The sequence below is a fragment of the Procambarus clarkii genome, chromosome 91 (assembly GCF_040958095.1).
Source record: "Procambarus clarkii isolate CNS0578487 chromosome 91, FALCON_Pclarkii_2.0, whole genome shotgun sequence".
Classification (NCBI taxonomy): Eukaryota; Metazoa; Arthropoda; class Malacostraca; order Decapoda; family Cambaridae; genus Procambarus; species Procambarus clarkii.
The window spans coordinates 12,806,902-12,951,080 of NC_091240.1; the positions used below are offsets into that span (position 1 = coordinate 12,806,902).

Here is a 144,179-nt window from a genome sequence, read left to right on the forward strand (position 1 = left end):
AAATACACCAAATTTGTCACCTTAAAGTTAAACTCATTAAAGTCTTTGAGTCTAAGTTGGATAGAGAAAGGGCGGGGGCTGCAGTTGACAGAATCCCCACCTGGCCTGTGAAGGCCAGCCTAGCTGATGGAACCTCTTGACAACTGATCTAACTCTCGCTGTCGTGCTCAATCCTCTTGTGTTGAATGTACAGTTCCATGGGTATTTATGGGGGATCCGGCTAACTCTGCCTACCCAGTAAGATAGCCTCAGGCTCTCTACCTAAAACCCTAGACAGCGGCTTGTTTGATGGAAACACACAACCCTGGAAACACAAACCGAAACTGTCTCTATTTTCCGCTTGTTACAACTTGTAATAAAGTGGTTACATCTTGCCTTAACGTGTTTATGACGAATTAGAACGTTGTTCCAACTTGCTATATTGGTTGTTATAACTGGTTAGGCGGCGTTAAAACTTGTTCGAACGTTGTACCAACGTCGTAGTTTCGGTGTGTTTGGCGGGAACCAAGTCTGCAATTATCGACTTAGCAGAAGGCAAGGTCATTTCACCACATCTGACCTGTTGCAATTAACACTCTAGAGGTGTGACTTTTTAATTATTAAGACCAGACAATCTGACGCTTTCAAATATCCTGTCTGGCTGACTCATATTTTATGTGAAATATTAAACTAAACACCTTTATGGTGTTACAGCACGACGGAGGCAAAAGAGGTGACTGTCACCCTGAGACAAGGGCACACAGCAACCAACGAACCCGCACAAGGCGTGCTGGAACCCGGAAGATGCGTCCAGTGGTTCACTGAGCCCCAACAGGGTTTTCCAGGCCCCGTCGGCTGATTGCTACGAGAAGCCCAGGCAAGGTATTGCTAACTGGTTAAGACCCAAAGCTAACAAGAGGAAGAGCAAACACTGAAACCCCTGCGATGTGTGCAATCACGGGGCCTAGCAGAGGGCCACCAAATAATTATACGGGGAATGATAGCTACACAAGGCAGACCCCCAATCAGGCAAGGAAAACCAAACCAAAAGAAAAATCCCACAAAAGTACAACGTCCCCAGAGGAAACAGGAACTGGCCGCCGCATAGGTAGGCAGGCTGCACAACACCTTGATGCCCTAACCAGCGTGATACCACTCCCTACCCAAAGCCAAACAAGGGCCACGAAACCCCAGCTGGTCCCAAGGGTGGGGAAAATGCCGAGGAGCAAGAACCCCTATCAGAAAAGATTTCCCAGAGAAGATAACTCTGACACGCAGGGGCAGTACTCACAGAGGCATATCTAGAGAAGGAAGCCCCTAAGCGCATGCAGCCCCGGCACTGATGAGGAACACCTGGCCACCACACACAACACTGCAGAGGTCGCCACGAAGGCAAACACTGCTATGGAAACCGAATCCAGAGATGCGTCCACGCCGGACCACATTAGCTAACGAACTGAAGGGCTGAAAAGTTAGCGTGGGAAGGTCCGGGGCTCACCCTTCCCCTCTTGGGGAGGGAAGGGCTGCGCAGACGAGTGGCGCGGCAGTGGAGCGTGACGTTTGCTTGTTTCTTGGGATTGAAGGAAGTTCTACTTCTCTGTTTGGTTTTCAGTTGTTAGTTTCTTACCATGTGGGGGTTTGTTTTGTTATGCTTACCTTTCTGGGTGCCTAAGCCCGGTTGATGGCAGATAAGGAAAAATCCTAACCACAGGGGGGAGGGGGGTTTCCAGGGCCATTGCTCCCTGCAGCCTCTCTGAAGGGGTCTGGCTTGTGGCCCCTGATAGGTCGAACTTCACAGCTAATGCCCTGGTCAAATATATCACACATTAGCCCGATAGCTCTAGGAAGACGTAGGGGCTCCCCAGAGAAAATAAATTAAATAAAAAGGTCAGGCATATTGAAAAATAAAAAAATAAACCAGTGTTTAATGTAATGAAACGCCATTTTCTGGGTGAGACCCGGAGGCTCCCCGAAGCTATCCAGCCTAGTATGGATATATTACACTTCGGCATCAATGTGAATGGACTCCTAGCCTACCAGGGAACAGGAGCCAGAACCTGGGCCCCCTCAGAGAGGCACGAGGAGCAATGGCCTATAGAAATACACCTGTGATTATGGAGCATTCTATGTCTGCCATTGACCAGGTCAGGCATCCAGAACAGTAAGCATCCCCAAAACAAACCCCCTATTCTGGTTGAAACTACTACTAAAAATCAAACGAGCGAACAGAACTTCCCAAATGAATACGAGCAAACGAGCATGACATCACCACGTGCCGCTCCACCGTCTGGGCAGCTCCCCCCTCCCCGGGAGGGGGGAGCTGCCCAGACACCTCGTGCAAGCTACCCACACCCCAGTTTTGAGGCTGGATGTCACAACACATGAAAAACCGCCGACCGAAGGGAGGGAGGTATAACCAAATTGGGGGCAGCCCCGGGCCTTCCGGGACGGCAATCAACCTAGCGCATTGCAGCGACCTAAACCTAGCGCGTTGCAGCAACCTACACCTAGCAATGCCTGAGCAGCCTGCACCCGAAGAGAATCATCAGTGGACTGGGTGAACTGAGTCACAAGCAAACAACAAAACTCGCAGGACTCGGGGTCGAAGGTGTCACCGACCCAACAGGCAAAATGATAGAGGCAAAAACAGTGAGAGCCCCCCCCCTCCCCTGAGACAAGGGGACAGAGCATCCTTCAAACTTGCACAAAGCAAGATGGGATCCAGGGGTCGCATTCATTGGACCCATGTACCCCCGCGGGGAATCCCAGGGCCCTTAGACTGATATCGCTAAGGAAACCCAGGCAGGGTGCGGCTAACCAGCGCCCAAGACTACCAAGAGATCCACTAAAAGCTGCACCCCGGGACGTGTCCACTCATGGGAACCTAGTGGAGTGACCACCAAAGACAATGGCAACAACCTAACACAAGGGGCAGACCCCCTCCACCAGGCAAGGAAACAAAAACAAAACAAAAATGCCATAAGAGGACAACGATCCCAGGTGGGACAGACCCGGCTGCTATGAGAGGTGATAACTAGCTGTGCAGTACCCGGCCTGTGCCCCTACTAGTGCAAACTACCACTTCCCAAAGGCAAACAAGGGTGCAGAAAACCCAGCACACTAAGGATGGTCGATCACCGAGCAGCAAAAGACTAAGTAGAGGTAGATCCCAAGGTGACTTGAGGAAGGTAGACCCAAGTCACAAGAGCAGTACTTACAGGGGGCACCTAGGGAAGACGACTCTAGGTACATGCAGCCCGAGCACTTGTGAGATTACTTCTAGCTCGCGCACCTCCAGAGAAGAACTCGCACCACACCACAAGGCACAGAGCAGAGGACAGAAGTCAGGAGCCAGAGTAACATGACCATTGCCATTCACATCAGCCAAAGAACTGAGGAGTCTGGGGCTCCCCCCTATCCCCTCCCGGGGAGGGGGAAGCTGCACAGACAGCAGCGCAGCACGTGGTGACGTCATGCTCGTTTGCTCATTTTTATTTGAGGAGTTCTGTCCACTCGTTTGACTTTCAGTAGTAGTTTCAACCAGAATAGGGGTTTGGTCTGGGATGCTTATCTTTCTGGGTGCCCAATCCAGTCGATGGCAGACATAGAATGCTTCCAACCATATAGGGTTTTCTATGGGCCATTGCTCCTCGTGCCTCTCTGAGGGGGCCAGGTTCTGGCTCGTGGTTCCCGATAGGCCTAGAACTCCATTCACATTGACTGATGCCAAAGTCTAATATAATATCCATGTCAGCCTGGATAGCTCCAGAGCTGAAGGGGATCCCCAGAAAAATGTAGTATACAGTATTATAATTAAATTATCACAAGCCCTGAACAAATGCAGAAAATGAATAAAACTTTAAATTCGTTAACTGAGTATGATACAATATATAATGCGCCATCAAACTCTGCTGCTGTCTGGACCTTTACCCTTGGAGCAGGTTCCAAGCATAGATAAGTTCTCTTCATAGTGAAGGGAAGAGAAGAATTTACAAGTCGACTCTTTCATGATTCTGGATTTTCAACTACATATGTTCTAATAAAGAAAGTCCATCTCTATCTAAGGGATTATTTATAAACCAGTTGAGCTTTCACAATCAGTTTGGACACAGTTATGCTCCAGAAACAAGCTCAAACCTGGTGTAAAACAACACTGCTTTCTCTATACATATTAAACTTTTTACAAATTGATCTCATGACCCTTGAACTTCCAGTCCAGCATGCTACTCACTCTGGCAACTGTACCCAATTTTATCTTCACATATAGACTCTATCGCATCAACTGGAGATAGATACAGGAGGTAGAAAATAATTAAGTCTTATGTATTACTGTACAGTACACTGAAACAAAAAAAATTATGACTCGGACACTCGTCACTACTCTCTACAGAAATAAAACTCTTCGCACTTATTGACTTATATACAGTTTAACATATTATACCAAGTAATGCAATGATACAAAAATAATAGTGTGTGTTAAGAACAGTATTTGTATAATGATGACAATGGATTCTGATTTTCCCCAGTTCACTATGTAATACAGGCAAGATTTGAAGAAAGTGCCTCTTGTGTGCTAAGAATTAAAGTAATAAGAAATTTTTACTGCAATATTCACAATGGATCATTAATTTCTGGAGATTTTAATTAATAAAAATATCTATACATCTTCACTTACATATCATCATCATCCTTTCACGACAAAATAAACTACTGTACATGAATTCGTGTTTTCACAAAGGTTTATCAATTGATTCTTTATAACGAATCCCAAATTTTATGCAAGAATGATAAAAATTAGATTGAAAATTCTTACATGCTGTATTATACATTATACGCATAATAGAATCGCGATCAACATACAAATATAAATTTTTCTATTTGAGCATTGATAATATAGCACTCTTGCAAGGCCCGCCAAATAGGCCTACTAACATTAAAATTCAGCAAAACTTACACTATTATACCACTGTCTAGTGTAAAGCTCACACTCACTCATGATTAACATCTTTTTTCTTATGCTTTCACCACTAGTACTGCTCTGCTCACAAATTCATTATGTCAAAGATGCACATGAAACTCGGCCAGTGACTGTACCATCTGAGCTTCACTCACTCGAGTTTGACCATGACTTCTTTCATCATGCTAAAATTAGTAAAGTATTTACATCTTTCAACCCTGTATTGTCACCTATATTTGGCAAAGATTTTTCTAATTCTGATAATGAAGCACAGTAACGTAAACAAACATTGAAGTGTGCGTCATGCCTTCTCACCTGCTACTGTTACTATTCTATTATACTGTACAAGTACAGTATATACTCTATATACTCTACTATTCTATTATACTGATTTTTGATAGTGAAGAATTCACAAAAATGATCTTGGATTACAAATGTTTCTGGTCAAGAATTTGGTTGTAAAAAATGTTATCTACAGTAAAGTCTGCTCTCATCTTGGTATGTCTTGTTCTCTGTTCTTGACTAGGTAACAGACTTGGTAAAGTCTGTTCTCAGCACTATTCAACCAACTTTTTTTTAATCAAAGACACTACTGTAACATATATAAAAACACAAGCGCTATTTGTGGTAGTACTCAAACAAAATACACCAGCTGCTGCAAATAAGCTTTGAAATATTTAAGTACAGCATACTATATTGGCATACAATTTAATGGTAATATTGACTTAACTAAATTCCTCACTTTTGTACTCTTACCAAAAAGACTATGTGTTTACAAAATTCTTGTGAGAGCTTTAAGAGAAATCGTATTAGGTTTCTTTACAACCTTCAAAGTTAATTTGACAATTTTTGTATCTTGGTATGCTGGGTTGGCCAAACTGTATGTGAAGTTTGCAAATTACAAGGTAACAATGTTATAATTTTCTTTTTTAAAAGGATGTTGTTTGATAATTAACCCCTTTAACTGCGCAACGCACCTGCAGGCCCACGTCTGGGGTGCGCTACGCGCCTCCAGGTATTTGTATTTTTCAAGTTCCATTTAAAACTCCCGCGGCTACATGGGGTTCACATCAGCTTCTTTAGGGCTCTTGTAAACAGACGCCATCTTTAAAAAAAATCGTGGTCCACATTCCCGGGTTTGAGAGCCTCAGTAGTGAGAGAGCAACCAAGGCTGGCGCACGCAGCATGAGCTCACAGCATTGCTGTTCAGCTTGTGACCACAGCATCCCCTAATAATGTCAAAATATATATAACTTGTATTATTTAGCCATGATAGTATTACAGAAGAGCCTGAGTGTAATGATGACTGGGTACAATGTTCAAATATTAGTGATTCAATGCTGTTCACTGTTACGGACCCGAATCCAGCGTCCGAGCACGGAGCAGTGACGACCGCGCCATCTGTGGGTCAGCTCCCGAAACCCCCTCCAAATGGACGACGACACCTGGTGAGGACGAGGTGTACTGGCCACGAGGGCCAGTTTCCAGTCCTGTTCAGCTCACAACACAGCCGCTGCTGACCTCTGGTGCGGTGGTGCCCAGACAACCACGCCATCTATGGAGTGGATACATCGGGCGTTTGTGTCTGAGCCTGTAAGTGAGGTGCTTTAGTGTGTCCCTGTTATTGATGACGTGTCTGCTTACAGAGTCGACCTGGGACTGCTGTAAGGGAAGTTGAGTCAGTCTACCCAAGGCAGCCGTCTCGACACCAAGTGTTTTGCTGCAGCAGCTGTGAGTCGCCTCCCGGATGAACACTGTGGTGTTACCCTGCCTGTGAAGCGGCAGTTTGAGGATTGTCATACCCGGGACTGACTGGTGGAGACGCTTAACCACTGGGGTATTGTGGAAAGGAGAGTGATCTGTGGTATCACACGAGGCTCCTGACTAGGGCGCTACCCTAGTATCGCTCGTGGAGTGGCCTAACCAGCGTCGCTGATTCGGAACCTGCCAGCCGTCTGCTGGACTTGTGGTTGACAGCCTCCACGGCGGTGCCCCCAGTGGAACTGTGTTTTGGCTGGCCTGTGGCCGGGGTAGACTCAGCTTCTCGAAGGATTCGTCGTGAGGCCACGAGAGCACCGAGAGCTTGGCACCGAGAAGATCCAGAGTCTTCAGAAGAAGACAACAGTGTATTATAGTGTTTATACACCCCCCCCCCCCGTGTAATCGTTCTTATATATATATTTATTGGTGAAGGTGTTAATTATAATATTAAGTTTTTGCCTTTCTTTCCCTTCCCCTTTTAATTTACTTGCGTTATGGATCACATCCCTTGAAAGCCACTACTGGCTTGGGGCCGGATACCCTTCCTCTAACAACATCAGAGTAAGGACCCAGTTGCGACCCGAGAGGGCCGTAACATTCACGATGTACACAACACTAGCCACAGCACCACAGCATTATTTCGTCCATCTAGGAGTCTTCAAACGACTTCTTAGGTTCCTTTACAAAATAAACTTGTGGTCAATTATGTATTTACAGGATTTAGTGACCAGTATTGTGATAACAGCAGGATTGTGGTGATAATAAGCACTGTGCGTAGTATTGTAGGAGTAATTGTAGTGAGGGAGCGTGGGAGAGAATCGAGGTAGCCTCACTGTGAGTGTGTGGCAGCCACTCTTGTTTAGCTAATCATACTAGCTTAGTGGTTTGCTATGGTGAACACATTTGTACATGGGTATATACAATGTGTGTATATAGTGTAGTAACAGCAACAGGAGTATGTTGAGGAGCTATTTTGGTGAGGGGAGGTGACATAATCGTAGCGTCGTCTGCTGGCTGCTGTGTGATTTTTGCAGTGTATAGTGGCCACTGTAAAGTTTGGACACAATACCGGCTTACTTGCATAGTTCTGGTGAATGAAACATGTAGATAGGTATACATAACATGTGTAAATAGTGTAATACAAACAATAACAGTATGGTGGGAGGAACAATGTTGGCGAGTAAGATGTTGGAGGAGTGAGGGAGAGACTGGATGTTAGAGGAGTGAGGGTGTGGCAGCTGACACTCGCAGAGTTCTGGGTGTGTTCATGGTGAATGTATATAGTGTGTGATAGTGTATAGTGTGTAAATAGACTGTATATATATACATAAATTAGCATAATACAATGGAAATATGTGCTGGATATATGTACACATGTGTCATACATGTAACACAGTGTCTTCGGACAGTACGGATGTTCTACGGCCATAATATAGCGTACGTGTTCATTATACATAGGATTGACATGCAAAAGCATATAAAATGTATTTGGAACTGTGCGCAGAAAATGAACAAAAATATATTGACGGCAACTCATACATCCTGCCCCGAGCGCCCTAACGGCCCCGGGGGCGTATGCCACGGGCAACCAGGGAATGACGACGTAACGCACGAACTTACGGACACCATAGCAGCTAAAGTACTTACTTTAAAATTAGAAAAATTTTCCTGCGCACTAGGGGGGGTGTCATATTTGGAGGCCACGCAGTTAAGGGGTTAAATGTAGTCACTTCAATTGCAGCAATATTGCTTTGAAGGTACAATAATAAACATAGCTGGTTAACACAATTCAGTTCACATTAACTGAACTATTAACTGAACATTAACTTAACTAATGTGAACTATTGAAGAAAGAAAATCAGTTAATGACAATTTGTCACTGACTACAGTTCTTGCAGTGTGAGTTGAAGAGCCAAAAGTGTGACTTCCTGGCATAATGACAGGTGGAGGAACAGGCTGAGGTATCATTTGTAGTGTAGAAGCAATAGTGTGTGGTGCAGTTTGTGATGTACTAGCAATAGGTTGAGGTGGAGCTTGTGATATTGTGTGAACAGGTTTTGGGACAGCTTCTTGTCCAGGAGCAACAGGAAAAGGCAGACATAAATTTCTTATGTGAGACTGAGAATAGGTGGCAGATCCTAAAGAGGGAGGTGGAACAGAGGTGTATTGTTGTGATATTGGCACTGCATCATGATGACTTGGCTTTCCTGGTGGCACAGGTATCTGTAATGGTTTACTAACTACACAATCTCTACCTTGAGGCACATTCTTTGAAAGGGAAAATATCTTTGCTTGTTCCGTCTTAACTGCCATGTGAATTCTCATTAACTGATCCTGAGGAACTTTAGTGTGACCAAGATACATCAAAGCATTTTCAATAAAGGTTGTAGTCTCAGCTGAACTTTTTCCAAGACAAGCATTAGCTATGCTATCAACATTTAAATCATGGAGCAAAGATCGATCTTTTTCTTTTTCAAGTAAAAGGCTAAGTTTTTCTTCAGCTTCCCGTGTGATGATTTTATGGATGATGTTTAGTGTGCCATCTTTCAGTGCCTTTCTTAATTTATCTACTATCATGTTTAACAGAATTTTGTTATCAATTTCATCAAAAATTTTAATTGCATCTAATCCACTTGACTTAAACATTAATGCTTGCTCATGCAATAATTTTACAGGACTCTGTAATGCCCCTAACCGCTCTCCTACATGACTCAATAACTCTAAAACGTCAATTACCTCGGCTGTAAAGCATCCTGTAAGAGTTGTGGAAGAGACTTCCACTTCAGGTAATTGCCTGGTTGTATTAAGTTTCAACTGTTCTTCTTTCTCGGGAAAACTCACTCCCGATGTTTTTAGTGAATCTTGTAATCTACAGCTTGTCTTTTTTGATAGCCGAGCCATCAATGTAATTTTTTCACATGACTCGGCCATAATATTCCTGTCGAAGGGCTGTTTAGCATCATTTGATATATAAGGTATTAGTTCAGTCACAAAGGAATTTGCTGTATTTCCTGCAATATGTTCAACTGATTTCACTGGTTCAATAACTTGTAAAAGTTCATTAATATTTCCTTCCATATTTTTCATACCCAACTTTTCCGCAACACAACTACTTCCTTTCTCTCCAGCGAGAAAACCATTATCCCAAAAGGTCTCACTTGATGAACATTTGAGACTCTTTCCCTTCCTGATGAAGTCTCTGTGTTTGGGATCAATCTTCTCTTCTTCTTGTACTCCCTTGTCTTGAAAATATTTTATCCTATTACTTATTTTTCTCTCTCTACTTATCTTCACTTCCTTGACATTTTTCTTTCTGTCTATACTTGGTGATCTAGAACATTTAGCTTTCTTTCCAAGAATGTTACTAAAGTTATAATTGCTAGTATCTGATGATCTGTCTGAAGACACTGAACAACTAGAAGAGGGAGAAGGTGAATGAGAGAAACTTTTATTGACGGGCAACATTGATACACACTGGTCTCTCTTGACTGTCCAACATTCATTAAATATAGTTTCCATACGAGACTGCCAAAATATTTCCCATTCTTTTGTCGTGTCATATGTGCTTGGATCACCTCCAAGTGAAAGAATTCTCTCCCTCTTCTTGTCAACAAATTTTTGATATTCTTTAGTGTAATCAGGATGAGCAAATGGTTTTTTTCTATACTTATCACACTCACGGTTATGAACTTCACGCAAAGAATGCAGGGCACATACAATGACAGAATGTTCTGAACCACGCTTTTTTCTTCTTCCTCTCTTCAAACCACGCTCTTCTCTTCCTCTTTTCAAACCACGCTCTTCTCTTCCTCTGTTCAAACCACGCTCTTCTCTTCTTCCTTTACTTGAATGGGCATGAGAGCGAGAGATAGATCGTGATCGTGATCTGGAAATAAATAAATTACAAATAGAATAAGCAATAAATTACACTAAACAGGATGTTTAGGACTTACAGGATGTAAGTCCAAATCCCCCCAAAAATAAAGTACAACAAATTTCAGCACAGAACACAGTCAATTATTACTGTACTTACTATTCCTATTACAAAACTGAAAGGTGGTGACACATGGTAAAGTTGATAGGAGTATAATAAAAGAGTTTAATTCATTAGAGTTTAAGTAAAATTTATACAAAGAAATTCAACCATAAAATACAGCAATGATGATATGCATCAATGACATTAGAATGAGGAATGGCATCCATAACATACTCCTTGGATCATGTTATTGATGGAATAAACTAGACAGCATAATGCACCAAAACAACCGAGACCCTCATAATTACTGGTACTGTATTTATATACCTGTATTACAGTGCAGGGTATAAAGACTAGACACTGCATATAAAGACTCAACTATTTTAACTTTTTGATAGAGACAAGGAAAAGTAAGAAGATAATGGGACAAGACAATGAGGAAATGTTCATTGCAAAAGTTGCCAAGTATCTACCAAGTACAGTCTAAAGGCAAAGGAGGGATGGAGAGAGGGAGATGAGAAGGGGAAAAAGGATCTATGGAAAGCAAAAAAAAAAACGGCATTGAATGTAATGAAACATCAGCAGGCGATGAGTCACAATAACGTGGCTGAAGTATGTTGACCAAACCACACACTAGAAGTTGAAGGGACGACGACGTTTCGGTCCGTCCTGGACCATTCTCAAGTCGATTGAGAATGAAATCGATTGAGAATTAAACATCATTTTCTGGGTGAGTTCCGGAGGCTTCCTGGAGCTATCCAGGCTGATATGGATACCCTAACTATTTTGCATCAGTCAATGTGGGTGGAGTTCTAGGCCTACCGGGGGACCATGAGCCAGAACATGGCCCCCCTCACAGAGGCAAAAAAAGCAATGGCCCACAGAAATGCACATGTGATTTCGAGCATTCTATATCTGCCATCAACAGGGACAGGCACCCAGAAAGGTGATCCCCACAAAACAAACCCCAATTCTGGTAAAAACAACAAAAATCTCCAACAAGTGGACAGAACTCCCCAAAAGAAAAATGAACAAACAACCATGACATCACACGAGCCATTCTGCATGTCTGCGCAGCTCCCCCCGTCTCTGGGAGGGGGAAGGGAGAGCCCCAGACCCTCGCGCTGGCGATCCACACCTTAGTTCCGAGGCTGAATATCAAAAACGCGAAAAACCGTAGACCGGAGGGAGAGAGGGTTGCTGGGGAACCTCCGGGATTCACCCAGAAAATGGCGTTTCATTACATTCAACGCTGTAATATGTATTCCTGTTACTATGTTACAAAATAGTAACAGGAATTGATAAAATCGATAGGGAAGATTTCCTGAGACCTGGAACTTTAAGAACAAGAGGTCATAGATATAAACTAGCTAAACACAGATGCCGAAGAAATATAAGAAAATTCACTTTCGCAAGCATAGTGGTAGACGGTTGGAACAAGTTAGGTGAGAAGGTGGTGGAGGCCAAGACCGTCAGTAGTTTCAAAGCGTTATATGACAAAGAATGCTGGGAAGACGGGACACCACGAGCGTAGCTCTCACCCTGTAACTACACTTAGGTAATCACTTAGGTAATCACACATTTAGAATTGGTACCAAAAAATCAAAGAGTTTTCTCGGTTGGCGCAGTTAAGTGGTTAACGGTGTTAAATTCCAGGTACTCAGATATGGCAAAAATGAGGATCTGAAACATAATACAGGGTACAAAACACAATCGAATCTGCCCATAGAAGGAAAACATCATGTCAAGGATTTGGGAATAATGATGTCCGACATCCTAACGTTTAGGGAGCATAACCAAGCAAGTATTGCGTCAGCCAGAAAAATGATAGGATGAATTATGAGAACCTTCAATTCCAGAGCTCTCATCACAATGGTTGTACTCTTCAAATCACTTGTGTTGTCCCATCTTGAGTACTGCTCAGTATTCACTTCCCCCTTCAGAGCAGGAGAAATTGCTGAAATAGAGGGAATACAGAGAACATATACAGCACGCTTAGACGAGATAAAGCACCTAAATTATTGGGATCGTTTCAAAGCTCTCCAAATGTACTCACTAGAAAGGAGACGAGAGAGATACCAAATAATATACACATGGAAAATACTGGAGGGACAGGTCCCAAATCTATACAGTAAAATAACAACGTACTGGAGTGAACGATATAGAAGAAAATGCAGAACAGACCCAGTGAAGAGCAAAAGTGCCATAGGCACAATCAGAGAACACTGTATAAACATCAGAGGTCCGTGGTTGTTCAGCATTCTACCAGCAAGCATCAGAAATATTGCTGGAACAACCATGGACATCTTCAAGGGAAAACTAAATTATTTTTTTCAAGGAGTGCCGGACTAACCGAGCTGTGATGTGTATGTGGGTCTGCGGGTCGCTCCAAGCAACAGCCTGGTGGACCAAACTCTCACAAGTCAAGTCTGGCCTCGGGCCGGGCTTGGGGAGTAGAAGAACTCCCAAAACCCCATCAAGCAGGTATCAAGCAAGTCCCGGTTGATGGCAGATATAGAATGTTTGAAATCACATGTGCATTTCTATGGGCCATTGCTCCTCGTGCCTCTGTGAGAGGGCCAGGTTCTGGCTCGTGGTCCTCGGTAGGCCTAGAATTCCACCCACATTGACTGATGCAAAATAGTTAAGGTATCCATATCAGCCTGGATAGCTCCGGGGAGCTGTAGGGGCTCCCCCCAGAAAAGGAGGGGAAGGATATAGAAGAGGAGAGTAGAAATGGATAGGGCTGAATAATAAGATTGAAAGAATAAAGAAAAGCAGGGTGAGATAGGAAATGGAGAAAGGAAAGAGAAGGGGAAAGAAGATAATGTACAAGAGAGTGAGAAGGGTCGGGAAAGTCATCAAACTTTACTCCATACTGAATAAAGATGTCCTCAACTCACAGGATTATGCCAGAAAAAAGTTAAGGGCAAGATATAAACCAAAGTATATTCATACCTTTTCGAATGTGGAGAAAGTGAAGGTGAGTGCATCTCTCTCTTCCATGGACTGTGGTGCCTATCTTTTCTCAAATGCTCACTGCTGACCTGATCACTTGAGCTATGTGCATAGTGTTGGACTGGACTGCAACTTCTTCTTCTTGGACTTTTTCTCCATGTTTCATCTCTACTACAACTTCTTCTTGGACTTTTCCTCCATGTTTCATCTCTACTACAACTTCTTCTTGGAATTTTCCTCCATGTTTCATCACTACTACAACTTCTTCTTGGACTTTTCCTCCATGTTTCATCTCTACTACAACTTCTGCTTGGACTTTGCCGCCATATCTTTTCTCTACTGCAACTTCTTCTTGGACTCTGCCTCCATATTTTATCTCTACTACAACTTCTTCTTGGACTCTGCCTCCCTATCTTATCTCTACTAGAACTTCTTCTTGGACTCTGCCTCCATATTTTATCTCTACTGCAACTTCTTCTTGGACTCTGCTTCCCTATCTTATCTCTACTACAACTTCTTCTTGGACTCTGCCTCCCTATCTTATCATTACTACAACTTCTTCTTGGACTCTGCCTCCATATTTTATCTCTACTACAACTTCTTCTTGGACTCTGCCTCCCTATCTTATCTCTACTACAACTTCTTCTTGGACTCTGCCTCCCTATCTTATCTCTACTACAACTTCTTCTTGGACTCTGCCTCCCTATTTCACCTCTACTTGAACTTCTTGATGGACTTTGCCTCCATGTCCCATCTCTATCTAAAGGGTATTGTTTAACAGGAGTGTGACATCTCTCCCGCCTTATCCTTTCCGGACTAGAAAGAGATTTGTCATAATTACTACTTCCAGCACTGTACGACCTATCTCCACTGCAGTGATTGATTCTGCTACCATAACTCCATGAGCTAGTCACCCTCTTTGGATTATTTTCTCTCTCGGGACTATATTGTCTCTCTGGATTATAGCCAATGCTAGGACTATAACTTTTGCTAACTCCTTCACTACTTTTGGGTTGACTAAAATATATTGTAGGCCTCAGATCAGGAGTGCTATTCTGGGAACAGCTGAAGTTACTTTCAGTATAATTTACCGTGTAATTTCCTGCCAATTTATACTTTTTAAATGACCCAGTTTCCTCACCATGAAATTCAGAATCTTTCTCTTCATTATCTAGAGATGGCAATTGCAGTGAAGATGGAGAGAAAGGATCAAAGAGAGGATTCTGACTGACACTGTTTTCTCTCTCAAGATTGTCTTCTCTTTTCTCACGCACACAATTTTTAATTTTTGAGCTCAAGGCACCTGGACAAATACAGTCTTTTATTTTATTTACATTGACTGCTAATGTATCTTCCCCAGCAGCTGAGGGCTCACATTCAGACATGGTGACTATGACATTACTATCATTTTCGGTGTTTTTCCATTTTCTTTTAACTACAGTCTCATTACAAATTGGAGAGACAGACACATCAAAGATTTCCAATACAGTAGATAAATCTGGCTGGCGCATATGAAGCTTCTTGTCAAATTCAGCTTCATCCTCCATTTCAACAATACTGAAATTGGAACAGCAAACATACAAAGAATTATCAGCAAGCTTCACACAAGCTTTAGCTATCCTCCTTGCAACAAATGCAGTTGGATGAAAACCATCAAACAGAGGAACATAATTTGCTGATTTGTAAGCACTAAACACCAAACTATTAAAGTCCCAGACAGGTAACTGTTTCTCTTCAGCAAGTGTAAAAGCAAACTTATTTACTATTAACATGAAATCCTCAATCCTGTTCAATTTTTCCTTTATTTCCATGGATTGTGAAGGAATTGTTACAATGTGTCCAGTTTCTTCAGCGTGTCTCTTGACCAAGTAGTTCTGTAAGGTCAGAAAATCAAATGGATAAATGGTTGTGATTATAACATCACAGTTAGTCGTTACTTTACGGAGAAGTTCGTCAACGCTCTTCAGTGAGTTAACAAAGTCATTCCAGAGTTTATCACTAGAGTCCAAGTTCTCAAAACATAATGAGGGTAATTCCAATTTCATCTTATGGGAGTCACACCCATCTTCTGCAACAAAGTTTATAATATCATACATGCCTAAACTAAGAACTATAAGTGCATCCTTCTTGCCTGAAATTTCCTTCACAATGGGGTTGTCTTCAGTCAAAGCTCGGAAGGACAACTTGCACTGTGTAAATATAGTGATCATCTCTCCATCACATTTATGCCAACCTTTTTCCACTTTTTGTAATCTGGAATCACCAATAAGCACAACTTCCTGGTACCTGTTCATATGATACTGCTTAATGGTATATTTTAGCATGGGAACCATATAATTTTGTGTTGCATCTCTTGACGGGTTTAAACCATCATCAATATTATAATGTGGATTAGGAGGTAAAGAATTTGCAAAAAAAATTTGCCCATCTTCTCTCACATTTGGCAAAAGATTAAAAATAATTGTTTTCCTATCTCCTCTCACACTTAATACTGAGACATGGGAGTTGAATTTGCTCACCTCAGAATTAACAGAAAAGTCTATATTCATCATTTTTGACGTCCACAATTTCCTTTTCTTCTTGCTATAACCTGGGTTGTGTCCAGTAGCCATTTTATGAGCTTGTGCCTGGCATTTATTAAATTTAGAAATGTGAACGGGAAGAATAGTGGTAAAAAAGATCATCGAATTTTTACAGAATAATTTCTTTAAATCTGTACGAAGGTTAACCCAAAAAGAGAAATGGTTTTTATTTTTCATAGAATGTTGTGTATCAGAGATTTGCTTCATTGGTTCATGATCAAGCATTTTCTCACAGGATACATTGTTATTTAACTCAATCATATCATAGATGCCAACACTACAAATGAGCAAGATTCCTCGAGGGCAATTGCTTTTATCAACATTATGCTTAACAGCTTCCTTCAGATTATCAAAGGTCAAATCTGGCACACACTTGATCTCTAGAGGGCCAAATGTGCTCTTCATCCCAACATCTTCCAATGGCTTGATGCGAGAATCTCCAATTATAACCACCTTACTAAACCTGTACATATGTGGCTCACCAATTACAGGTACCTGTAAATAAAATATACAATTACTACAGTCATGTTGATTAATAAAATACATAAAATACATTATATATTTAATAGTCCTGCTCATTTGTAAAAAATCGTTATCAACAAGTAATGCCATGTATGGGCAATAGCTCTTTTTCTAACATTTTGTAATGTACAAAAGTCAATACAGTAAACAACAAGATTTAGGAGAACATACAGAGATGTTTGGGCACACTGAACAAATGGCTTAGACTGGTGAAAAAGAGTGCATTCAAATGAATTTGAGGGTAGGAGATGATGATGATTGGGTAGATGACGGTAAGTGAGTAGATTAAAAACCAGTGTTGAACGTAATGAAACGCCATTTTCTGGGTGAGACCCAGAGGCTCCCCGGAGCTAACGGGGCTGATATGAATGTATTAGACCCTTGGCATTAGTGAATGCGCATGGAGTTCTAGGCCTACTGGGGACCACGAGCCAGAAGGTGGCCCCCTCAGAGAGGCAAGAGGAGCAATGACCTACAGAAACCCCCGTGTGGTTGGAAGCATTCCATGTCTGCTCTCGACTGGGTCAGGCACCCAAAACAAACTCCTATTCTGGTTAAAATATTGCTACTTGAAGCTGAACTAGTGGTACTGGTACCACTCCCCAAATGAAAACGAGCAAACGAGCATAACGTCACCGTGTAACGTATCGGAAATAAAAATAACCAGCGTTGAATGTAATGAAACGCCATTTTCTGGGTGAGTTCCGGAGGCTCCCTGGAGCTTACCAGGCTGATATGCTAATGTTAGACTTTGACATCATTCATGTGTATGGAGTTCTTATGGGCCTACTGGGGACCACGAGCCAGAACCTGGCCCCCTCAGAGAGGCAAGGGGAGCAATGGCCTATAGAAACCCCCGTGTGGTTGGAAGTATTCAATGTCTGCCATCGACCGGGTTAGGCACCCAGAAAGGTAGGCGTCCCAAAACAAACCCCTATTCTGGTGAAAATTGCAACCAAAAACCGAACGAGTGGATAGAACTCCCCAAACACAAATGAGCAAACTAATATGACGTCACCCATCATCGCGCCGCTGTCTGTGCAGCTCCCCCCTTCCCGGGAGGGGGAAGGGGTAGCTCCAGACCTATCACGCCGGCGATCCACACCCCAGTTTTGAGGCTGGATGTCAAAACACGCGAAAAACTGCCGACCGGAGGGAGGGAAGGAATCCGGGGAGCCTCCGGGACTCACCCATAAAATGGCGTTTCATTACATTCAACACTGGTTTTCTGGGGGGAGCCCCTACGGGTCCTCAAAGCTAACTACCCACAGAGGAAAAGAATAGGGACTGACCTGGGAGGTGGTCGCCGCACACTACTCAACCCGAAGTCGAGACAACAGGCCGCATCCGCCGACCCAAAGCGACACAGGCCCAACTGGGCCCAGGCACGCACACAAGGTAACGAACAGCCAAGGACCCTGTCCGACCGCCAAATTCCCCGTGCCTGAACGTCCTCCCAGGACACAGTACCAAAGACGGCGGCAAGAGCCGCAAACTTGCGGACGTCATGGGCATGGAGATAGACCGCAGGCTGGAGAGCCTTAAGAACCCCGCGGACGACCTGGGAGACCAGCACCCTCGAACAGGGAGGAAGGGAACCGGAGCAACCCAAAGCGCGTCCACGAACCCAGAAGCCGTGGCGTGCCAACAACGGCAGAGAGCCGCAACCGGACAAAAACAAAATGCACCCCCGGCCTAACCAACCAAGCATCAACAACCCAAAGATCCCTTCGGGAAGCAGCAGTCTCCTTCTTCGCCAGAAATGAAGGAGACGGCTGCAAACGAACAAATCTATCACCACGACCAAAAGAGCAGAAACCCCTTTGGTGGAGGCGAGCATGAAGTTCCCCAACCCCACCTCCAGAGGCCAATGCCAACAGGAAAAGAGCTTTGGAAAAACAATCCTGAACCGAAGGGGCTACAACAAACCTAGGAGAAAACAGATATGAGAGCACTCTGTCCAAGTACCAGGACGGCTCAGATGGTGCATGAGCAGGCCGGACGTAAAACAGTGCCTGAGAAAGCTTGTGAAACAGTGCAGAAGTAACATCAATACTGAAAGCAAGCTGCAGCGGCTCCGCCAACGCCACACAATACGAGACGACAGTATTCGGCATAAGATGACGGTCCTGAAACAGTCACTAGAGAAAGAACAAAACAACCTTTTGGTCCCCGATAAGCCAATATAACTCCACAACTGATGGCACCTAGTAGTATAAAACTAGATCAGTGATAATAGCTTCAGGTTACTGATCACTGATATCAGTGATAGTAGCTTCAACCAAATAAAAAAGTTGAAGCCACAAATGGAAAACTTTGCTGCAACAAAATCTTCATTCAATTGCATTTTTAAATGATACTAGCATTAGGAAATACACACACATTCCCTAATATAATAATTTTTAAGTATAGAACAATATGGAATGTGTATATACAGTGGCTCCTCGACTTACGATTGCCCCGACTTAAGATAATTTTGAGTTACAATATAAATTTGATCGGAAAATGCGATTCGACTTACGATAGTGTCGTCAACTAACGATATTTGTTGATACACGTTGGGGTTGACTGAGCGCATGGTTCCCGGTCGCACGGGCCGACCTGCCTCAGTTTACTAGAGTCGCCCGCTTAGTGACAATCACGCATATAAGAAATTCTATTTTTTTTTTGGTGATTTTTTTTTGCTTTTTGAACATAAAACTGACTATTATATATCATGCCATGGGTCCCAAGAAAATAAGTGGTAAGGTTGAACATATGAAAACATATGTGAGGATGATCATAGAGGCAGTACAGAATATCCCTTCCTCAAAAATAAAGAAAATGTGTGCAGCATGGGAAGAACTGAAAACTTTTGATGAAACAACTCACCCAAATCAAGCTGCAGTAGGCGTTGCCTTAACCTTTTCAATGACACTGTGATGTATCATTACAGACAAATGTTAAAACGAAGGGAAAAACAAGTGTCGCTAGATCAATTTTTAGTGAGATAAACTAGCAGTGAACCACAACCAGGTCTAGTGGTATGCAGGCAAAATGCAGGAGAGTGTACCCCTGAGAAATCATCACTGCCTGATGTTATAATGGAAGCGGACTCCCCTTCTAATCAGTAACACCTTCCCCCCTCCCCCCTTCTCACCATCTTCCATACGGCAACAGGAGTCATCAGTAAAGATAAGTAATAACTTATACATACTTTTTGTAGTGAAGATTTGGGTGAATTAGGTATAAAATTTACTTTGAAGTTAATTTTTTTGCGGGGTCAGGAACGGATTAATTCATTTCCCTTTATTTCTTATAGGAAAAATCGTTTCGACTTACAATATTTTGACTTACGATGCGTCTCTGGGAACGGATTACCATCGTAAATCGAGGCCCCACTGTATTACAATTGGATTTATTTGTCTGTGGTCAATGGTCACATCAAGAGCATCAGTTTGAACATATATATAAACTGAGAAAACATGAAAAGATTACTCACCTTCTTACATACTTCATCATTATCAGGTACATGTTCCTTTGTTGTTGTTGTTGTTGAATATTCTTTCCTTATAGACTCTAAGTATTTGTCTATCATCTCTTCCATGTCACAGGGATCATTCTGCAAAGTTGATGAATTCTTCCTAGCATCTTTAATTTCTTTCTTGGACTTAAAATCTATATTTTCCTGCTCTCTAGAAAGTTTAATTTTCAGTGTTGTCTTCTTGTCCTCCTCCATATCATCCTTGTGCAATTTCCTTTCTTCTTGATTAGATTTCTTTGACTTACCCAATCTAGAATCCTTAGCTTTGTTCAGAGATATTCTATCATTTTGCTCAACACCCTCAGATGTCTTATTGGTTTTTACTGCTTTTATAAAAATAATATCTTCCTTTTTAGAACCTTCAATGTCCATCTTTAACTTGCCATCCTTGTTTTCAGGATGTTTAAAATCTTCTTGTTTAGATTTCTTTGACTTACCCAATCTAGAATCCTTAGCTTTGTTCAGAGATATCCTATCATTTTGCTCAACACCCTCAGATGTCTTATTGGTTTTTACTGCTTTTATAAAAATAATATCTTCCTTTTTAGAACCTTCACTGTCCATTTTTAACTTGCCATCCTTGTCTTCAGAGTCACGAGTCTTGAGTTCCTGTATGAAGTTTCCTATCTTAGAAATTCCAGTTTTACATTTAGACATGGAGTCATCTTGTACAGAGTCAATATCAGCTTTAAGTTCCGCATTCTCCTTCTTGTGATCAAGACTTTCTTGCTGGGATTCTTCACTTGCCTCCATGGACACTTCGATCACCTCTTCACTCTCTCCCTTGGATTCTTCATTTGCCTCCATGGACACTTCGATCACCTCTTCACTCTCTCCCTTGGATTCTTCATTTGCCTCCATGGACACTTCGATCACCTCTTCACTCTCTCCCTTGGATTCTTCATTTGCCTCCATGGGCACTTCGATCACCTCTTCACTCTCTCCCTTGGATTCTTCATTTGCCTCCATGGACACTTCGATCACCTCTACACTCTCTCCCTTGGATTCTTCATTTGCCTCCATGGACACTTCGATCACCTCTTCACTCTCTCCCTTGGATTCTTCATTTGCCTCCATGGGCACTTCGATCACCTCCTCACTCTCTCCCTTGGATTCTTCATTTGCTTTCATGGACACTTCGATTACCTCTTCACTCTCTCCCTTAGATTTTTCATTTGCCTCCATGGGCACTTCAATCACCTCTTCACTCTCTCCCTTGGATTCTTCATTTGCCTCCATGGGCACTTCGATCACCTCTTCACTCTCTCCCTTGGATTCTTCATTTGCCTCCATGGACACTTCGATCACCTCTTCACTCTCTCCCTTGGATTCTTCATTTGCTTCCATGGACACTTCGATCACCTCTTCACTCTCTCCCTTGGATTCTTCATTTGCCTCCATGGGCACTTCGATCACCTCTTCACTCTCTCCCTTGGATTCTTCATTTGCCTCCATGGACACTTCGATCACCTCTTCACTCTCTTTTTTGGATTCTTCATTTGCTTCCATGGACACTTTAATCACCCCCTTGGACACTTTGATCACCTCTTCATTCTCTCCCTTGGATTCTTCACTTGCCTGCTGGAGAACTTTCCTAGCCCGCTGGGGAACTTTCCTCACTTTCTGGGGAACTTTCCTTGCCTTCTGGGGAACTTTCCTAGCTTTCTGAGGAACTTTACTCGCCTTCTGGGGAACTTCACTCGCCTGCTGGGACACTTCACTCACCTGATGGGACACTTTCTGCATCTGCTGGGGCACTTCGGACATCTGCTGGGACATTTTACTTGCCTGTTGGGCTACTCTACTCACCTGCTGAGACACTTCACTCACCTGCTGAGCTACTCCATTCACCTGCTGAGACACTTCATTCACCTGCTTACACTTGCCAACCTCTCTTTTTGAATCAACAGCATCCTCTTCGGCTTTACCTTTCTGTATAAAATATTCCAATGACTGCTTACATTTTTTTATTTTTTTTGAATATTTTATTCTCTGGCTAACCAACCTAGCAGAATATTGCTCATCGACTAATGTTTCTGAATGACCTTTCCTTTGATTATGGCGTGTATTGTATCTATGACAATAATTTTCTGATCCTCTTGAACCATCTTTCGTATATCTTCTGGAGGACTCGCTACTCTTTCGCTCATTACGTAATTCTGGAGAATCTTTAGAGCTATGAACTTGACTTTTTTTATCCCCAATCTCTCTGCTGCTGCTGCTGCTTTTATCTGTTTTTGGAGTACTTGTGTGTGTAATTTGTGTGTCCCTGGTGTGTTCTTCAGCACCTACCACTTTGAAGACTTCCATATTGAGTAAATCCAGCTCTATTTCCTCCTCTGAAAGATAACAAAGAATTCAATATATTGTACTGTACTGTATATGTATGTACCATATGTAAATGCTATGTGTATGTATACAAATGTTGTATGCATATCTTTACACTTGAATTATGTGATAATAATATGTATGGAACATAATTTTTTCATTACATAAATATTTCTATCTAGATCCATTTATTCCTATAACAACTATTTCACCTACAGTATTATGTTAACATCATATCTATTTTCACTTTCCATTCAGACCACCCATTGCAATTTTTCTATAACTCCTTGGAATCCTTTTAATATCATTCTCTAAGCTTTCTCAAACTTTTGTTAATCTCATTTCTGTCATTGCACTGTGCATATGCAGTAACACATGATACTTCTACTATTTCACACTTGAATTTCACTTACTGTTCTTTATTTATTAACAGACTTACTTCTTCCTTCCTTCTTTTATTTTCTTCTTCTGTTTTTATAACATTTTGACCTATAACCACTGTGCTGCGCCAATCGAGAAATCTCGTTCTGAGAGTTGTACTATTTTTTTTTTAATTAGGCTATATTTCAATGTTTTTTTTAATGTTTTCATCACTCTTTGTGTTTTGAAATGAAAATGGTTGAGTTTGGAAACATTTTGACATTAACTTTACCTGAATATTTATAAAAACAACAAAAATATGTCCTTAAGAATTGCACTATGAAGTTTTTGCCAAAAACAGGTGTGCAGTGCAGGGGTTAAGTGACAAGAAATTTGTGGGAAGATGAGTTCCAAGCCCACTCCCCCCAACCCTTATAAAGTATTGAAAGTAAGGGTAAATGCACCACACAGTAGACGTCAGTGAGGTCACCACATCCCTACACCTTCAAGCAGTAGGCATTTGAGTTATCCATATGTATATAATATACCAATATCTAATCCCTATTATTTGCTTACCAAAATAGTCTAAGGTGGGTGCTGCTTTTGTAGGCTTCTCTTCATGATACTTATGGAATCTCTGTTCAATACTTTCTGACCTCTTGGGACAGCCTTTGCTTTCTGACCCCTTTGCATTGTCTTTACTACCTGCACCAGCACCAATGTGCTCTTGTTCATAGCTGTTTCTGCCATTTTGTGAATCAATATATATAGTAGTCTCCATGTTCATCTTCAAATATCTGCCAATTTCATTATTTAATTTTTATAATATTTGTATAAGTAGTACTAGGTATTATTTCTTTGCTTCTGATGACTTATTTCTTTGAGTTCAAAGTACTTTAATTTTATAAGATAATGCTACCAGACAAATTCTGCCATCATACTTGGATGTATTAGCCAATTTTTAAATCAATATTTTTATGGCATGCAAGTTTCTTCTAGTACTGTTTTTTTAACATCTTATAAACAGAGCTTTTGAGAGCTTAAATGCAACACTTGAAAAAAAATTACAGTTTTAAAACTTGTTTTCAAAATTTCGGGGCAGTATCTTCAGAGAATGCAGTTGTTTAAAGTGCTGTACTTTTATCATTTACCTGAAAAGATTATATGTTTAGTATTAATTACAAGGAACCCAAAATTCTCAATTAATATGCAGCAATCTAAATCTGTTTTAGCAGAAGAAATAGAGCAAATTGAAGAGGAGGGTGATGTTGGAGGCATGTATAGTATTTACATTATAGGCCACAAGAGGATAACATTAAACATAACTTAATAGTTACAATGCAGTCTACAACAAGATAACATTAAAGGAATGTATTTACAAAACAGAATACAAGAGACATGTACGTGTATACAAGGAACATGCACACAAGATGCAGTCCCTGTGGTATAGTGGTTAAGACACTCCCCTGGCGTTTCGCGAGCGCTTTGTCCTGGGTTTGTATCCTGCTCTGGGAGGATTTACTGGGCACAAATCCTTAACTGTAGCCTCTGTTTAACTAAACAGTAAAATGGGTACTTGGTTGTTAAACGATTTTTTGTGGGGTCATATTCCAGGGAACATAGGATTAACCCTTAAACTGCGCAAAACCTCATATGATGTGTGACACTGAACTGAGTTTTTAACATTTTCTGAAATTCCTTCAAATGTTTTGTGAATAATCTACTAGCAAATGTTCCAACTTTGATACCAGTGTAACTTGAAAAACAAGAAAATAAAAAATAATTATAAAATTGAATATTGAAAACTTCAGATTTTGAAATCAGCTGCAAAAATATAAAAATATCACCAACTGTTCATTTGGTGTTATTATTCTCTCAAAATAGCATATAATCTTCATTTTCATATATATAGAATATAGGTTTTCAGTATAGTTTACTGTAAAAAAAATTTTTTAATATGGCCAAATCCAGAAGAGCCGTGACGAGGATTTGAACCTGCGTCCGGGAGCATCCCAGACGCTGCCTTAATCGACTGAGCTACAACATGGTAAAAGAATTGAAACCGAGTTTTGTTCATTTAATGCATCACGTTATTGTGATTTCTGTGTGTAGTGTGTTAATATGGCATTTGAAATATGCGCAAATTTAGACAACAAAAATTCATAACTCCAAACGTTTAGAGTTTATGAAAAATCAATTCTATAGGGATTGTAGAACAGACAGCTGTGCACATTATATGTAAAAATGGTGAGAATCGGTCAGAAACTAGATTTTTGGATACTGAAGTAAGTTGAAATTTTAGTTATAGATTTAATTGAAGTTGAAGTTATTGACAATGAATAAGGCAGTTCAAATTCATGAATTTACTTGTATGCTGTAATAAACATTGTTTGGCATTCGCACTCAAGTATGTGAAAGTTGTACGTCAATGTGTGTGTATAAATGAAGTCAAGAAAAAATTACCCCCCAAAAAAACAAAGTATAGATATAATTATAATGATTTAGGGAATATATTTAGGGTATACTTTACATAAGCAAAAAAGCCCTAATCTGGTCCCTAATCATCAAAACAACTTAAAGAAACAATGAAAATAGAGTTTGAAATCTGGGAAAAAATCAGCTACAAAAAATTCAAAGTCCCAAGTTTTGAGAGCTGTAACTGATTTATTTGTTGACCAATTTAATTCTGGCTTTACATAGTTAGGGATGAGTATGTATATGTATATGTATATGTATATATGTATATATGTATATATATATATATATATGTCGTACCTAGTAGCCAGAACTCACTTCTCAGCCTACTATTCAAGGCCCGATTTGCCTAATAAGCCAAGTTTTCCTGAATTAATATATTTACTATAATTTTTTTCTTTTGAAATGATAAAGCAACCCTTTTCTCTATGTATGAGGTCAATTTTTTTTATTGGAGTTAAAATTAACGTAGATATATGACCGAACCTAACCAACCCTACCTAACCTAACCTAACCTATATTTATAGGTAAGGTTAGGTTAGGTAGCCAAAAAAAGCTAGGTTAGGTTAGGTTAGGTAGGTTAGGTAGACGAAAAAACATTAATTCATGAAAACTTGGCTTATTAGGCAAATCGGGCCTTGAATAGTAGGCTGAGAAGTGAGTTCTGGCTACTAGGTACGACATATATATATATATATATATATATATATATATATATATATATATATATTATAATAACTACAGAAAAAGTATTTTAGTGGACGCTTTTCTTACTTATTCCGCAAGCTATCCTTATAGATCCTTAAAATAGGCCGTAAGATAGTCTCTCCTTCTTCTTTATAGTACGGCAGTTTGCGTGAATGTTTTATCCTCCCGATGACTGCTAGAGGGGGTCTCTTCTTCTTGATCGTAGGTGCAGTTTGCATGAAGGAGTTGTCCTCCCGATGACTGCACTAGAGGCAGCCTTCTTGTTGTTGATGGTATAGGTGCAGTTTGCATGAAGGGTTTACCCTCCCGATGACTGCACTAGAGGCAGCCTTCTTGTTGTTGATGGTATAGGTGCAGTTTGCATGAAGGGTTTACCCTCCCGATGACTGCACCAGTATCAATGTTGGGACAGTCAACATGGCGAGATGAGCACTGAGGTTGTTGTTGTGTTGATTTAGGGGCGACGACGATCGTGGGAGGCCACTGAGGTTTGTTTTGATTCGAACCATCGTTTTATTTTTTCCATGGCCAGCAATACTTGATCCCTCTCTCCCTTGTTTTCATGAATTTATTTATTTATTTATTTATTTATAAGAAGGTATATTGGGTTATGAGAGTACATAGCATTGATGTTTTTAGATTCTTGTAAAGCCACTAGCACGCATAGCGTTTCGGGCAAGTCCTTAATCTAACAGATAATTTTAAGTAGATAATTTCCAGGAAAATTGACAAATAATGTTTACAGCTATATTGTAAGAAATTTTGACACAATAAACAAAGATTAGATTAATGCACAATAATGACAATACACTATAATGACTATTATCTGTTAGATTAAGGACTTGCCTGAAACGAAATGCGTGCTAATGGCTTTACAAGAATGTAAAATCATTATTGCTATGTAAGAACATAAGAACAAAGGTAACTGCAGAAGGCCCATACGAGGCAGCTCCTATCTATAAGCACCCAATCCCACTCATATACTTGTCCAAACCGCGCTTGAAACAATCGAGGGACCCTACCTCCACCACGTTACGCGGCAATTGGTTCCACAAATCAACAACCCTGTTACTGAACCAGTATTTACCCAAGTCTTTCCTAAATCTAAACTTATCCAATTTATACCCATTGTTTCGAGTTCTGTCTTGTGTTGATACTTTTAATACCCTATTAATATCCCCTTTGTTATATCCATTCACCCACTTGTAAACCTCTATCATGTCACCCCTAACTCTTCGCCTTTCCAGTGAATACAACTTAAGCTTTGTTAATCTTTCTTCATATGAAAGATTTATAATTTGGGGAATTAACTTAGTCATCCTACGCTGGACACGTTCAAGTGAATTTATATCCATTCTATAATATAGCGACCAAAACTGAACTGCATAATCTAAATGGGGCCTAACTAGAGCAAGATATAGCTTGAGAACCACACCAGGTGTCTTGTTGCTAACGCTGCGATTAATAAATCCAAGTGTCCGATTTGCCTTATTACGAATATTTATGCATTGATCCTTTTGTTTTAAATTCTTACTAATCATAACTCCCAGATCCCTTTCGCAATCCGACTTCGCAATCTCAACACCATCTAGCTCGTATCTTGTAACTCTATCATCATTACCTAACCTCAGAACTTTACATTTATCAGCATTAAACTGCATCTGCCAATCCTTTGACCATTTCAAAACCCTATCTAGATCAACTTGAAGTGATAGTGAGTCCTCCTCCGAATTAATTTCCCTACCGATTTTCGTATCATCGGCAAATTTGCAAATGTTGCTACTCAAACCTGAATCTAAATCATTTATATATATTATAAACAACAGAGGTCCCAGGACAGAGCCTTGAGGCACTCCACTTACAACATTTTCCCACTCTGACTTAATTCCATTTATACTAACTCTCTGCTTCCTTTGGTATAGCCATGCCCTAATCCAGCTTAATATAGCACCCCCAATACCATGAGACTCTATCTTTTTAATCAATCTTTCATGTGGCACTGTATCAAAAAAACAAAAAAGGAGAGGGCCAAGTATGCTGCCCTGAGGAACACCAATGTTGATGGGTAGGGTGGGAGAAATTGAATTATTCGCAGAAACATACTGGAGCCTGTCAGTAAGGTAGGATTTGAGGTATTGCAGGGAGTGTCCTCTGACTCCATAATGATGTAATTTAAGAAGAAGGTTTTGGTGGTTGACAGTGTCAAAAGCCTTACGCAGGTCCACAAATAACCCAACAGGGAACTCATTTTTATCAAGAGCTGTATGAAGAGCTGTAAGCATACTAATAAGTGCATCGTTAGTGCTTTTTTTGGGTCTCAAGCCATATTGGCAAGGGCTAAGTATATTGTGTTTGGCTAGATAAGAGTAAAGCTGCTTATAGATTAGTTTTTCAAAATTTTTTGACAAGTTTGGCAGGATTGATATAGGTCTGTAGTTGTTAACATCTGTGAGATCACCACATTTGTGGACAGGCGTTACTCTCGCTTTTTTTTAGAATATCTGGAAAGGTTTGGAGTTCAAGTGACTTGTTGAAGAGCAAAGCAATAGCAGGGGCTAAAGATCTGGAGGCTTTTTTGTAAATTAAAGTTGGTATCTCCTCAAGGGCACTAGACTTGGTTTTAAGGGAAAGGATTATCTCATTGACGTCAGTGGAATTAATAGGCTTTAGGTACAGAGACTGTGGATAGTTACCTGTAAGATAGTCCTTAACGTCAGTACTGGAAGATGGAATATCATTTGCAAGGGATGACCCAATGGAAGAGAAGAACCTATTGAACTCAATAGCAGAATCAGAGGCTGAAAGTTGACCATCGTTATAGGACAGGAGTGTTGGTTTGTTATTTAAAGTCTTCTTTGATCCCAATATTTGTGAAATTGTGCTCCAAGTTTTTTTAATATTGCTCTTTATTTGGGTAAATTTATCTTCGTAGTATTTAGTTTTGGCTCGTCTAATTATCTTAGATAGCAATAATGAGTAATTCTTTGAGAATTCTTTGGAGACAATTCCTAACCTATACTTCTTCTCAAGGTCATGTTTTTTATTAATGGATTTAAGTATTCCCTTTGTAAGCCAGGGATTGTTAAGCCTTTTGGTTGTGACTTGTTTTGTAAGCATAGGACAGTGGGTGTTATAAAGGCTAAGAGTTTTTTGAAGAAAAGATTGCACTGCTAGGTTGATGTCCCCTATGTTACCTAACTCGGACTCCCAGTTGACATTATCAGCAGCAGTTATAAAATTGTCTATAGCAGTTTCATTGTGCAGCCTAAAACTTAACTCCCTTGACTCTAGAGGTGGTTTGCTAATGTTAGTTAAGAGAAATGTGGGGTAATGGTCTGTAGTGCTATCGGTGATTATACCTGAAGTAAGCGGAGAGGTTATGTTTGTCCAGATGTGATCTAGAGTCGTGGCAGTGCTATCAGTGATTCTAGTAGGTCTAGTGATTAAGGGTATGAGGAAGCAGGAATTCATACAGTTGAGGAAGCTAACAGCAGTAGGGTGTTCAGGCTCGCAGAGGTCAATATTAAAGTCCCCTGCGATAATTAGATGGTTTTTGTTCAGTCTGTTATCGAGTATTAGATTTCTAAGGTTTGAGTTGAATTCGGACACATCAGTGTTAGGAATTCTATAGACTGCACCCACAGACAGGACAGACTCAGCACCCTTGACTCTGAAGCTGGCGAAGATATACTCCCCACAGCAGTCTCTAGTTCTAATTACTTTTAAGCATGTTAGTTCTTGGTGGTAGTAAAGAGCAGTGCCATCACCTCTCTGAAGTTGACGACAGTTGTGAATTGCCGAGTAGTTAGGCATGTTAAAGAGTTGAGTAGTATCCTCTTTCAACCATGTTTCAGTAAGTATAATAAAAGAGAATTTGTTGTCAATAGTTTCAATCAAGGCACTAACATCATCGAAGTGTTTACCTAGGGATCTAACGTTCAAGTTGATTACAGAGATATTGTGATTATGAGTTAATACATTGTTTACATCATGTGCTGCAAAATATCTGCAATTTAGATCATTAAAGTGATGATTGTCATAGATAGTGGATAAGAGGTTTAGTTCTGGGTCTATACTTGTCTGCATAAAAAGGCTGGTTGCAGGAAAACAAGGCAAGAATGGCAAATTACAAAATAGAATTATGCTATAAAAGGGGGAAAAATATATACAATACAATACAATACAATACAATTTTATTTAGGTAAGGTACATACATACAATAAATATTTACAAGGATTGTTTAACTTATAGGTATAGCTAGTACATACAATGCCTAAAGCCACTATTACGCAAAGCGTTTCGGGCATGATAAACTTAAATGACAAGCTTAATACTAATTGAGCATAATGAGTAGAATGAAAACAAGAAATGAAAACATAGATGAAAAAGCAGCACAAATACAATTATGTCGACAAACAGCGCTCTTTAAAGAAAAAAACAGACATTGATTGACAATAGAAGGGTAAGGTAGGTTACAGGGAATTTATTAGGTATAGCTTCGCTTTTAACTTAAACTTATATAAACAAGACTATACAAAACAAACACAAAATGAACAACAAAAGAAAAAATGAGGTAGCTTACAAGGGGCTTACAGGTACTCTCAGGTACACTATAAGTAATAATTTGCATTATTGAGACACAGGTAAAGCCAGGGGTACAATGGAGTAAGGGAGTATGGCGAGGCTAGGCAACCTAGGTAGTAAATGAAATCAAAGAAAAAACATAAACAAAACAAAGCTATAAACAAGACTATACAATACAAAAACAAATTGAGCAAAAAATTGAAAAAATGAGGTAGATTGCTTACAAGTACTCTCAGGTACACTGTAAGTAACAATTTGCAATTTGAGACACAGGCAAAGCCAGGGGTACAATGGAGTAAGGGAGTATGGCGAGGCTAGGCAAACTAGGTAATAAATGAAATCAAAGAAAAAGTTGAATAATAAACATAGGCAAATTTAAGCTAATGATTATTAACTATAAATAGTTCAGTTATGACTGTATAATTAATAAGACCTAAAGAAATATTAATGCACTCAATTAATTAAGTCCAGTAAATGACTAGTATAGAGTAAGTTAAAAATTAAGTAAAAAAGTGAAACAAGGAGACTTAGGATACCTAGCCCCACTTAATGCAACAAGTTACAAAGACAAATTGGAACAATTAGTCCGCTCTGTCTTTATTTATTCACGCGCTAGTTGGATTTAATTGGTAATTTTTTTTTGGTTCTGTCCACGATACTGAATATCGCATATTACGTGACGTCAGTAGTGTGAGCAACCAATCAGGTGCTGGTATGGTATATATTGTGACGTCAGTAGTGCGAGCAACCAATCAGGTGCCGGTATGGTAATATGACGTCATTATGTGCGTAACCAATCAGGTGCCGGTATGGTAATGTGAGCAACCAATCAGGTGCCGATAATGAACCCTGCCTGTGGCGTGAGTAAACTAACCAACCAATCAGATGCTTCGCTGGTAATGAACTCAACCGGTGACGTCAGATGAGTTGCCACTCGGGCTCCGTATATAAAAACTTGCAATAAAGTGGAGGAAGATACAAGCATGGTATCTTTCACAGTGGACTCAAATGCTGGACAGGAGGAGCCTGATAGTGACGAAACTCCTTGGACAACTGTATCGTCCCGGAGGAAGACACAAGAAGTAAAAAATATCATAAATCGTAACCATGAGGAGAAAAGAGCCAACCTACAGTGTCCCCCGGGCACGGGAACTACAACAAAATATGCATGGTTGGCTGAGGCTGCCAAACAACACCCTGGTGGTGGGTATTGGTTGGCGAATAGACATGCAAACCATGTTCATATGAACAGTACTGATGAGATGGTGCAATGTTTCTAATAGGTCTGGAATTACAATTACGACTAATAGGTCTGGAATTACAGTGGAATACTGATTAGCCAGTGATCTCAGAGCATCCATAACCTGAGATTAAACATCAGAGGTTTTCGGGAGGCTGTGAGTTGTAGAGATGCTAATTTGCAGGCTGGCTTGGGCTGAGTGTGAGAGATAGAGAGGACACACACACACACACACACACACACACACACACACACACACACACACACACACACACACACACACACACACACACACACACACACACACACACACACACACACACACACACACACACACACACACACACACACACACACACACACACACACAGGAACAGAGGCAGACAGAAAGATATGCTGCCCGAAACGCATTGCGTAATAGTGGCTTTAGGCATTGTATGTACTAGCTCTATCTATATATCGATCCATTAATGTAACATTACTTGTATGTATGTACCTTACCTGAATAAACATTTATTTATTTTTTTTATATAAAATCCGTCTTTTATTTAACAGATAAATTGATTTAATTTAATGGTCAACAGGAAGACACGTTTAACACACATATATACTCTCTCTGAACCATCCAGGTAAACTAAACTCTCTCTGAACCATCCAGGTAAACTCTGAACTCTCTCTGAACCATCCAGGTAAACTCTGAACTCTCTGAACCATCCAGGTAAACTCTGAACTCTCTCTGAACCATCCAGGTAAACTAAACTCTATCTGAACCATCCAGGTAAACTAAACTCTCTCTGAACCATCCAGGTAAACTAAACTCTCTCTGAACCATCCAGGTAAACTCTGAACTCTCTGAACCATCCAGGTAAACTCTGAACTCTCTCTGAACCATCCAGGTAAACTAAACTCTATCTGAACCATCCAGGTAAACTAAACTCTCTCTGAACCATCCAGGTAAACTAAACTCTCTCTGAACCATCCAGGTAAACTCTGAACTCTCTCTGAACCATCCAGGTAAACTCTGAACTCTCTGAACCATCCAGGTAAACTATGAACTCTCTGAACCATCCAGGTAAACTATGAAGACCTGTAGCAGCTTACTCACACTTCTCTACCTGATATTAATACTACGGTACGGTTAGTGTTATATATAATTTTTCAGTGGTTAGTTTTATTACACTGTATGCAGAAGGTGTTTGTGCACGCTAAGGAGCTACACATGTGACAAAATGATACATTTGGCAGGAATCTTAGCTCGGACTGAGTGACCTTGAAAACAAGCGAGCTTATGTGGAGCAGAGAGGCCTAACTCCTCGCGCCCCGCCTCTTAGCAGTGCTTCTGCATGCATAAACAGTGTGTGAATCTTTCCTACTGATCGTGCGATATGATTGGAGTCCCTTTGCTGTGTGGTTGATGTGTAACTCTGTGGTTCGTGCTGTGTGAAGCTGTGAACCTGCCCAGGCGACACTCGAGGCATGGCGACTGCTGCCTTAGAGGCAGGTGCTGCCTCAGTGGCCTCACACCAGAGTGCTAGTACATCAAGTGGTCTACACGAGGAAGATACAAGCATGGTATCTTTCACAGTGGACTCAAATGCTGGACAGGAGGAGCCTGATAGTGACGAAACTACTTGGACAACTGTATCGTCCCGGAGGAAGACACAAGAAGTCAAAAATATCATAAATCGTAACCATGAGAAGAAAAGAACCAACCTGCAGTGTCCCCCGGGCACGGGAACTACAACAAAATATGCATGGTTGGCTGAGGCTGCCAAAAAACACCCTGGTGGTGGGTATTGGTTGGCGAATAGACATGCAAACCATGTTCATATGAACAGTACTGATGAGATGGTGCAATGTTTCTGTACTCAAGAGCTTGCTGGTATAACAATGAGGAAACCACCACCGCCTGCTCATACCCACAGGACACCTGTCATCATTTTTGGTCTGGACCTCTACCAGGATCACACACTGGTAGAGCAGCATGAATATATGTTCAATGCGAAAAGAACAAAGGGCAGAGAGACTATTCTCGCCAACTGGACCAGCGAAGAGACTCCGCCGGAAAGATTTACTGTTCCAAGTGCTTATCGGCAACTAACAATGAAGATTGAGTGGAATGGAGTACTGTTGCACAATGACAGCACCTTTCAAAGCTGGAGAAATTGCTGACCTGGAGAGCGTGCAGAGATCCTTTACTGCTAGAATCCACTCAGTAAAACATCTAAACTACTGGGACCGACTAAAGAGCCTAAATCGGTATTCTCTTGAGCGCAGGCGGGAGAGATACATAATAATTTACACGTGGAAAATATTAGAGGGGCCCAAACCTGCACACAGAAATAACATCACATGAGACCAGAAGACATGGCAGGATGTGCAGAATACCCCCGTTGAAAAACAGAGGTGCAACAGGTACTCTGAGAGAGAACTCTATCAACATCAGAGGTCCGAGACTGTTCAACACGCTTCCACTACACATAAGAAGCATAACTGGCCGACCCCTCACAGTGTTCAAGAGAGAACTGGATAAGCACCTCCAAAGGATACCTGATCAACCAGGCTGTGACTCATACGTCAGGCTGCGAGCAGCCGCGTCTAACAGCCTGGTTGATCAGTCCGGCAACCAGGAGGCCTGGTCGACGACCGGGCCGCGGGGACGCTAAGCCCCGGAAGCACCTCAAGGTAACCTCAAGGTAGGTAACATGTATATATAACATTAATAATTTTGTAACTAGCGTCAAAAGATTGTTATTTGCTTAGCTAAACGAACTAGAGGGTTCAGTTCCTGAACCGATTATGTGCCTCTGTAATCCTTTACACCACCGCTCACGGGATGGGTATGGGGTGCATAATAAAGAAAGAAAATGAATGAAGGCAGAGCGTCGGCCAAGAAACCTTGTTTAAAATATGAATATCTTTCCTGTCTAATAAGATATCATCTCTGTAATGGAATCACAAAAATTATTTTATCTCTGCCTTTCTGATAACATATACAAATATAAGTTTTTTTGTGAATCTCTATTAATTAACTAATATATCAGAGAGCATGTAGGGTTCGGTGTTCTATGAACGAAAAGGACACGAGTAGTTTAAGTAACGAACGCATACGAGCGAATAACGTTAGTATCTATATAACAAAATTATTGTCCTGTGGAGTTTATTTAACTTCCAGACATTTTTTTAAATAAATATTAAATGATTTGTGGCTATTTATGAAAGATATTATTACAAATACCCATTCTATTTGTTAATATAATTAATTAAATTTGCGACAATTTGAGCAAAGAAATGCGACGACTGGATCACTGTGTACAGGAAGCTGATATGGCAGCAAACACTCTCCAGGCGACCATATATCTTGGATAAGTCGCTCCACAATATTTCCTTCTCCTCCACACGGGAGACATCTCCCGTCACGCAGGGTGCAGTCGCACCTCCACAGATCTCCAGTATCATCTATTGATACTGGAAATGGCTCAAAAGGGCCACCACTTATGGGCTATTCATGCCCGTGCCACCTTTTGGGTGGCTTAATCTTCTCTCTCTCTCTCTCTCTCCACAATATTGTCTCCCGACGACTCCTGACGTCATTTTCTATGACGTCACCTGCATATTTACTTCTAATTTCGATATGAAATTACATTATTTCAGAGCAAAAATAGGTTTGATCATGTTCTAAATGCAGCATCAACATTACAATAAGTAAATATACCATATTTCTTCATTACTTGCGTAATGCTAGGAGGATTTGGGTAGATTTGGGTAGTTCTACGGACCCCTTACGAACCTTCGTAGCACACCTACTTACGAAGAAATACATGGAGCTTCTTGAATCTAGGTCCAGGCAGGCAGTATATTATTACTATTATGGTAATTATTATAATTATTTATTTATTATAATTATTATTATTACTATTATTAAATAAATAAAGTCCCCCAAACTCCATGCGCGTGCTTTCTTCCATACACAGAAAATGGTATCCGCTCGCGTGGTGCAGGTTTGATTCCTCCGCCACATCCTCCGCCAGAGCAAGGTGGGGAGTCGGCGAGTGAAGTTGTGTGAAGAGGCTTGTCTGGCCCACTACCCCCGTCTGGCCGTGCGTGAACGACCATATATACATTGAAATAATTTGTGTTTCTTGAAGCCTAGAATTGTCAAGTGTGGAGAGTAATCTGTGTAATACACGTTGTTGAACCCAATGAAATTGGTCTTGCAGGAATCCAGTTGGACCTCTTCATCATCACAGCCTAAGAGGTAAAATATTTATTGTCTGCTTTTATACATGGCTTCAACTTGTGGGTAATGGGGAGTCTGTCAGTCTTATAGAGGTTCCTCCTAGCTCAACTTCTCACCTTCCCCCAGCATGCAACCTATACCAGCTGCCTTATTCCCGGGTACCTATTTATTGTTAGGTGAACAGAGGTATGTGGTGCAGAGCTAGATACCCAAACATGTCCTGGCCTGGTGAACTGCTAGCGTGAGACTGATCCAGAGGTCATCCGCCGGTGTTTGTGGGTGTGGGGGTCAGGTCACCCGCCGGTGTGGGGGTGACGGCTGGCCGCAACATGAAGGTGGTGACGGTGTGGGGGGGGGGGCCATAATGGCACAAACGTTTCTCTCCTCTGATAAACGAACGTTCGGTGACTTACCACCAACACAATTAGGACCAATTCCAGCATGTTGTATATAATATGCTCGTGTGTGAGCTCACACAATACTAATGAATGCTATATGCAATATGGTATAACTACAACTTAGCAATTATAAATAAATTATATGGGGCTCATGGCAGTCATGTGTCTCGCGAACTAAAACTCCGCTAAAATATTAAGGTAATATCAGTAAACACAGACGAACCAAAGCTGCCGCTTTAGGATAAAGCCAAAACTTCCTTTCCATCTTTTACTGGGAAAACATAAGTCGTATACAGTTAAGAAATGTTTGATTCAGGGCGTGTATGTGGTGTGAGGGTTGGACGTAGTTCCTGGCGGCGACTGTGGCAGGAGAACCATTGCTTCAGGATGCCCATTTTAACTACGCCTACCCCACGCCCCTCCCATATACCCCAAACACTTCATGACCCCGTGATGAAAACATTATTAGGATACGTCCTGCACCTTCCGTCACGGAATTATACGTCGGCGAGAGTGAGGGGGAGGGGGGGGGCGGGTAGTGATGGTGAGTGCGACGGGAGAAAACTATCTTTATCACAGTGGGACCTGCGCTATTACGCATTATCTTTTTTTTTTTTTTTGAGATATATACAAGAGTTGTTACATTCTTGTAGAGCCACTAGTACGCGTAGCGTTTCGGGCAGGTCCCTGGAATACGATCCCCGCCGCGAAGAATCGTTTTTTCATCCAAGTACACATTTTACTGTTGCGTTAAACAGAGGCTACAGTTAAGGAATTGCGCCCAGTAAATCCTCCCCGGCCAGGATACGAACCCATGACATAACGCTCGCGGAACGCCAGGCGAGTGTCTTACCACTACACCACGGAGACTCAAAAATCTAATAGCGGCGAGTTGAATGTTGTTCTAATGTTTACTCATTTTGTCTTGCAAGGACCTAATCTTTTACAAAGCCCTCATTGTCTTGTAATAAGATAAATATAATGTTATTTACATAAAGTAAGGAAGCAATGTATAGAGTGGTGCTTGCATGTTGTCAAGATGACGTGGCCTTGGTGCTTACCCCAGCACCCTGGCCCAGAGGTGCAGGCACCTGTGTGGCCTTGGTGCTCACCCCAGCACCCAGGCCCAGAGGTGCAGGCACCTGTGTGGCCTTGGTGCTCACCCCACCCCCGGCCCGGAGGTGCAGGCACCTGTGTCACCGCCTCTTTAACACACTTGTCTACGAACGCCTAAGCCCACACGCACAAGGACTCCTCCTAACTATCTGGGTACCCATGGAGCTCTTTTAGCTTAGATTTTACAATTAGAAGCTATATTCGCAAGTGATTTGTGCAAATCATCATAGCATGCCTGGAGTGAACATGTTAAAACATGACTCAGCGTCTGCGTATATGGATCCCGCCCCATAATGGCCGTAAGCAAGACTGAAAGTGTTAGGCAGAGCATGTGCTGCTCCACCTCTGGGTGCCTCTGAGGAGCCTGAAGACACCCAAACACCCAGAACTGCAACTACATTTGTGTAGACCTGAGACAACTACATTTGTGTAGGCCTGAGACAACATTTGTGTAGACCTGAGACAACTACATTTGTGTAGACCTGAGACAACATTTGTGTAGACCTGAGACAACATTTGTGTAGACCTGAGACAACATTTGTGTAGACCTGAGACAACATTTGTGTAGACCTGAGACAACATTTGTGTAGACCTGAGACAACATTTGTGTAGACCTGAGACAACATTTGTGTAGACCTGAGACAACATTTGTGTAGACCTGAGACAACATTTGTGTAGACCTGAGACAACATTTGTGTAGACCTGAGACAACATTTGTGTAGACCTGAGACAACATTTGTGTAGACCTGAGACAACATTTGTGTAGACCTGAGACAACATTTGTGTAGACCTGAGACAACATTTGTGTAGACCTGAGACAACATTTGTGTAGACCTGAGACAACATTTGTGTAGACCTGAGACAACATTTGTGTAGACCTGAGACAACATTTGTGTAGACCTGAGACAACATTTGTGTAGACCTGAGACAACATTTGTGTAGACCTGAGACAACATTTGTGTAGACCTGAGACAACATTTGTGTAGACCTGAGACAACATTTGTGTAGACCTGAGACAACTACATTTGTGTAGACCTGAGACAACATTTGTGTAGACCTGAGACAACATTTGTGTAGACCTGAGACAACATTTGTGTAGACCTGAGACAACAACATTTGTGTAGACCTGAGACAACTACATTTGTGTAGACCTGAGACAACATTTGTGTAGACCTGAGACAAAGTGAAATTCATACAATAAACCACAATAACGTAGACAATATCATTTCATAATTGATTCTCAGGCAGGACGAGACGTTTAGGCACGTTTCCGTATACATGATACGTGTGTTGAGTGTTGAGTTAGCAGTATTTAGTTACCCGGGCGTTAGGGAAGTGTTGAGGATTGCCTGGCTCAGTCCCTGGCCAAGGAGCACCCCGATAAGCTTAACAGGCTTCCTATCCTTAACTTGCTGCCTTCTTATGGTAACTACTTGCTTACTTCCTGTCCTCTTCACTGTAAACCTTACATAAAGTGGTATTCAATAACGTAGTGATTTATGTGTTGTAGAGGTGAAGGCCGCCATCATGGGAAAGAGTATGGGAGAGGTAGCTGTGTCGGAAGAGATGCTCTCCCGCACCCAGCAATGTAAGCATCAACCACAACAACTTTCTTGTACATATCAATACTTAATAATTATGACAATGTCACCACAAAGCAAGTCAGATAACGACTAAGTTTCAGTGTAAACATTTTTGTTGTACCATAAATTGTTTCACATACAAATCCATACATATAATTATATTTAATTATTGAATTATGTTTAACGATATACAAGTTATGTTGCGACCACAGCTAGGCGACCACAGCCAGGCGACCACAGCTAGGCGACCACAGCCAGGCGACCACAGCCAGGTGACCACAGCTAGGTGACCACAGCCAGGTGACCACAGCCAGGCGACCACAGCCAGGCGACCACAGCCAGGCGACCACAGCCAGGCGACCACAGCCAGGTGACCACAGCTAGGTGACCACAGCCAGGTGACCACAGCCAGGTGACCACAGCCAGGCGACCACAGCCAGGTGACCACAGCCAGGCGACCACAGCCAGGCGACCACAGCCAGGCGACCACAGCCAGGTGACCACAGCCAGGTGACCACAGCTAGGTGACCACAGCCAGGTGACCACAGCCAGGTGACCACAGCCAGGCGACCACAGCCAGGCGACCACAGCCAGGTGACCACAGCCAGGCGACCACAGCCAGGCGACCACAGCCAGGGCTCCAGACATGACAATATGGCGGGAAGCATCACCTAGTAATGATCCACCACCTTACATTTCTATTACTTAATTTGGATAAACTGGAAACCCTTTAAACAACAACAACATATATAAGACTTTACCTAACTCCTTCTAGCAATCCTAGGCCTAATACACGCTATCTTAGGCCTATTATAGTACATATATTCTATACTAGGCCACCACCCACTACCCACCACCTACCACCCACCACCTACCACACTCCACTATCAGGTGTTTGCGTTTTTTATAAAGTGGATACTGAAGTTACTGGGGAACCGAAACCCCAATCACTCCCTGATAAAATATGACTACCACGGCAGCCACACTGCTGCTGTCATCAGTCGATCGGTAATGGATATTGAAGTGCATATAATAAGTTGGGAGATCACCGTGTAATTGGCGTACACTCGGAGAGGGTTTCCATGTCACCTTTATTTGGGGTTGCAACTCAAAACTGGCCTATTAGTCATGAGTACACACCCTCTCGAGCCGCTGTGACTCCCTCACACTCTCCTTGTTTTGGGATGATCTTCTAAATCCCCTTTATGATGTTACTAACCTCTGTCAACCAATTTGCAACCGTGTCTCTCTCTCTCCCTCTCTCACTATCTAGGGAGCCTCACCAGGACATGAACAAAAATCAGCTGTCAACAGACAAACATTTATTACATAAAAAGACATTAAAATAAATATATATATAATATTACAGTTCAGCATCCTAGGCTGCTACCAACCGATAACACTCTAATCTCATATCAGGTCTTCATCAAATAAATTGTACTAAGCTGCTACTCACTTTTGGCCCTACTGCCTCCTCACTGCTTGGGGTTAAATACCTGACACATAAAACTATCTCCAACAAGAAAAGAAATAAATTTCTCACCTTACATTGCGTCTTTCATGGCAATATGCAATCAAGCTCTCCCTCATACATTATCAATGTGTCCATATGATTCTCTGTTCTACTTCCTGAGACCACCACTATGAACATCTGTCTGGGTCCTCAAAACCAGGTAGGTACTCCTGCAGTCCTTCCAATATCTGCTGCACCTGAAGTCCCACTCAAATGTCTGTGAGGTTCTTCTATGAGGCTTCATAAAAGAAACATGTAGCTCCCCTACACTCGAAGTTCCATTCTACCAATGGAGTTATACTCTACCAAAGTTCAGTTCCACACATGAAGTTCAGATCCACACATGAAGTTCACCTCCATACTTGAAGTTCAGCTAATCAACCACTTCGGGGGCTCCGCCTCTCAGTCGCTCACTGACCTCAGGCGAGTCATTTCCTTCCACCCAGGGCTTTCTACTTCCAAAATTCCTTGCATATACTGCATCCCCCTCATTAAACAACTATTCCTCTCCCTGAGCCAACTGATTTTCTGGCTCTCCTCCTCTACAGGAATTTGGAAGTAAGCATCTTTCAGGTCAATCTTAGAAAAAATTTCCCCCTTGCAGACCACTGACAACAACTCATCTATCTTAGGTAAAGGGTACTTCTCACAGTGTATGCGGTTGTTCAGTTCCTTGAAGTCTGCACAGATTCTCAAGGGTTTCCGATCTGCCTTCAACACTGGTACAATTGGGGCTGCAGACTCACTATGTGTAATTGGCTCTAAGATGCCTTCTGCCACATGCTTTTCCAGGGCTGATTCTACCAATTGCTTGTAATGAAACGGCACTGTTCTTGCCTTGAAAAATGTAGGTGAAGCCCCACTTTTCAGGTGAATTTTTGCCACCATGCTATTAATTTGCTTATCTGCCTCCAATGAATATTTGTCTAACATATGTTCGGCACTTTTAATTGTTTTAACTATCGACAATTCATCTAGGCCCGCCAAGAAAATTCCCACCTTTTCCATGAGATCCTTACCACATAGGCTAGGATTATGTGAATCCACTACATAAAAATTCTGGACAATTTCTTTTCCATTATAGCCTACTTTTGCCGACACCTTGCCATAGACCTTAATCAGCATATTATCATATGCACTTAGTGATTTTTTACCTGGTTTTACATTCAGTTGCAAGGTATCTGCCCAATCTCTAGACAATGTTGACACTGCAGCACCAGTGTCCAGTTCCAAGGGAACTAACTTCCCATTAATTACAAAATTCACCACTTGTGGCTTCACTGAACATACCTTTTCTTTCACCGAATATAGTCGGTTTTCCTCACCTGCAGCTTCTTCAGACGGGTTACCTTCCTCTACTGTCTCGAGCACAGTACCACTATCTTCCTCTACTGCTTTGACAACAGTACCACTACCTTCCTCTACTGCCTTGACCACAGTACCACTACCTCTTCTTCCTGCATTCCCTGGTCGTCTCCTCTCCCAGGCCTTGATGTTCCTGTTCAGATATTCCCTACACACTCTCTGCAAGTGTCCCTCCATGTTACAAAAGTTGCATATATAGGCACGAAACTTGCACTTGCTACTTATGTGATTGTATCCACAGTGTTTACATCTGGTCTGGCCCTGTACGACCATAATTTATTGAGTAGATTTCTTACTTCCAAAAGCCCTTTCCAGGTTCAGAGTCTTCTCTAGCACTGTCAATGAAGTCATCGATTGTAGATCCACGTTTTCTGTCACCAGGTTATGGAAAAATATCTCATTTTCTACTGCCATAAACAACTGGTCCCTCACCCGGCCGTCAAACTGTGCTCCGAAGTTGCAATGGTTAGTCAACGCCTTCAATTCTGCATATAAATCCTGTACGGATTCCTGCTGCTTTTTCGTCCTGTTCTGAAAATCCATCAAACTCCTGTTTGATACCTTCATATCACATCAAGATATATATTATATTTCACTACATAATGCACTACATTAAGCAGGGTAATCCTGTTTACATTTGTCTTCGTGTGGGGCAGCTGTGGCGCACACAAGTTACCCAGAACACTATATACTTCTGTACCCAGTGAAACTAAGAGTACCGCTTTCTTGTCGGCGTCCTCCTTAATCTCACGGTACTGAAAAATTGCTTCCAGCAGGCTGAGCCACAGGTCCAACGAGATCTTGGTGGCATTAAACGACTCCGTTGAGATGAGTGCTGGGGTAGCCATGGCCACACGGTGGGTTGCACAACTCACTGTTGTATATCATTTGTCCACACGAGGTACCTTGCTCACTTCCTCACACCTCGTCTTGTACCCAGGCTCTCAGCCTCAGGTGTTTAATAATCCTCTTCGCCATTGTTACGTTTAGGCCGGAAGAGAAACAATCTTCGTCCACATGGTTGATTGTCAACAACCAACAACAACAACAACATCAGGTACATAACTTACTATTTACAAGAATATAAACAAAAGAGCATCTGCTCAAAACATGCTTTACTTAACATCTGTAGTACTTAATCCTAACACTTACCATAGCATTTTAGGATTCGACGACGCTTGCCCTCTGACGCTCCAACATGGCGCTATTCTTGGTCGTCCAACAAAATCCTTTAGGACTGTCTCTCAAAGTTTCTTTCAGTCCTGACTTGAGCACAGGAAGTTGCCTGGCAGGCTTCACACAGAGACACCCGCTTACTTTCCTCCACTGGAAGGAATATCTCACATTAGAGTCCACACAGGAACGACCACCCTCTAGGCTTCAGGTCGCCTCTAATATCTTCACGATCACTGGAAAATGGGGTACGACGTCCCTGCAACTTCCTCACACTTGATAACAAGTAGCCTTCACTCAACAACTAAACAAGGAACAATATTCTTCATTCTTCCCAGGAGGTCAACGACATACGTCCATTCCTGATGACTGTAGCAACTCAAGTGACGCATTATACATACACCTGCATCACATCTCGTCACAAAATGTCAACATCTCATCTCCATCTAACTTTTATAAGATGCTCGTCCTCTGCTTGTCTCTATTTAATTATTCACTGACGTTTACCTAATAAACTCTTCCCCTGACTCCTAATCTCTGATCAGGTGTGCAGAATAGCTCTCACCTGGTAGACTCACTTCACTAGGCTACGTTCAGACCGCCGCCTACCACCTTCCACCCACAAAACTCTCCCACCTGACGTATATATTGCTACTATGTCTTGACCTAAATTTATGTGTGTCTTTAACCAAATAAAGTGCATATTATAGGGGCTTCTACCATGTCATACTATTGGCGCCATGTCACGTCGTATAAAATGTTGACCGTTGGTTTATATTTTTGGCGGAATAAAATTTTATTCTTTTAAAACAGATGATGAGTTGTTGGTGACCTTAAACCTAGACAGTGATCAGCGACCCAATGTGGTTGCTTCACGCCCAGGCAGTGGTCCAGGACGCAATGATAGTGCTTCACGCCCAGGCAGTGATCCAGGACGCAATGATAGTGCTTCACGCCCAGGCAGTGGTCCAGGACGCAATGATGGTGCTTCACGCCCAGGCAGTGGTCCAGGACGCAATGATGGTGCTTCACGCCCAGGCAGTGGTCCAGGACGCAATGATGGTGCTTCACGCCCAGGCTGTGATGCAGGACGCAATGATAGTGCTTCACGCCCAGGCAATAATCCAGGACGCAATGATGCTGCTTCACGCCCAGGCTGTGATGCAGGACGCAATGATAGTGCTTCACGCCCAGGCAGTGACCCAGGACGCAATGATGGTGCTTCACGCCCAGGCAATAATCCAGGACGCAATGATGCTGCTTCACGCCCAGGCTGTGATGCAGGACGCAATGATAGTGCTTCACGCCCAGGCTGTGGTCCAGGACGCAATGATAGTGCTTCACGCCCAGGCTGTGATCCAGGACGCAATGATAGTGCTTCACGCCCAGGCTGTGACCCAGGACGCAATGATGGTGCTTCACGCCCAGGCTGTGACCCAGGACGCAATAATAGTGCTTCACGCCCAGGCTGTGGTCCAGGACGCAATGATAGTGCTTCACGCCCAGGCTGTGGTCCAGGACGCAATGATAGTGCTTCACGCCCAGGCTGTGGTCCAGGACGCAATGATAGTGCTTCACGCCCGGGCAGTGGTCCAGGACGCAATGATAGTGCTTCACGCCCGGGCAGTGGTCCAGGACGCAATGATAGTGCTTCACGCCCGGGCAGTGATCCAGGACGCAATGATAGTGCTTCACGCCCAGGCTGTGGTCCAGGACGCAATGATAGTGCTTCACGCCCAGGCTGTGACCCAGGACGCAATGATGGTGCTTCACGCCCAGGCTGTGACCCAGGACGCAATGATGGTGCTTCACGCAGTACTTCTTCCAGACAGTGTGAAAGGTCAGAATGCTTTATAGAGTCTGCTCAGATGACTGTAGAGTGAGGTAGGGTTGTCTGCCCCCACAGTTCCATAACTCAGCCTTCATCACTCAAGACCATATATTGAACTTTCATGATTTGTAAATATTATTTTTTGTGACAAGTTCAGCCACATGGCTGATGTCCCCCGAGTGTAACACTTCTCATTATCTCATGAATGTAAATACTTCACTTTGTTAATGCCTCCTGAAGTCACTACTCTTATACTGATGGGTTACTTGCTGAAGTCACTACTCCTATACTGATGGGTTACTTCCTAAAATCAGTACTCCTATACTGATGGGTTCCTTCCTAAAATCACTACTCTTACACTAATCATAATACTATTTCCTTGGGAATACATCTGAACAGCTTTTAAAACTCGTAGAGTAAGGAAAACATTGATGAGTATTAAGCTGTGGAGGAAAGTGTAGGGGAGGTGAGAACAGCAGTGGGTAAGGGGTTCCCCCCATTCCTGCACACAGTTAATTTCACACATTCATAGACCTGTAGAGCTCTGGGGCCAGATTCACGAAAGCACTTGCGCAAACACTTACGAACCTGAACATCTTTTTTCAATCTTTGGCGGCTTTGTTTCCAATTATTAAACAGTTAATGAGCTCCGAAGCACCAGGAGGCTGTTTATAACAATAATAACAGTTGAATGGGAAGTTTCCATGCTTGTAAACTGTTTAATAAATGTAACCAAAGCCGTCAAAGATTGAGGAAAGATGTACACGTTCGTAAGTGCTTGCGTAAGTGTTTTCGTGAATCTGGCCCCCGGTAGGTGTGCTGGCAGAGTCGTCCTGGTGGCGGCGTCAGTTTTGTCTTGCAAGAACTTCATTTGTTTGTGTTGTTACAGGAGAAGCGAAGAGGGCGGGACCGTAGAGGAGTCATGGCTGCTTCACCAGGCTGCTCTTCTGCGCCAGGACCGCATCTTACTGGGCTATGGGTGAGGAGAGATTTGTTCTTGTTACTCACACCGTTACTCATGCTGTACTCGGAGCGACAATAAGGTTGTACACTGAGTAATACTCAACTTTTATTCAGAGCGATATGCTTTACTCAGAGAGATATGCTTTACTCAGAGATATACTCATGCTTTACTCAGAGAGATACTCATGCTTTACTCAGAGATATGATTTACTCAGATACTCATGCTTTACTCAGAAAGATACTCATGCTTTCCTCAGATATTCTCATGCTTTACTCAGAGATACTCATGCTATACTTAAGGATAATAATGCTTTATTTATAGAAATACTCATGCTTTACTCAGAGATACTCATGCTATACTTAAGGATAATAATGCTTTATTTATAGAAATACTCATGCTTTACTCAGATACTCATGCTTTACTCAGAGATACTCATGCTTTACTCAGAGATACTCATGCTATACTTAAGGATACTCATGCTTTATTCATAGAGATACTCATGCTTTACTCAAAGAGATACTCAAGCTTTACTCAAAGAGATACTCAAGCTTTACTCAGAGAGATACTTATGCTTTACTCAGAGAGATACTTATGCTCTACTCAGAGAGATACTCATGCTTTACTCAGAGAGATACTCAAGCTTTACTCAGAGAGATACTTATGCTCTAATCAGAGAGATACTCAAGCTTTACTCAGAGAGATACTTATGCTCTACTCAGAGAGATACTTATGCTTTACTCAGAGAGATACTTATGCTTTACTCAGATAGATACTTATGCTTTACTCAGAGAGATACTCAAGCTTCACAAGGAGGTGTTGAGGCAGCAGTCATTCATGAACAAGTCTATGAACCACAGATGTTGCTCATGAACCTTGTAGTGCTTGTCATCATCAACATAAATAAAGTAACACCAAATTATCACAATAAGCAAGTTAGGCTGTGAGGTCAAGTTGGTTTAATAGGCGGGAGAATGTATTGGTAAAGAATGAGAAGGTGAGTGAATGTTGACGCCCCTTACACTGTCAGTATTAGCACTGTCTCAGCTCCCGCCACAAACTGACATCAAACTGGGAAATTAGCATTCCTGGGGCGTCATTTTTGCATGACAATATAGTCTCTGTATTTACAGTTATTTCTCTCTCTTGTATGTCTGACGAGGGACTCCCACGGTAACTCTTCAGCCGAGTGATGATTAGTGCCGGGGTCCAGGAGCTAGAGTTCAACCCTCACAATCACAGAGCCGTGAGGACACAATGTGTACAAACACACGGACACCATGCATGTACAAACACACTATATATATATATATATATATATATATATATATATATATATATATATATATATATATATATATATATGTATATATATATATATATATATATATATATATATATATATATATATATATATATATATATGTCGTACCAAGTAGCCAGAACGCACTTCTCAGCCTACTATGCAAGGCCCAATTTGCCTAATAAGCCAAGTTTTCATGAATTAATTGTTTTTCGACTACCTAACCTACCTAACCTAACCTAACCAAACTTTTTCGGCTACCTAACCTAAGCTAAGCTATAAAGATAGGTTAGGTTAGGTTAGGTAGGGTTGGTTAGGTTTGGTCATATATCTACGTTAATTATAACTCCAATAAAAAAAAATTGACCTCATACATAATGAAATGAGTAGCTTTATCATTTCATAAGAAAAAAATTAGAAAAAATATATTAATTCAGGAAAACTTGGCTTATTAGGCAAATCGGGCCTTGCATAGTAGGCTGAGAAGTGCGTTCTGGCTACTAGGTACGATATATATATATATATATATATATATATATATATATATATATATATATATATATATATATATATATATATATATATATATATATATATATATATATATATATATAAGCAACAATGATCACAAAAACACTGATCCAAGTATGCAGAATAACCACATGTGAAAAATAGAAAATGCTCTTAGCATTTTCTATTTTTTACATGTGGTTATTCTGCATATATATATATATATATATATATATATATATATATATATATATATATATATATATATATATATATATATATATATATATATATATATATTTATATATATATATATATATATATATATATATATATATATATATATATATATATATATATATATATATATATATATATATATATATATATATATATTATTAAATATGACCGAAAAAGTAAGATTAATAATTCTAACACGAATTTTCTCAATATTTCTTATGTTTCTTTTTACTGTCGATGGTAATTGAAAAATCAATTCTCCAAAATTCATTTTTATTTCTAGTCTGACGCGACGCTTGAATGCGTTTCGTAATAACTTATTACATTTTCAAAGACTTTACTTTACACACATACAACTGCAACCTGAAAACACTTAAAAGAGTTTCACTTAGTGTAACGCTAAACAGCTTGTCTTATATACTCGCATTTGGGTGAGGTGATATGTTGCAACAGTTTTGGATGAGGTGAACAAACTTTTGACCAACACAAGACAGAACACGGTGCAATGGGTATAAATTGGATAAGTGAGGGGGAAGAATGGAAGTAACTGCAAAGGCCTATTGGCCTATACTTCCTCTTGATGCTTCTATCAAGAAGCTGCCCTTTCTAGATGTAACAGTCATGGAAAGGAGCGGAGGTTTCCATACTGCAGTCTACACTAAGGAAACAAACATAGGAATGTGCCTCAATGCCAACAGTGACTGCTCAGACAGGTACAAGAGAAGTGTTGTCAACGCTTATGTCGACCGTGCTCTCAGCCACAGCTCAGGATGGAAGCAAGTCGATGAAGAACTCTGTAGGATAAGGCACGTCGTAGTCAACAACAGCTTCTCCAATGGTTTCGTTGAAGACATCATAAAAAGGAAGGTGAAACGCCATGTAACCTCTGAAGAGTCAACTAACACAACACTTGTACCCCCTATTAGACTATTTTACAGGAACTTCTTTCCCACAGCTCATAAAACGGAGGAAAGGATCCTGAAAGATATTGTTAATAGGAACGTTATCCCTACAGACAAAAATCAGAAGATACAACTGACGATTTACTATAAAACCAAAAAAACGGCCAACCTACTCATGAGAAACTCTCCAGACACAAAGCAGAATGCCTTTAAAGAGACCAACGTCGTCTATGCCTTCAAATGCCCACTTGGGGACTGTAAGCCTCAAAGAACTCAGTATATAGGCAAGACAACATCTCTTTCCAGGCGATTAACAATGCATAAGCAACAGGGCTCCATTAAGGACCATATAATCTCTTCCCACAACCAAACCATCACCAGAGAAGTATTAACAAACAACACAGAAATCATCGATAGATACAGCAATAGCAGGCGGCTTGACATCTGCGAGGCACTACACATCAAGAAGTCAACACCAACAATCAACAGCCAATTAATGCACAACTATATTCTACCCACTTCAAGACTCCGCTCCAATATAGAAGCATCAAGAGGAAGTATAGGCCAATAGGCCCTTTGCAGTTACTTCCATTCTTCCCCCTCACTTATCCAATTTATACCCATTGCACCGTGTTCTGTCTTGTGTTGGTCAAAAGTTTGTTCACCTCATCCAAAACTGTTGCAACATATCACCTCACCCAAATGCGAGTATATAAGACAAGCTGTTTAGCGTTAAAATAAGTGAAACTCTTTTAAGTGTTTTCAGGTTACAGTTGTGTGTGTAAACTAAAGTCTTTGAAAATGTAATACATTATTACGAAACGCGTTCAAGCGTCGCGTCAGGCTAGAAATAAAAATGAATTTTGGAGAATTGATTTTTCAATTACCATCGACAGTAAAAAGAAACATAAGAAATATTGAGAAAATTCGTGTTAGAATTATTAATCTTACTTTTTCGGTCATATTTAACAACATATGTTTACAAGAAAGACGGCTACCAAAATATACTAATATATATATATATATATATATATATATATATATATATATATATATATATATATATATATATATATATATATATACATACAAGTGTTGTCAACGCTTACGTCGACCGTGCTCTCAGCCACAGCTCAGGATGGAAGCAAGTTGATGAAGAACTTTGTCGGGTAAGGCAGGTCCTAGTCAACAACGGCTTATATAGTGTGGTACAAGTTACCACATTATATATATATATATATACTCATATGCATGTATGTGAAGCCTATGACTTAGTATACTCGTGAACACAATATCATCTTAACCAGAAGTTCTTCTAATAACTTGAACTTCTAAACAAATATTTGAGAAAATGTAATTGAAGGAAGATTATCTCTTACCAAGATTGTCTTCCAGGATGCGGACGGTGCCTTCAGCAGCTGTACTGGACGAGGAGATGACAGCTGCCCGACACGCCCAGGCACACCACACCTCTACCTACCTACGTACTCAGCAGCAGCAGCAGCAGCAGCAGCAGCAGGAAGAGGAGGAGGAGGATGAGTCTCTACCTGATATACTCAACTATGATGACTTTGACCCGGTGCTTGTGAGGGATCCTGCAACTGGCCTGTGGTTCTGACGCTGATAAGGAATGACAAAAAATAGTGTCAATACTTGTGGTATACTTGTGGTGCTTGTGTCAATACTTGTGTCAATACTTGTGGTGTCAATACTTGTGGTATAATACATGAAGGTGGTCATAAGAGAGAACACTAGAGAACAATGTAAGGGCAAAGTTGGGGCACTGACGGCGCCTCTCTAACACAGTGTTAATGGGAGTTGATGCTATATTTATCAGTATATGTTTCATATACAGCTGTCTCAAGTGATCTTATTATAATGGCCACTGTAGTGCTGACTGTATTAGTTACTGTAGTACTGTATTAGTTACTGTAGTACTGTATTAGTTACTGTAGTGCTGACTGTATTAGTTACTGTAGTGCTGACTGTATTAGTTACTGTAGTGCTGACTGTATAAGTTACTGTAGTGCTGATTGTATTAATTACTGTAGTACTGACTGTATTACTTACTGTAGTGCTGACTGTATTAGTTACTGTAGTGCTGACTGTATTAGTTACTGTAGTGCTGACTGTATAAGTTACTGTAGTGCTGATTGTATTACTTACTGTAGTACTGACTGTATTACTTACTGTAGTGCTGACTGTATTAGTTACTGTAGTGCTGACTGTATTAGTTACTGTAGTGCTGACTGTATTAGTTACTGTAGTGCTGACTGTATTAGTTACTGTAGTGCTGACTGTATTAGTTACTGTAGTGCTGACTGTATTAGTTACTATAGTACTGACTGTATTAGTTACTGTAGTGCTGACTGTATTAGTTACTGTAGTGCTGACTGTATTAGTTACTGTAGTGCTGACTGTATTAGTTACTGTAGTGTTGACTGTATTAGTTACTGTAGTGCTGACTGTATTAGTTACTGTAGTGCTGACTGTATTAGTTACTGTAGTGCTGACTGTATTAGTTACTGTAGTGCTGACTGTATTAGTTACTGTAGTGCTGACTGTATTAGTTACTGTATTGCTGACTGTATTAGTTACTGTAGTGCTGACTGTATTAGTTACTGTAGTGTTGACTGTATTAGTTACTGTAGTGTTGACTGTATTAGTTACTGTAGTGCTGACTGTATTAGTTACTGTAGTGCTGACTGTATTAGTTACTGTAGTGTTGACTGTATTAGTTACTGTAGTGTTGACTGTATTAGTTACTGTAGTGTTGACTGTATTAGTTACTGTAGTGCTGAATGTATTAGTTACTGTAGTGCTGACTGTATTAGTTACTGTAGTGCTGACTGTATTAGTTACTGTAGTGCTGACTGTATTAGTTACTGTAGTGCTGACTGTATTAGTTACTGTAGTGCTGACTGTATTAGTTACTGTAGTGTTGACTGTATTAGTTACTGTAGCGTTAACTGTATTAGTTACTCATACTGAAATAGTCAATGTATTAGTTACCTCACTAGTTACAGACATACTGACTGGACTAGTCACCACTAATAATTTTAAGGGAATGATATTAGCATATGCAGTATATTTTTAAACTTTGTAATAATACATTAGTGTATAGTGTATAATTTAAGCGTAGATGAGACGGGAATCCGCCCGGTGGAGTGCTCAGTCAAGTGCATGACTACAAGGGTCATGCCTGAGCAGTCATGAGCATTCTCCCCCACCCTCCTCGTGCTCACTTAAGGGCAGCACACAGCGCTCAGCTTAACTTACATCTCATGCTCACATAGCTTCATCTCACGCTCACATAGCTTCATCTCACGCTCACATAGCTTCATCTCACGCTCACATAGCTTCATCTCACGCTCACAAAGCTTCATCTCACGCTCACATAGCTTCATCTCACGCTCACATAGCTTCATCTCACGCTCACAAAGCTTCATCTCACGCTCACATAGCTTCATCTCACGCTCACAAAGCTTCATCTCACGCTCACATAGCTTCATCTCACGCTCACATAGCTTCATCTCACGCTCACAAAGCTTCATCTCACGCTCACATAGCTTCATCTCACGCTCACATAGCTTCATCTCACGCTCACAAAGCTTCATCTCACGCTCACATAGCTTCATCTCACGCTCACAAAGCTTCATCTCACGCTCACAAAGCTTCATCTCACGCTCACATAGCTTCATCTCACGCTCACAAAGCTTCATCTCACGCTCACATAGCTTCATCTCACGCTCACAAAGCTTCATCTCACGCTCACAAAGCTTCATCTCACGCTCACATAGCTTCATCTCACGCTCACATAGCTTCATCTCACGCTCACATAGCTTCATCTCACGCTCACATAGCTTCATCTCACGCTCACATAGCTTCATCTCACGCTCACAAAGCTTCATCTCACGCTCACATAGCTTCATCTCACGCTCACATAGCTTCATCTCACGCTCACAAAGCTTCATCTCACGCTCACATAGCTTCATCTCACGCTCACATAGCTTCATCTCACGCTCACATAGCTTCATCTCACGCTCACATAGCTTCAAGCTCAAGTTATGAGCATAGAACTTATCTTACGTCAGCTGATTTTGGAGTACTTGCTTAGTGTTCTGGTCTGTTACTAATTACTAGCACTCACTAGGTACACTCACTAGGAGCACTCACTAGGTACACTCACTAGGTACACTCACTAGGTACACTCACTAGGTACACTCACTAGGTACACTCACTAGGAGCACTCACTACGTACACTCACTAGGTACACTCACTAGGTACACTCACTAGGTACACTCACTAGGTACACTCACTAGGTACACTCACTAGGTACACTCACTAGGTACACTCACTAGGAACACTCACTAGGTACACTCACTAGGTACACTCACTAGGTACACTCACTAGGAGCACTCACTAGGTACACTCACTAGGTACACTCACTAGGTACACTCACTAGGTACACTCACTAGGAGCACTCACTAGGTACACTCAATAGGTACACTCACTAGGAGCACTCACTAGGAGCACTCACTAGGTACACTCACTAGGTACACTCACTAGGTACACTCACTAGGTACACTCACTAGGTACACTCACTAGGTACACTCACTAGGTACACTCACTAGGAGCACTCACTAGGTACACTCACTAGGTACACTCACTAGGTACACTCACTAGGTACACTCACTAGGTACACTCACTAGGTACACTCACTAGGTACACTCACTAGGTACACTCACTAGGTACACTCACTAGGAGCACTCACTAGGTACACTCACTAGGTACACTCACTAGGTACACTCACTAGGAGCACTCACTAGGTACACTCACTAGGAGCACTCACTAGGTACACTCACTAGGTACACTCACTAGGTACACTCACTAGGTACACTCACTAGGTACACTCACTAGGCATCAGTAGACATAATGAAAGTCTAGGATACGTAAATGTTGTCAAAACTTACTTAATTAACACATGTGTTAATGTGTTAATTACCACATGTGTTTCTGTGGCTGCTAGCGCCCCACCTGGCGGCCACGACTGCTGGGTGTATTATGGGTCGGTCTTACGAGGTGCGGCCGTTGTGATTTTCCCGGTAACCATATTGACAAGTTATCTTGTGGTTGTGGGGGTCCACACCAGGCAGTGGGCATTCTGCTGGCAAGGTTCCACACCAGGCAGTGGGCACTCTGCTGGCAAGGTTCCACACCAGGCAGTGGGCACTTTGCTGGCAAGGGTCCACACCAGGCAGTGGGCACTCTGCTGGCAAGGTTCTACACCAGGCAGTGGGCACTCTGCTGGCAAGGTTCTGCATGTTATCATGGGGAAACCTTTTATGCCTCAACACTCAGACTTGTTGACAAAGGCTGAAGTCTTCCTGGCATGCACTGTAGCGCTTTACACATTAGGTTAAGGCATGCAACCTTTGGTTGACGGTCCAACTTAGGTTTAGGAACTGTTAGGACAGACTATGTTAGTCATCACTCGCTGCAATAATTATTGGATGTCTGCTGTAAACATCGGTTGTGATATGTTACTGTATTTCCCCCATGTTGTGTTTAGGGGTGTTGTGTGTGTGTGTTGCCTGCGTGAGAGCGTCTGAGGGAGCACCACCACAAGGCAAGAGAAGGGAAATGTTCCACAACACTGTGATGGTACAACTTTATAATGTTGGTAACTAGTCATATAAATGTATCTAACTAAGGAAATTATTTAGCCAACTTTGGCATATAATTTTTACCTCATAAACAATGCATACAAAACTTCTTTCAATTGGTCCTTTACTTAATGATTTTTTTTTACAAATATGCGAGTCTCTGTAAGTCAATGAATTTTGAGAATTTTGTATAATTGTTGCAAATGACTTAATTGAAGTATACAAAAGAAGGAAAATGTATACTAAAGGTTATATTACTAGAGGTGGTAAATATATCAAGACAACACAGGAGGCGAGACAATGGGTACACATGGTACATAGGTTTATGTTCAGGAAAGTCCTGGGTAAATACTGGCTTGCGAAGACGGGTGTTGCTCATGGAAAAACTACTGTGTACTATTATCTCCTCCCCTCGCATACCACACCACCCCCCACACTCACCAAGCACCCCCCACACTCACCAAGCACCCCCCACACTCACCAAGCACCCCCCCCCACTCACCAAACACCCCCCACACTCACCAAGCACCCCCCACACTCACCAAGCACCCCCCACACTCACCAAGCACCCCCCACACTCACCAAGCACCCCCCACACTCACCAAGCACCCCCCACGCTCACCAAGCACCCCCCACACTCACCAAGCACCCCCCACACTCACCAAGCACCCCCCACACTCACCAAGCACCCCCCACACTCACCAAGCACCCCCCACACTCACCAAGCACCCCCCACACTCACCAAGCACCCCCCACACTCACCAAGCACCCCCCACACTCACCAAGCACCCCCCACACTCACCAAGCACCCCCCACACTCACCAAGCACCCCCCACACTCACCAAGCACCCCCACACTCACCAAGCAACCCCCACACTCACCAAGCACCCCCCACACTCACCAAGCACCCCCCACACTCACCAAGCACCCCCCACACTCACCAAGCACCCCCCACACTCACCAAGCACCCCCCACACTCACCAAGCACCCCCCACACTCACCAAGCACCCCCCACACTCACCAAGCACCCCCCACACTCACCAAGCACCCCCCACACTCACCAAGCACCCCCCACACTCACCAAGCACCCCCCACACTCACCAAGCACCCCCCACACTCACCAAGCACCCCCCACACTCACCAAGCACCCCCCACACTCACCAAGCACCCCCTACACTCCCCAAGCACCCCCCACACTCACCAAGCACCCCCAAACACTCCAAAAGCACCCCCCCACACTCACCAAGCACCCCCACACTCCCCAAGCACCCCCCACACTCACCAAGCACCCCCCACACTCACCAAGCACCCCCCACACTCACCAAGCACCCCCCACACTCACCAAGCACCCCCCACACTCACCAAGCACCCCCCACACTCACCAAGCACCCCCCACACTCACCAAGCACCCCCCACACTCACCAAGCACCCCCCACACTCACCAAGCACCCCCCACACTCACCAAGCACCCCCACACTCACCAAGCAACCCCCACACTCACCAAGCACCCCCCACACTCACCAAGCACCCCCCACACTCACCAAGCACCCCCCACACTCACCAAGCACCCCCCACACTCACCAAGCACCCCCCACACTCACCAAGCACCCCCCACACTCACCAAGCACCCCCCCACACTCACCAAGCACCCCCCACACTCACCAAGCACCCCCCACACTCACCAAGCACCCCCCACACTCACCAAGCACCCCCCACACTCACCAAGCACCCCCCACACTCACCAAGCACCCCCCACACTCACCAAGCACCCCCCACACTCACCAAGCACCCCCCACACTCACCAAGCACCCCCTACACTCCCCAAGCACCCCCCACACTCACCAAGCACCCCCAAACACTCCAAAAGCACCCCCCCCACACTCACCAAGCACCCCCCACACTCCCCAAGCACCCCCCACACTCACCAAGCACCCCCCACACTCACCAAGCACCCCCCACACTCACCAAGCACCCCCCACACTCACCAAGCACCCCCCACACTCACCAAGCACCCCCCACACTCACCAAGCACCCCCCACACTCACCAAGCACCCCCCACACTCACCAAGCACCCCCCACACTCAACAAGCACCCCCCACACTCACCAAGCACCCCCCACACTCACCAAGCACCCCCCACACTCACCAAGCACCCCCCACACTCACCAAGCACCCCCCACACTCACCAAGCACCCCCCACACTCACCAAGCACCCCCCACACTCTCCAAGCACCCCCCACACTCACCAAGCACCCCCCACACTCACCAAGCACCCCCCACACTCACCAAGCACCCCCCACACTCACCAAGCACTTCCCCACCTCCCGACATTACAGTATAAATGTATCAGATCTGTCAGAATGCAGACAAGCAACAGACTATACAGGCTTTTGTAGTATACTGTAATGATCACTATCATTCATTATCCCAGAGGGACACAAGTAGGTGAAGATGATGATTATTGGTGTCATTATATGGACGAAAGTGTGTGTTGACGGGAGACGGACAGGTAGCCAACGTGTTTAGCTGACGGTCACCCCTGGCCTCTGTCTCTCACACCCTGCTACACCAGCACGGTGTAGCAGGGTGTGTGGACGGCCTGGTGTACGGCCAGTGTGGTGTAGCTGGCCTGGTGTACGGCCAGTGTGGTGTAGCTGGCCTGGTGTACGGCCAGTGTGGTGTAGCTGGCCTGGTGTACGGCCAGTGTGGTGTAGCTGGCCTGGTGTTCGGCCAGTGTGGTGTAGCTGGCCTGGTGTACGGCCAGTGTGGTGTAGCCGGCCTGGTGTACGGCCAGTGTGGTGTAGCCGGCCTGGTGTACGGCCAGTGTGGTGTAGCCGGCCTGGTGTACGGCCAGTGTGGTGTAGCCGGCCTGGTGTACGGCCAGTGTGGTGTAGCCGGCCTTGTGTACGGCCAGTGTGGTGTAGCCGGCCTTGTGTACGGCCAGTGTGGTGTAGCTGGCCTGGTGTACGGCCAGTGTGGTGTAGCTGGCCTGGTGTTCGGCCAGTGTGGTGTAGCTGGCCTGGTGTACGGCCAGTGTGGTGTAGCCGGCCTGGTGTACGGCCAGTGTGGTGTAGCCGGCCTGGTGTACGGCCAGTGTGGTGTAGCCGGCCTTGTGTACGGCCAGTGTGGTGTAGCCGGCCTGGTGTACGGCCAGTGTGGTGTAGCCGGCCTTGTGTACGGCCAGTGTGGTGTAGCCGGCCTTGTGTACGGCCAGTGTGGTGTAGCCGGCCTGGTGTACGGCCAGTGTGGTGTAGCCGGCCTGGTGTACGGCCAGTGTGGTGTAGCTGGCCTGGTGTACGGCCAGTGTGGTGTAGCTGGCCTTGTGTACGGCCAGTGTGGTGTAGCTGGCCTTGTGTACGGCCAGTGTGGTGTAGCTGGCCTGGTGTACGGCCAGTGTGGTGTAGCCGGCCTTGTGTACGGCCAGTGTGGTGTAGCCGGCCTGGTGTACGGCCAGTGTGGTGTAGCTGGCCTGGTGTACGGCCAGTGTGGTGTAGCCGGCCTTGTGTACGGCCAGTGTGGTGTAGCTGGCCTGGTGTACGGCCAGTGTGGTGTAGCTGGCCTGGTGTACGGCCAGTGTGGTGTAGCCGGCCTGGTGTACGGCCAGTGTGGTGTAGCCGGCCTTGTGTACGGCCAGTGTGGTGTAGCTGGCCTGGTGTACGGCCAGTGTGGTGTAGCTGGCCTGGTGTACGGCCAGTGTGGTGTAGCCGGCCTGGTGTACGGCCAGTGTGGTGTAGCCGGCCTGGTGTACGGCCAGTGTGGTGTAGCTAGCCTTTTTTATATTTCTTCTGTCCTCCATGGACAGGGTTAGAGAAGTGTTAAACATATAGTTCAAGGGTTTATTGAACAATCAACCACAGAAGGTGATTCGCTGCTTTTAAAATGCTAAGCTAACCTACATACGCAAATACATAGATACACAGATTTACGTATGCCTTACATAAAGTGTTTGATGTGTCTTTTACATAGTGTCATTAATGTGCATTTACAAAGGTGAAATGTAAATCTGATGCCCAACATGAGGCACCACATGCCCAACATGTGGCACCACATGCCCAACATGAGGCACCACATGCCCAACATGTGGTACCACGTGCCCAACATGAGGCACCACATGCCCAACATGTGGCACCACGTGCCCAACATGAGGCACCACATGCCCAACATGAGGCACCACATGCCCAACATGAGGCACCACATGCCCAACATGAGGCACCACATGCCCAACATGAGGCACCACATGCCCAACATGAGGCCCCACATGCCCAACATGAGGCATCTCGTAGCTGCCATAACGAAAGGTTTTTATCAGGAGAAAGCGCTACGCCATTACGACTATATAGTACTTGGAAGGAGTGAGGATAAGGATTAGGGATGGGACGGGTGTGAGGAATGTGCCCAACCACTTGGATGGTCGGGGATCGAACGGTGACCTGCAGTAAGCAAGACCGTCGCTCTACCGTCCAGTCCAACCTCAGCGACCATAAGTGCGCTAGCAATGATGGTCAGGAACAAATTCGACCAATGTCTTGACCTAAGACCAACGCTACTAGGGTGTGGCCCTGTAAGACTGCATTAAATGAAACCTGGAGATCAGTTTCCGCAGACTTTTCCGTGCATAAACAGTTTTTTTTCATGCACTTTAAACATTTCAAGAAAGACTGTAATGAATTATTCCTTAAGAAATCATTCATTCCGCATTTTTTAATTTTTTGGTGTATCTGCTTATTTTTGTGATGGAATATTTTTAGTGTTAATACCGTACAGAAACAAAAGACTATCTTGAATTTCATCCGTGCTGGACAGTGTATATACTTCAGAAAATACAACTACGTATGATTGCGCAATTTGTTTAAGCTGTAAATACTCTGCCAGATTTACTTGAAAAACAAACAAAACATTTGTTTGTAAATAGTAAAGAAACTGGTCGTAAGACTCCATTTTTGTGGTGGTAAATGTGGTCACGTAACCAACCTGGGAAGAATGTGCGCGCGTACTGGAACACTCGGCGCCCTCAGTCGGCGCCAGACACCCATTCCGACTGCTCCTGTAAGCATCAAAGCTATATATATATATATACCGCTCAATTACTCCATCTTCAAATTAATTTGCTCATTGAAGAATTAGCAGAGACGGTAAAGGAATACCAGGTTGAGCGCAGCTGGAGAAGACAAGCAATGGATCCCACTGGAGACGGGTGAGTGAGAGAGACAGTGTCGCCACCGCCCGGCCAAACATCTCACTTCTGGGAAAATAATACCAAGGCCATTTTATGTTCTAAAAGGCACATGTAATTAGTTTTCTTAGGCTCTAAATATGTAAAATCTACATATACATACATACATATATATATATATATATATATATATATATATATATATATATATATATATATATATATATATATATATATATATATATATATATATATGTCGTACCTAGTAGCCAGAACTCACTTTTTGGCCTACTATTCAAGGCCCGATTTGCCTAATAAGCCAAGTTTTCCTGAATTAATATATTTTTTCTAATTTTTTTCTTATGAAATGATAAAGCTACCCATTTCATTATGTATGAGGTCAATTTTTTTTATTGGAGTTAAAATTAACGTAGATATATGACCGAACCTAACCAACCCTACCTAACCTAACCTAACCTATCTTCATAGGTTAGGTTTGGTTAGGTAGCCGAAAAAGTTAGGTTAGGTTAGGTTAGGTAGGTTAGGTAGTCGAAAAACAATTAATTCATGAAAACTTGGCTCATTAGGCAAATCGGTCCTTGCATAGTAGGCTCGGAAGTGCGTTCTGGCTACTAGGTACGACATATATATATATATATATATATATATATATATATATATATATATATATATATATATATATATATATATATACATACATATATATATATATACATACATATATATATATATATATATATATATATATATATATATATATATATATATATATATATATATATATATATATGTCGTACCTAGTAGCCAGAACGCACTTCTCAGCCTACTATGCAAGGCCAAATTTGCCTAATAAGCCAAGTTTTCATGAATTAATTGTTTTTCGACTACCTAACCTACCTAACCTAACCTAACCTAACTTTTTCGGCTACCTAACCGAACCTAACCTATAAAGATATGTTAGGTTAGGTTAGGTAGGGTTGGTTAGGTCCGGTCATATATCTACGTTAATTTTAACTCCAATAAAAAAAATTGACCTCATATATAATGAAATGAGTAGCTTTATCATTTCATAAGAAAAAAAATAGAGAAAATATAATAATTCAGGAAAATTTGGCTTATTAAGCAAATCTGGCCTTGCATAGTAGGCAGAGAAGTGCGTTCTGGCTACTAGGTACGACATATATATATATATATATATATATATATATATATATATATATATATATATATATATATATATATATATATATATATATATATATATATGACAGTGCCAGACCACGGAGGAAAATTGAAACAGGAATTTCCTTAAGTACTTTCGTATATTAATACATCATCAGAAGGAGTGGTTTTACAGGTCGAGTACTGGACATAATAGGCAGGAGAGAATGGTGGAGTGAGGTGAAGTACAATACGTGGACACTGCTGACGGCCTATTGGCCCATCCGATGCAGCTCCCATTCATACCCACACACAGGCCCACACATGCATAATCATAGCATAAAATAGTAAGTATTTACAATGAATTAGTGAGACAAATGTGTTCCAATGATCCTTCTTAAATCGCCCTTTAATTGATCTATTAAAAATGGATCTAAGTTATATAGACCATTGCTAATGTTCAAATTACTTTCTTTTGTGATCTGTATCAAAGCAGATTCAATTATGTTTCTGTTATAAGTGTTTTACAATTCGTAATTGAAGACGCCATCTCCCAATCAATTTGGTGAGCATCTTCTGACAGATGAACGAACAAAGCATTAGACAATTGGCCATGTCTTACAGAGTATTTATGTTGCGAAATTCTATATTTCAAATCTTTAGATGTTTGCCCAACATTAGAACTTATTACAGTCTTTGCAAGGTATTTTATAAATGACACAATTATCACTACGAGGACTGTTCCTAACTAATAGCTTACCAACAGTATTTTCGTAGCTAAACATTACATGCATATCAAAAAGTTTCAAGGCCTTGACAATATTCTCAAACCCAGAGAAATATGGTTAACATAACACATTCTTTGGGAGAATTCTTTCACTGCATATATTATTATAATATGGACGACGTGCTTTGTTACGACAAACTTCCAAAAAACTCAGTGGGTAACAAAGCTTGAGACCAATCGAATCAATATTCTTAAACTCTTTGTCTAAGAATTCTGGACTTACAACTCGAAGAGCTCTTAGATACATTGAAGAAAAAATTATTTTTTTCACATTGTATCTATGTCCTGAAAAATAATGAACATAAGATAAATTATTCGTAGGTTTTCTGTAGACACTAAACTTTAGTGAAAAATCTTCCCTATGAATAAGTACATCTAGGAATGGCAAACATTTATCAATTTCAGTCTCCATAGTAAATGTTATAGAGGTGACTTGGTCATTAAGTTTGGCTACAAATTCGTCTGTGTTTACATCTGAAGGCCATATACACAAAATATCATCAACTGTTGATGATATGATGATGTCATCATGATATGATGATGTTGATGATAAGAACCTATCTTAAAATATCATCAACAGTTGATGATATTTTGTGTATATGGCCTTCAGATGTAAACACAGACGAATTTGTAGCCAAACTTATTAATGACCAAGTCACCTCTATAACATTTACTATGGAGACTGAAATTGATAAATGTTTGCCATTCCTAGATGTACTTATTCATAGGGAAGATTTTTCACAAAAGTTTAGTGTCTACAGAAAACCTACGAATAATTTATCTTATGTTCATTATTTTTCAGGACATAGATACAATGTGAAAAAGTCAATTTTTTCTTCAATGTATCTAAGAGCTCTTCGAGTTGTAAGTCCAGAATTCTTAGACGAAGAGTTTAAGAATATTGATTCGATTGGTCTCAAGCTTTGTTACCCACTGAGTTTTTTGGAAGTTTGTCGTAACAAAGCACGTCGTCCATATTATAATAATATATGCAGTGAAAGAATTCTCCCAAAGAATGTGTTATGTTTACCATATTTCTCTGGGTTTGAGAATATTGTCAAGGCCTTGAAACTTTTTAATATACATGTAATGTTTAGCTATGAAAATACTGTTGGTAAGCTATTAGTTAGGAACAGCCCTCGTAGTGATAATTGTGTCATTTATAAAATACCTTGTAAAGACTGTAATAAGTTCTATGTTGGGCAAACATCTAAAGATTTTAAATGTAGAATTTCGCAACATAAATACTCTGTAAGACATGGCCAATTGTCTAATGCTTTGTTCGTTCATCTGTCAGAAGATGCTCACCAAATTGATTGGGAGATGGCTTCTTCAATAACGAACTGTAAAACACCTATAACAGGAACATAATTGAATCAGCTTTGATACAGATCACAAAAGAAAGTAATTTGAACATTTGCAGTGGTTTATATAACTTAGATCCATTTTTAATAGATCAATTAAAGGGCGATTTAAGAAGGATCATTGGAACACATTTGTCTCACTAATTCATTGTAAATATTTACTATTTTATGCTATGATTATGCATGTGTGCGCCTGTGTGTGGTTATGAATGGGAGCTGCATCGGATGGGCCAATAGGCCGTCAGCAGTGTCCACGTATTGTACTTCACCTCACTCCACCATTCTCTCCTGCCTATTATGTCCAGTACTCGACCTGTAAAACCACTCCTTCTGAAGATGTATTAATATACGAAAGTACTTAAGGAAATTCCTGTTTCAATTTTCCTCCGTGGTCTGACACTGTCACATTTTTAATCACGTGTTTATTTTCGTGATGTATATATATATATATATATATATATATATATATATATATATATATATATATATATATATATATATATATATATATACATATATATATATGTACATATATATATATATGTATATATATATATATATATATATATATATATATATATATATATATATATATATATATATATATATATATGCAACAATGATCACAAAAACACTGATCCAAGGAAGCAGAATAACCACATATGAAAAATAGAAACTGCTTAACGCGTTTTCGGCTAATTCGCCTTCATCAGAGCAAAGTAGAATCTATGATTCTACTTTGCTCTGATGAAGGCGAATTAGCCGAAAACGCGTTAAGCAGTTTCTATTTTTCATATGTGGTTATTCTGCATATATATATATATATATATATATATATATATATATATATATATATATATATATATATATATATATAACTGAAAACTCACACCCCAGAAGTGACTCGAACCCATACTCCCAGGAGCAACGCAACTGGTATGTACAAGACGCCTTAATCCACTTGACCATCACGACCGGACATAATGAGGTGATAGCCGAGGCTATTTGAACCACCCCACCGCCGGCACTCGGATAGTAATCTTGGGCATAGCATTTTACCAAATCACCTCATTCTTTGGGGCACACGTGAGGAACACAAATGCGAACAAGCCTGAATGGTCCCCAGGACAATATGCAACTGAAAACTCACACCCCAGAAGTGACTCGAACCCATACTCCCAGGAGCAACGCAACTGGTATGTACAAGACGCCTTAATCCACTTGACCATCACGACCGGACATAATGAGGTGATAGCCGAGGCTATTTGAACCACCCCACCGCCGGCACTCGGATAGTAATCTTGGGCATAGCATTTTACCAAATCACCTCATTCTTTGGGGCACACGTGAGGAACACAAATGCGAACAAGCCTGAATGGTCCCCAGGACAATATGCAACTGAAAACTCACACCCCAGAAGTGACTCGAACCCATACTCCCAGGAGCAACGCAACTGGTATGTACAAGACGCCTTAATCCACTTGACCATCACGACCGGACATAATGAGGTGATAGCCGAGGCTATTTGAACCACCCCACCGCCGGCACTCGGATAGTAATCTTGGGCATAGCATTTTACCAAATCACCTCATTCTTTGGGGCACACGTGAGGAACACAAATGCGAACAAGCCTGAATGGTCCCCAGGACAATATGCAACTGAAAACTCACACCCCAGAAGTGACTCGAACCCATACTCCCAGGAGCAACGCAACTGGTATGTACAAGACGCCTTAATCCACTTGACCAAGATTACTATCCGAGTGCCGGCGGTGGGGTGGTTCAAATAGCCTCGGCTATCACCTCATTATGTCCGGTCGTGATGGTCAAGTGGATTAAGGCGTCTTGTACATACCAGTTGCGTTGCTCCTGGGAGTATGGGTTCGAGTCACTTCTGGGGTGTGAGTTTTCAGTTGCATATTGTCCTGGGGACCATTCAGGCTTGTTCGCATTTGTGTTCCTCACGTGTGCCCCAAAGAATGAGGTGATTTGGTAAAATGCTATGCCCAAGATTACTATCCGAGTGCCGGCGGTGGGGTGGTTCAAATAGCCTCGGCTATCACCTCATTATGTCCGGTCGTGATGGTCAAGTGGATTAAGGCGTCTTGTACATACCAGTTGCGTTGCTCCTGGGAGTATGGGTTCGAGTCACTTCTGGGGTGTGAGTTTTCAGTTGCATATTGTCCTGGGGACCATTCAGGCTTGTTCGCATATATATATATATATATATATATATATATATATATATATATATATATATATATATATATATATATATATATATATATATTGGTAGCAGTCTTTCCTGTAGACATATATTATTAAATATGACCGAAAAAGTAAGATTAATAATTCTAACACGAATTTTCTCGATCTTTCTTACGTTTCTTTTCACTGTTGATGGTAATTCAAAGATCAATTCTCCAAAATTCATTTTTATTTCTAGTCTGACTCGACACTTGAGCGCGTTTCGTAAAACTTATTACATTTTCAAAGACTTTAGTTTACAAACACACAACTGAAACTGAATAGAGCTTAAACATCTTCGATTTTATATCTACATTTGGGTGAGGTGGATGAGGTGAAAACAAACTTTCAACAATGGGTATTGAATGGGTATTAAATTCAAACACAAGACAGAACACGAAACAATGGGTATTGAATAGAGGTAATTGTAGAAAGCCTATTGGTCCATATTTCTTGATGCTTCTATATTGGAGCGGAGCCTTGAAGTGGGAAGAATATAGTTGTGCATTAATTGGCTGTTGAATGCTGGTGTTGACTTCTTGATGTGTAGTGCCTCGCAGACGCCAAGCCGCCTGCTGTCGCTGTATCTATCGATGATTTCTGTGTTGTTTGCTAAGATTTCTCTGGCGATGGTTTGGTTGTGGGAAGAGATTATATGTTCCTTAATGGAGCCCTGTTGCTTATGCATCGTTAAACGCCTGGAAAGAGATGTTGTTGTCTTGCCTATATTCTGTTTTTTTTTGAGGCTTACAGTCCCCAAGAGGGCATTTGAAGGCATAGACGACGTTGGTCTCTTTTAAAGCGTTCTGCTTTGTGTCTGGAGAGTTTCTCATGAGTAGGCTGGCCGTTTTTCTGGTTTTATAGTGAATCGTCAGTTGTATCCTCTGATTTTTGTCTGTAGGGATAACGTTTCTACTGACAATATCTTTCAGGACTCTTTCCTCCGTTTTATGGGCTGTGGAAAAGAAGTTCCTGTAAAATAGTCTAATAGGGGGTATAGGTGTTGTCTTAGTTGTCTCTTCAGAGGTTACATGGCGTTTCACTTTCCTTCTTATGATGTCTTCCACGAAACCATTGGAGAAGCCGTTGTTGACTAGGACCTGCCTTACCCTACAGAGTTCTTCGTCGACTCCCTTCCATCCTGAGCTGTGGCTGAGAGCACGGTCGACATAAGCGTTAACAACACTCCTCTTGTACCTGTCCGGGCAGTCACTGTTGGCATTCAGGCACATTCCTATGTTTGTTTCCTTAAGAGTTAAACTTCAATAATCTGAGCGCTTCTGTGATTGGAGACATTGTGAAGGCCTACAGTAGAGAGAGTGGGTGCGGGATCCTCTGTGTATGCGCGGCACTATGGCCAAATTTGGACATAATTTGAAATGAAATCGACTCAAAAAAGTGACGTTCTGTTCCGTTTTTTGTTTGAGTCGTCCGGCGTACACGCAGAGGTTATGAGAGGACACTTTAAATTAACGTTTTTCATAACGTTTTGAAACTTTATGAGAATTTCCTGCCCACCTAACCTATCAGAGGACCCTTAACTTACTGTTGTTGAAAAAAAAAATCCCAAATTTATTTTCATTTTTTTTTCATTTTCAAATTACGTCCAAATTCGGCCATATGGACAAACGGCCAAAAGCGACGTTCTTTTTAAGAGGACAGGGGCCAGATTCACGAAGCAGTTACGCAAGTACTTACGAACGGGTACATCTTTCCTCAATCTTTGGCGGCTTTGGTTACATTTATTAAACAGTTTACAAGCATGAAAACTTCCCAATCATTTGTTGTTATTGTTATAAACAGCCTCCTAGGGCTTTGGAGCTCATTAACTGCTTAATAATTGTAAACTAAGCTGCCAAAGATTGAGAAAAGATGTACAGGTTCCTAAATGTTTCCGTAACTGCTTCGTGAATCTCTCCCCAGGTTGCTCTGCCACACACCTCACTACACTAAGGAACATGACTATAATATAACTGACATGATGACATTAGCCCAACCCAAACTTTGGGAGTGAGACATCTGCACCAATATGTATTCTGATAAATGTAGAGAATTACATAATATCTATGACAGTTCAGAAGCGCTATATATATTAGTGTTTTATAATTGATAAGATTTGTAATAATTATAAAATTATGTAAAGAAGGAATATAGGTGTAGGTGGATTACTTATTGTTAGTAGTGTGGGATGGTCTCTCACTTGCTGGTCTTATATTTTGTATTGTATTGTATTTTCTGTCTACTGTATTGTCTTTTCTGTCTACTGTATTGTCTTTTTTGTCTACTGTATTGTCTTTTGTGTCTACTGTATTGTCTTTTTTGTCTACTGTATTGTCTTTTGTGTCTACTGTATTGTCTTTTCTGTCTACTGTATTGTGTTTTGTGTCTACTGTATTGTCTTTTCTGTCTACTGTATTGTGTTTTGTGTCTACTGTATTGTCTTTTGTGTCTACTGTATTGTCTTTTGTGTCTACTGTATTGTCTTTTGTGTCTACTGTATTGTCTTTTGTGTCTACTGTATTGTCTTTTGTGTCTACTGTATTGTCTTTTCTGTCTACTGTATTGTCTTTTTTGTCTACTGTATTGTCTTTTGTGTCTACTGTATTGTCTTTTGTGTCTACTGTATTGTCTTTTTTGTCTACTGTATTGTCTTTTCTGTCTACTGTATTGTCTTTTGTGTCTACTGTATTGTCTTTTCTGTCTACTGTATTGTCTTTTGTGTCTACTGTATTGTCTTTTGTGTCTACTGTATTGTGTTTTGTGTCTACTGTATTGTCTTTTCTGTCTACTGTATTGTCTTTTGTGTCTACTGTATTGTCTTTTGTGTCTACTGTATTGTGTTTTGTGTCTACTGTATTGTCTTTTGTGTCTACTGTATTGTGTTTTGTGTCTACTGTATTGTCTTTTGTGTCTACTGTATTGTGTTTTGTGTCTACTGTATTGTCTTTTCTGTCTATTGTATTGTCTTTTCTGTCTATTGTATTGTCTTTTCTGTCTACTGTATTGTCTTTTCTGTCTATTGTATTGTCTTTTCTGTCTATTGTATTGTCTTTTCTGTCTATTGTATTGTCTTTTGTGTCTACTGTATTGTCTTTTCTGTCTATTGTATTGTCTTTTGTGTCTACTGTATTGTGTTTTGTGTCTACTGTATTGTCTTTTGTGTCTACTGTATTGTCTTTTCTGTCTATTGTATTGTCTTTTGTGTCTACTGTATTGTGTTTTGTGTCTACTGTATTGTGTTTTGTGTCTACTGTATTGTCTTTTGTGTCTACTGTATTGACTTTTCTGTCTACTGCATTCCCCAAAATGTGATTAATCCAGCCCATCGTGGTGTTAAGGGAGTACTTACAGTAAGGATGAGGACCATAGTATATGTACTGACCTACAACTCAACTAGAAAGTACAAATCGGTACTGTCGAATTTGGACAAACTGGAAAAGATTTTCAATTTACGTTACAAAGACTAACTATAATAACCTGAACTTAATAATCCTAATACACGATATGTGAGGCCTAATACTGACTCCTCTCTCTCTCTCTCTCTCTCTCTCTCTCTCTCTCTCTCTCTCTCTCTCTCTCTCTCTCTCTCTCTCTCTCTCTCTCTCTCTCTCTCATTCCCTCTCTCATTCCCTCTCTCTCTCTCTCTCTCTCTCTCTCTCTCTCTCTCTCTCTCTCTCTCTCTCTCTCTCTCTCTCTCTCTCTCTCTCTCTCTCTCTCATTCCCTCTCTCATTCCCTCTCTCTCCTCTCTCTCTCTCTCTCTCTCTCTCTCTCTCTCTCTCTCTCTCTCTCTCTCTCTCTCTCTCTCTCTCTCTCTCTCTCTCTCTCTCTCTCTCTCTCTCTCTCTCTCTCTCTCTCTCTCTCTTCTTTCTCTCCCTTCCTTTGACCAAGCCTCGTAATGGTGGTCTGGTCAACCAGGCGACTGTTAAGCTGACAGTCTCACATATGAGTCACAGCCTGGTTGATCAGGTATTCTTTGGAGGCGTTATTAAGTTGTGTACCAGTGTGAAAATGGTGAGTTGTGTCCCCTTCATCTTCACACAATAGTCCAGTGCCCTACCTACTGCACCTCGGCTTTACAGCGGGGCTAGTATAATAGCTCGTTATACGCATGTATAGCCAATATTGATCTTGGACTGTATTGATTAAAATATCAATATTTCTTCAGATTTCATAAATTTTTAAAATTACGATTAGTCCAATAAGCTTTAATTCATTGTCTAGCATCACCGAACTTTGTGAAATGGCGGCGGTGAGTAAGATGGCGGACTCTGTGAGTGATAACCCGGGGAGGAGGAGGGGGGAGTAGTAGTGATCAGAGATAACTGTGGCCACCACCACCACCACCACCGTCCTCCCACACACCGCTCCAGCGGCACACATTCTCACCATGGGAGAGTATCTTTAATGTCTCTACCTACACTCACTTCTCTCTACCATTGTTGTACCCAACACACTACTGCCATGAACATAATATTAAGTCTTGCTGTTTTTACACTATTGCTAGACAATGCGTATCTAAATCTCTCAAGTATGACACCAGGTACACCCACTGGTAGTATGACACCAGGTACACCCACCAGTAGTATGACACCAGGTACACCCACCAGTAGTATGACACCAGGTACACCCACCAGAAGTATGACACCAGGTATACCCACCAGTAGTATGACACCAGGTACACCCACCAGTAGTATGACACCAGGTACACCCACCAGTAGTATGACACCAGGTACACCCACCAGTAGTATGACACCAGGTACACCCACCAGTAGTATGACACCAGGTACACTCACCAGTAGTATGACACCAGGTACACTCACCAGTAGTATGACACCAGGTACACCCACCAGTAGTATGACACCAGGTACACTCACCAGTAGTATGACACCAGGTACACCCACCAGTAGTATGACACCAGGTACACCCACCAGTAGTATGACACCAGGTACACCCACCAGTAGTATGACACCAGGTACACCCACCAGTAGTATGACACCAAGTACACCCACCAGTAGTATGACACCAGGTACACCCACCAGTAGTATGACACCAGGTACACCCACCAGTAGTATGACACCAGGTACACCCACCAGTAGTATGACACCAGGTACACCCACCAGTAGTATGACACCAGGTATACCCACCAGTAGTATGACACCAGGTACACCCACCAGTAGTATGACACCAGGTACACCCACCAGTAGTATGACACCAGGTACACCCACCAGTAGTATGACACCAGGTACACCCACCAGTAGTATGACACCAGGTACACTCACCAGTAGTATGACACCAGGTACACTCACCAGTAGTATGACACCAGGTACACCCACCAGTAGTATGACACCAGGTACACTCACCAGTAGTATGACACCAGGTACACCCACCAGTAGTATGACACCAGGTACACCCACCAGTAGTATGACACCAGGTACACCCACCAGTAGTATGACACCAGGTACACCCACCAGTAGTATGACACCAAGTACACCCACCAGTAGTATGACACCAGGTACACCCACCAGTAGTATGACACCAGGTACACCCACCAGTAGTATGACACCAGGTACACCCACCAGTAGTATGACACCAGGTACACCCACCAGTAGTATGACACCAGGTACACCCACCAGTAGTATGACACCAGGTACACCCACCAGTAGTATGACACCAGGTACGCCCACCAGTAGTATGACACCAGGTACACCCACCAGTAGTATGACACCAGGTACACCCACCAGTAGTATGACACCAGGTACACCCACCAGTAGTATGACACCAGGTACACCCACCAGTAGTATGACACCAAGTACACCCACCAGTAGTATGACACCAGGTACACCCACCAGTAGTATGACACCAGTTACACCCACCAGTAGTATGACACCAGGTACACCCACCAGTAGTATGACACCAAGTACACCCACCAGTAGTATGACACCAGGTACACCCACCAGTAGTATGACACCAAGTACACCCACCAGTAGTATGACACCAGGTACACCCACCAGTAGTATGACACCAGGTACACCCACCAGTAGTATGACACCAGGTACACCCACCAGTAGTATGACACCAGGTACACCCACCAGTAGTATGACACCAGGTACACCCACCAGTAGTATGACACCAGGTACACCCACCAGTAGTATGACACCAGGTACACCCACCAGTAGTATGACAGGAGGTACACCCACCAGTAGTATGACACCAGGTACACCCACCAGTAGTATGACACCAGGTACACCCACCAGTAGTATGACACCAGGTACACCCACCAGTAGTATGACACCAGGTACACCCACCAGTAGTATGACACCAGGTACACCCACCAGTAGTATGACAGGAGGTACACCCACCAGTAGTATGACACCAGGTACACCCACCAGTAGTATGACAGGAGGTACACCCACCAGTAGTATGACACCAGGTACACCCACCAGTAGTATGACACCAGGTACACCCACCAGTAGTATGACACCAGGTACACCCACCAGTAGTATGACACCAGGTCATACTACTGGTGCCTGGTCAGGTCAGACCAATATAAACTCTCGGAACCATTTTCTCCTATCCTGGCAGCTATGGTGATGTATAAAATATGTTGTTGAAGCTATATCTCGTGTATTCTCCAAGAGTGGTCGGGGACCTGTACTAACACTTCTCTCACCCGCAGGCGGCCCCAGGACGACTACCGCTCACCCAGCCCGGAGATTCAAAGCTTCTTCTCACCTGAACTTGATGGCGAACGTTTATACCAAGGCAACAATCATGTCCTAGGCTTGCCCTACAGGGAGAACAATCGTGTCCTAGGCTTGCCCTACAGGGAGAACAATCGTGTCCTAGGCTTGCCCTACACGGAGGAAAATTTTGTTTTAATCATTCCCTACATGGAGAACAGTTATGGCCAAGACATCCCCAGCACCAACAACGGTCAAGGCCAAGACATCCCCTGTACCGACAACAGTCAAGGCCAAGACATCCCCAGCACCGACAACGGTCAAGGCCAAGTCATCCCCAGCACCGACAACGGTCAAGGCCAAGACATCCCCTGTACCGACAACGGTCAAGGCCAAGACATCCCCAGCACCGACAACGGTCACGGCCAAGACATCCCCAGCACCGACAACGGTCACGGCCAAGACATCCCCAGCACCGACAACGGTCAAGGCCAAGACATCCCCAGCACCGACAACGGTCAAGACCAAGACATCCCCAGCACCGACAACGGTCAAGACCAAGACATCCCCAGCACCGACAACGGTCAAGACCAAGACATCCCCAGCACCGACAACGGTCAAGGCCAAGACATCCCCAGCACCGACAACGGTCAAGGCCAAGACATCCCCAGCACCGACAACGGTCAAGGCCAAGACATCCCCAGCACCGACAACGGTCAAGGCCAAGGTATCCGCAACATTACCCAAGACAATGTGTCGCTTACGGAGAGCTGTGATGGCCAGAGCCAGGCCCAGGCCCATGGTGAAGTCCCCCTCGGTGATGGTCCCAAGGGCAGCTCATCAGGCAGACAAGGAACCCGTAAAAGACCTTCCTCGGACGAGGGGAGTGACGGAAATACTTTCTACCATAGTCTTGAGGAGAGGAGCCAGGATAGTGGGGACGTGATGGTGCTCCTCAAGCGATCTCGGACGGCCAGCACTGAGGAGCACGTCTCCCCCTCTGGCCTCCGGGACCCCGGGGGCTCCTACATGCCTGGTGGTGACGGTGACCTAGAGGAACAAGAGACGTGTTAGAGGTGAAGAGCTGGCACTTAGTGCCCTGCACCAAGGTGGGAGAGCAACCTTTTCTTTCGTAACCTTGGCTCCGACGGTAATTATTATGACTGTATAACACTTCCTCACCCTACCTTTCTCTCCCTACCTTCCTCACCCTACCTTCCTCACCCTACCTTCCTCACCCTACCCTGGCCACCTGGTCTTCTCTGCACTCTCCTCACAAAGTCCGTTATTCTTATATTTTCTGCTTATGATTTATCCTCTTCAAAACATTCTCCCAGTTTGGTGTTCATAGCTCACTATGGCAAGGTGATCAGCCAGGCAACCCCTGAAGCCTGTGCAGCACAAGTTAGCTGCTCACAGAAGGGTTAGGAATGGAGGAGATAACCTCTTTTCCCGTAAAACAGAAAAATCAAACTCCTTTATCACATGCATTGTAGTATCCGATAAAACCGAAAACTGCAGGCGACTTCTGTCGGATATTGGCGTCAGCCGGAACATGCATTCACACCCAAGCTTCGCCAATTCCAGTCGTTCATGATTTGTTCTACCTTCTGGTAGAAGTGTTGTAAGCGCAGCACCTCTAAGCGTAATGTATAGAAGACAATGAAGGGAGTATTGAGGCTACGGGATGCTCGCTCCACCTACACAACCTGAAGAAAGAAAAAATCATGAACAATTGGATTTTGCGAATCTTGGGTGAGGGGCACCCTACTGACGCTCTGCATCACTGTGTTCTACTTTATGCTAACACAAAGTTTATCGAAAATAAACTTTTCGTAACCAGTACAGGTTCGACTCTGTGACAGAAGTGGTCAGCTGGACCAGGTCTTGTGATGGACCTGGATTTAAAGTCTTCTTCCGTTTTGGCAGGACATTTTTGAGATACCATATTTAACCAGTTATGAAAGGTTGCTTGGTGGTAACTGGCTAGTTTTTTTTAAATTTAACTCCAAAAATATATTTAAAATATTTTTATAAAATATTCCTAGGGGTGGTAAGAGAAGAAAATATCAAAGTGTTCAGTGAGGATCCACAAGGTCTTCTCTGAGTAATCTTTATTTTCTTCTCCGAGGCTATGGAGAAGCCTCGGAGAAGAAACATATGCACCAGAGGTGGTACCCCGATATATTTGAAAAGAAAAAATATATAAAATATGTTAGATATAAACAACTTGCCTGGAGCCATACTATTAGAACTCAAGAAATAATTAAAGTGACTGAAAATTTTCAGGAATATATAATATAAAAGTGAATTATCAAGACCAGGAAACATTTTGTGGTCAAAACTGGCACCATCTATAAGACAAGGCTGGATGCATCTCTTGTAAGGGCTGGTGGTGAGGCTCGCATCACTACACACATTAACACTCTTTGCTGCTCTTCAGAATTCACTTTTGCATGATATTTTTCTGAAAAATGTCAGTTATAATTATGCGCTACTAGGCTCCACCATTACGGCTCTAGATGAGTTTTTCAAATATAATGTTTATAAATCAATTTTTGAAACTAAATTTTTGGACAAATTTGCCAGTTACCACCAAGCCTAACCTTTCATAACTGGTTAAATATGGTATCTCAAAAGTATCCTGCAAGAACCACTAAGGAAGAAGAAGACTTTAAATCCAGGTTCATCACAAGTACTGATCTAGCTGACCACTACTATCACGGAGTCGAACCTGAGCTGGTGCACGCAAGGCATAGTGATGCGGTTTTATCTGATACTACAATGCATGTGATAAACCCTTCTTAGATTGTACCTTGACGCGGTAGAAGGGCTCGTGTGCCTTGATGACTACGAGGTCTCAACCACCGGTGACAAGTTCAAGTTCAAGTATGTTTATTGAGATAAGCAATAAATACATCTCAAAGGGATAGAGTAGCTTAGGCTATTTCTACCCCCCGAACGACGCGTCACTGGCAGGGACTCCCATGGTGGGAAGGCTTCGCAGGAAAGGCCAGACTAAACAATCTAAACTATTATCATAATTGTACAACAATCTTAACTTATTATAATTGTAAAACTGAAAACCAATTAAGATTGGACTATGAAAAATTTCAACTTCTACTATATTTGATTAGACTTCTGTAAACGTTCTAATATATATATATATATATATATATATATATATATATATATATATATATATATATATATATATATATATATATATATATATATAAAGTAAGTGTATTTGTACAATAGACTATTTATATAAACGTGTATACAAAGTACAAAAACAAAATAATGTACCTGACAGAAGTTTCTTAATGGTACTAAGGTATTGCATGAAAAGTACCAAATAGACGAGAGATAAGGTAATGTTACTCTCTACCACACTTCCCAGATTAGGTTACTATACGTGTATGTAATAATGTATATTTTTGTACCACTGTTTTCTTACAAAGAAAGTTACATAGGTGTGTTGCTACAGTAATGAGTGCCTATCTCCATTGTATCAATATAACTAATAAATTCATACAAAAAATTGCTTTTGAATAACCACAGTAAGATTAGTATGATAATGACCGCAAGTTAGAGGAATTCTTCCAGTCGTGTTATTGATGAAAGGAACAAACGCCCTTACACAGTGCTGGAGTTGATACTTGACCTGTGGTGGAGTAGTCTACCCCCAGACGTGCCTGTACCCCAGCTCCACCAGACGTGCCCGTGCCCCAGCTCCACCAGATGTGCCCGTGCCCAACACCAACCAACAGATGCTGAAAGACAAGTGCGCCTCTTTTTACTCACAAATTTCTTAATATCGGAGAGAGGAAGTTGTAACTGTGACTGTAGTCGACCGCTGACCCCTTCCCATCCCCCCCTCCCCTTCTCCCTTGTTCCCCTGCCCACCTGCCATAAACACCCCTATTGATTGATTTATTTACATACAAGAAGGTACATTGGGGTTAAGAGAGAACATGATGTTGATTTTACATTTCTTGTAAAGCCGCACGCATAGCGTTGCGGTACTTTTGGTATGGGGCCTCGTAGCCTGGTGGATAGCGCGCAGTACTCGTAATTCTGTGGCGCGGGTTCGATTCCCGCACGAGGCAGAAACAAATGGGCAAAGTTTCTTTCACCCTGAATGCCCCTGTTACCTAGCAGTAAATAGGTACCTGGGAGTTAGTCAGCTGTCACGGGCTGCTTCCTGGGGGTGGAGGCCTGGTCGAGGACCGGGCCGCGGGGACACTAAAGCCCCGAAATCATCTCAAGATAACCTCAAGATAACGGTACAAATGTTTACAGGTACTTTACAGCTTTACTTTACAAGGTACAGGTACAGATAATTTTAAGTAAAGAAATTACAGTAAAATTTACCAAAAAAATTTACAGGTACATTGTAAGAAATTTTGACACAAAGATTAGAATAATACACAGTAATAACAATACACTATCCTGGGCAGGGCGAGACAGCTAGGCGCGTCTCCTTGCACCCGTTGCTTCTGTTCACCTAGCAGTAATTAGGAACTTGGTTGTTAGTCGACCGTTGTGGGTCGCTTTCTGAGGAATGGTCAAATACTGTTAATATTCGAGAAAACTTCGAATTTCCCACAAAACATGGAAACCCAGACAAAAGTACTAAAGTACACAAGCAACTATGATGAACACGGATTACTAGGTACATTAGGATTAAATTTCAGGGTTATACATTTTTTTTTTGAGATATATACAAGAGTTGTTACATTCTTGTAGAGCCACTAGTACGCGTAGCGTTTCGGGCAGGTCCTTAATCCTATGGTCCCTAGAATAAGATCTCCGCCGCGAAGAATCGTTTATTCATCCAAGTACACATTTTACTCTTGAGTTAAACAGAGGCTACAGTTAAGGAATTGTGCCCAGTAAATCCTCCCCGGCCAGGATACGAACCCATGACATAGCGCTCGCGGAACGCCAGGCGAGTGTCTTACCACTACACCACGGAGACTATTTGATTTGATTCACTGATTTGTTCACTGAAGCACAATTTGAGGATCATTTCAAGGAATAATGCAGTAGATATGCAGTAAATATAACAACCATGATATCAGATGATATCTAAGATTACAATGGTAAAGTAATATGGCTTAGATACAAGTACTGGGGGGATTGGGTAGCACTAGATACAGTGGGAGTTAACGCACTAGGTAGGGAACCTTGGAGTCAAGTGTCCATCAGTTGCTGACACCGTCTCACGACTAGCATCCCCATCCCCCTCAGGGAGCCGGTCGGCCGAGCGGACAGCACGCTAGACTTGTGATCCTGTGGTCCTGGGTTCGATCCCAGGCGCCGGCGAGAAACAATGGACAGAGTTTCTTTCACCCTATGCCCCTGTTACCTAGCAGTAAAATAGGTACCTGGGTGTTAGTCAGCTGTCACGGGCTGCTTCCTGGGGGTGGAGGCCTGGTCGAAGACCGGGCCGCGGGGACACTAAAAGCCCCGAAAACATCTCAAGATAACCTCAAGATAACCCCCTTTTGCCAACTTCCTGCTCATTCCAGCCCTCTCCCCCCCCCCCCTCCCCCCTCCCGCTCCTAGTCCCGTTCCCGACCTGTGTCTCCATCTATGGTCATGACAAGTGAGAGCGATAAACCAGGAGGACCATAACCATACCCGTCTCGAATTACTTAGGCCTGTTTTACCAGAGGCTGGTATAGGTCTGGTGGGAACACCAGGCCTATTCACTGGTCAGCTGGTGTACAGCTCATTCTAGCCTACAGGGGTGAAACATACTCTTCCAGGCAGGTCAAGCCTGACTGGAAGGCTTGTTGGAGAACCAACGGTTCTCTCTACCACAGAGAGCAGGGCAGGGTACAGGCCGCTGAGTGACCGTAGACTTGTGTGGACGGAGTTAGTTCCCTACAGGTAGTGCCGAGGCACTCATTGCCTGGAAATCAGGGCCAGAGCCGAACTTTAAAATGACTGGTTGTGTACCTTGCGGGCAAGTAAGTAAGTAATTATCAAAAGAAGGCACCAAGCCGGGAAGGCTTTGTAGCACCATCAAATGTGCGGGATAATCAGAGGGCGCTAAATATCACCAACGATGCCAATACGAGAACAGAAACACATAAGGCGAACCATATCAAAACTATCCGATTCACCAAGGATTCTATTGACGGACAATTGACCGCGAGAGACGGTCGGAAAACAAGACACACGCTCGTCCTGGAAGTCAGGACATTTAACAAGAATATGCATGACTGTAAGAGGAACAATGCAATTTGGACAATAAGGAGCAGGGCGGCGCTCCATTAAGTGACCGTGAGTTGAATGTGTATGGCCAATACATAACCTAGCCAGAGCCGTTTCCCACCGCCGGTTACGGTGGCAGGAGGAAGGCCACAGGGACATGCGACCCTTAAGAGTACCCAATTTGTTACTAATAACAGAAAACCAACAACTCTGCCAACGGGCAAGGATGGAGGAATGATTAACTGGGTAAAAGTCAGAATACAGAATACCTTTACAGGAGATGGGACAAGTGCGGATAGCTTCCTTAGTGGCAGCATCCGCACACTCATTTAAAGATACCTCCTGACTCTAACTGCTGACTCTACTCCATAATACTAGACGCCACTAGCAGACTGTAATTCTTGACAGTCCTTGTGGCGTGTGGAGCGTCCACAGGGGGACACTTGAGCTCTCCTGAAGCACATTACTAACAGAGAAACCTAATAAACTCGTCCATTGAGCTTGAGTAAACCGGATATATACTTATCTGAGGCCCTTGATGATAACATACCACAGAAAGATATCAGGGTGCATAACATATACATGTTTGCAGTCGCTAGCTTGTAGCATGCCACAGGCATGATCAATTACGCTCAAGATAGCACCAGAGATAACGCTATCTAGCGAGAGTGGTACAAAGCTCTTCACACAGGCTCCTGTTGTCGGGATCTGAGCTCAACACTGGTCCTGTTGTCGGGATCTGAGCTCAACACTGGTCCTGTTGTTGGGATCTGAGCTCAACACAGGTCCTGTTGTTGGGATCTGAGCTCAACACAGCTCCTGTTGTTGGGATCTGAGCTCAACACAGCTCCTGTTGTTGGGATCTGAGCTCAACACAGGTCCTGTTGTCGGGATCTGAGCTCAACACTGGTCCTGTTGTTGGGATCTGAGCTCAACACTGGTCCTGTTGTTGGGATCTGAGCTCAACACTGGCTCCTGTTGTTGGGATCTGAGCTCAACACAGCTCCTGTTGTTGGGATCTGAGCTCAACACAGCTCCTGTTGTCGGGATCTGAGCTCAACACTGGTCCTGTTGTTGGGATCTGAGCTCAACACTGGCTCCTGTTGTTGGGATCTGAGCTCAACACTGGCTCCTGTTGTTGGGATCTGAGCTCAACACTGGTCCTGTTGTTGGGATCTGAGCTCAACACTGGCTCCTGTTGTTGGGATCTGAGCTCAACACAGGTCCTGTTGTTGGGATCTGAGCTCAACACTGGTCCTGTTGTTGGGATCTGAGCTCAACACTGGCTCCTGTTGTTGGGATCTGAGCTCAACACTGGTCCTGTTGTTGGGATCTGAGCTCAACACTGGCTCCTGTTGTTGGGATCTGAGCTCAACACAGCTCCTGTTGTCGGGATCTGAGCTCAACACAGCTCCTGTTGTTGGGATCTGAGCTCAACACAGCTCCTGTTGTTGGGATCTGAGCTCAACACAGGTCCTGTTGTTGGGATCTGAGCTCAACACTGGCTCCTGTTGTCGGGATCTGAGCTCAACACTGGTCCTGTTGTTGGGATCTGAGCTCAACACAGGTCCTGTTGTTGGGATCTGAGCTCAACACAGGTCCTGTTGTTGGGATCTGAGCTCAACACTGGTCCTGTTGTTGGGATCTGAGCTCAACACAGGTCCTGTTGTTGGGATCTGAGCTCAACACTGGCTCCTGTTGTTGGGATCGTTTTTAGATATTTCTGTTTATGGATGCTTGCGTCTTTGGTCTTACTGTTAAAGGAATGTGCATTTATTTGGAGCGAGGCCAAGCTCCCGGTCCCCGCCTCTTGACTGTGTGGTGTATGAGGAACAAATTATTAGTGTTGTACTAAAGGTCAAACACTGCGGGTGTGTTACAAGACGACACAAGTGTGGGAGTGTTGCTGCAACACTTCTCCCAGTGTAAACACAGCCCACACACTACTCTCTCTCTCTCCCTCTCTCTCTCTCTCTCTCTCTCTCTCTCTCTCTCTCTCTCTCTCTCTCTCTCTCTCTTTCTCTATGTATATATATATATATATATATATATATATATATATATATATATATATATATATATATATATATATATATATATATATATATATATATATATATATATATATATCCTGTCCTTGACAATGGGAATTTACAGCCCCGTGATCATGTATCCTAGCATTATAACGCCTCGTGAGTGCGTATCCTGTTGTGTAGTGCTTAAGGGCGTGTATCCTCTCAGTGTAGTGCTCAAGGGTGGGCATCCTTGCAATGTAGTGCTCAAGGGCGTGTATCCTCTCAGTGTAGTCTCAATGTAGTGCTCAAGGGCGTGTATCCTCTCATTGTAGTCTCAATGTAGTGCTCAAGGGCGTGTATCCTCTCAGTGTAGTCTCAATGTAGTGCTCAAGGGCGTGTATCCTCTCAGTGTAGTCTCAATGAAGTGCTCAAGGGCGTGTATCCTCTCAGTGTAGTCTCAATGTAGTGCTCAAGGGCGTGTATCGTAGCGGCGTATCGCTCAAGAGGGTGTATCGCACCAGCGTATCGCTCAAGGGGAGGGGGGTGTATGGTAACGCTCAAGGGCGCTTATTGTAGGCAAGTTGGTAAGCCTAATATTAACCATAAGATAATTAACAATAACATTATAATTATAATGTAGAGGAAGAATAACAAGGGCGGGAAATGCCTGCATGACGAGGCCCTGTTGGCGCGCTTTTGCCTGCGCTGGTGCCACACATCCGTTGCCAGGCAACACAACACCCTGCTCTACACTACCTCACACTGTGTACGGCTAATGTAACACTTATACACTCTACACTGCTTATATGAGAGTTGCAGTTGGTAATAGATTAGTTGCATATACCATAGTAAGAGTATGGACTTGATGATGGATGTGGCAACAAGAGGCACTGACAGTGATGCAACCATGGTGGCTTCCGACACACACCACCATAGTCGCCACCAACCATGGTGGCTTCCGACACACACCACCATAGTCGCCACCAACCATGGTGGCTTCCGACACACACCACCATAGTCGCCACCAACCATGGTGGCTTCCGACACACACCACCATAGTCGCCACCAACCATGGTGGCTTCCGACACACACCACCATAGTCGCCACCAACCATGGTGGCTTCCGACACACACCACCATAGTCGCCACCAACCATGGTGGCTTCCGACACACACCACCATAGTCGCCACCAACCATGGTGGCTTCCGACACACACCACCATAGTCGCCACCAACCATGGTGGCTTCCGACACACACCACCAACCATGGTGGCTTCCGACACACACCACCAACCATGGTGGCTTCCGATACACACCACCATAGTCGCCACCAACCATGGTGGCTTCCGACACACACCACCAACCATGGTGGCTTCCGACACACACCACCATAGTCGCCACCAACCATGGTGGCTTCCGACACACACCACCATAGTCGCCACCAACCATGGTGGCTTCCGACACACACCACCAACCATGTTGGCTTCCGACACACACCACCATAGTCGCCACCAACCATGGTGGCTTCCAACACACACCACCAACCATGGTGGCTTCCGACACACACCACCATAGTCGCCACCAACCATGGTGGCTTCCGACACACACCACCAACCATGGTGGCTTCCGACACACACCACCATAGTCGCCACCAACCATGGTGGCTTCCGACACACACCACCAACCATGGTGGCTTCCGACACACACCACCAACCATGGTGGCTTCCGACACACACCACCAACCATGGTGGCTTCCGACACACACCACCATAGTCGCCACCAACCATGGTGGCTTCCGACACACACCACCAACCATGGTGGCTTCCGACACACACCACCAACCATAGTGGCTTCCGACACACACCACCATAGTCGCCACCAACCATGGTGGCTTCCGACACACACCACCAACCATGGTGGCTTCCGACACACACCACCAACCATGGTGGCTTCCGACACACACCACCAACCATGGTGGCTTCCGACACACACCACCAACCATGGTGGCTTCCGACACACACCACCATAGTCGCCACCAACCGTGGTAGCTTCCGACACACACCACCAACCATGGTGGCTTCCGACACACACCACCATAGTCACCACCAACCAGTATTGGGCAGCGCCACTCATCCTGTGAGTGGACACACCGCCATAGTGACAGTATTGGGCAGCGCCACTCATCCTGTGAGTGGACACACCGCCATAGTGACAGTATTGGGCAGCGTCACTCATCCTGTGAGTGGACACACCGCCATAGTGACAGTATTGAGCAGCGCCACTCATCCTGTGAGTGGACACACCGCCATAGTGACAGTATTGGGCAGCTCCACTCATCCTGTGAGTGGACACACCGCCATAGTGACAGTATTGGGCAGCGTCACTCATCCTGTGAGTGGACACACCGCCATAGTGACAGTATTGGGCAGCGCCACTCATCCTGTGAGTGGACACACCGCCATAGTGACAGTATTGGGCAGCGCCACTCATCCTGTGAGTGGACACACCGCCATAGTGACAGTATTGGGCAGCGCCACTCATCCTGTGAGTGGACACACCGCCATAGTGACAGTATTGGGCAGCGCCACTCATCCTGTAAGTGGACACATCGCCATAGTGACTGTATTGGGCAGCGCCACTCATCCTGTGAGTGGACACACCGCCATAGTGACAGTATTGGGCAGCGCCACTCATCCTGTGAGTGGACACACCGCCATAGTGACAGTATTGGGCAGCGTCACTCATCCTGTGAGTGGACACACCGCCATAGTGACAGTATTGGGCAGCGTCACTCATCCTGTGAGTGGACACACCGCCATAGTGACAGTATTGAGCAGCGCCACTCATCCTGTGAGTGGACACACCGCCATAGTGACAGTATTGGGCAGCGCCACTCATCCTGTGAGTGGACACACCGCCATGTTGGCATCTCAAGGCATGACACTGTTGATATGCTTGCAAAGACAGCCTGCAGAAAACCAGTGGTAGACATTGATATGGGTGTTTCATTAGCAGTGACAAAGAGAATAATTGCCTGGGATATAGACGTATCTGGCAGCTTTCTCAAAATCCAAATGTCGAGTACACAATGTGTCAACTTTGTGAAAGAGAAAACATGCACTCTCTTGAACATTATATTGTAGAATGTCCCATATTGACTGACTTTCGCCCTCCTGAGCTAAGGTATGCTGAACTCTGTAATTACTATATGAGTACTGGAACACTTGATGATATATTGGACTTGTACCCAAGATTAACCATGTAATGTATCAATTATACAATGTATGTATGTGTTGTAACTATATAACCTGAGCTTGTAAAAGCACCTTAATCACTTTCAGTGGTTAAGTGGTTAATTGCACACTAGTTTCTCTATCAGCCACCCCGCCCAGAGAGGTGGGTCTTGTGTGCCCTTGTCCCCCCACCCCTGAACGAACAAGCACTCGCCACAGCTGTGCCAGACTCCCTCACTGCTTCCGTTGTGGGGTTCCCAAGTACAGCCCAACACAGCTCTCGTTCACTACGCTATCATTGCTGCTGTTATATTCTGGTCAATGTAAATGTGGATACAATATTTTAGTTATTGCTTAATACATTTCTTCCAGTGGTGTTTTTCCCCACCGGAATTAATTTATACTAGTGTTCTCCGCCTCCATTTGGTCACCATTTGGTCCTGGAGACATCTCCCGTCACGCAGGGTGCAGTCGCACCTCCACAGATCTCCAGTATCATCTCTTGATACTGGTGATGGCTCAAAATGGCCACCACTTACGGGCTATTCATGCCCGTGCCATCTCTTGGGTTGCTTAATCTTTATCAATCAATCAGTTCTCCGCCTCCTGCATGGGAGCTGCCTTGCAGTCTGTTGATGATGGGGCACTGCGATAATTTGCAATATTGTCGTTTGCTGTTGTATCTGTTGTTGAAGTGCGTCATACGTAGAGTTTGGCTCTTCTGTTTCCACTCTTAAGTCACTCCACTTACTGTCTCTTTCACTGAAGGTCCTCACATCCCTGTGGCTGGTCTGTGTGTGTCCTCACATCCCTGTGGCTGGTCTGTGTGTGTCCTCACATCCCTGTGGCTGGTCTGTGTGTCCTCACATCCCTGTGGCTGGTCTGTGTGTCCTCACATCCCTGTGGCTGGTCTGTGTGTCCTCACATCCCTGTGGCTGGTCTGTGTGTCCTCACATCCCTGTGGCTGGTCTGTGTGTGTCCTCACATCCCTGTGGCTGGTCTGTGTGTCCTCACATCCCTGTGGCTGGTTTGTGTGTGTCCTCACATCCCTGTGGCTGGTCTGTGTGTGTCCTCACATCCCTGTGGCTGGTCTGTGTGTCCTCACATCCCTGTGGCTGGTTTGTGTGTGTCCTCACATCCCTGTGGCTGGTCTGTGTGTCCTCACATCCCTGTGGCTGGTCTGTGTGTCCTCACATCCCTGTGGCTGGTCTGTGTGTCCTCACATCCCTGTGGCTGGTCTGTGTGTGTCCTCACATCCCTGTGGCTGGTCTGTGTGTCCTCACATCCCTGTGGCTGGTCTGTGTGTGTCCTCACATCCCTGTGGCTGGTCTGTGTGTGTCCTCACATCCCTGTGGCTGGTCTGTGTGTGTCCTCACATCCCTGTGGCTGGTCTGTGTGTGTCCTCACATCCCTGTGGCTGGTCTGTGTGTGTCCTCACATCCCTGTGGCTGGTCTGTGTGTGTCCTCACATCCCTGTGGCTGGTCTGTGTGTCCTCACATCCCTGTGGCTGGTCTGTGTGTCCTCACATCCCTGTGGCTGGTCTGTGTGTGTCCTCACATCCCTGTGGCTGGTCTGTGTGTGTCCTCACATCCCTGTGGCTGGTCTGTGTGTGTCCTCACATCCCTGTGGCTGGTCTGTGTGTGTCCTCACATCCCTGTGGCTGATCTGTGTGTGTCCTCACATCCCTGTGGCTGGTCTGTGTGTGTCCTCACATCCTTGTGGCTGGTCTGTGTGTGTCCTCACATCCCTGTGGCTGGTCTGTGTGTCCTCACATCCCTGTGGCTGGTCTGTGTGTGTCCTCACATCCCTGTGGCTGGTCTGTGTGTCCTCACATCCCTGTGGCTGGTCTGTGTGTGTCCTCACATCCCTGTGGCTGGTCTGTGTGTCCTCACATCCCTGTGGCTGGTTTGTGTGTGCCCTCACATCCCTGTGGCTGGTCTGTGTGTGTCCTCACATCCCTGTGGCTGGTCTGTGTGTCCTCACATCCCTGTGGCTGGTCTGTGTGTGTCCTCACATCCCTGTGGCTGGCCTGTGTGTCCTCACATCCCTGTGGCTGGTCTGTGTCCTCACATCCCTGTGGCTGGTCTGTGTGTGTCCTCACATCCCTGTGGCTGGTCTGTGTGTGTCCTCACATCCCTGTGGCTGGTCTGTGTGTCCTCACATCCCTGTGGCTGGTCTGTGTGTCCTCGCATCCCTGTGGCTGGTCTGTGTGTCCTCACATCCCTGTGGCTGGTCTGTGTGTCCTCACATCCCTGTGGCTGGTCTGTGTGTGTCCTCACATCCCTGTGAGGACACACAGACGGTATGGCGGTATGTCTACTCAGAAGATGAGTGGCGCTGCCCAATGGCGCCCCTCGGGGCAAAATTAAAAAAAAAATTAAAACTCCACTAGCTAATTTCGTGTTAATTGAAGCATGATGCAACACGTGGGGCGGACATCCTATCCTCTCTACTTGTTATACTGGCCACAGGGTTCCTTGGTTAAAAACCTCACATTACTTAATCGCTTGAGGTTTAAAGCTCTGTATATGTATATAAGTACTTTAATAAAAGACCCAACAAGTGGAAGGAGGTCGTAGGGAGCAAAATACGTGGCGGGAGTGTGAGGTCTTGATATTCGTATGGACAATGTCGGGAACGTTTTGCTTCCTAGAATCTCAGGCGCACCAACACTTCACTGAATTATGATTTAAGCTTCCTTCACTAATATCTGATCATCTAAATTGTTAGCACAGTTGTTTGATTGATATTAACGTAAATGTGCTTGTTTTTAATGGGAGGAAGTGGTTAATAAGTGTAAATATTGTGAGATAAGATGAAAGTGTTGCGAGGTAGGGCAGGTGGAGGTCTCACGTGATCCCCGCCGTGTTTACACCCGCCCGCTGCCGCACCTCTCCTCATATACCAACTCTCACACTTTATTATTACTCTCCTCTACAGTACTCATGCTTCTCAAGGCTATACGAGGCATAAATGATTAAAACGCCGCTTTAACCGCAAGAAACGGCCCAGATAAGCTCAGCAGACGCCTACGATAATTGAAAATAAAAGTGCATTGAGGAAATGTGTTGTCGGGTGTTGGGTGTTGAGGAGCGCGGCGGAGGGCCAGTCAGGCCCCGCACTCTGGCACCCGAGGTGGCACTCTCTCACTCCTCTACTGCACCACTAACTACTCTACTGCCCTCCTCGCACCACTAACTACTCCACAACACCACCACCAAGCTACCTTAACTAGCCCCCACCGCCACAAGTAAGTGTATGTGTGCACATCTAAACATTAATACATGTTTTGTGTTGCATTTTGTACGTGACTTTGTCTCCCGAGTACTGATGTCACGGAGATATTGTTTACAGCGGTGATGTCAGGGGCGGTATAACACTATGTAGTACATCTGGGTATTGTATACCGCTGTACAGTACATCTGGGTATTGTATACCACTGTACAGTACACCTGGGTATTGTATACCACTACAGTACACCTGGGTGTTGTATACCACTACAGTACACCTAGGTATTGTATACCACTACAGTACACCTAGGTATTGTATACCACTGTACAGTACACCTGGGTATTGTATACCACTACAGTACACCTGGGTCTTGTATACCACTGTACAGTACATCTGGGTATTGCATACCACTGTACAGTACATCTGCAAAGGGTTGATGGTCCACCCTTACACCAGGCTGAACTACTGGTAAAGGGGGGGGGGGGTTATGTGCACACACTGGGGGGTGCTGGAGCAGGTGGTGGGGGGGGGGGGGGGAGGTGGTGTGCACTCATTACTGTACTGGAGCTAAAGAAAGCGGCTGGATTTGTACACTCAAAAGTAGAGATCTTTGGGGGGAAAAAAGTTTCATCTGTGACTCACAATTTCAGGGATTTATTAGTGATTTAATTTTAAGAAAGATAAAATATCCAACAAATACTAATTTAAAAAAAAACATCAGTGACCAAATATTTCTATAATATGCCAAATTCTGTAATCTAAAAAAGTATTGATGTAACAGGACAAATTAATGCCTTTCAAGTATATTGTAGACTAATTTTCCATAATTGTCCACAGATATTAGGAAGATGGACATGTCCACAAATATGAGGAACATGGACATTGATCAAGATTTTCCGTAAGTAGGAGTATTGTAGATTTTATAAGACGCCAGTTTGGCTTTGCATTTTCTCTTATTTTAAATGTGTTGAGGAATCTCATTCATAGTTGACAATAAACTTTATATACTCTATTTGTGTGGCCTAGAGATGTATATTGTATATGTTAACCACATGTATTTACATGTTACTGTAAGTATAGATCTCTAACGCTATACAGTACTAGTATGTAACTTGGATATACTGTAATATGTATCTCGACAAATGTTATCAGTTAGTATGTCAGTATGTTCAGTTGTCACAAACCAACTTTTGGTGATAATAGTAATAAATCATATACATGTTCACAAATGCAATTCATTGATGTGAAATATGAAACATACTATTTACTGTAAATTGGCCAGAATTGTCGTAGTTTGCTAATTACTTTGGACAAAAATCCAAATCACCTGGGAAAATCATTAGGAGACACGAGGAGGATTTGAACCTCATTTTAAACCTCATGTTAATGCAATTTCTTTGTGCATCTGTATTACTGGCCTTTGTTGTTTGGATACTGAATAACACATGGCAGGCTTATTTTTATTTAAACACGATTACATTGAACAATGAATTAATAACAAAGTATAGAATTCATAATCAGAAATAAATCATACTAACCTGATAAATGTCAATGAGAAAATCAACTGGAGATCCGAGGTGACTCGACCGAGAAAACCCCAGCTGCTGACCCTATCCACTGGACCACCCTGATTTGGTTACTGGTACAAGTCAGTGTGGCCCAGTGGTAAGCATCAGTGGCTGGGGTTCTTTCGGTCCCTGGTTTGAGTTGCCTCGGAGCTCCAGTTGACTTTCTCAAAGTATACAATAATATAAAATATTATAACAAACAATTACAGTATTGATAAAACTGATGTTCTGGCTGTATAGTGTCCCCTCTTAAAAAATAATTCCCCCCTCCCCATTTGGTGGCTAATATATATTGTCTCACGATTGAACCCATTCTGACTCTGAACTTGTTTACCCATGTTTCTTCCTTCATGTGGAAGTGGACAAAGTGGCAGTAAGTCGCTTAGATTCTTAAACTTACTTTTTCTTCTTTACTACTAACTTTAATAATTGTTGCCAAGAACATGTCTAATAGCACCAACAGCAGTCAACATGGCATTACGAGGAAGTAACCTTCTATTAATTATTTATAAGCTTAGTCATTGAACTGTAAAAATGACTGTTGATGTGAAAGGATTTAGAGTTGGCACAAGTCCTTTGCCTGGAATAGGGAAAAGAAAAGAGAAATAATTGCAATACAGTACATGAAATTGTATAGTAATTTCAACATTAGATTAATGGTAAAAGTTTAAGCCTCTCATTATCAAGATTGCTGTTAACTTCATGATAAATTGAAATTTGTTAAGTCTTTCTATTTTATTCATTTCTATGAATCTCTTCCCCTAACAATGTTAAATTTATATTTATTGCATTGTAGTACAGTATATAGAAATGTGAAATAAATTATTACAAAAAATGACAAATTTAATAATTTTTGTTCATGTCTTAAGAAATTCAGCTTATTCTAATCTCCACATGATTCAGATCGAGGCCATCCCCATATGATCCAAATTAGTTAGATTAAACAGTACACAGTTTTACTTGAACCATCACTGATGTTCAAGAACCCAGCATTTTGATGAAAAGGAACAGTAGAACAACAGAAGTACACTTACACCACATCATGGGTGTAAGCCATACCCATACACATGGGGTATGGCTTTTTGGATATCAATGTGCATGGAAAATAAGCTTACAGGTTCCAGAACATGAGAGGAAATGTCAACACTGTGTAGAAATGCCCGACAGACCACTGGAACATTATCTAACTCAGTACACCATTACAAACCTAATAAGATTTTAACTTAGATTCAACAGAGCAGAAGTTGTTAAACACATGGGGGCATAATCTTACTGAAGCAAACATTCGAGTCATAAGTACTCATACTCCACCTAAGTAAAACAGAAATAAGTAACACTTAGTGGGCCAGCCAGAGGCTTGGGGCCCATGCAGAAATAAAAAAGCAGCAGCAGCAGCAGTAGTTCACACAGGAACTACTGCTGCTACTGCTATGTCCTTTCTGAAACCAACACCATAAACATTCATCCACTGTATAAGAAGTACTGGTGATACGAACAACAGTGGGCTAGCCAGAGGCTTAGGGCTCGTGTAAATATCCCTGAAAAAAAAATATTAATTTAATTATATAATACTGTATACTTGACTAGGTCTAGGGGTTGGCTTGCTCGAGGACCAGGCTGCAGGGACATTGAGCCCTGAAATCATCACAAGGTGAACATCTGGTGGGTTATGGTGCAAGGTAGATTTTCGTTTGACATTGTTCTAGGCTTGCATAAGAACATAAGAAAAATGGAAACTGAAGAAACTGCAGAAAGCCATTTGGCCAATATAAGGCAGCTCCTATTTATTCAGATTAAGTATTTTTTCAAAAGAATGTGTACAAAGAACCTAAGAGTAATTAATGTATAATTGTGGGGAAAGGAGTTACCCAAACTAATAAAGGTAATATTATGCAAAGCATTTCTGCTAAACTACCCAAACCCAATTACTGTATATGCACCCAAACTTCCCCATATACTTGTTTAACCTACAAATGAAACAGTGACCCAAATTTATTATGTTACTCAGTAATTTGGTCCATAAATCGACAACCGTGATTCCAGGTCTTCTTGAAATTAACCTTCCACTTTGTCCTTTGTTTAGAATTCTAATTTGAGTTAATATACTGTACTGTATATAAAACCTTATTCATATTGCCTTTGTTATACTCTTTTATCCATTTGTATACTTTTGCTCTTAACACTCCATACTCTTAATCTTTCTAGAGAATGTAAATTTCATTTTTTAAATATCTTCATAAGGAAAGTTTCAAATTCTGGAATTAACTTTGCCATCCTGTTCAGTAAGCATTCAGGTGAATGTGTCTATTTTATAGTAGAGAGACCAAAACTGAACTATAATCCATGGCCACAGTAGTATTGCACACATTATTGCTAGTTGTTCTAGCAATAAATACCAATATTCAATTTGATTTATTCCATACCTTTATACATAGAACATCCACACTAATCATAAAGCTTAAGATAAGATAACTTAAGATAACTTAAGAAAGCCCTAGATCTTTCTTGCATTCAGATTTTGCAATTTCAACATTGTCCAACTGATAGCTGGCAACGTGATTGTAAATAACATTTATTGTTATGCTATTATTGTTATTTAACAATATTTACAATATTTAACAATACTCCGTAACAATATTTATTGTTACGGAGCCGGTCGGCCGAGTGGACAGCACGCTGGACTTGTGATCCTGTGGTCCTGGGTTCGATCCCAGGCGCCGGCGAGAAACAATGGGCAGAGTTTCTTTCACCCTATGCCCCTGTTACCTAGCAGTAAAATAGGTACCTGGGTGTTAGTCAGCTGTCACGGGCTGCTTCCTGGGGGTGGAGGACCGGGCCGCGGGAACACTAAAGCCCCGAAATCATCTCAAGATAACTCAAGATGTCAAGAAGATGCTTACCGTATTATTATGATCATTGGTATTGTCATGATTATTACCATGATTATCAGGGTTATCAAGATCATTATCAGGATTATTATAATCAGTTATTATGATGCTTATTATAATGATTGTCATGATCATTGTTATTATGATTATCATGATTATTGTAATTATCATAATTGGCATGATTATCATAATTGGCATGATTATCATAATTGACATGATTATCATAATTGGCATGATTATCATAATTGGCATGATTATCATAATTGGCATGATTATCATAATTGGCATGATTATCATAATTGACATGATTATCATAATTTCATTATTGTCATGATTTATCATAACTGTTATAATGATTCTCATAATTTTTGTAAGATTATCATGCTTATATTGGCATTATTCCCGGGGTGTTTTCGTAACTTGTACAGTATAGGTAAAAAAAACTAAGTTTTCGATAAACATGAATTATCTATAATTGAAGAGTCTTATAAGAGATTGTGTAAGTGTGTAATCTCCGAGGAATAACATGGAATGTGTTGTTACTAAAGACCAACACTATAGCACTTTGTTAACCATATAATGTTAAGAAAGTGGTAACATGGGCTTGTTTACAAATGATTTAAGGTAAATTCCTTTGGTTATTGGTTGGTTTAAGGACTGGAGTTCACTAATCATTCTGACATGTTAAAATCTACAGTACATTAGTTTAAATAAAAATGTTTCCCTTTTTGTAAATTATTTTCATTGTTCCAGGATGTTCAACTTTAACGTACTTGGAAATGATGACATATTCGACAAGGAGGTGCTGACTCGTGAAAATGATTTTAGTTTACCAGCTGAAAGACAAAATTTAGTTAAAACTGAAAAGGAGTTGAAGGCGAAAGACGTAGTACTGGCCGAGAGACAGTTGGCAGTAGGCTTCGAAAATGGAAGCGGTCAATTGGAGCAGAAACCTTCCATTAAAGTTGCCATTCTCAAAACACTTGGACAGCCACCTTTACCTGAAAATGTAACTTTTCAAGATAATTGTCTGCCCAATTTTGAACCAAATAAACTTGAAGAATTGATTGCTAGTAATCATTTTGAAAATATCGATATTTACCCATTGGCATCAGAGAAAGAAAGAAATCCTCCATACTTGGTAAGTAGACAGTTGATTATTATGTATAGTTTTAATGTAAAGAAGTAGAGTGCAATAGTTGCTGTGAAGTGTTGTAGGGTATAACATTGCATGTTGAAAGTTTACTGAATGTATAAATCATAATTGGAACACTACTAGTGTATAAGATGATTATTGTGTTATCAGTGTTGTTAGTACAAGTGATTATAGCTGAGGTCAGCAATGGCATCTGAATAATAGGCAATACTGTATTAACATAAGAATATAGGAAACTGTGCTAGGCCTTTTGGCCCGTGTGAGGCAGTTTCTATTTCTTCTTTCCACCTTTTGATCCATACTCTGTCAACCTATCAGTCCATCTATCCATCCATTATTTGACTATCTAAATCCATCTATTCGATCTATATCCATCTATTCTTTCTATATCCATCTATTCTATCCATATTCATCTATTCTATCCATATCCATCTGTTCTGTCTATATCCATCTATTTATCTATTATATTTATTATATCTATATCCATCTATCTGTATTCATCTATTTTATTATGCATACATCCCTGTCTTTCCATCCATCTGTCTTTTATTCCATCTATCCATACATCGATCTACAGTGTATTTGCCCATTTATTCATCCATCTGTCCATTCATCTATCCCTCCAACTACTCATCTGGGGGTTGGAGGGGGGTATCTGGCGGTGCTTTGAATATTCTCTTCTCTCACTCTCTTCTCTCATTGCCCCCTTGACCCCCCTCATCCGCATCCCTCTTTCCCCACATCCTCCCTCCCCCTTTTCTCCCTCCCAACTTCCCCACCTCCCAACACCTTTGTCACCCCCTTTGTCCTTGTCCTCCCGTCTCCCTTTCAAACCCCTGCTCTCCCCCTCCATCCCTACTTCTCTATTTCTCTCTCCTATAATACCGTACAGTATTACTAATATGAGTGTGTCACTGTCTGTATAACAATGAATGACATGTACACACAATGACAGTTTTCTATGGGAGAGCAGAGTTTCAGAATTCAATTTATGCATTTTATGGCATTATGGCCTTAGTTTAAATGACAGGACATTTGTTAATTTTCCTGAGCTCTATGAATAATGGTGCATAATTCTATAAGAAAAAATGATTGAATTTGTTTTTCAAAATTTTTGTAGGTGTACTGACATATAATGTCAAATTTCATAGAGGTCTGAATGTGATTCTACACGGTGTTCTCAAAAGCCGTATTACCTTCTCTCAAAAACTGTATTACCAAGAAGCACTAAAACATTTGTATGGGTCTAAAATAATATTATTACGATTACTAAAAACTAGGGGTATGACAAATACTTCATATTTGACTCAATAAAAATTGCATTGGGGGAAATGAATATCAATAAATGCTAATATCTCACCTTTTAGAAAATTTATTATTAAGAAACACTGAAGTAACCAGCCCGTCCTCCAAAAATGGGGTGGTAAATGTAAGAAGACAAATAAGTGCAATTATGTACTATTCATAGCAGTTAGGAATTGTACTTATTTTCACTTAGTATTAAATCGTACTGTCAGATATATTGTGAATATTTGAGTTTACCTGAAAAACTGAATAGAAAACCACAACCTCACCTAACCGTCTTAGTTTTTGAAGATAATAATTGTATTGCTTCTCAATTACAATTAGTACTTAACCTATAGCTATATTGATATTACAGTTTTATAAAACTAATAAAACAAAACTAAAATATATCAATAAATTGTAAAGTAACTCAGGATATTTTAAAATTTTGTATAAAGTCTATATTGTTTAATTAACCTGAAAAAGAAATTCCTGATATTTAAAACTTGTGTATTGCAAATCGAAATTGAAAACGTCATCCTAAAATTCTGAGTGACTTAACAGAAAACGAGAAGAATTAAAGCGGGGGAGGGAGTTGGGTCAATGTAACAGCCCCATAAGTGCAATTATGCACTGCTTATTACAGTAAGAAAGTGTACTTATTACACTTAGTATTAAATCGTACTGTCAATTCGGAGGATGGGTTGAGGATGGGTTGGAAGTAACTATACTAATCCTTCAGAAAATATTTTATTATAATTGAAAACTCTATGGGAATTACTCTAAATATTTCACACATGACTATATGAAAATTGTATGGGGGTGACTATAAATGCTAATATTTCTTAATGCATTTAACTTAGGCTCACCCCAACCAGCCTGTGTGTGCCCCCATACCACTCCCCCTGCACATGTGTGTGAGGCTAGCCCCAAGCCTCTGCTCTCCAACTTCAAGCACACACACATTCTCTTATAAATATATACACCATTCAGTATATATAATTTGTATTTATATTTATTTTGACATGAAAGGCCATAAGAATAGTGTTGGGTAATGAATAATTTTTTTTACTTTCCAGATAAAGGGAAAAGATATTACTACAAAAAATGATATTCCAGTTTCATTTATGATTGAAGGCTGCAAGCCGCAGGATAAGGTCAGAATTAGTATGAGGTTTTGTGATGAATTGAACAAGGACATGCCTGTCAAGTGTTGTAAAATGCATTCTGACGGAAATGGCAAAAGGCCTTCAGACTTACCTTCATATTTCAACTTTTATTTGACCACCAAATGTTCCTATCTGAATGGCACAGAAGACGCTTTAAATCATCCAACCGCTGAAATAGACCTTAAAGATCAAGTACCGGCAATTATTGATGGAAAATTCAAGTTCTCCATTGTCTTCCTTTGCCTAAATTCATGCCATCGCCAACTTAGCAAGCAAATGGAACTTGTAGTGATTGTCTATAATTCTGATTGGTAAGTGTGATATATTTTAATGGTCAAATATTATTGTTATTTAATATTAAGGATTCTTTCTAGTTTCTTGTATTACTTAGTACACCTTAGTACATTTAATTAAAAGTAAACTTGAGAAGAAGACATTGCCCATGTTTCCAGTCATCCACACCAGCACCTTACTGCTTCATATGACTATGCTAAAGTTGCTTGTGGTTTGTCAAGTACAGTATAGGCCAAATGTATTTTGATTCACTTGAACCATCCTCTTCCCTGTTAATGGAACAGATCACTGTTAAGTGCTGCATATTGGTAACAATTAAAGCACCGTAATATTGACATTTTCTTTGCATCGGTCTTCTGAAAGGTTGGGTGGGTTGTTAGGGGTCATAAGTTTGTTTATGCAAAGCCATTGATATTTATATAGTGTGTTGAATGCAGAGAACAGGCTGTGTGATCTACTAGCACTCCCTTCCCCCCCTCCTCCCCATCCTTGTCCCTTAGCATAGTCTATTTTCCTCTTGCTTCCCTGCCTGCCTTTTTCCCAGTTTTCCTCTCGGTCATATTTGTTCAAGGCCACTCTTTAGGCTATCATCCATTCATTCATTCATTCACTATCATCTTGAAAACATACATAAGGCTAGCACTACTACTTCATGCAGCCTACCAATATGAATTCTATTGTATTAAATTGCCTTTTATTATTCTTTAAAATTTGAATAAATTCAGTTCTTTAAAAGTCCACAATTTATTTATAACTCTTTATACCTTGGTACTGGTATATTGGTACTGAACACCTTCCAATTGGTCAGTATCCTTTCTCAAATACTGCCCAAAATTATGGAATATTCCAGACTAGACAGTACTAATGAATTATACAGCAAAGATGACATTCCTGACTTTAAGTTCTGAAGACCTTCCAGTGAAACCTAATATTGTATTAGCCAAGTTTAGCCGTAATAGAGTGCTTGCTTTGCTCAAGATCACTAGCCACTAGAACTCCCACGTCTATGTTTTTTCTTTCATTAGCTCAATAGTGTTCTTGTAATAGGTTTTGATTAACTTTTTCCAATATGTTTTTTCAGTTCATTTATCAACATAAAAACATGTGTGGTTCATGAGACTAGTTATTGGGCAGAGTTTAAGTTGGCTTGCAGTCTCTCTCTATTGATGATATAACTGCTCCCTAGTTTTGTCATCAGCAAGTTTTGATATTGTATAGTACAGTATATCAACTTTGTCGGTTTTGTGAAGTGAGACAAAACTGGTACCAAGATGATTACTTGATTACTCGTTACATCTAGCCATTGTGATGTATTGTTATTTAGCTCTCCACATTTGTTCCCTGACGCTAATACAGGTTTTGAGCAATCTATTCAAGAACTACTTTTGAAAGTAGAAGAGTATTGATGATAAACATTATCAAAGGTTTTCTCAAAATCAAGGTGTAGGATTGCTTTCTTACATTGTCCATATACTTTATTTAAAAAAAAAAAAAAAAAAAAGAATTGCTAAACATTAAAGATTTCTCCTTAAACGATGCTGGGAATCTGGAGTTAGAAGGTGTTTCTGAATGTTGTACTAATGGTCTTAAACAGGAGTTTCCACAAGTTTATCAACTTCTGAAGATAAACTAAATGCTTGCTAGTTACTTGAAGCATAAGTTTATGGTCTTGAGAAATGAACCCCATGTCAAATTAAAAGTTTATGGTAATATATATTATTCCAAATTTTTTGTATAGCATTGTACTTATTGAGAGAGAATATCTGATTTTATTTTTTCAACCTAAGAATATTTTCTTTTACAGGAAGGACTTATACAAGAAAGAATGCATTGACATTAGAGTCTGTAAGAATGTTAAACGAGACCACAGAGAAAAGAGTCAGCCATCTAACCTTAAAAGAAAGTGTGTTTCATCAGATGATGAACCTCAGGTAAATATACACACCATTTTCAGTTTTGTAAATAGTATCAGTAGGACCTCTTATTTGAAAATCTAATAAGATGTTCCTCTAAATACAGTGTAATGCTATTTGATAAAATAAATTTGGCATAATAATTCTATTTGGCTTTAGTATTTACTCCAGCCACCTAGTAAAAGAAACCTATTTAATGCTTTACAGACAGTCATCATTTTCTCAACACAATATGTTAACACTTGTTTCTTAACAGACTCCACAGAAAGTGAAGATGACAAAGGCAAAATTGCTACAAGATATTCCTCCCATTGATAATTCAGGATCCAGTCAACAACAGGAGCCTTCATTTGTGGTGAGTTGAGCATCTGCTTTAACCCTTTAAATTTCAAATTAATTAAATTCTAATACTGATATTAGTTCTTGAAATTTGAATGAAGAGGTATTCCTTAATTTAGTTTTCTTGTAGGATTCCAGGAAAATGTCAATCAAATGTAGGTGAATTAAAAAAATACACATCTCAAATTTAATAGTGTGAATGCACTTGAACGAACTATATGAGGTGAAGCCGATTTGTTACATTAGGGGTTATGTTTATGCCATCAGTCTCCCCTCCTTGTTAAAGAAACTTCTGCGACTGCCAACAACTACTGTAATGCATATACGGGTTCGTTACTTTACCAGTAGGGTAGTGTAGTGAGGTATCTTAATAATAATATCGTCATGAGGTGGGTACGTCTGCCTCACACTGTCATAAGACGGGCACATCTGCCTCGCACTCAAAGCGATAATTTCAGGGCTCAACGTCCCCACGGCCCGGTCCTCGACCAGGCTTCCTGGTTGCTGGACTGGTCAACCAGGCTGTTGGATGGGGCTGCTCGCAGCCTGACGTATGAATCATAGCCTGGTTGATTGGGAATGAGAAAATAATTTTCTACATTGCATAAATCAATGAGAAAATTATTTTTTCGTTGATATATTATTCCATTGTGATTTTTTTGTGGTCTGCCAGAAGCCAAAACTGTCAGTAGTTTCAAAGTGTCGTATGACTGAGTACTGGGAAAGATGAGACACCATGAGCTCAGCTCTCATCCTGGAACTACACTTAGGTAATTATTAGGAAATATTGGCCAGTTGTCTTTGGAAATCTGGCAACTCCTTATGCCAGTTTAGCCTCTTCAGTGAAGTCAGACTTAAATGAAGCTTATTGTGTTCATCACCAACTAATTTGTTGTTAACTGTAATCCTCCATTCGCTATTTTGCAGTCTGCCACACATCAAAGATGAATGCCTTATCTTATTCTATTGCTTTGTTTTACTGCCATGTCTTCCTGTCTAGGCTAGTTTCCATCTACTATCTAACTTGCAGGGGGTGATGTTTCCACATTTTTCTTTCCACATTTTTATCCCAATACAAATAAGTTACAGGTACTGTACTTGTCTTAAAATGGCACATCATGACAAATGGTGCCAAATGCCAAAACATGGCATTGTAGCACCCAGTCTCATCTCAAGAGATGAGACAAGATTTAAATTCTATGTTGCATAAATTAATACTTTCTTCAGACTTTATTAACACGAGCTGCACTTGTTAATGCAATATGTTAGTCCCTCTTTTTATCTCTTCTAATATGTATGCTTTATTTCAGTTCCAAATGAAATCGAAGACTGATAGGACTACGATCCTGACTCTAATAGAAAGACTGGGTGGAGAATACCAAATTCAACCCAGGTATGAAATTACAGCAGTTGAAATCCTTGATGAGTCTGATAATCATGTAAATATTACTTTACCCACTAGTAGTCATGTGCAGTCAGACCCATTTGTAGATTTAATTGAAAAATGTAGTTATGAGATGGAGACACTTGAGGGATATACAATCACCAACTTTGACACGTGAAGTAAAAGTTGGTTCCTGAGCCGTGCTAGGTGGTCGTAAGCTGTTCCATATATCCATATATTCCAGGCATCATGATTAAAGTTAGATTTTGCTTTGATAGATAAAAATTTCCCATCTGAATGCCTTGATGCCTGCCTTTGCTTATCTAGTAATTGATTCAGTAGTTCAACTAGTAATTTTTGAGTACCATACAGCAAGAGACTTTAGCTACATAAATTCTTGACTTGAAGTTTGAAAAAGTAAAATTTAAGAATATTATTACTTTGTAACAACTTGCCCATACCACTTGGATTTTTTTGAATTGTCAGTTGGAGTTGAAAAGTTATAATTTCATTAATTTATATATTGTTATTATTGAAGTGCTATGTTGAAGGTGATATTCCATTTAATATTTTATATTCAGCATTATACAAATTTATACTTTAGCCTTGGTATATTCTGCTGAATGTACATTGTCAATTTTAAGGTAATATTCTCATACAAAGTGGAAGGATGTGTAGAAAATTTTGGATAAAATTAACACATGAGAATACTGTAGCAGGGAAACTGTGTGGAAACATTTTATATTTAGCCACCTTTGATATGTATATTACCAAAGAAAAAGCTAACCGTTCAAATGATTAACTTCATATTGTTTCACATATTGAGTTTTTGCATGAACTTAACATTTTGTGGAGTATAGTTTCTTCCAGAGTAATATCACACTAAACTTATTTTTTGCCTAAACATGGCATTGATATTTTTAAATGTGTTTAGGCAAGTTTGTAGTAAGCCTTGTAAAATAAATAGATTTTAAATCTATATTACTGAAATTAATCATTACCAATTTTTGTTATTCAAGAAATGAAAAGGCACTAAAGTGATATAGGAAAATATAAAGTGTATGCTGTATAATGCTACACATGTACATGATTCATTTAGTGAAGCTTCAGTGCATTAAGTTTGACACTAATATAGTTACAGATATTGCATAATGTTGATCGGGCAGAGAACATTTTTCTTTTCTTGACTTTAGTGAGTACAGTATTTCTTAGTGTTATTACCTCTACAAGTGGAACAACAGCTTTGATTTGTATTGAAAGTAACATGTCTGGCAGTACCATACCTTCCGCTTCATCCATCATGTCCGTGGCTAGAGGGACATGATATAGGGATCCCATCCCTCTTTGCTATTTCCCGGTATTGGGCAGCCAGAGCGCATCCGATCCCTCGATCGTCATTGCCCCTCAATCACCAGCAACATCGTGTCTGGCCGGGAAAGCCAAGGCATCTTAAATATAAGTGTTCCTCTAGTGAAGAGTGTAAATGTCTTGCTGCTGCAATCATTATACATTGATATTTTGTTTGAACAAAAGGATTGATTCTGGCTCCATGTGCATTAGATTCAACACCACAATTACTTTAACATATAATTTAATTAAAACATGGACATGTACATTTTATAATAAAAAGCCAATTTTGCAAATCTCTCTGCACTTCATGTGCTGAGTATTATCCACCCTCGAATCCTTGTTGATTGCTCATTATGGTGGACTGAATTCAGAACAGAGATGCCACTGTTTACAGTACATTTCAAAATTTGTAATAAACCTGTACACTAGTAAAATTGAAATGAAGAAATTTATATAGATTTACATTATTAATGTTTCCTTCTTTAATTACTCATAATTTAAACAACAAATATTTAAACAATTTTGTAAATATTAATAGTTAACTTTTTGCATTAAATATTTGATATGATTACATATTTGAACTTCCACTACATTAATACCTATTAAATTCCTATTCAGAATTTAGTGGTTAGAGGTGAGGCAGGTTTTCCACAATTGGTTCTGCCTTGAACCAATGGAAGTGGTGGATGTAATGTGTATGGGGCCTTTAAGAATACAGTAAATACAAGTCTTAACCAAAAACATTAATGATATTCATGAGAAAAGTACAATGTGATTTCTCTGGTGATTGGTACATGTGTTTGCAGCATTTGAGTTTTCTTGTACTTTTAGTATTAAGCATTCTTGTGTATTTTGCACCCCTATAATCTTTTAGCATTTTAATGCCTTTTTTAGTTTGTAATGTGATTGGCTATGTTATTAAGCATGCTCTATATGAGAGCACTGTAATTTTTATTAATGTTCAGTATATTCTACATTTATAAATGTTAGTACTGCAATGTGTTTAAATATTAATGATTTTACATTACAATGTGAAAATTGGTTAACGTCTGGTGACTGTTTCCTAGCACAACGGGAGTGTTACATAACATTGTATCAGCCTGCTAAACAGGATAACTTTCTTGGGTTAGTGTTACGTAACATTGTAACAGCCTGTAAAACGACACGACATCCTTGGGCATATTATTGTAACTATCTAGAGTTTATTTTAAAAATTCCCTTGTGTTGAATTTCATATGTGACTGCCTTACAGGTACAATGGTCTTAGTGCAGCCATTGTGACTAGTAGTGTTATAGTTGTCATGTTTGCTAAGTTGATTTTTTAATGTTGCCTTTAATGTATCTAATAAATAAAGGTTAATATACTGCATTTTTTTTATTTTTTATTATTGTTGATAATTGTAAAGTAACTACAAAATTTGAAATTATGGCAAGTATTGAATTTGTTTTTCGTTATATAATAAAACTGGTTTAAATTATCGTGTAGTACACATATCCAGTAATGATGCTATATGGATGTCACCATCTTTTCATTTTAAATTAGTTTAGCTGGGTGATATTGCAAATTTTTTTTCAGATATGTTCCCTGCTCTAAGCAAATTTAAACTGGTGACTACCAAATGGTACACTCGGCCCTGTTTATATGATGGAAGGAGAGAAATACCTGGAAGATAGGTTTATATATAGTAAACTGACTTGCCCATTGGCCTTAATGTCTTAGTCTTCAAAATGGGAAAATTTCCTTATCCCTCCTGCATATTGGTAGTACTATGTAGACTTCTGGTTATGTGATAGAAGGAAAACCTGCCTTTACTACCCAGGACACTTAAAGTACTGTATTACAATACAGTACTTATGAGAGTACAAGGAAATGAGGTCTTGCTCTTTATTCCGTGCCTGCTCTGTAGCCAAGATGCATCTTTGAGTGTGTTGCATCGTATGATTGTGCTGGAGAAGGTCCGCGGTGTATCTAGAGCGTTTGTCAACCACTATTGGAGTTATGTTGATGCTGTGATTGATCGATTGATGAAGATTAAGGTCTAAGTACAGGACAATACAAAATTTACTGCTTCTGAGAGAGTTGCGGATTTCATGTTCAAGGCAGAGTATTTGATCACGTGTGGAGCATTGCGGTCGAAATACAGTTTGGAGTGACGGTAAAATATTATACTCAAGGTACCACTGGAGGCGAGTGTGTACTAGTCTTTCCATGACTTTACCGAGGATGATAGTAAGGAGATAGGTCTGTATGACGCAGGTTGGGATGGGTCTTTTCCTAGTTTAAGGAAAGGAAGAATAATACTGGTCTGCCATTGTGAGGGAATATTTCCCTGAGTCCAGCATAGGTTGTAATAGTTTAGAAGAGTGCTATGTGCAGTTGATGGAAGATATTTGATAAATTCATATGGAATTCCATCCTCTCCAGGTGCCTTGCCAAGAGGTAGGCGAGTTAAGGCTAATTGTATTTCGCTTAAGGTGTACATGTTGTCGACGCCGAGCATGGGCAGCGGTATGGCACGGTCGATTTCTTGTCTAAGGGAGAGTTCTTGGGCGTGAAGGAAGGGTGTTGAGAGGGTAACTTTAAGACATTCAGCAAGAACATTTGCACGGATTTCAAGAAATCTTAGCAAACAACACAGAAATCATCGATAGATACAGCGAAAGCAGGCGGCTTGACGTCTGCGAGGCACTACACATCAAGAAGTCAACACCAGCAATCAACAGCCAATTAATGCACAACTATATTCTACCCACTTCAAGACTCTGCTCCAATATAGAAGCATCAAGAAATATGGACCAAGAGGCTTTCTACAATTACTTCCATTCAATACCCATTGTTTCGTGTTCTGTCTTGTGTTTGAATTTAATACCCATTCAATACCCATTGTTGAAAGTTTGTTTTCACCTCATCCACCTCACCCAAATGTAGATATAAACTCGAAGATGTGTAAGCTCTATTCAGTTTCAGTTGTGTGTTTGTAAACTAAAGTCTTTGAAAATGTAATAAGTTTTACGAAACGCGCTCAAGTTTCGCGTCAGACTAGAAATAAAAATGAATTTTGGAGAATTGATCTTTGAATTACCATCAACAGTGAAAAGAAACGTAAGAAAGATCGAGAAAATTCGTGTTAGAATTATTAATCTTACTTTTTCGGTCATATTTAATAATATATGTCTACAGGAAAGACTGCTACCAAAATATGCTAATATATATATATATATATATATATATATATATATATATATATATATATATATATATATATATATATATATATATATATATATATATATATGTCTGTTATAATATGCGCTGTTCTCGCTTGAGTTACCAGACATGTTATGTCAATATATATGTTGTAAATATGTCAATTTACAACCTTCTAGTGTTGTAAACACATCCTTACCAGCATTGTTTTCAGAGTGCTGGTTATTGTAGACTGTTCTTCAACAAGATCAAGATAACACTGGCTAGCTGTTATTAATTAATTTATCCCATATAACGCGTCCCCGTGTAATTATAACGTTCAGCAGCTCAGAGTTGGCAACATGGCGACGCGAGGCTTGGAGAGTGGCGGAGGGTCTGGGGCCGTCTCCCAACACTGTCTCCACACCTGTACAACCTCACTCTTTATTACTGTAGTGCACTGTACAAGTCTATGGTTGTTCAAACGCGGATTTCACTATCGTTATCCCATGGTTGTGAGTGCTGTTGTGTGTGTCTTATGGTTGGGTTGGTGGTATTGTGTTGGGAGCGTGGTCCTGGACAGAATGGAGAATGGACAATCGACTTGAGAATGATCCAGGACTGACCGAAACGTCGTCGTCCCTTCACGTTGTAGTGTGTGGTTTGGTCAACATACTTCAGCCACGTTATTGTGACTCCTGGTCTGCACTACTGCTATTACAACCCCAACTACAATAACAACCACTACAATAGCTAACATAACTACTTTTTACAACCACCACTACTAAAACCGCTACAATAACAAACACCACTACTATTACAACCACTACATCAACAACAACCACCACAACAACAACAACCACCACACTAACATCCAACATAACATCAACCACAACAATAACAACCTTCCCCTCCCCCCCCCAACTGTCAAACTCTCCGACAACTTTAACAAAGTAAAGTTCTTACGCTGGCAGAAAAGAGATTAAGTTTACTGTTTAATATTTGAAGAGGAAACTATGAGCCAGAGTGAGTGCTCTTTTGTTTTATATTTATATTTACCCACTTTGTGCCTCCATGATGAGGCCCTCACCTAGATGTTCCTACCTAGATGTTCTCACCTAGATGTTCCCACCTAGATGTTCTCACCTAGATGTTCCTACCTAGATGTTCCTACCTAGATGTTCTCACCTAGATGTTCCTACCTAGATGTTCTCACCTAGATGTTCCTACCTAGATGTTCCTACCTAGATGTTCCTACCTAGATGTTCCTACCTAGATGTTCTCACCTAGATGTTCCTACCTAGATGTTCCTACCTAGATGTTCTCACCTAGATGTTCCTACCTAGATGTTCCCACCTAGATGTTCCTACCTAGATGTTCTCACCTAGATGTTCCTACCTAGATGTTCCTACCTAGATGTTCCTACCTAGATGTTCCTACCTAGATGTTCCTACCTAGATGTTCTCACCTAGATGTTCCTACCTAGATGTTCCTACCTAGATGTTCTCACCTAGATGTTCCTACCTAGATGTTCCCACCTAGATGTTCCTACCTAGATGTTCCTACCTAGATGTTCTCACCTAGATGTTCCTACCTAGATGTTCCTACCTAGATGTTCCTACCTAGATGTTCCTACCTAGATGTTCTCACCTAGATGTTCCTACCTAGATGTTCCTACCTAGATGTTCCTACCTAGATGTTCCTACCTAGATGTTCCTACCTAGATGTTCTCACCTCGATGTTCTCACCTCGATGTTCTCACCTAGATGTTCCTACCTAGATGTTCCTACCTAGATGTTCCTACCTAGATGTTCCTACCTAGATGTTCTCACCTAGATGTTCCTACCTAGATGTTCCTACCTAGATGTTCCTACCTAGATGTTCCTACCTAGATGTTCTCACCTAGATGTTCCTACCTAGATGTTCCTACCTAGATGTTCCTACCTAGATGTTCCTACCTAGATGTTCTCACCTAGATGTTCCTACCTAGATGTTCCTACCTAGATGTTCCTACCTAGATGTTCTCACCTAGATGTTCCTACCTAGATGTTCCTACCTAGATGTTCCTACCTAGATGTTCCTACCTAGATGTTCCTACCTAGATGTTCTCACCTAGACGTTCTCACCTAGATGTTCCTACCTAGATGTTCTCACCTAGACGTTCTCACCTAGACGTTCTCACCTAGATGTTCCTACCTAGATGTTCTCACCTAGATGTTCCCACCTAGATGTTCTCACCTAGACGTTCTCACCTAGATGTTCCTACCTAGATGTTCTCACCTAGACGTTCTCACCTAGATGTTCCTACCTAGATGTTCTCACCTAGACGTTCTCACCTAGATGTTCCTACCTAGATGTTCTCACCTAGACGTTCTCACCTAGATGTTCCTACCTAGATGTTCTCACCTAGACGTTCTCACCTAGATGTTCCTACCTAGATGTTCTCACCTAGACGTTCTCACCTAGATGTTCCTACCTAGATGTTCTCACCTAGACGTTCTCACCTAGATGTTCCTACCTAGATGTTCCTACCTAGATGTTCTCACCTAGATGTTCTCACCTAGATGTTCCTACCTAGATGTTCTCACCTAGACGTTCTCACCTAGATGTTCCTACCTAGATGTTCCTACCTAGATGTTCTCACCTAGATGTTCTCACCTAGATGTTCTCACCTAGATGTTCTCACCTAGATGTTCCCACCTAGATGTTCCCACCTAGATGTTCTCACCTAGATGTTCTCACCTAGATGTTCCCACCTAGATGTTCTCACCTAGACGTTCTCACCTAGATGTTCCTACCTAGATGTTCCTACCTAGATGTTCTCACCTAGATGTTCTCACCTAGATGTTCCCACCTAGATGTTCTCACCTCGATGTTCCCACCTAGATGTTCTCACCTAGACGTTCTCACCTAGATGTTCCTACCTAGATGTTCCTACCTAGATGTTCCCACCTCGATGTTCCTACCTAGATGTTCCTACCTAGATGTTCCTACCTAGATGTTCCTACCTAGATGTTCCCACCTAGATGTTCTCACCTCGATGTTCCCACCTAGATGTTCTCACCTAGACGTTCTCACCTAGATGTTCCTACCTAGATGTTCCTACCTAGATGTTCCCACCTCGATGTTCCTACCTAGATGTTCCTACCTAGATGTTCCTACCTAGATGTTCCCACCTCGATGTTCCTACCTAGATGTTCCCACCTCGATGTTCCTACCTAGATGTTCCTACCTAGATGTTCCTACCTAGATGTTCCCACCTAGATGTTCCTACCTAGATGTTCCTACCTAGATGTTCCTACCTAGATGTTCCCACCTCGATGTTCCTACCTAGATGTTCCCACCTCGATGTTCCTACCTAGATGTTCCCACCTCGATGTTCCTACCTAGATGTTCTCACCTAGATGTTCTCACCTAGATGTTCTCACCTAGACGTTCTCTCATAGGTGTTCACAGTGAGCTGTGAGAGGTAGAAGGGAAGTGTTGTTGGTGGCCAAGTTAACTGTGTTCCCACACATCGTTCCAGGTGGAGACAAGTTGTTAAGAAATTCAGTAGAGTAAGGCAAGGTTCTTGTCAAGAATGTCAAGAACGTCTCCACCGGATACCTCGAATAAATCATTGAAAGGAAGATCTGATGCAGCAGCCAACACGACACAAGCTGTCCCATGGACCTATTACACTTATACATTAACTTTATTTCACCGGCTCACAAAACGGAGGAAAAAATCCTGAAGGACATCATTGACAAAAGTAACTGACACCAACCCAAAGATGCACATCACAATAGGATGCTCTTGCTCTTGCTCCAGACTAGAGCAAGATGTCACGTCTCCTGACGACTATCTCCTTATTCTCGCGAAGGCCCTTAGCGGCCGCTCTCAGCTCGGGGGACAGTATGGTGCTTTTGTAGTTACCTCGAATCTTTCCTCCCTCCGCATTAAGTTCCGCTTGCAAGGTGTCTTTAGTGGTAACCTTCTTTCGAGTCTCGAGGTCGAATATGTCGTCCAATAGGATCTCCAACTCCACTTTCCAGGCCATCTCACTTGGTCTGGACTTGGTGATGGGAAGCGGCCCTTTCTAGATGTAACAGTCGCGGAAAGGAATGTGGTTTAACACTGCAGTCTATACTAAGGAAACGAACATAGGAATGTGCCTTAATGCCAACTGTGACTGCCCAGATAGGTAAGAGGAGTGTTGTCAACGCTTACGTCGACCGAGCTCTCACTCACAGCTCTGGTTGGAAGCAGGTCGACAAGGAACTCTGTAGGGTAAAGCCTAGTCAACAATGGCTTCTCTAACGGTTATGTTGAAGACGTCATTAAAAGAAAGGTGACACGCCATGCAACCTCTGAAGAATCAACCAACGCAACACTTGTACCTCCTATTACACTGTTTTACAAGAACTTCTTTTCGACGGCTCATAAAACGGAGGAAAGTGTCCTGAAAGATATTATTGATAGGAACGTCATCCCCACAGACACAAATCAGAAGATACAATTATCAATTTACTACAAAAACAAGAAAACGGCCAACCAACTCATGAAGAACTCTCCAGACACCAAACAGAACGCCTTGAAAGAGACCAACGTCGTCTATGCCTTCACATGCCCACTTGCGGACTGTCAGCTCCAAAGATCTCAGTATATAGGCAAGACAACAACGTCTCTTTCTAGGCTATTAACAATACACAAGCAACAGGGCTCCATCAAGGAACATATAATCTCACACAACCAGACCATCACCAGAGACATCTTAACAAGCAACACTGAAATAATCGACAGGTGCAACAACAACTGGAGACTCGACATCAGCGAGGCACTACACATCAAAAAGTCAAAGCCAGCAATCAACAGCCAATTAGCACATAATTACATTCTACCCACTTCAAAACCCTGAACCAACAGAGAAACAGTAGAAGCAAGAACATAGAACACACAATGGCCTATTAATACCCATTATGTCATTGATCCACTTGTTCATCTCAATCATGTCCTGTATCAACTCACCCGAAATGAATATAAGCCTTGGCAGAGTATAGAAAATTTGTCTTTGAAAGGTAAGGAGTGCCTTGCAAAACGCTTCCCTAGGCGTCAGACCCAATATAGTGTGAAATGAAGTTTGGAGAGTTAATTTTTCAACTTCCCTCGACAGTGAACTAAAACATAAGAAATAGTGAGAAGATTCGTGTTAGAATCATTTATCTTACCCTTTCGGTCATATTCAACAACATCGACCTGACGACCTGACTTCACACGACCAGACTTCACACGACCAGACTTCACACGACCAGACTTCACACGACCTGACCTCTTGCAATTAACACTCTAAAAGTGTGACGTCTTTATTGCTAAGAGGCGACTGTCTGGCGCCCTCAAATATCTTATATGACTGACTCATGTTGTGAAATATTAAACAAGACACCTTTATGGTACATGTTGCCATGGTTACATGGGCACTCTCAGGCAATATGTGTGTGTGTGTGTGTCCGTGCATGCATTCATACGTGCGTGTGTGTACATGCATGCGTGTGTCCGTGCATGCAATCATGCGTGTTTGTTTGTGCATGCGCGTGTGTACGTGTATGCGTGCGTATGTACGTGCATGCATGCGTGCGTATGTACGTGCGTGCATGCGTGCGTGCGCGTGTAAGAGTGTGTAGTGATAATGACAAGAGCAGTAGTAAAAGTAACAATAAAATATAAAAGTGTATAATAAAAACGGCAGATTAAGAGAAGTGTTGAGAAGTAATTGTCCACAAGTTACCAAGGCTTAGCGAGACAGTCACACACAGGAGACATAACATATTATTACGTTCACCAGACCACACATTAGAAGTTGAAGGGACGACGACGTTTCGGTCCGTCCTGGACCATTCTCAAGTCGACTTGAGAATGGTCCAGGACGGACCGAAACGTCGTCGTCCCTTCAACTTCTAGTGTGTGGTCTGGTCAACATACTTCAGCCACGTTATTGTGACTCATCGCCTGCATATTTTTACCTTAATGAAGCACATTAATGTGCTGTATATAGTTTAAAGGCTGACTAATTATACCGTGAAGATGAGCACACTCGCCCAGGCTCATGTCATAACAGTATATAAGTTGGAATACTGTGAGAGAGTTGCACTACTGAGGTTAATAACAGTGAACTGTGAAGGGTGGACGGTCTGGCACTGTACCAGGGTGATGTATGGCACCGTAGACCAGTCGGGGGGGCACCCACCTCTCACTGCTGTCTTACTCTCCGTACTCACCTAGTTGTGCTTACCTAGATCTACTTCAGCTCCTCGGGTCCGCCTTCCATCCTTCACACAAGTGTTGTAGAGGACCCCGAGCCTAGCAGGCGTGGCATGCCTGCCTCACAGGCCTGGGTATAGTGTCTCTCTCCACCACTTCACTCTCAGTATTATTGGTTCACTCTGAAAAAGTCGTTCTAATGTCTCTGGCTCATTCACATGTACTGTTCTCACCCGTGGTAAACAGTGTGATCATTTCTGCCTTGTCTATACCGCTAAGAACTTTGTATATGGTGATCATATCTGCTATTATTATTCGTCCAAGAGAATTTATGTTTAATTTATTTTTCCCTTGTTGTTCATATCACTCAGCTCTGGTTGTAGTCTCAGTAACATCTCGGAATTCTCGCCAGCTTCGTTTTGTGATTAACGCGACGACTACTGGTCGCTGGCGCTACATGTTCCATTGATCTAAATGTTTAAAAACATTCTGAGGGCAGATGTTATCGTGTGGAGCGTTGCATACTCTGCTGATGATACTGGTGTGTTAACAGGTGTGTTGATGCCATGTGGGCCGCGGGAGACATGTTTGGCGTGACGTCAACCCCAAGCTCATTGTCTCTCTTCCATTGTATTAGGTTTTCTCTTTTACTTTTTTATGTTTTGTTGCCGCCGGAGGCGATTAGTTTATTGTGCACCCCATACTCATCCTGTGAGCGGTAGCGCAAAAGCATTACAGAGGGCACAAAAGGTCTTTATCAGACCTCATCTTAGATTATTACATAAACAATTTCATCTATCCTTCACACCTTATAGTTATAATGTCAGCTAGTTACAGAGAAAGTGCTATTTCAAGACCTATTTATTTACTACAGTAAGTACATTAATGGAAGGTCTTATCGCTAATACATAATTGTTTGATCAATGGGGATAATAAAGTCATAGGGAAGCTGCTGTTTATTATTAGTCTTCACAATACTGAGTTTCTTAATCCCATATGTCATTTATCTACTGGGAGCGAAATGTGGATACTGTGCAAGGATTTCAGGTAATTTATCGATGGTAATAAGATAGGTTGCCATATCACACAGAGTGAGCATAGATTTATCTCTAAAAGGCTCAATTTTACTACAATCCAAGATATAGTGTTTGAGTGTGTGTCCCTGTCTTTGTCCACACACTTTACACTTTACTTCATCTAGATCCCTATACAAGCCGAACTGCCAGAGATACTTGTAGCCAAGTCTTATACGAGCTGTGACAACATGTTAGTCTACTGACTTTGTTACTTGCCCCATACACATGTTTTACTTCACACATTTCATTGTGATGAACAATGGACCTGCTAGTTCCAGTTTGCACTGTTCTACTTTCTTCAAATCCATCCAGGAGTTCTCGTCTAATGACACTTTTAAGGGACCTATTTGATAACTCAAGATTCCCTTCAATACTGTCTTTATTTACTGCAGCCTTAGCAAGGGCGTCATCTTTGTCATGGCCAATGTGAGAAGGAATCCACAACATTTTTAAATTTACCCTCTTGCTAAGTATGCTTTTATATCTATGTTTGGCTTCTGAGACAAGCACGTTATTACTCGATTGCAAACTGTTTATTGCTCGTAGTGAGGAAAGGGAGTCGGAGATAATTAAGCTGTCTACTTCAGTGTTGTCAATAATTTCGAGTGCTACCAGTATTGCTACCAACTCGGCTTGCATTGTGGACGCCCAGTTACTAATTCTTATATTCCTTTGAGTTGTGCTGCCATCGGGCTGATGAGCAATAACAGTACTTCCTGCCCTCCCTGTAGCTGTATTGAGTGATCCGTCAGTGTATGTGGTCTGTGCTATGTTGTTTTCAGCTTGTATATTGTGAATGAGTTCTATGGTAATTAATTTAGCAGCAAGCTGAGCATGAGGGTTGTTTGTGTTGGAAAGTTCCAACACTGATACATCCCTATTGTATCATAATGCATCACTATTGTATACTAAGCATAGTATCTATTAACCTTAATAACTGTAGTTCTAATATAAATTAATATTTTTCCATCTGCGCATCATTTACTAAAATTCTCACCACATCGAGAGGTAGTATTGCGTCAGATAATATCCAGTAAGACATAATTATTGTCAACATGCTAGAGAATTGAATAATATTCTCAACTTTTATCAGTATTCTTTATAAGAATTAATATCTGATAATATAACAACTAGTGATTCAATAACCACGAGTTATCAACTAAAATATCACTATTTAACAGTTTATCTGTTATATTAAACCATCATGGAGGAAACAGAACCTCTCTCCATTTCTCGTTCAATAAGAACACTTCATAATTATTGTTATCCAGCGAGAATATAAACAATATTTAATTCCCTACAATTGCGACCCTATTCTCATTAACGTATTAAGTAGAGTAATTACAAGGAAAAGAATTTTCCGTTTCTACTAAAATGTTGTGAATGCATCAGAGAGTGTTGAGGGAGACGGAGGCGTAGCGACGCCATCACTAGCGACGCAACTGGCGAGAGAGTCGGACGCGAGACAACGTGGCGTCCATTAGACCAGGGAGAGGCGAAGTTTTCAACATTTCTACGACAGGCCCTTGCTATTACTCGGCCTTGGAGTGTGCTACTACTCCAGTAGCAATCTAAAGATAGCATCGGTGGACAACAAGCAGGTAAAGTATTCTAGTACTTTTATACGAGCTCGCTATAATTTTTACTCTGCACTTGTCCATCGTCACGCCATAATACCTCCCCAAACGCCAGTGTGTGTCGGAGCTGCCGTGGTCGCCACATTCCCCCACACTACGCTAGTGGATCACTGTTCCAGCAAGTCCCAGATGACGCCATCTGGACCCCGCATCTCCGTTCACTGTCACAGCTAAGCAGCTGAACTTATTCTAATTTAGTTCCTATTTACTAATGAACGGTTGAAACCTAATAATAATTTGAGAATATATTTCATTTACGTGATTTAGAATATCAAGTATAATTTGATAGCCTCATGCACTTTAGATGAGAATAATTTTCTTGTTTAATCATTACCCAATATATTCTTGCTACTAACCAAATTATCAAATGTCTATTTTATTTATATATCTTAGTAAGAGTTACTAAATTTATTCGAGGAAGAACCAGCCTCGATGAAGTGTACTGGAAGTACTCAACTTCTGGTATTAATCCCCCATTTCGTTAGTTTGGGAATGTTTACTTTTGAATAGTAATTTAATCTACAGTCTATTAATATTCAAGAAATAACTCTTAATAGTTACATTATCCACAGGCACTGGTATTTCAGTCCTTTTCTATTGTTCCTTTATCTGTTTCCCTTTTCAGTAAAAATAGGGTGGCCCTTCGATTAATTTAAATCAGTTAATTAAATATCAATATATCGAGAGTAAGATTTCCTTCACGACAGTTTCTGATTAGTTTCTTGGTGGGGTATGCAGGGGTCAGGATGTCAAAAGGTACTATCTGCCAGGGTGGAAGGAAGTGCTGTACTCTTTCATCTGTATATACATCGTGCAGTCTCATCATTTTAATATGAGTGGCTGTTCTTTGAATCCATTAGGCTCGCTAGTTCCACTTCGTATGTGTTCTGACAGTTCAACTGACACAATGTTGTTTTTGTTATCACGCAGCAGCTTTAGTGCCATCATATGAATAATTTCAAATATTCTATCTCGAATGCTAGTTATATTTAATTCTTTCCGCATATTGAGAACTTTGGAAGTTATAGAACAGCAAAGTATAATTCTGAGTGCTTCATTTTGCATTTTTTCCAGTCTATCAATACTTTTGCCATTTTGCAGGACTAAAGCTGGTGCATGATAGTCTATCAGAGACCTTATATATGCTAAGTACATCATTTTTGCTATTCTAATATTAACATCGTATTTAGGGCTGTACCCCACTACAGTTCTGAGAGCCTTGAGTCTGTCTCTACATTGTTGATGTAACTTATTGACTGCAGTTGAGGTACAAGGGACAGAGACACCAAGGTATTTGAAAGAAGAGACATAGTCTTTTGATTGTGTTATCTATCTTAAGTTTTCGTGGTCCACTTTTGCGGTTACCAATTTATCTATTAAATACCTTAGTTTTAGCAGCGTTGATTACAAGACCAAGGCTCTCACAAGCTGTATGTATACAATTTCAGATTGTTTGCATTTTGCGGTGGGTTTTAGTATGTACAAGAATGCCATCTGCATAGCGGATAGTGATGTTTGCTGGACTAGTTGGGATTGATTTTAGTAAGGCATTAATTAGAACATTTAACAAGGTAGGTGTTATGGAAAGGTATGTAGTTGAACTGAGAGGGCCAATGGTACAAGATAGAAGCACACTTGAGGCACACTTGAGACACACCTGAGGCACCCCTGAGGCACCCCTGAGGCACACCTGAGGCACACCTGAGGCACCCCTGAGACACACCTGAGGCACACCCGAGGCACACCTGAGGCACAACAAGTTTACCTTGTTCTGAAGTTTCCAAGAACTGTTAAATAAATGTAAACAAAGACGCCATGATTGTTGAGAGATAAACATGTCTCGTAAATGTTTGTGTAAATCCTTGATGACTCTTGGCCAGGATATTGTGTTACCTGCCGTGTGTGCTGTGGGAGCTCCAGCACCTGAGCTGGCAACACCAGAGGTATACAACTCTTACCCCCTCTATTGTAGAGCACGGCGGCGCTCTACAACACTCTATTGCTCAAAGTGCTCACAGTATTCCTCAGCAACTCTCCCATGCACCACCACGAGGATGTCTCCAGCGACATTATTGATCGACACTTCATTTCCACTCTGCCTTTAGAAGACAGGAAATTGACATCATTATCTCAGGTAATTACACGAATTGCTTCGTCAGTGGAGCCCCAACACTGCCTGTTGTTGTTGTTCCCTGCCCACACCTGTCCTGCCTTGCCCACACCTGTCCATCCCTGCACACACCTGTCCATCCCTGCCCACACCTATGCTACCAGGCCCACACTTGCCTTCCTTGCCCACACCTGTCTTTCTCAGCCAACACCTGTCCATCCCTGTCCACACCTGTTCACACCTGTTCAACTCTGCCAACACCTGTCTTTTCCTGCCAACTCCTGCTGTTGGAAATTTCCAACATCCAAATGCTAAACCCTAGTACAATATTACAAATGTATTGTGCTAAGAAATTTAATTTACTAATACTACTAACGAGTAGTGTAGCAATATTAATTATTTATTTATTTATTTATTTATTTATTCATTTATATACAAGAAGGTACATTGGGTTTGTGAGAATACATAGCATAGTACAGTAATTACATTCTTGTAAAGCCACTAGTACGCGCAGCGTTTCGGGCAGGTCCTTAGTCTAACAGATAATTTTAAGTAGGTAAATTCTCAGAATTAATCAAATGATAAATACATTGCAAGAAAAAAATGAGATGAGAGATATTAGTAAGTATATTAAAGCACATTGGTATATTAAAGCTCTGATTGATTACATTGACAGCTTGATTGGTAATTTAAACAAGATTAATAGACACCATACAGCAGATTGACAGCACATACAAGAAGACAGCAATGATCACAATGATAAAGATGTTCAGATTGGGTACATAAAGATTGGGTAGCAGTAGATACAGTACAATTTTAAAGCAAAAGGTAAAAAACTATGAACATGAAATTAGGTACTTTTTAGTATTGTTTTTGAATGACGCAAAAGTTGGACAGCTTTTCAATTCAGTAGGGAGTGAGTTCCATAGACTGGGTCCCTTTATTTGCATAGAGTGTTTACACAGATTAAGTTTGACTCTGGGGATATCAAAGAGATATTTATTTCTGGTGTGGTGATAATGGGTCCTATTACATCTGTCCAGGGAGAGTTTGAGAGCAGGATTTGCATTTAAGAACAGGGTTTTGTAAATGTAGTTGACACAAGAGAATTTGTGGAGTGAGATTATGTTTAGCATGTTTAGGGAGTTAAAAAAGGGGGCTGAGTGCTGTCTGAAAGCAGAATTTGTTACTATTCTGATAGCAGATTTTTGCTGGGTGATGATGGACTTGAGGTGGTTTGCAGTGGTTGAACCCCCATGCACAGATGCCATAATTAAGATAGGGATAGATTAGTGCATAATATAGAGAGATGAGAGCAGAGTTAGGTACATAATATCTGATTTTGGAGAGTATACCAACTGTTTTAGAGACTTTCTTAGTTATGTGTTGTATATGGGTACTGAAATTGAGTCTCTTGTCTAGGAATAGGCTGAGAAACTTTCCATCATTTTTATTGCTAATGTTTACATTGTCTATCTGAAGCTGAATTGCATTTGTAGATTTGCTTCCAAATAAGATGTAGTAGGTCTTTTCTATGTTAAGTGTTAGTTTGTTGGTTGGCATCCATAAGTGGACTTTTTTTAGTTCATTATTAACAACATTATTTAGTGTATGTGGGTTGGGGTTAGAGTAGATTGAAATTGAAATTGAAATTGAAATAAGTTTATTGAGGTAAAATACACACAAAGGGATGAGGTAGCTCAAGCTATTCTCACCCCATTCAGTACAACGTGTTAATATATACATAGACACACATCACAAATAAACACATTACCAAACATTCTGAGAGGTAAAAATATACATTTCCTCCCTCACAAGTAGTATGGTATCAGACGTACACACAAATACTTTTGTGACCTAGGTATACTGTATAGACAATTTGCAAGACACCTGCAGATAATTCAACAAAATATTACAATCTTGGTGCAAAATTCTTATATCTCTCAAGAATATCATCAACCTTTCCGTTGTGACACATCCAGGCTATTTGTTCAGGAACAGTCCTTATCTCAGTGTTTCTATATACATTAATCAACGGACAATCAAGAATATAATGGGCAAGGGTGTGAGACCGTAACATACCACATAGTTTACACTTCGTGTCATTACCATGAACATCTATCCCATATTCCCAGTAATATTTGTACCCAAGCCTGAGCCGCATGTACACAGAGTCACTCCAAGCATTTCTCCTTTTACCATAAGTGAAATGGGTGTTTTGATTCACATACATGTAGTGTTGCATGGTTTGACTACTCTCATACATTATCTCTCTCCTCTCCACTCCCGCCTGTGCCTGAATATTTCTGATTTTGCTTCTTATTTGTCTCATTGTGAATTCACATTCAATGTCAACTTGTGGTTTTGATGTGGCACGTTTGGCCAAGTCATCCGCCACCTCGTTGAGCACTATTCCAACATGAGATGGAATCCACATGAATTTCACACTATAACCTTTCAGCTGTATCTCAGTTATTCTTCTCTTACAGTCCTCCACTATAGACATGAAGACTGGGTTTCGACTGTTTAAGGACTCCAGTGCTCCTCGGCTATCGACAAATACAAAAACATTTTTGTCGTCATGACGTACTTCCTCCAAACACGCCAGAATGGCCTGCAGTTCAGCTTGTGTGGATGATATATAATTACTAAGCCGGAGTTCAATTATCCTGTCCACAGTCCCAAACTCCGTATAATCCCTTATTAGGACACCACACCCTGCCCTGCCATCCTCCGCCACCGACCCGTCGCAATATACATGTAAACTGTTGCCTCTTGGTAACCGAGATATCATGCTTCCATACAAACACCGTAATTGTCCCGGTTCATGATGAATCTTTTTCACCTTGAGGGGTACAATTTCGACGTCTATTTTCTGTACTTTCCAGGGAGCAGACATATTACACTGTCGAGAGGGTTTACAGCAGTCAAGTACGTCGTATTCCCTGAGGTCATGAGCTAATCCTCTCGTATAGCGTGTCTCCCTCAGTTTCCTGGAAGTGTGTACGTCACTCAAGCAGGTCTGAACGCTCTCAAACAGCTTATCCCCTCCTTTTCTCCGCATGAAACGAATAGATACTCTAGTGTTAATGTCACGGACTCTATCACACACACTCTGTAAATTTAATTCCATTCTCATTATTTCAATCATTGCATTTCTTTGACATCCAAGAATAATCCTCATAGCCTCGTTCTGTATCAGCTCTATTTTTTATTTTTAGAGTAGATGAGGGTAGTATCATCAGCAAACAAAATAGGTTTCAGAATGTTAGAGACATTAGGAAGATCATTGATGTATATAAGAAATAGGAGAGGTCCCAAAATGCTGCCCTGTGGCACTCCAACGGATATTGGTAGAGTGGGAGAGGTTATATTATTGATGGCTACACATTGGTGTCTATCACTAAGATAGGATTGGATATAGTCCAGTGTATGGCCTCGGATTCCATAATAATGGAGTTTACGTAAGAGGTAATTGTGATTAACAGTAATTCTTATTAATTAATTATTCTTATTAATCTAAGGCCTAGTACCGCCAAATATTTCCTAGAATTCATGTCTACGGTTGCGTCAGCCGTAGATAATTTATCCATAAATTGAATTAAACCCAGTGTAACGTTGGGGGACAGTACACGACCACGGGGGGTGAGGAGGACAGTGTACACGACCACGGGGGGTGAGGGGGACCAGGGGGACCGTGTACACGACCACGGGGAGTGAGGGGGACAGTGTACACGACCACGGGGGTGAGGGGGACCAGGGGGACAGTGTACACGACCACGGGGGGTGAGGGGGACAGTGTACACGACCACGGGGGGTGAGGAGGACCAGGGGGACAGTACACGACCCCCGGGGAGTGAGGAGGACCAGGGGGACAGTGTACACGACCACGGGGGGTGAGGGGGACAGTGTACACGACCACGGGGGGTGAGGGGGACAGTGTACACGACCACGGGGGGTGAGGGGGACTAGGGGGGCAGTACACGACCCCCGGGGGGTGAGGGGGACCAGGGGGACAGTACACACGACCCCCGAGGGGTGAGGGGGGACATTGTACACGACCACGGGGGTGAGGGGGACCAGGGGGACAGTACACACGACCCCCGGGGGGTGAGGGGGGACCGGGAACTACACTGGGATCGTTACCTTGACACAGGTCGTCTTTAACGTGAGTCATCAGACCTCTCCACCTCCTCCGTCTCCTTCTACTTGACTGGCTCCTAATTTCCCGCCTTCCTCTTGCGGTCAAGTGAGCTGTGTTGGCCCGCCCCTTGCCAGGCAGCACCTCCTTGTTGCTCTTATTCCTGACAACGTTTGTTATTGTTCATGTTCCATCACTATTCTAGGTACTGGCCAAAAGTAAAAAATAAAAATTGGAAAAAAAATAAAAAAATTCGCACGGCCCCTGTTACAAAGCCACACTTACCTCAATCGTGAAGAGATCCAGTTTTTTTTTTCCAGGGATATTCCTGCGTGGGCCCCTAAGCCTCTGGCTGGCCCACTAAGTGTTGCTTGTTTCTGTTTTACTTGGGCGGAGTATGAGTATTTATTACTCGTATGGTCGCTTCAGTAAGATTTTGCCATATGTGTTTAACAACTTCTTCTGCTCTGTTGAATCTAAGTTGAAATCTTAATGGGTTTGTAACTGTCCACTGTGTTAGATAATGTTCCAGTGGTCTGTTGTGGTTGTAACTGTCCACTGTGTTAGATAATGTTCCAGTGGTCTGTTGTGGTTGTAACTGTCCACTGTGTTAGATAATGTTCCAGTGGTCTGTTGTGGTTGTAACTGTCCACTGTGTTAGATAATGTTCCAGTGGTCTGTCGGGCATTTCTCCACAGTGCTGACATTTCCTCTCGTCTTCCAGAACCTGTAAGCCTATTTCCCATGCACATGGGTATCCAAGCCTGAGGTAAGTGTACTTCTGTTGCTCTACTGCTCCCTTTCATCAAACTAAGTGGTTCGTAGTTGGTTGAATTCTTGTACCAACCCGCAGATCCTGATGTTGCAACTGCTATGTTGTGGTCACTGCACATCTTTTGCATTGCTCTGTTTCTCATTACTTTCTTAATCTGTGATAGACTCTGTGGTATGTAAATGTCTACATTTCTTCTCATAGTTGCAAGTTTTGCAGCTTCGTCTGCAATGTCATTTCCTATTATTCCCACATGACTTGGCACCCAGTTGATAAGTACCCGTCGGCCTTGTCGTTTGAGTGTTTGCATTAATGATACGACATTTGTGATCAGATGTATGTTATCACATATGTGTTCTTGTTGCAAGGTTTCAATGGCGGTTCTCGAATCTGTATGTATAACATGTTGTCGGTGTTCAGCAAGAGCATGTTCCAAAGCCTTTTGAATGGCTAGCATCTCTGTTTGTAAAGTCGAACACCCATTTGAGAGTCTTCAACTATTTACAGAGTTTCCTGCTTTAACTGATGCTCCGGTTTCTTGTCCCTGCTGGTCTACTGATCCATCCGTAAAGTGAAGCTGTCGGATGCCATGTTTGCTTCTATATGCATCTGTGCAATGTTACGTAGCAGATGAGGATTTGTCTGGTTCTTTTTTCCCTTCAATAACCATAATCTTAAAGTCTGCTGGCAGAGATTCCCAAGGGGCTTGCATGACAAAGTCTGCATGTATTTCGTCGACACCCCTCTCAGTGACTGTGTTTGTTATATCGAATGTATTGATGGTGTTTATCGCACAATGGGTCCACCTGTTGCTATTGGAGGCTCTTCTGTCCAGAGTTAATGCTCCAGTGATTATATCTTTAAGTGAACTGATTCTAGGTCTAGTCAATATCTTGGTCAGCATGTACGCAGCAATCCCTTTTACCCTTATTTCAATCGACGTTAGCTTGGTTGCTAGTCTTAGGTTCAGTATTTTAGTCCATCTGGGAGCTCTTGTTATGACTCGCAATGCATCGTTTTGAATAACCTCAACGTTTGCTCACTGACCAGGAGAAAGAGTGAGTAAGGCAGGCGCTGCATAATCAACTATGGAACGAACGGCGTGTATGTAAAACATTCTTAACACTTTGTGTCCCGCTCCTAGACGGGGCCCTGTGATTGTTCTCATTATATTTAGTCGTGATTTTGCTTTCTCCTTTAGATATTGAATTTGCTTGTTGAATGTCATTTTAGAATCTATCCACACTCCGAGATATTGATATTGTGTAACCCACTGAAGGTTAATGTCTTGAATGCGTAGGTGCCTGTCTGGAGTGTTGCCGCCTAGTCTCATTGCCTTAGACTTCTGTGTAGATATTTTTAGCCCTAAAATGCTGCATTCAGATGTTACTTTATCTAATGCACCTTGTGCTTTATTTAGAAGTGAAGGACCTGTAATGACTAATGCTATATCATCAGCATAGCTTAGCAATTTAACCCCCTTCTGTAAATGTCATGGTAACAAGGTTTTCCATAAGGATGTTAAAAACGCTAGGACTGAGGACTCCTCCTTGTGGAGTCCCACTCTCATGCAAGTGGTAGTCCGACACTTGTCCTTGCAACTTTACTCTGGCATACCTGTGACTTAAGTAATCTTGAATCCATGCTAGCATATTTCCCTTCACACTTTTTTTAACTAAGGTGTGTAAAATTGCTTGCGGGCTTGCAAGTTCGAATGCTTTTTCTAGATCAAGGAAGATCATTATAGCTGGACCTGAGTTAACTGTTCCTAGTAATGTTGCTATGCAGTTGGCAGTACCTACTCCTCTAGTGAAGCCAAATATGTGTTTATGAAGGTCTCCAGTCTTCCACAGTAGCCTATTTAAGACCATCCGTTCTGCAGTTTTACTAATGCATGATGTTAATGAAATGGGTCTGTAATTGCCAGGTTCTTTCGGCTTAGGAATCAGTATGTCTGCTTTCTTCCAAGAGGGCGGTAGTTTGCCTTGCTGCCAAGATGCATTGATGACGTCCAATATTCCTTGTTCTCCAGCAGGACCTGCATGTGCGATCATTGAGTATGTAATGTTATCAGCACCTGGTGCAGTGTCCTTACCACCTTTTTTGACTCTGATTAGTTCTTGTTTGGTGAAAGGACAGTCACATTCGTCATTTATAGCTATGCTCTCATGAATGACTGTCAACCTCTCTTGTTTTAATTGTTCTTGCTGCCTTCGGACCATTGCAGGAAGCTGATATGAAGCTGTTCTTTCTGCAAATTGGAGAGCAAGTCTCTCAGCCTCCTGCAATGGTTGAATACATGCCTGTGGTCGGGCTGGTCGACCTGATATAGTTTTAATCTGACCCCATATCTTGCCAAGACTACTATGTTCATTTAGAGTTTGACACCACTCAAACCATCTTGCCTCCTTTACTTCTTGAGAAACAAGTCATGCTTCAGATATCACCGCTCTTAGCAGAGTTCTTCCTTCTGGTGTGGGGTTTCTCTTTAGATGTTTTCTGAAGATGTTGACTCTGTGGCTCTGTTCTTTAACTTCATTACTATAGAACCAATAGTTCTATCGTTTTGTGTTTCCTGTGATAATGATTGTCATGTTCCTGACAACGTACAGGGACGTTGTCCCCCCTGGATATATCCATTCCCCTCCCCCTGGATATATCCATCCCCCTCCCCCTGGATATATCCATCCCCCTCCCCCCTGGCTATGACTTAATCCCTTGTTTTGGCGCAGAATTTCAACATCATGAATATTACATAAGCCTTCCTGTCCTCCCGTTTGTCTCCAGTGTTCCTCCTTCCTTCCTTCCTTCCTTCCTTCCTTCCTTCCTTCCTTCCTTCCTTCCTTCCTTCCTTCCTTCCTTCCTATTTCTCTCACTTCCCTCCTCTTCCTCCTTCCCTTCCCTCACCCCCTCTCCTTACCTCCTGCGTTACCTCAGCTCCTTCCCTCCCCGCACCTGGAGTGAGGGTAAGGTTAAGTGGGAAGGTTAAGTGGGAAGGATAAGTGGAAAGGTGGGTTTGGGTAAAATATAAAAAATGCGAATCAAAACTATATCTGTAAAGTTAGGTTTAGGATAAAATATTCAACATAATATGTCCAACACAATAAACTACATCTGAAAGGTTAGGTTAAAAGTCAAAGAATAAGAACAATTTATATAAACCCCAAGAACTACACTAAGGTCAAAAGTAAGTAAGTAAGTAATTATCAATAGAAAGCACCAAACCGGGAAGGCTTTGTAGCACCATCAAATGTGCGAGATAATCAGAGGGCGCTAAATATCACCAACGATGCCAATACGAGAACAGAAACACATAAGGCGAACGATATCAAAAGTATCCGAGTCACCAAGAGGGACAAGAGGTATCGAGGGACAAGCGACCGCGGGGGGCGGTCGGAAAACAAGACACACGCTCGTCCTGGAAGTCAGGACATTCAACAAGGATGTCCATGACCGTAAGAGGGACAATGCAATTTGGACAATAAGGAGCAGGGCGGTACTTCATTAAGTGACCGTGAGTTAAACGTGTATGGCCAATACGTAACCTAGCCAGAACCGTTTCCCACCGTCGGTTACGGTGGCAGGAGGAAGGCCACTGGGACACATGACTCTTAAGAGTACCCAGTTTGTTACTAATAACAGAAGACCAACAACTCTACCAACGGGCAAGGATGGAGGCATGATTAACTGAGTAAAAGTTGGAATAAGGAACACCTTTAGAGGAGATGGAATAAGTGTGGATAGCGACCATAGCGGCAGCATCCACACGTTCATTTAAAGAGACACCAACATGGCTGGGAACCCAACAAAACTCAACCGACTTAAATTTACTGGAGATAAGAAACAGCCAATGTTGAATCTCGACAACCAGCGGGTGGACCGGATTAAAGGACCCTAAAGCCATGAGGGCACTACGAGAGTCAACTACCACCACGAAGGAGGATTGACACCGGGAAAGCAGGAGACGAGGAGCAAAGATAATAGCATAAAGTGCTGCTGTGAAGATGCTAGCCTCCGGAGGAAGGCGACACATGTAAGTGTGGTCAGGAAAAACAACAGAGTAGCCAACACCGTCGGCAGACTTTGACCCGTCGGTGAAGATGGGAACGGAGTGGGAGTGAGAAGAAAAGTGCTCAAGGAAGAGACGTTTCAGAACTGTAGGAGGGGTAAAAGCTTTAGTGATGCGGGTCAGAGAAGTACAAAATTTGGGAAGGGGGACCCTACACGGGGGCAAGGAGGGAACAATACGAGGAGAAACATTAGTAATACGAACCGAAAGGGAATCTTGTAAGCGAGACAAACGGACAGAAAGAGGAAGGTGGTGAAGGGGAACAGGAACTACAGGAGGAGTTAAAGTCAAAGCATGATAGAGGCGAGAGTGAGGATGTTGTAAGGACCGCGCAAGATGTAGCGATTACGGTGGTCCTGGAGTGTGCCGCAGGTGGCCAGGAGAGTGCCGCAGGTGGCCAGGAGTGTGCCGCAGGTGGCCAGGAGAGTGCCGCAGGTGGCCAGGAGTGTGCCGCAGGTGACCAGGAGTGTGCCGCAGGTGACCAGGAGTGTGCCGCAGGTGGCCAGGAGTGTGCCGCAGGTGGCCAGGAGAGTGCCGCAGGTGGCCAGGAGTGTGCCGCAGGTGGCCAGGAGAGTGCCGCAGGTGGCCAGGAGTGTGCCGCAGGTGGCCAGGAGAATGCCGCAGGTGGCCAGGAGAGTGCCGCAGGTGGCCAGGAGAATGCCGCAGGTGGCCAGGAGAGTGCCGCAGGTGGCCAGGAGAGTGCCGCAGGTGGCCAGGAGTGTGCCGCAGGTGGCCAGGAGAGTGCCGCAGGTGGCCAGGAGTGTGCCGCAGGTGGCCAGGAGAGTGCCGCAGGTGGCCAGGAGTGTGCCGCAGGTGGCCAGGAGAATGCCGCAGGTGGCCAGGAGAGTGCCGCAGGTGGCCAGGAGAATGCCGCAGGTGGCCAGGAGAGTGCCGCAGGTGGCCAGGAGAGTGCCGCTGGTATATATATATATATATATATATATATATATATATATATATATATATATATATATATACATATATATATATATATATATATATATATATATATATATATATATATATATATATATATATATATATACTTGACTGAAGATAAAATGGGCAAGATATAATATTTATGAGGTGGAGAGAGGTTGAAGGTGATGGACCAGGTGTTGAGTGACGGGTTCCACCCCCCCCAGCAACATAAAACTCCCACTCTGTACAGTGTTGAGCCAACAGTGTTGTAATACTGCACCACAACACACTAACAGAGATGGTGGGGAGCAGGAGCCACCACACAAGAGAGGCCACACCTGTCACGAGAGTGTGTACACACCTGGCCGCCACACTACCAGGGGCAGGTGTGGCCACCGGTCCCCCCCCCCCCCATCCTCTCCACCAGTGGTAACACACTTAAGTGCCTGAGTGTGTTTCTTAGATGTGTTGGTCCAGCAGGGAGGTGCGGCTCCTCCACCTTAGATGTGTTGGTCCAGCAGGGAGGTGCAGCTCCTCCACCTTAGATGTGTTGGTCCAGCAGGGAGGTGCGGCTCCACCACCTTAGATGTGTTGGTCCAGCAGGGAGGTGCGGCTCCTCCACCTTAGATGTGTTGGTCCAGCAGGGAGGTGCAGCTCCTCCACCTTAGATGTGTTGGTCCAGCAGGGAGGTGCGGCTCCTCCACCTTAGATGTGTTGGTCCAGCAGGGAGGTGCGGCTCCTCCACCTTAGATGTGTTGGTCCAGCAGGGAGGTGCGGCTCCTCTACCTTAGATGTGTTGGTCCAGCAGGGAGGTGCAGCTCCTCTACCTTAGATGTGTTGGTCCAGCAGGGAGGTGCAGCTCCTCTACCTTAGATGTGTTGGTCCAGCAGGGAGGTGCAGCTCCTCCACCTTAGATGTGTTGGTCCAGCAGGGAGGTGCGGCTCCACCACCACCTTAGATGTGTTGGTCCAGCAGGGAGGTGCGGCTCCTCCACCTTAGATGTGTTGGTCCAGCAGGGAGGTGCGGCTCCACCACCACCTTAGATGTGTTGGTCCAGCAGGGAGGTGCGGCTCCACCACCACCTTAGATGTGTTGGTCCAGCAGGGAGGTGCGGCTCCACCACCACCTTAGATGTGTTGGTCCAGCAGGGAGGTGCGGCTCCTCTACCTTAGATGTGTTGGTCCAGCAGGGAGGTGCAGCTCCTCTACCTTAGATGTGTTGGTCCAGCAGGGAGGTGCAGCTCCTCTACCTTAGATGTGTTGGTCCAGCAGGGAGGTGCAGCTCCTCCACCTTAGATGTGTTGGTCCAGCAGGGAGGTGCGGCTCCTCTACCACCTCCTCAAGGCTGGGGGAGGGACAGTGTCAGGGGTGAGGGCTGGGGAGGGACAGTGTCAGGGGTGAGGGCTGGGGAGGGACAGTGTCAGGGGTGAGGGCTGGGGAGGGACAGTGTCAGGGGTGAGGGCTGGGGAGGGACAGTGTCAGGGGTGAGGGCTGGGGAGGGACAGTGTCAGGGGTGAAGGCTGGGGGAGGGACAGTGTCAGGGGTGAAGGCTGGCGAGGGACAGTGTCAGGGGTGAGGGCTGGGGAGGGACAGTGTCAGGGGTGAAGGCTGGGGAGGGACAGTGTCAGGGGTGAGGGCTGGGGAGGGACAGTGTCAGGGGTGAAGGCTGGCGAGGGACAGTGTCAGGGGTGAGGGCTGGGGAGGGACAGTGTCAGGGGTGAAGGCTGGGGGAGGGACAGTGTCAGGGGTGAAGGCTGGGGAGGGACAGTGTCAGGGGTGAGGGCTGGGGAGGGACAGTGTCAGGGGTGAAGGCTGGGGGAGGGACAGTGTCAGGGGTGAGGGCTGGGGAGGGACAGTGTCAGGGGTGAGGGCTGGGGAGGGACAGTGTCAGGGGTGAGGGCTGGGGAGGGACAGTGTCAGGGGTGAGGGCTGGGGAGGGACAGTGTCAGGGGTGAAGGCTGGGGGAGGGACAGTGTCAGGGGTGAAGGCTGGCGAGGGACAGTGCCAGGGGTGAGGGCTGGGGAGGGACAGTGTCAGGGGTGAAGGCTGGGGGAGGGACAGTGTCAGGGGTGAGGGCTGGGGAGGGACAGTGTCAGGGGTGAGGGCTGGGGAGGGACAGTGTCAGGGGTGAAGGCTGGCGAGGGACAGTGTCAGGGGTGTCAGTAATAGGAACCAGTGAGGTAGGTGCTGACCGAGGCTGTGCCACAGCAACTTGGCCAACTATGTCATCAATGTTCCATAGATCATTAGAGCTGTGGTTGTGCCACAGTTGTCGTCGACTGTCACGGTTGTAGTCACCGTTACAATGATGTCACTGCCATCAAACTATTGCTCACTTAATAACATCTATTTTTAGACAAATTATGTTCGGTGAATCCCAGCGTGGCGTTATTAAAGGTCGAACTATCACCCAAAGCATAAAATATTATCTATATATGTATATATGCATACATATATATATATATATATATATATATATATATATATATATATATATATATATATATATATATATATATATATCACAAAGAAATCACAATGACGTGATGTATCCATGTCCCAAGGAACTCCAGTTGGGTCACCATCACCCAGGGTACTCTGGGTCACCATCACCCAGGGTACTCTGGGTCACCATCACCCAGGGTACTCTGGGTCACCATCACCCAGGGTACTCTGGGTCACCATCACCCAGGGTACTCTGGGTCACCATCACCCAGGGTACTCTGGGTCACCATCACCCAGGGTACTCTGGGTCACCATCACCCAGGGTACTCTGGGTCACCATCACCCAGGGTACTCTGGGTCACCATCACCCAGGGTACTCTGGGTCACCATCACCCAGGGTACTCTGGGTCACCATCACCCAGGGTACTCTGGGTCACCATCACCCAGGGTACTCTGGGTCACCATCCCCCAGGGTACTCTGGGTCACCATCATACCCCAGCAGCAGTAGTGTGAGTGGTGACCAGGTGCTGGACCAACCTGTCCTCTTAAAAAGAACGTCGCGTTTGCCCGTATGGCCGAAAGTGGACGTAATTTGAAAATAAAAAATAGATGAAAATAAATTTGGGATTTTTTTTTCAACAACAGTAAGTTAAGGAGCCAGCCACCCACCAGTTGTTCTGGTAGGTTAGGTGGGCAGGAAATTCTCATAAAGTTTCAAAACGTTATGAAAAGCGTTAAAGAAAAGTTCCTCTCCTAACCTTACCGAGTAAGCCGGACGACTCAAACAGAAAACGGAACAGTAGGTCACTTTTGTGAGTCGATTTCATTTCAAATTACGTCCAAATTTGGCCATAGTGCCGCGCATACCAGCGAAAAGTGACGTTATTTTTAAGAGGACGGGTTATGAGCGAGAGGAGGGGTACGCGCACCTGTTGATGTAGGGGGGGGGGGTGGTAGAGGGTGTGGGGGTACAGGGGGGGGGTGGTAGAGGGTGTGGGGGTGCAGGGGGGGGTGGTAGTGGGTGTGGGGGTGCAGGGGGGGGTGGTAGAGGGTGTGGGGGTGCAGGGGGGGGGTGGTAGAGGGTGTCGGGGTGCGGGGGGGGGGTGGTAGAGGGTGTGGGGGTGCAGGGGGGGTGGTAGAGGGTGTGGGGGTGCAGGGGGGGTGGTAGTGGGTGTGGGGGTGCAGGGGGGGTGGTGGTAGTGGGTGTGGGGGTGGCATTATAGGGCGGCGTGGGCCCCGGCTCAACATTGATCGCTTGTGGGTGTTGCATGACACCGGAATTATTCACGAGTGTCAGCGGTGGAGGTGAGGCTGGGCCGGGGTGCGTCTGCCCCTGTGGGCCAAGATAACACGGCCACATCCCTCAGGGTACCCCTGGTGTTCTACCCTGCCCCCGTGGGCCAAGATAACACGGCCACATCCCTCAGGGTACCCCTGGTGCTCTACCCTGCCCCTGTGGGCCAAGATAACACGGCCACATCCCTCAGGGTACCCCTGGTGCTCTACCCTGCCCCCGTGGGCCAAGATAACACGGCCACATCCCTCAGGGTACCCCTGTTGCTCTACCCTGCCCCCGTGGGCCAAGATAACACGGCCACATCCCTCAGGGTACCCCTGGTGCTCTACCCTGCCCCCGTGGGCCAAGATAACACGGCCACATCCCTCAGGGTACCCCTGGTGCTCTACCCTGCCCCCGTGGGCCAAGATAACACGGCCACATCCCTCAGGGTACCCCTGGTGCTCTACCCTGCCCCCGTGGGCCAAGATAACACGGCCACATCCCTCAGGGTACCCCTGGTGCTCTACCCTGCCCCCGTGGGCCAAGATAACACGGCCACATCCCTCAGGGTACCCCTGGTGCTCTACCCTGCCCCCGTGGGCCAAGATAACACGGCCACATCCCTCAGGGTACCCCTGGTGCTCTACCCTGCCCCCGTGGGCCAAGATAACACGGCCACATCCCTCAGGGTACCCCTGATGCTCTACCCTGCCCCCGTGGGCCAAGATAACACGGCCACATCCCTCAGGGTACCCCTGGTGCTCTACCCTGCCCCCGTGGGCCAAGATAACACGGCCACATCCCTCAGGGTACCCCTGGTGCTCTACCCTGCCCCCGTGGGCCAAGATAACACGGCCACATCCCTCAGGGTACCCCTGGTGCTCTACCATGCCCCCGTGGGCCAAGATAACACGGCCACATCCCTCAGGGTACCCCTGGTGCTCTACCCTGCCCCCGTGGGCCAAGATAACACGGCCACATCCCTCAGGGTACCCCTGGTGCTCTACCCTGCCCCTGGGGGCCAAGATAACACGGCCACATCCCTCAGGGTACCCCTGGTGCTCTACCCTGCCCCTGGGGGCCAAGATAACACGGCCACATCCCTCAGGGTACCCCTGGTGCTCTACCCTGCCCCTGGGGGCCAAGATAACACGGCCACATCCCTCAGGGTACCCCTGGGGGCCAAGATAACACGGCCACATCCCTCAGGGTACCCCTGGTGCTCTACCCTGCCCCTGGGGGCCAAGATAACACGGCCACATCCCTCAGGATACCCCTGGTGCTCTACCCTGCCCCTGGGGGCCAAGATAACACGGCCATATCCCTCAGGGTACCCCTGGTGCTGTACCCTGCCCCTGGGGCCAAGATAACACGGCCACATCCCTCAGGGTACCCCTGGTGCTCTACCCTGCCCCTGGGGTCCAAGATAACACGGCCACATCCCTCAGGGTACCCCTGGTGCTCTACCCTGCCCCTGGGGGCCAAGATAACACGGCCACATCCCTCAGGGTACCCCTGGTGCTCTACCCTGCCCCTGGGGGCCAAGATAACACGGCCACATCCCTCAGGGTACCCCTGGTGCTCTACCCTGCCCCTGGGGGCCAAGATAACACGGCCACATCCCTCAGGGTACCCCCTGGTGCTCTACCCTGCCCCTGGTGGCCAAGATAACACGGCCACATCCCTCAGGGTACCCCTGGTGCTCTACCATGCCCCCGTGGGCCAAGATAACACGGCCACATCCCTCAGGGTACCCCTGGTGCTCTACCCTGCCCCTGGGGGCCAAGATAACACGGCCACATCCCTCAGGGTACCCCCTGGTGCTCTACCCTGCCCCTGGGGGCTCCACCTTCCACGCTGCCTTCTTGGCTCTATACTGGGCCCTCCACCTGTGACTACTGTGGCTCGCTGGTAATGAAGCCTCGGCTACACTCCCGCTACCAGAGCACGTGGGTTGCTGCCTCTGTACCGTAGGACATCACTCGCTGGCTCTCTATACGCACCGTGGGTCGGTGGCTGTGTACCGTGGGTCGGTGGGTGTGTACCGTGGGTCGGTGGGTGTGTACCGTGGGTCGGTGGGTGTGTACCGTGGGTCGGTGGCTGTGTACCGTGGGTCGGTGGGTGTGTACCGTGGGTCGGTGGGTGTGTACCGTGGGTCGGTGGGTGTGTACCGTGGGTCGGTGGGTGTGTACCGTGGGTCGGTGGCTGTGTACCGTGGGTCGGTGGGTGTGTACCGTGGGTCGGTGGGTGTGTACCGTGGGTCGGTGGCTGTGTACCGTGGGTCGGTGGGTGTGTACCGTGGGTCGGTGGGTGTGTACCGTGGGTCGGTGGGTGTGTACCGTGGGTCGGTGGGTGTGTACCGTGGGTCGGTGGGTGTGTACCGTGGGTCGGTGGCTGTGTACCGTGGGTCTGTGGCTGTGTACCGTGGGTCGGTGGCTGTGTACCGTGGGTCTGTGGCTGTGTACCGTGGGTCGGTGGGTGTGTACCGTGGGTCGGTGGGTGTGTACCGTGGGTCGGTGGGTGTGTACCGTGGGTCGGTGGCTGTGTACCGTGGGTCTGTGGCTGTGTACCGTGGGTCGGTGGGTGTGTACCGTGGGTCGGTGGCTGTGTACCGTGGGTCGGTGGCTGTGTACCGTGGGTCGGTGGCTGTGTAACGTGGGTCGGTGGCTGTGTAACGTGGGTCGGTGGGTGTGTAACGTGGGTCGGTGGCTGTGTAACGTGGGTCGGTGGGTGTGTACCGTGGCTCGGTGGCTGTGTACCGTGGGTCGGTGGTTGTGTACCGTGGGTCTGTGGCTGTGTACCGTGGGTCGGTGGGTGTGTACCGTGGGTCGGTGGCTGTGTACCGTGGGTCTGTGGCTGTGTACCGTGGGTCTGTGGCTGTGTACCGTGGCTCGGTGGCTGTGTACCGTGGGTCGGTGGGTGTGTACCGTGGGTCGGTGGTTGTGTACCGTGGGTCGGTGGGTGTGTACCGTGGGTCGGTGGCTGTGTACCGTGGGTCTGTGGCTGTGTACCGTGGGTCGGTGGGTGTGTACCGTGGGTCGGTGGCTGTGTACCGTGGGTCGGTGGCTGTGTACCGTGGGTCGGTGGCTGTGTAACGTGGGTCGGTGGCTGTGTAACGTGGGTCGGTGGCTGTGTAACGTGGGTCGGTGGGTGTGTACCGTGGGTCGGTGGCTGTGTACCGTGGCTCGGTGGCTGTGTACCGTGGGTCGGTGGGTGTGTACCGTGGGTCGGTGGTTGTGTACCGTGGGTCGGTGGGTGTGTACCGTGGGTCGGTGGCTGTGTACCGTGGGTCGGTGGGTGTGTACCGTGGCTCGGTGGGTGTGTACCGTGGGTCGGTGGCTGTGTACCGTGGGTCGGTGGTTGTGTACCGTGGGTCGGTGGCTGTGTACCGTGGGTCGGTGGCTGTGTACCGTGGGTCGGTGGGTGTGTACCGTGGGTCGGTGGTTGTGTACCGTGGGTCGGTGGCTGTGTACCGTGGGTCTGTGGCTGTGTACCGTGGGTCGGTGGGTGTGTACCGTGGGTCGGTGGCTGTGTACCGTGGGTCGGTGGGTGTGTACCGTGGCTCGGTGGGTGTGTACCGTGGGTCGGTGGGTGTGTACCGTGGGTCGGTGGCTGTGTACCGTGGGTCTGTGGCTGTGTACCGTGGGTCTGTGGCTGTGTACCGTGGGTCTGTGGCTGTGTACCGTGGGTCGGTGGCTGTGTACCGTGGGTCGGTGGCTGTGTACCGTGGGTCTGTGGCTGTGTACCGTGGGTCTGTGGCTGTGTACCGTGGGTCGGTGGGTGTGTACCGTGGGTCGGTGGTTGTGTACCGTGGGTCGGTGGCTGTGTACCGTGGGTCTGTGGCTGTGTACCGTGGGTCGGTGGGTGTGTAACGTGGGTCGGTGGTTGTGTACCGTGGGTCGGTGGCTGTGTACCGTGGGTCTGTGGCTGTGTACCGTGGGTCGGTGGCTGTGTACCGTGGGTCTGTGGCTGTGTACCGTGGGTCGGTGGCTGTGTACCGTGGGTCGGTGGCTGTGTAACGTGGGTCGGTGGCTGTGTACCGTGGGTCTGTGGCTGTGTACCGTGGGTCTGTGGCTGTGTACCGTGGGTCTGTGGCTGTGTACCGTGGGTCTGTGGCTGTGTACCGTGGGTCGGTGGCTGTGTACCGTGGGTCGGTGGGTGTGTACCGTGGGTCGGTGGGTGTGTACCGTGGGTCGGTGGCTGTGTACCGTGGGTCTGTGGCTGTGTACCGTGGGTCTGTGGCTGTGTACCGTGGGTCTGTGGCTGTGTACCGTGGGTCTGTGGCTGTGTACCGTGGGTCTGTGGCTGTGTACCGTGGGTCGGTGGCTGTGTACCGTGGGTCGGTGGGTGTGTACCGTGGGTCGGTGGTTGTGTACCGTGGGTCGGTGGGTGTGTACCGTGGGTCTGTGGCTGTGTACCGTGGGTCGGTGGCTGTGTACCGTGGGTCGGTGGGTGTGTACCGTGGGTCGGTGGTTGTGTACCGTGGGTCGGTGGGTGTGTACCGTGGGTCTGTGGCTGTGTACCGTGGGTCGGTGGCTGTGTACCGTGGGTCGGTGGGTGTGTACCGTGGGTCGGTGGGTGTGTACCGTGGGTCGGTGGCTGTGTACCGTGGGTCTGTGGCTGTGTACCGTGGGTCTGTGGCTGTGTACCGTGGGTCTGTGGCTGTGTACCGTGGGTCGGTGGCTGTGTACCGTGGGTCGGTGGCTGTGTACCGTGGGTCTGTGGCTGTGTACCGTGGGTCTGTGGCTGTGTACCGTGGGTCGGTGGGTGTGTACCGTGGGTCGGTGGTTGTGTACCGTGGGTCGGTGGCTGTGTACCGTGGGTCTGTGGCTGTGTACCGTGGGTCGGTGGGTGTGTAACGTGGGTCGGTGGTTGTGTACCGTGGGTCGGTGGCTGTGTACCGTGGGTCGGTGGGTGTGTAACGTGGGTCGGTGGTTGTGTACCGTGGGTCGGTGGCTGTGTACCGTGGGTCTGTGGCTGTGTACCGTGGGTCGGTGGCTGTGTACCGTGGGTCTGTGGCTGTGTACCGTGGGTCGGTGGCTGTGTACCGTGGGTCGGTGGCTGTGTAACGTGGGTCGGTGGCTGTGTACCGTGGGTCTGTGGCTGTGTACCGTGGGTCTGTGGCTGTGTACCGTGGGTCTGTGGCTGTGTACCGTGGGTCTGTGGCTGTGTACCGTGGGTCGGTGGCTGTGTACCGTGGGTCGGTGGGTGTGTACCGTGGGTCGGTGGGTGTGTACCGTGGGTCGGTGGGTGTGTACCGTGGGTCGGTGGGTGTGTACCGTGGGTCGGTGGGTGTGTGTTAAGCGTGCTGGTGACGCCCCCCCCCCCTCAGGAGTGGTGACAGGTGTGATACAGGTGTGTGCCGGCCCCACGTCACGCGGGCAGCTCTCCTCTACACATATACTCACCCACACCACTGTTATCCTCAGGCAACCCATCACCATCATAGTATGTGGTTAAGCATGTTGCAGAAAATGTTGTTTTTATGGTAATGTCTGGGGGGGGGGGAGGAGCCAGGAGCTTCGCTTCACGTCATAGTAGTAGGACCTGAGGACAAAACATTGTTTCATTAAACTGTTATTGTTGGAGCGAGGAGTGTCGCGGGTAATGTTATCACAGTCACTCAACCTTGGCTGCTTCAACCCATTATAGTGTTGTGTTGACCTTAACCACTTGGGCTCTCTCCCCCCCCCCCCGGCATACAGCCTGGCTCCACTATTATGCTGTGTATTATACTGGCTTTAGCCACAGTATCTACTACCTCTCTATACAAGTACAACATTCTCATTGTAACTCATTTTGTATGTCTGTATTTTTACCTATATAAACATTATTATTATTATTATTATTAAAAAGAGAGAGAGAGAGAGAGAGAGAGAGAGAGAGAGAGAGAGAGAGAGAGAGAGAGAGAGAGAGAGAGAGAGAGAGAGAGAGAGAGAGAGAGAGAGACAGAGAGACAGAGACAGAGAAACAGAGACAGAGACAGAGACAGAGAGACAGAGACAGAGACAGAGAGACAGAGACAGAGAGACAGAGACAGAGAGACAGAGACAGAGACAGAGAGACAGAGACAGAGACAGAGACAGAGACACAGAGACAGAGACACAGACACAGACACAGACACAGAGACAGAGACAGAGAGACAGAGACAGAGACAGAGAGACAGAGACAGAGAGACAGAGACAGAGACAGAGAGACAGAGACAGAGACAGAGACAGAGAGACAGAGACAGAGACAGAGACAGAGACACAGAGACAGAGACACAGACACAGACACAGACACAGAGACAGAGACACAGAGACAGAGACACAGAGACAGAGACAGAGACACAGAGACAGAGACAGAGACACAGAGACAGAGACAGAGAGACAGAGACAGAGACAGAGAGACAGAGACAGAGACAGACAGAGACAGAGACAGAGACACAGAGACAGAGACACAGAGACAGAGACAGACAGAGAGACAGAGACAGAGACAGAGAGACAGAGACAGAGACAGACAGAGACAGAGACAGAGACAGAGAGAGAGAGAGAGAGAGAGACAGAGAGAGAGAGAGAGAGTACCTCATACTACTAAAATAGTAGCACTTATAATATCTATTTAGTGGTAACTATCAACAAAGAAAACAAAAATTAATATCCACACCCTTAGCATGCTAATATCCACACCCTTAGCATGCTAATATCCACACCCTTAGCATGCTAATATCCACACCCTTAGCATGCTAATATCCACACCCTTAGCATGCTAATATCCACACCCTTAGCATGCTAATATCCACACCCTTAGCATGCTAATATCCACACCCTTAGCATGCTAACCAGCATATATACATTGTCTTCTGTCCTCCATGGACAGGGTGAGAGATGTGTTAAACATATAGTTCACTGATTTATTGAACAATCACTATAGAAGGTGATTGTTGTGCTTTTAAGATAGCTTCTATAGAAACTAGTGTGTTATTAAACCTTAACCACTGAAGGTGATTAAGATGCTTTTACAAGCTCAGGTTATAGGTACAATACATTGTATAACAGATGTATTACATGGTCAATCTTGGGTACAAGTCCAATATATCATCAAGTGTTCCAGAATACTTATATAGTAGTTACAGAGTTCAGCATACCTCAGCCCAGGAGGGCGAAAGTCAGTCAATATAATGTTCAAGAGAGTGTATGTTTTCTCTTTCACAAAGTTGACAGTGACAGACCTCCAGAATTGACTTTTGAATTATTGAATTAGGACGTCCCCCTCTAAATCACCCCCCCCCTCCCCCCCTAATACCATACCCCCTTCCCCCCCCCCTGATACCACCCCCCCCTCCCCCACTAATACCACACACCCCCTCCCTGTCCCCACTCGACCCACACCCCTCCCCCCCCCTCCTCTCCGCCAACTGATATTAAATATGGGTCAGGTGTGGAGAGTTCTGGAGTCCACAACTTGGGAAAAATCGCAAGTTAAAATATTTGAGAATTGAGCTTATGGCAGCCAGGAAGGTCCCGGGCGGCCGCCCACCACTGGCCAGGAATATGATAAATGGAAGAGCAAATTCTAGCTTAACACGAGGACCTTGCCAGGGGAGAACTAGGCTTATCAGAGTGGGAGGCGAGTCAGGCCACTGTGGGTGAGAGGTTCGTCAACACGGCCTCATCCCATAAGGGAATGACTGTCACATTGTGTATCCAAACTGATAATGGAATTATCGCCTCCAAGCGATAAAATATAATATAAAGAGAGCTTCAGTTTTATTGCCAGGGTGGAAAAGGTGAAGAGTTTACCGGTGAGGTGAGTCTCACGCAGGCGGGAACATCTCTCTTTACCCAAGTATATAAACTATACGCCAGTCCTTAGATAAGTTCAACAGTTATTGTACAGCACGACACGACCATAACTGTGTCTACAGCACACCTGCAAGGCCTACCTTGAGGCCAGCATAATATGGCTCACACACCTGCAAGGCCAGCATAATATGGCTCACACACCTGCAAGGCCAGCATAATATGGCTCACACACCTGCAACACCAGCATAATATGGCTCACACATCTGCAAGGCCAGCATAATATGGCTCACACTCCTGCAAGGCCAGCATAATATGCCTCACACACCTGCAACACCAGCATAATATGGCTCACACACCTGCAAGGCCAGCATAATATTGCTCACACACCTGCAAGGCCAGCATAATATGCCTCACACACCTGCAAGGCCAGCATAATATGGCTCACACACCTGCAAGGCCAGCATAATATGCCTCACACACCTGCAAGGCCAGCATAATATGCCTCATACACCTGCAAGGCCAGCATAATATGCCTCACACACCTGCAAGGCCAGCATAATATGGCTCACACACCTGCAAGGCCAGCATAATATGGCTCACACACCTGCAAGGCCAGCATAATATGCCTCACACACCTGCAAGGCCAGCATAATATGCCTCACACACCTGCAAGGCCAGCATAATATGGCTCACACACCTGGACAATATAATATGTTCTACAGTACTGGGACCTTCACTGTACTGTATAATGTTCTACAGTACTGGGACCTTCACTGTACTGTATAATGTTCTACAGTACTGGGACCATCACTGTACTCTATAATGTTCTACAGTACTGGGACCATCACTGTACTGTGTAATGTTCTACAGTACTGGGACCTTCACTGTACTGTGTAATGTTCTATAGTACTGGGACCATCACTGTACTGTATAATGTTCTACAGTACTGGGACCTTCACTGTACTGTGTAATGTTCTACAGTACTGGGACCTTCACTGTACTGTGTAATGTTCTACAGTACTGGGACCTTCACTGTACTGTGTAATGTTCTACAGTACTGGGACCTTCACTGTACTGTGTAATGTTCTACAGTACTGGGACCATCACTGTACTGTGTAATGTTCTACAGTACTGGGACCTTCACTGTACTGTGTAATGTTCTACAGTACTGGGACCATCACTGTACTGTGTAATGTTCTACAGTACTGGGACCATCACTGTACTGTGTAATGTTCTACAGTACTGGGACCTTCACTGTACTGTGTAATGTTCTACAGTACTGGGACCTTCACTGTACTGTGTAATGTTCTACAGTACTGGGACCTTCACTGTACTGTGTAATGTTCTACAGTACTGGGACCTTCACTGTACTGTGTAATGTTCTACAGTACTGGGACCATCACTGTACTGTGTAATGTTCTACAGTACTGGGACCTTCACTGTACTGTGTAATGTTCTACAGTACTGGGACCTTCACTGTACTGTGTAATGTTCTACAGTACTGGGACCTTCACTGTACTGTGTAATGTTCTACAGTACTGGGACCATCACTGTACTGTGTAATGTTCTACAGTACTGGGACCTTCACTGTACTGTGTAATGTTCTACAGTACTGGGACCATCACTGTACTGTGTAATGTTCTACAGTACTGGGACCATCACTGTACTGTGTAATGTTCTACAGTACTGGGACCTTCACTGTACTGTGTAATGTTCTACAGTACTGGGACCTTCACTGTACTGTGTAATGTTCTACAGTACTGGGACCTTCACTGTACTGTGTAATGTTCTACAGTACTGGGACCTTCACTGTACTGTGTAATGTTCTACAGTACTGGGACCTTCACTGTACTGTATAATGTTCTACAGTACTGGGACCTTCACTGTACTGTGTAATGTTCTACAGTACTGGGACCTTCACTGTACTGTGTAATGTTCTACAGTACTGGGACCTTCACTGTACTGTGTAATGTTCTACAGTTCTGGGACCTTCACTGTACTGTGTAATGTTCTACAGTACTGGGACCTTCACTGTACTGTGTAATGTTCTACAGTACTGGGACCTTCACTGTACTGTATAATGTTCTACAGTACTGGGACCTTCACTGTACTGTATAATGTTCTACAGTACTGGGACCTTCACTGTACTGTATAATGTTCTACAGTACTGGGACCTTCACTGTACTGTGTAATGTTCTACAGTACTGGGACCATCACTGTACTGTGTAACCTAAATGGGGCAGAACAAGGGCAAGATAGCAGGCATTCATCAGTCTCAGGATACTGATGAATGCCCGCACAATAACTTTAGCTGCACAATAACCTTAGCTGCACAATAACTTTAGCTGCACAATAACCTTAGCTGCACAATAACTTTAGCTGCACAATAACCTTAGCTGCACAATAACTTTAGCTGCACAATAACCTTAGCTGCACAATAACCTTAGCTGCATAATAACTTTAGCTGCACAATAACCTTAGCTGCACAATAACCTTAGCTGCACAATAACTTTAGCTGCACAATAACCTTAGCTGCACAATAACTTTAGCTGCACAATAACCTTAGCTGCACAATAACTTTAGCTGCACAATAACCTTAGCTGCACAATAACCTTAGCTGCACAATAACCTTAGCTGCACAATAACTTTAGCTGCACAATAACCTTAGCTGCACAATAACCTTAGCTGCACAATAACTTTAGCTGCACAATAACCTTAGCTGCACAATAACCTTAGCTGCACAATAACTTTAGCTGCACAATAACCTTAGCTGCACAATAACTTTAGCTGCACAATAACCTTAGCTGCACAATAACTTTAGCTGCACAATAACCTTAGCTGCACAATAACCTTAGCTGCACAATAACCTTAGCTGCACAATAACTTTAGCTGCACAATAACCTTAGCTGCACAATAACTTTAGCTGCACAATAACCTTAGCTGCACAATAACCTTAGCTGCACAATAACTTTAGCTGCACAATAACCTTAGCTGCACAATAACCTTAGCTGCACAATAACTTTAGCTGCACAATAACTTTAGCTGCACAATAACCTTAGCTGCACAATAACTTTAGCTGCACAATAACCTTAGCTGCACAATAACTTTAGCTGCACAATAACCTTAGCTGCACAATAACCTTAGCTGCACAATAACCTTAGCTGCACAATAACCTTAGCTGCACAATAACCTTAGCTGCACAATAACCTTAGCTGCACAATAACTTTAGCTGCACAATAACCTTAGCTGCACAATAACTTTAGCTGCACAACAACCTTAGCTGCACAATAACCTTAGCTGCACAATAACCTTAGCTGCACAATAACCTTAGCTGCACAATAACCTTAGCTGCACAATAACTTTAGCTGCACAATAACCTTAGCTGCACAATAACTTTAGCTGCACAACAACCTTAGCTGCACAATAACCTTAGCTGCACAATAACCTTAGCTGCACAATAACCTTAGCTGCACAATAACCTTAGCTGCACAATAACTTTAGCTGCACAACAACCTTAGCTGCACAATAACCTTAGCTGCACAATAACCTTAGCTGCACAATAACCTTAGCTGCACAATAACCTTAGCTGCACAATAACCTTAACCATACACTTCTGTGCATGAATATAGGCATCCTATTTACATATATATTGACCATGACTTACAGACATTTTACACATTCCGATTTACAAGTGTGAACATTGGCCAGTTTATATATGATAGCGGTGTAAACCTTACCCAGGCCTGGTGACAACTGCAGGCCACCAGGCCTACTTTAATAGCCAATCTAAATCGACATTTAGGATCCCTAAATGCTCTTCTTGTACCTGATATCTTCAGTTCTTCCCATTCTTCCCTATCCCAAGTGATCAATGGTCAATATTAAGTCTTGATCTGTAGCAGGAATGAGACAAGGAAGATCTTGTCCGGATTAGTTCTGACGAGGAAGAAAACTTGGCTAAATTACCTCATTAAAATGTGGATGAGTTTCTCCCACGTAACGGTGAATGACCATAAACTGAATCTAACTTGGAATTATATGAACGTGTGCGAAGACGTGTTGGAGGAGAGACACTTGGAGTGGGACCTGCAGTGAAGGTTGAGTTGCCAGGTTGTGACCCTCGGGTCAGGGGCTCCCACTCCACCTCACACTAACACTCCACTGGCACTGAAAGGTTCAAAGGTCGTGACGTTCAAAGACATTTGGTACTGGGTTGTGTGAAGTGGGGTCGTGTTGTGCCAGAAGATTGTCAGAGGAGAAGGTTAGAGGCGAGAGTGGCGCCCGGGGCCTCACTGACTCCTGGACACGCTACACTTGAAGACTCTCCACACTGCCAGAGATGAAAGGTCCTCTGCTAAAGTAAGACTCAGTAACATGGGGCAACATAAGTTTCCAATTCCAGAAAGTCTAAGGAGGAGGAGTCGAGCCAGGTAGAGAGCTTCTTGACACACATCAAAACAAGGCATTTTTTTTAACATTCTCATGAAATTCTTCACAATGAAAATATAAATATTTGGTTGAAAGCTATGAATGATCAGAAGTGTCACTAGGTCTGGCGGTTGAGTGGACAGCGCTCGGGATTCGTAGTCCTGAGGGGGATGTGTGTCTGAAAATTAGGATTAAAGACTCGCCCGGAACGTTATGCGTGCTAGGGGCTGTTCTAGAATGTAAGAACTCTTGTATATATATATATATATATATATATATATATATATATATATATATATATATATATATATATATATATATATATATATATATATATATATATATATATATATATAAACAAAAAAGTAAAAAAGTCATATATATAATCTGTTGGCTCTTTACCGAGTGTCATAATGGCTGAGTTAATATTTTCAACTAGTTGTTTCTCAGATTAAAGATGAACACCCATAATCATTATATACACATCATCATCATATAGATATCATCGTATAATATAAAACAAAGAAAACCACCAACATTCTCATTATAAATAGTCTGAAGCCAAGCGAGAGCCCTTGGCAGCAGTCAAGCATCGTATACATGTACACCTGCCCCCATGAAGGATGTAACCTTCACTCTAAGTACATAGGTATGACCTCGACCAAGCTGACGAGGCGCTTGACCTGTCATCTTCACTCAGGGGCCACTAACAATGGCATGTGTTATGCCCAAGATATCACCATAACAAGAGAAAAGCTGAGTACAAACTCTTGTATATTAGACAAAGTCAAAGATGTTAGGAGATTGTGAATTCTTGAAGCCCTACACATGACTGTGGAACAATCTACCATAAACACTCAAGTACAGAACTATTCCCTCTCCCCACCACGAGAGTGAGAGCACTCTCCACCACCACGAGAGTGAGAGCAACACTCTCCACCACCACGAGAGTGAGAGCAACACTCTCCACCACCACGAGAGTGAGAGCTCTCTCCACCACGAGAGTGAGAGCACTCTCCACCACCACGAGAGTGAGAGCTCTGTCCACCACGAGAGTGAGAGCACTCTCCACCACCACGAGAGTGAGAGCACTCTCCACCACCACAACGAGAGTGAGAGCCAACAATGGCGTCACGGCCCAAACTAGAGAGCATAGTTCACATAAACTATCACCTCACCTAACTTTGTGGTGATAGTGTCCCGGCCTGTCACCTCACTCTCCCGCTACTCGTATATCTTTGGCCATTCACCTGATGTAAGTTGGTAAGCAACAGACGTCCCAGGTCTACACACCAACAACCCGTCCTCGACTCAAGTATATTCCAACCAGCGGTCGACCCCACAGACGCATTCATCAATTTTAACATGCTGTTTATTCTAAACGGGAATTTTCTCAAATATAAATTAAATTTACAGTATATTGTGTATATATATATAGGCATAGGTTAGGTTAGGTTAGGTTGTGTGTTTAGGTTCTGTTGGGTATTATTTGTATTTGTATTACGTAGGTGAAGCATTTACAGCGTTGTGGTTCGAACAAAATTCGTCAGTGAAGCACTTGTTCCGGATATGTTCGAACGTCAGCAGTTGTGAGTCGTGTGTAAACCGCTTTTCATTTATAAACAGGGGGTTTGGCAGGTGCATGGAATCACTTTTGGATCTTTGTTTGGAGGACGGGTTGAGCATATACAGCGTTGTGGGTCGAACAAAAGTCGTCAGTGAAGCACTTGTTCCGGAAGTGTTCGAACGTCATCAGTTGTGAGTCGTGTGTTACAGTTTTTCATTCATAAACAGCTGGGGTTTGGCGGGTGGATGGAATGGAAGTCTTTGGGTCTATGTTTCGAGGACGAGCTTAAGCCAGATGTTTCCAGACGTCTTGCAATTGTTCACTTGAGAATGAACCTTGTGGATTGGAAACGTGTAAATTATAATAAATATAATACATAACATAGTTAGTTTTGGTTCTTTTCGTCAACCTTGAACATTGAGAACACTGGCAGGCATCCTCTTGCAAGTAAACAAGATACAAGAGCACAAGTTAGAGGGATGGAGGCTCTATACCAGACAATAATGGGCCGTGAATATGGCGAGACAGTGTTGTTGTTGTTGTTGAGTTAGGGGCGACGACGATCGTGGGATCGGATGCGCCCCTGCGTACCCGCGAAGGGTAAATCGCAAAGCCAGGAAAGGCGAAATGCCAAGCCAAAACGCGAAACGAGTGACGCCAAGCACTAGAAACTAATATGCCACACGGCAAAGCTACGCACAAAGGGAGAGGCAGAAGCACATAATAGAACAGGGCAAACAAACAGCCAGAAGGGCACACAGCATGTCATAGAGTAAATACACAGGAAATCAGAGCACAAACTTGCCCGGGCGAGACAGTGGAGGCCGTGTAAATAGTGAGAGCAACAATATATGGTGTTGTTTACCACTATATTGTAGGGAGGACAACCTTACAGCTGGAAGAAACACAACAATATTATCTCTTTACAACATAATAAACTTGTGGTCCTCGCGAGGAGCCCGAGGGGGGGGGGGCACAAGCCCCAAGGGCAAGGTGGTGGTAGTGGTGGTGGGGAGGGAGGGAGGGGGAGGGGGGAGAGGAGACATCGGCCCCAGACCCAAGAGGAGTGAGGCGGGGAACTGAACTACACACAAAGAATATAGCTCAACTTCTGAGTAAGTTCGGAAAGTTCAAGTTGCCTAACAACACGACCTGGTGATGGGCAGGTGGGGAGGTGGGGAGGGGAACTGGGCCAGAGTGAGGGGGGGGGAAGGTGTGCAAGAGGAGTTTTTATTATTATTATTATTATTTTTTACCACAGACGTGGCCAGACATTTACAATGCTAACCAGCATATATACATGTTCTTCTGTCCTCCATGGACAGGGTTAGAGAAGTGTTAAACATATAGTTCAAGGGTTTATTGAACAATCAACCACAGAAGGTGATTCGCTGCTTTTAAAATGCTAAGCTAACCTACATACGCAAATACATAGATTTACGTATGCCCTACATAAAGTGTTTGATGTGTCTTTTACATAGTGAAGGAGGAGGAGGAGGAGTGACTCTCCCAGGATCATTTACCTCACTACCTACCTTGAGGCTACCTTGAGGTGCTTCCGGGGCTTAGTGTCCCCGCGGCCCGGTCGTCGACCAGGCCTCCTGGTTGCTGGACTGATCAACCAGGCTGTTAGACGCGGCTGCTCGCAGCCTGACGTATGAGTCACAGCCTGGTTGATCAGGTATCCTTTGGAGGTGCTTATCCAGTTCTCTCTTGAACACTGTGAGGGGTTTGCCAGTTATGCCCCTTATGTGTAGTGGAAGCGTGTTGAACAGTCTCGGGCCTCTGATGTTGATAGAGTTCTCTCTCAGAGTAAGGTCCAACATTTATAATGTGGTGTATCACTAAGTAATACTGACAAACATCCCGTCTGGCCATGTTGGTGAAGCCTTCCTTAATGTTGCCAATGTGTTCTCCTGTCATCAAGAGCCACCTTCTGTCATCAAGAGTCACCTACTGTCATTAAGAGCCACCTACTGTCATCAAGAGTCACCTACTGTGATCAAGAGCCACCTACTGTGAACAAGAGGAGGCTACTGTCATCAGGTGGGCGCTACTGTGATCAGAAAAGATATATTGTGATAAAAAAGGATCTACTGTGATCAAGAGGGAGGTAGTGTGTAACCAGAAGGGAGGTAGTGTAACCAGGAGGGAGGTAGTGTGACCTGTTGGAAGGTAGAGTGACCTTGTTACGGACTCGTCACCCTTGTCAGGAGGTAGAGTGACAGTACCAGCGCCATCTACGAGTCCGCACCCGAACTCCCCGGGAATAGTACGCAATGTGGACAA

At 43.5% G+C, this 144,179-nt stretch overlaps 6 protein-coding genes across 14 annotated transcripts; 4 read left to right on the plus strand and 2 right to left on the minus strand.

Moving 5' to 3' along the window:
* Positions 1–1,889: 1,889 nt before the first annotated feature.
* On the minus strand, positions 1,890–26,338 carry LOC123774043 (uncharacterized). 3 transcript variants are annotated; one of them, XR_011225960.1, is made up of 6 exons: positions 26,196–26,316; positions 23,523–24,097; positions 20,217–22,597; positions 13,632–16,708; positions 3,686–10,583; positions 1,890–2,036 (listed from the first exon to the last, which is right to left on the minus strand). XR_011225960.1 is itself a non-coding variant. In XM_045768157.2 (5 exons), the coding sequence occupies exons 2-5, from the start codon at positions 23,731–23,733 to the stop codon at positions 8,525–8,527; spliced, it is 7,728 nt and encodes a 2,575-aa protein (XP_045624113.2). In that variant the 5' UTR covers positions 23,734–24,097; positions 26,196–26,316; the 3' UTR covers positions 1,890–8,524. The 3 variants fall into 3 exon arrangements, 2 of the variants coding, with proteins under 2 accessions (XP_045624113.2, XP_045624114.2); XM_045768157.2 differs by having other exon boundaries at positions 1,890–10,583; XM_045768158.2 differs by lacking the exon at positions 23,523–24,097 and having other exon boundaries at positions 1,890–10,583; positions 26,196–26,338.
* A 9,617-nt stretch (positions 26,339–35,955) lies between these two features.
* Positions 35,956–54,860, plus strand: LOC123774041 (polysialoglycoprotein). Of its 2 annotated transcripts, XM_069318792.1 has the most exons (6): positions 35,956–36,211; positions 39,218–39,295; positions 44,155–45,181; positions 46,062–46,151; positions 50,215–50,257; positions 50,484–50,892. In XM_069318792.1, the coding sequence occupies exons 2-6, from the start codon at positions 39,235–39,237 to the stop codon at positions 50,625–50,627; spliced, it is 1,365 nt and encodes a 454-aa protein (XP_069174893.1). In that variant the 5' UTR covers positions 35,956–36,211; positions 39,218–39,234; the 3' UTR covers positions 50,628–50,892. The 2 variants fall into 2 exon arrangements, with proteins under 2 accessions (XP_069174893.1, XP_069174892.1); XM_069318791.1 differs by lacking the exon at positions 50,215–50,257 and having other exon boundaries at positions 50,484–54,860.
* LOC123773863 (putative golgin subfamily A member 6-like protein 19) lies at positions 52,364–53,125 on the minus strand. Its single transcript, XM_045767781.2, has one exon. It carries the CDS (start codon positions 53,123–53,125, stop codon positions 52,364–52,366), a length of 762 nt encoding a protein of 253 aa, XP_045623737.2.
* A 44-nt stretch (positions 54,861–54,904) lies between the features above and the next one.
* On the plus strand, positions 54,905–58,561 carry LOC123773862 (PE-PGRS family protein PE_PGRS30-like). The gene is made up of 2 exons (XM_069318917.1): positions 54,905–54,916; positions 57,326–58,561. The coding sequence occupies exons 1-2, from the start codon at positions 54,905–54,907 to the stop codon at positions 58,559–58,561; spliced, it is 1,248 nt and encodes a 415-aa protein (XP_069175018.1).
* On the plus strand, positions 58,551–75,884 carry LOC123774040 (putative surface-exposed virulence protein BigA). Its single transcript, XM_045768151.2, has 2 exons — positions 58,551–59,947; positions 72,183–75,884. The coding sequence occupies exons 1-2, from the start codon at positions 59,706–59,708 to the stop codon at positions 73,258–73,260; spliced, it is 1,320 nt and encodes a 439-aa protein (XP_045624107.2). The 5' UTR covers positions 58,551–59,705; the 3' UTR covers positions 73,261–75,884.
* Positions 75,885–82,591: 6,707 nt separating this feature from the next.
* LOC123774039 (uncharacterized) lies at positions 82,592–112,154 on the plus strand. 6 transcript variants are annotated; one of them, XM_069318793.1, is made up of 8 exons: positions 82,592–83,610; positions 86,602–86,911; positions 87,730–87,790; positions 92,102–92,489; positions 94,868–95,268; positions 97,056–97,182; positions 97,421–97,519; positions 98,814–101,604. In XM_069318793.1, exons 3-8 carry the CDS (start codon positions 87,741–87,743, stop codon positions 99,063–99,065), a joined length of 1,317 nt encoding a protein of 438 aa, XP_069174894.1. In that variant the 5' UTR covers positions 82,592–83,610; positions 86,602–86,911; positions 87,730–87,740; the 3' UTR covers positions 99,066–101,604. The 6 variants fall into 6 exon arrangements, with proteins under 6 accessions (XP_069174894.1, XP_045624105.1, XP_069174895.1 ...); XM_069318794.1 differs by lacking the exon at positions 82,592–83,610 and adding an exon at positions 101,814–103,304 and having other exon boundaries at positions 86,653–86,911; positions 98,814–98,896; XM_069318795.1 differs by lacking the exon at positions 82,592–83,610 and adding an exon at positions 102,663–103,304 and having other exon boundaries at positions 86,653–86,911; positions 98,814–98,896.
* Positions 112,155–144,179: the final 32,025 nt, after the last annotated feature.

Excerpts from the sequence above, each read along its gene's own strand:
- LOC123773863 (XM_045767781.2), bottom strand. The coding sequence starts at position 53,125 with ATGAAGCTATGTGAGCGTGAGATGAAGCTATGTGAGCGTGAGATGAAG.
- LOC123774043 (XM_045768157.2), bottom strand. The coding sequence starts at position 23,733 with ATGAACATGGAGACTACTATATATATTGATTCACAAAATGGCAGAAAC. Across the intron at positions 16,709-20,216 it reads ATGATGAAGTATGTAAGAAG|GTACCTGTAATTGGTGAGCC; the intron begins GTGAGTAATCTT and ends TTTTATTTACAG. Across the intron at positions 10,584-13,631 it reads CTTTCTCCACATTCGAAAAG|ATCACGATCACGATCTATCT; the intron begins GTATGAATATAC and ends ATTTATTTCCAG.
- LOC123774039 (XM_069318793.1), top strand. The coding sequence starts at position 87,741 with ATGGACATGTCCACAAATATGAGGAACATGGACATTGATCAAGATTTT. Across the intron at positions 87,791-92,101 it reads GACATTGATCAAGATTTTCC|GATGTTCAACTTTAACGTAC; the intron begins GTAAGTAGGAGT and ends TCATTGTTCCAG. Across the intron at positions 97,520-98,813 it reads AACAGGAGCCTTCATTTGTG|TTCCAAATGAAATCGAAGAC; the intron begins GTGAGTTGAGCA and ends GCTTTATTTCAG.
- LOC123774041 (XM_069318791.1), top strand. The coding sequence starts at position 39,235 with ATGGGAAAGAGTATGGGAGAGGTAGCTGTGTCGGAAGAGATGCTCTCC. Across the intron at positions 39,296-44,154 it reads GCTCTCCCGCACCCAGCAAT|ATGATGAGTTGTTGGTGACC; the intron begins GTAAGCATCAAC and ends CTTTTAAAACAG. Across the intron at positions 46,152-50,483 it reads CGCATCTTACTGGGCTATGG|GATGCGGACGGTGCCTTCAG; the intron begins GTGAGGAGAGAT and ends ATTGTCTTCCAG.
- LOC123774040 (XM_045768151.2), top strand. The coding sequence starts at position 59,706 with ATGTGGTCACGTAACCAACCTGGGAAGAATGTGCGCGCGTACTGGAAC. Across the intron at positions 59,948-72,182 it reads ATGGATCCCACTGGAGACGG|GCGGCCCCAGGACGACTACC; the intron begins GTGAGTGAGAGA and ends TCTCACCCGCAG.